The 122,348-nt window shown below is 53.7% G+C and overlaps 40 protein-coding genes across 40 annotated transcripts; 25 read left to right on the top strand and 15 right to left on the bottom strand.

The window, feature by feature from the left end:
* Positions 1–2,786: 2,786 nt before the first annotated feature.
* On the top strand, positions 2,787–6,043 carry CABS01_13887 (glycosyl hydrolase family 47; the record flags this gene model as incomplete). The annotated part of the gene is made up of 2 exons (XM_060547228.1): positions 2,787–2,948; positions 3,005–6,043. 2 exons carry the CDS (start codon positions 2,787–2,789, stop codon positions 6,041–6,043), a joined length of 3,201 nt encoding a protein of 1,066 aa, XP_060394341.1.
* A 1,160-nt stretch (positions 6,044–7,203) lies between these two features.
* CABS01_13888 (mismatch-specific thymine-DNA glycosylate) lies at positions 7,204–8,295 on the top strand (the record flags this gene model as incomplete). Its single annotated transcript, XM_060547229.1, has 1 exon — positions 7,204–8,295. One exon carries the CDS (start codon positions 7,204–7,206, stop codon positions 8,293–8,295), a length of 1,092 nt encoding a protein of 363 aa, XP_060394342.1.
* A 395-nt stretch (positions 8,296–8,690) lies between these two features.
* On the bottom strand, positions 8,691–9,695 carry CABS01_13889 (uncharacterized protein; the record flags this gene model as incomplete). The annotated part of the gene is made up of 1 exon (XM_060547230.1): positions 8,691–9,695. One exon carries the CDS (start codon positions 9,693–9,695, stop codon positions 8,691–8,693), a length of 1,005 nt encoding a protein of 334 aa, XP_060394343.1.
* Positions 9,696–11,956: 2,261 nt separating this feature from the next.
* Positions 11,957–13,325, top strand: CABS01_13890 (uncharacterized protein; the record flags this gene model as incomplete). The annotated part of the gene is made up of 2 exons (XM_060547231.1): positions 11,957–12,042; positions 12,110–13,325. The coding sequence occupies 2 exons, from the start codon at positions 11,957–11,959 to the stop codon at positions 13,323–13,325; spliced, it is 1,302 nt and encodes a 433-aa protein (XP_060394344.1).
* A 232-nt stretch (positions 13,326–13,557) lies between these two features.
* On the bottom strand, positions 13,558–15,339 carry CABS01_13891 (LMBR1 domain containing 1; the record flags this gene model as incomplete). Its single annotated transcript, XM_060547232.1, has 1 exon — positions 13,558–15,339. One exon carries the CDS (start codon positions 15,337–15,339, stop codon positions 13,558–13,560), a length of 1,782 nt encoding a protein of 593 aa, XP_060394345.1.
* A 688-nt stretch (positions 15,340–16,027) lies between these two features.
* CABS01_13892 (CPSF A subunit region) lies at positions 16,028–20,575 on the top strand (the record flags this gene model as incomplete). The annotated part of the gene is made up of 5 exons (XM_060547233.1): positions 16,028–18,122; positions 18,179–18,495; positions 18,548–18,721; positions 18,779–20,024; positions 20,088–20,575. The coding sequence occupies 5 exons, from the start codon at positions 16,028–16,030 to the stop codon at positions 20,573–20,575; spliced, it is 4,320 nt and encodes a 1,439-aa protein (XP_060394346.1).
* Positions 20,576–21,259: 684 nt separating this feature from the next.
* On the bottom strand, positions 21,260–23,042 carry CABS01_13893 (uncharacterized protein; the record flags this gene model as incomplete). The annotated part of the gene is made up of 3 exons (XM_060547234.1): positions 21,260–21,604; positions 21,663–22,643; positions 22,944–23,042. Coding segments are annotated over 3 exons (1,425 nt in total), but the record flags the coding sequence as incomplete, so codon positions are not given.
* Positions 23,043–23,599: 557 nt separating this feature from the next.
* Positions 23,600–24,259, bottom strand: CABS01_13894 (uncharacterized protein; the record flags this gene model as incomplete). The annotated part of the gene is made up of 1 exon (XM_060547235.1): positions 23,600–24,259. A coding segment is annotated over one exon (660 nt), but the record flags the coding sequence as incomplete, so codon positions are not given.
* A 1,865-nt stretch (positions 24,260–26,124) lies between these two features.
* Positions 26,125–27,207, top strand: CABS01_13895 (uncharacterized protein; the record flags this gene model as incomplete). The annotated part of the gene is made up of 2 exons (XM_060547236.1): positions 26,125–26,467; positions 26,540–27,207. The coding sequence occupies 2 exons, from the start codon at positions 26,125–26,127 to the stop codon at positions 27,205–27,207; spliced, it is 1,011 nt and encodes a 336-aa protein (XP_060394349.1).
* A 241-nt stretch (positions 27,208–27,448) lies between these two features.
* CABS01_13896 (endoplasmic oxidoreductin-1) lies at positions 27,449–29,330 on the bottom strand (the record flags this gene model as incomplete). The annotated part of the gene is made up of 2 exons (XM_060547237.1): positions 27,449–27,557; positions 27,625–29,330. 2 exons carry the CDS (start codon positions 29,328–29,330, stop codon positions 27,449–27,451), a joined length of 1,815 nt encoding a protein of 604 aa, XP_060394350.1.
* A 2,234-nt stretch (positions 29,331–31,564) lies between these two features.
* On the bottom strand, positions 31,565–32,102 carry CABS01_13897 (cyclin-dependent kinase regulatory subunit; the record flags this gene model as incomplete). Its single annotated transcript, XM_060547238.1, has 3 exons — positions 31,565–31,711; positions 31,777–31,921; positions 31,999–32,102. 3 exons carry the CDS (start codon positions 32,100–32,102, stop codon positions 31,565–31,567), a joined length of 396 nt encoding a protein of 131 aa, XP_060394351.1.
* Positions 32,103–33,713: 1,611 nt separating this feature from the next.
* CABS01_13898 (uncharacterized protein) lies at positions 33,714–37,586 on the top strand (the record flags this gene model as incomplete). Its single annotated transcript, XM_060547239.1, has 7 exons — positions 33,714–33,797; positions 34,089–34,180; positions 34,326–35,039; positions 35,092–35,353; positions 35,403–35,940; positions 35,995–36,380; positions 36,423–37,586. 7 exons carry the CDS (start codon positions 33,714–33,716, stop codon positions 37,584–37,586), a joined length of 3,240 nt encoding a protein of 1,079 aa, XP_060394352.1.
* Positions 37,587–39,693: 2,107 nt separating this feature from the next.
* Positions 39,694–41,570, top strand: CABS01_13899 (homocitrate synthase; the record flags this gene model as incomplete). The annotated part of the gene is made up of 8 exons (XM_060547240.1): positions 39,694–39,793; positions 39,859–39,884; positions 39,960–40,032; positions 40,090–40,298; positions 40,354–40,704; positions 40,763–40,829; positions 40,886–41,143; positions 41,197–41,570. 8 exons carry the CDS (start codon positions 39,694–39,696, stop codon positions 41,568–41,570), a joined length of 1,458 nt encoding a protein of 485 aa, XP_060394353.1.
* Positions 41,571–42,314: 744 nt separating this feature from the next.
* CABS01_13900 (uncharacterized protein) lies at positions 42,315–42,977 on the top strand (the record flags this gene model as incomplete). The annotated part of the gene is made up of 1 exon (XM_060547241.1): positions 42,315–42,977. The coding sequence occupies one exon, from the start codon at positions 42,315–42,317 to the stop codon at positions 42,975–42,977; it is 663 nt and encodes a 220-aa protein (XP_060394354.1).
* Positions 42,978–43,650: 673 nt separating this feature from the next.
* CABS01_13901 (tRNAHis guanylyltransferase) lies at positions 43,651–44,905 on the bottom strand (the record flags this gene model as incomplete). Its single annotated transcript, XM_060547242.1, has 7 exons — positions 43,651–43,869; positions 43,947–44,051; positions 44,109–44,197; positions 44,254–44,426; positions 44,506–44,682; positions 44,742–44,831; positions 44,892–44,905. The coding sequence occupies 7 exons, from the start codon at positions 44,903–44,905 to the stop codon at positions 43,651–43,653; spliced, it is 867 nt and encodes a 288-aa protein (XP_060394355.1).
* Positions 44,906–45,689: 784 nt separating this feature from the next.
* On the top strand, positions 45,690–47,174 carry CABS01_13902 (WD domain-containing protein; the record flags this gene model as incomplete). Its single annotated transcript, XM_060547243.1, has 2 exons — positions 45,690–46,066; positions 46,121–47,174. 2 exons carry the CDS (start codon positions 45,690–45,692, stop codon positions 47,172–47,174), a joined length of 1,431 nt encoding a protein of 476 aa, XP_060394356.1.
* Positions 47,175–48,285: 1,111 nt separating this feature from the next.
* Positions 48,286–53,658, top strand: CABS01_13903 (DNA-directed RNA polymerase II subunit RPB1; the record flags this gene model as incomplete). Its single annotated transcript, XM_060547244.1, has 3 exons — positions 48,286–48,642; positions 48,706–53,553; positions 53,608–53,658. 3 exons carry the CDS (start codon positions 48,286–48,288, stop codon positions 53,656–53,658), a joined length of 5,256 nt encoding a protein of 1,751 aa, XP_060394357.1.
* Positions 53,659–59,482: 5,824 nt separating this feature from the next.
* CABS01_13904 (uncharacterized protein) lies at positions 59,483–59,935 on the top strand (the record flags this gene model as incomplete). Its single annotated transcript, XM_060547245.1, has 1 exon — positions 59,483–59,935. The coding sequence occupies one exon, from the start codon at positions 59,483–59,485 to the stop codon at positions 59,933–59,935; it is 453 nt and encodes a 150-aa protein (XP_060394358.1).
* Positions 59,936–61,884: 1,949 nt separating this feature from the next.
* On the bottom strand, positions 61,885–62,040 carry CABS01_13905 (uncharacterized protein; the record flags this gene model as incomplete). Its single annotated transcript, XM_060547246.1, has 1 exon — positions 61,885–62,040. One exon carries the CDS (start codon positions 62,038–62,040, stop codon positions 61,885–61,887), a length of 156 nt encoding a protein of 51 aa, XP_060394359.1.
* A 3,952-nt stretch (positions 62,041–65,992) lies between these two features.
* Positions 65,993–66,288, top strand: CABS01_13906 (uncharacterized protein; the record flags this gene model as incomplete). Its single annotated transcript, XM_060547247.1, has 2 exons — positions 65,993–66,189; positions 66,285–66,288. 2 exons carry the CDS (start codon positions 65,993–65,995, stop codon positions 66,286–66,288), a joined length of 201 nt encoding a protein of 66 aa, XP_060394360.1.
* A 2,274-nt stretch (positions 66,289–68,562) lies between these two features.
* CABS01_13907 (uncharacterized protein) lies at positions 68,563–69,090 on the top strand (the record flags this gene model as incomplete). Its single annotated transcript, XM_060547248.1, has 2 exons — positions 68,563–68,778; positions 68,851–69,090. The coding sequence occupies 2 exons, from the start codon at positions 68,563–68,565 to the stop codon at positions 69,088–69,090; spliced, it is 456 nt and encodes a 151-aa protein (XP_060394361.1).
* A 24-nt stretch (positions 69,091–69,114) lies between these two features.
* Positions 69,115–69,591, top strand: CABS01_13908 (uncharacterized protein; the record flags this gene model as incomplete). The annotated part of the gene is made up of 1 exon (XM_060547249.1): positions 69,115–69,591. A coding segment is annotated over one exon (477 nt), but the record flags the coding sequence as incomplete, so codon positions are not given.
* A 3,355-nt stretch (positions 69,592–72,946) lies between these two features.
* CABS01_13909 (uncharacterized protein) lies at positions 72,947–73,204 on the top strand (the record flags this gene model as incomplete). The annotated part of the gene is made up of 1 exon (XM_060547250.1): positions 72,947–73,204. The coding sequence occupies one exon, from the start codon at positions 72,947–72,949 to the stop codon at positions 73,202–73,204; it is 258 nt and encodes an 85-aa protein (XP_060394363.1).
* A 2,463-nt stretch (positions 73,205–75,667) lies between these two features.
* CABS01_13910 (uncharacterized protein) lies at positions 75,668–75,979 on the top strand (the record flags this gene model as incomplete). The annotated part of the gene is made up of 1 exon (XM_060547251.1): positions 75,668–75,979. One exon carries the CDS (start codon positions 75,668–75,670, stop codon positions 75,977–75,979), a length of 312 nt encoding a protein of 103 aa, XP_060394364.1.
* A 305-nt stretch (positions 75,980–76,284) lies between these two features.
* On the top strand, positions 76,285–76,734 carry CABS01_13911 (uncharacterized protein; the record flags this gene model as incomplete). Its single annotated transcript, XM_060547252.1, has 1 exon — positions 76,285–76,734. The coding sequence occupies one exon, from the start codon at positions 76,285–76,287 to the stop codon at positions 76,732–76,734; it is 450 nt and encodes a 149-aa protein (XP_060394365.1).
* A 282-nt stretch (positions 76,735–77,016) lies between these two features.
* Positions 77,017–77,265, top strand: CABS01_13912 (uncharacterized protein; the record flags this gene model as incomplete). Its single annotated transcript, XM_060547253.1, has 1 exon — positions 77,017–77,265. One exon carries the CDS (start codon positions 77,017–77,019, stop codon positions 77,263–77,265), a length of 249 nt encoding a protein of 82 aa, XP_060394366.1.
* Positions 77,266–78,885: 1,620 nt separating this feature from the next.
* Positions 78,886–79,635, bottom strand: CABS01_13913 (uncharacterized protein; the record flags this gene model as incomplete). The annotated part of the gene is made up of 1 exon (XM_060547254.1): positions 78,886–79,635. The coding sequence occupies one exon, from the start codon at positions 79,633–79,635 to the stop codon at positions 78,886–78,888; it is 750 nt and encodes a 249-aa protein (XP_060394367.1).
* Positions 79,636–82,540: 2,905 nt separating this feature from the next.
* On the bottom strand, positions 82,541–85,179 carry CABS01_13914 (hsp70-like protein; the record flags this gene model as incomplete). The annotated part of the gene is made up of 6 exons (XM_060547255.1): positions 82,541–82,809; positions 82,862–83,145; positions 83,386–84,290; positions 84,382–84,547; positions 84,713–84,890; positions 85,137–85,179. The coding sequence occupies 6 exons, from the start codon at positions 85,177–85,179 to the stop codon at positions 82,541–82,543; spliced, it is 1,845 nt and encodes a 614-aa protein (XP_060394368.1).
* Positions 85,180–87,212: 2,033 nt separating this feature from the next.
* Positions 87,213–88,656, bottom strand: CABS01_13915 (uncharacterized protein; the record flags this gene model as incomplete). Its single annotated transcript, XM_060547256.1, has 2 exons — positions 87,213–88,033; positions 88,107–88,656. 2 exons carry the CDS (start codon positions 88,654–88,656, stop codon positions 87,213–87,215), a joined length of 1,371 nt encoding a protein of 456 aa, XP_060394369.1.
* A 129-nt stretch (positions 88,657–88,785) lies between these two features.
* CABS01_13916 (uncharacterized protein) lies at positions 88,786–89,109 on the top strand (the record flags this gene model as incomplete). Its single annotated transcript, XM_060547257.1, has 1 exon — positions 88,786–89,109. One exon carries the CDS (start codon positions 88,786–88,788, stop codon positions 89,107–89,109), a length of 324 nt encoding a protein of 107 aa, XP_060394370.1.
* Positions 89,110–91,119: 2,010 nt separating this feature from the next.
* On the top strand, positions 91,120–92,002 carry CABS01_13917 (eukaryotic initiation factor 4E; the record flags this gene model as incomplete). Its single annotated transcript, XM_060547258.1, has 3 exons — positions 91,120–91,332; positions 91,386–91,457; positions 91,514–92,002. 3 exons carry the CDS (start codon positions 91,120–91,122, stop codon positions 92,000–92,002), a joined length of 774 nt encoding a protein of 257 aa, XP_060394371.1.
* Positions 92,003–92,678: 676 nt separating this feature from the next.
* Positions 92,679–94,806, bottom strand: CABS01_13918 (AMP-binding enzyme; the record flags this gene model as incomplete). Its single annotated transcript, XM_060547259.1, has 3 exons — positions 92,679–93,932; positions 93,998–94,293; positions 94,392–94,806. 3 exons carry the CDS (start codon positions 94,804–94,806, stop codon positions 92,679–92,681), a joined length of 1,965 nt encoding a protein of 654 aa, XP_060394372.1.
* Positions 94,807–97,601: 2,795 nt separating this feature from the next.
* CABS01_13919 (BolA-like protein) lies at positions 97,602–98,137 on the top strand (the record flags this gene model as incomplete). The annotated part of the gene is made up of 3 exons (XM_060547260.1): positions 97,602–97,697; positions 97,766–97,872; positions 97,939–98,137. The coding sequence occupies 3 exons, from the start codon at positions 97,602–97,604 to the stop codon at positions 98,135–98,137; spliced, it is 402 nt and encodes a 133-aa protein (XP_060394373.1).
* An 805-nt stretch (positions 98,138–98,942) lies between these two features.
* Positions 98,943–102,017, bottom strand: CABS01_13920 (uncharacterized protein; the record flags this gene model as incomplete). The annotated part of the gene is made up of 1 exon (XM_060547261.1): positions 98,943–102,017. One exon carries the CDS (start codon positions 102,015–102,017, stop codon positions 98,943–98,945), a length of 3,075 nt encoding a protein of 1,024 aa, XP_060394374.1.
* Positions 102,018–103,521: 1,504 nt separating this feature from the next.
* CABS01_13921 (phosphatidylinositol-4-phosphate 5-Kinase) lies at positions 103,522–111,182 on the top strand (the record flags this gene model as incomplete). Its single annotated transcript, XM_060547262.1, has 4 exons — positions 103,522–110,304; positions 110,367–110,729; positions 110,779–111,020; positions 111,083–111,182. 4 exons carry the CDS (start codon positions 103,522–103,524, stop codon positions 111,180–111,182), a joined length of 7,488 nt encoding a protein of 2,495 aa, XP_060394375.1.
* Positions 111,183–111,831: 649 nt separating this feature from the next.
* Positions 111,832–113,106, top strand: CABS01_13922 (uncharacterized protein; the record flags this gene model as incomplete). Its single annotated transcript, XM_060547263.1, has 1 exon — positions 111,832–113,106. One exon carries the CDS (start codon positions 111,832–111,834, stop codon positions 113,104–113,106), a length of 1,275 nt encoding a protein of 424 aa, XP_060394376.1.
* A 222-nt stretch (positions 113,107–113,328) lies between these two features.
* CABS01_13923 (VPS28 protein) lies at positions 113,329–114,312 on the bottom strand (the record flags this gene model as incomplete). The annotated part of the gene is made up of 3 exons (XM_060547264.1): positions 113,329–113,718; positions 113,792–114,015; positions 114,126–114,312. Coding segments are annotated over 3 exons (801 nt in total), but the record flags the coding sequence as incomplete, so codon positions are not given.
* Positions 114,313–114,597: 285 nt separating this feature from the next.
* Positions 114,598–116,988, top strand: CABS01_13924 (Noc2p family protein; the record flags this gene model as incomplete). Its single annotated transcript, XM_060547265.1, has 1 exon — positions 114,598–116,988. One exon carries the CDS (start codon positions 114,598–114,600, stop codon positions 116,986–116,988), a length of 2,391 nt encoding a protein of 796 aa, XP_060394378.1.
* Positions 116,989–117,674: 686 nt separating this feature from the next.
* CABS01_13925 (YSIRK family gram-positive signal peptide) lies at positions 117,675–120,300 on the top strand (the record flags this gene model as incomplete). The annotated part of the gene is made up of 2 exons (XM_060547266.1): positions 117,675–118,637; positions 118,714–120,300. The coding sequence occupies 2 exons, from the start codon at positions 117,675–117,677 to the stop codon at positions 120,298–120,300; spliced, it is 2,550 nt and encodes an 849-aa protein (XP_060394379.1).
* Positions 120,301–120,529: 229 nt separating this feature from the next.
* On the bottom strand, positions 120,530–120,958 carry CABS01_13926 (uncharacterized protein; the record flags this gene model as incomplete). The annotated part of the gene is made up of 1 exon (XM_060547267.1): positions 120,530–120,958. One exon carries the CDS (start codon positions 120,956–120,958, stop codon positions 120,530–120,532), a length of 429 nt encoding a protein of 142 aa, XP_060394380.1.
* Between the last annotated feature and the right edge of the window lie 1,390 nt (positions 120,959–122,348).

Genomic DNA, 122,348 nt, shown 5'->3' on the forward strand with positions numbered 1-122,348 from the left:
GGTGTGACATCGAGTCACACTTGGAGAGTGTCAACCCCGGATTCTGGTCTTCGCAGGCGTCCAAAACCCGTATTGCGCCTGTTCCAACCGGTCTTCTTGGTCCAACGGCGAAGCTGCGAAGCGCGAAGCGCGTGTGCCAGGCCGAAGAGACGATCATGCCATCCATCACATCTGCTATGCACTATATCCGGAATGAGCCTGCTAGATCACCGCCAAACGGGCGAAGGAGTGGTCGGTAATTCTCATCTGCAGCGGCTAAGCCACTACTTCTGCGAAACCTAGCCAGTCAAATGGCTATCCGTCTTCTCGGGACGAATCAGAAGTGCAGAATAGAACCGCCTGCCGGGTATAACCTTTCCCTTGCAGAGGAGTCGCAGCATCCGTACAAGCAGAACAGCAAGCAAGCCAATCGCGCCATCCAGCAGCGTCATGGAGACAATCGCTCATCCTGCTCTCCGCTTTTCCACCAGTAGACGCTCTGTTTCCGTCGTACTGCCAATGGAATGACTGCAAACAGGCACTCTGGTCCAGAGTTTCTGCAGCTTCTGCTTCGTTTTTCTTTCTTTGCAGGCCTCGTTCCAGAGCATCGGGTCCAAAGTCGGTGAAGACAATATTGCTCTTGTTCCGGGAAGGAATCCAAATCGATGTGCTCCTGCCTCATTTGGATGTTCGAAACAGACCCGGTGCCGAGTTGAATGGCTCGCCATCTGGCAATCGACATGGCGTCGAACGTTTCCCAGGAAGTGGGAACGGGGGTGGAAGATTGCGCCCGCATTCCAGGTTTCCAGACTTCCAATGACTGCTTTGCGACATCCACCGCGAGATCCGCTTTCGTGATCTAGAGCTCTCTGAAAATTCCTCTGATTTGGAATCGGGGAAAGACAAGAACTACGCCGCAGACTGTCAAAGTAGATCTGCAGCTCGAGGGCTGAGCACCTTGACTGACAGGGTGCACATAGCAAGAGGCTCATGCTTGCTGTACCACCGAGACATGAAGATGTGGGATGTACCTTTGTGAAGCGAGATGTAATCCTGGCCGACGGGCGTTATAGTAAAGTCATGATGGTAGACCGTAGCGGGCTACTCTCGCAGTTACTTTGGTGTCCAGGCGGCGTCGCCTCAGCCGCGTATCAGTGTATGTCAAGCCGCATACCCCGCGCGCTCAAAGAGGAACTTCACCTACTTGAGACACGTTCACTACCCTGGAAGATACGACTGGTATGCGGAACATCGTGCGCGAAGTATCGAGGCTGGAGTATAGCTGGTGAACGACCATGATGAGTGGCTGATGTTCGACTGCTCAGCCTGCGAGATGGGCGCGGAAGGCTGAAGCCATGGTCTGCCGAATTGGCCTGGCGGTGTGCGCGGCCCGTTTGGCGGCCAGCTGCGGTTCCATCACAAATACCCAGGGGTGATGACCGGCTGTACGAGAAGTTCAAGTGGGCCGAACAGACGTCACAGCTTGTCGGTAACTCTGTCCCAATATGGCCCTCGCCGACAAAGTCGATGCTGAAGCTCGCTTCCCCTCAATGCTGCCTGAAACTGGGGCACGGTTCTGATCGGAATGGCTTGACGTTGTGGGGGCAGCACCGGTGATGGACCGCTGCGCTCCGACATTGACTATCATCGGTCCTGGGCGTGAGGCAAGTGTGCATCGTGTCGAAGTCTTCATGAAATAGCTTCGAAATTGTGGGTTGGAACTTGGTCATGTAGAAGAAGAGGTTTCGCGCTTATGCGGCGCGCCTGTCGCCCAACAATAGAAGCGCTTCGAGAAAGCATCCTTCGATGAGGTTGACTTTGGAGGATTTTGGCGTTGTGGGGTTGTTGGAAGAAAGAAAGCTTCCCGTCAGTTAGCGCGAACGGTGGTGAGTGCACTGGCCACACCTTGTTCTCAGTGATGAGGTAAGATTTTGCGATAAGCAAGATAAGAGGGGCAGGTACAACCTTTCGACGTAAGGTACCTAGGACTAAAGCGTATGGGAAATGCGGTTCTTCCTCCTCGACCTGATCAAGATAAAGCTTCTCTTACGAAGCTTACCTATGCCTTCTATCCATTTAACTCACCACCTTGATAGGAGTTCCAAAGGTCAGCTTATCTCGCAACGTTTCCCAGCAAGTACAATCATTCTTTCCAGTTCCATGCCTTACCGCATAAACCCCAGTTCGTGTTGCTCTTCATTTTCCAAGCTGCTCTACGTTCTCGGGGAATCATCGGGTATTCTATCTCTGCTGATCGAGCATATCCAAAGATGCGAAATGATTGTGTGCCTCATGCAAACGGCAAGTGAAAGCAAGACTTTATTGCCGTTAGCCGAAACTCTAGAAGGGAGAGAATAACATCACGACTTTATCGGCACCTTCTAGAAGCCTGATCGACAACTAACTCAAGATACGTTCGTCCAATCTGACTATACGCTACAGCAAGTGCCAGAAGTTGAGGTGCAGCACTACAGCAGCAACGCACCGACTATAGGCATGCTGAGTCAGCAGATCCACCAATGGGAGGAAGATGACAGACATCGCATCCCACTTTGATGTTCGACGTCAGACACGAGACCTATCAAGGGCGGGCTACGTTTTTCAGTTCAACATTGTCCCTTATTTTCTCTGCGAATATTGTCTTTTTTCGGTGATACCCATGTTATTTTTCAAAGAACAACTTGCTTGATGGCCCAAATTCCATGAAGAACCTCGACTTCAGTCCCGCATAAATCGAGAGGCATCTGCCGCTGGCAGCCGGCTGATTGATGGGAGCCCTGCCGAGCGCCACAAGAGATAGCATCACCATGTTATCGCGATCATCCATCCTGGGCTACCTGTGTCTTTTATGGCCGACAGTTGTGTTTGCACTCAGTCACGCTCACCTTGCCGAACTTCGTAATGCAACTACCCAAGTCTTCCACCATGGCTGGGACAACTACATGCGCGTTGCATTCCCAGAGGACGAGGTACGCAAACACCTAGCATCTGCGAGGCATTGGAAACAGACTGACTTTGCATCTAGCTACGCCCGATATCCTGCACACCGCTAACGCGCGACCCGGCGAACCCCGGAAACTACGATTTGAACGATGTCCTTGGCAACTACTCCCTCACCCTCATCGACAGCCTCTCGACCCTGGCTATCCTCGCAGGGACACCCTCCGATGAACATACTGCTGTCTGGGCTCTGCAGGAGTTCCAGCAGAGCGTCGCAGCTTTCGTCGAATACTATGGCGACGGAAGACGCGGGCCGTCTGGGGAAGGGCGAAGGGCGCGAGGCTTTGATCTTGACAGCAAAGTTCAAGTCTTCGAGACAGTCATCAGAGGAGTCGGCGGCTTGCTGAGCGCGCACTTGTTTGCTATCGGAGAGTTGCCTATACCTGGCTATAACCCGGGCCAAACTTTCAATGAAGATGAGGATTCCGATCCGCTGGAGTTGCACCCCATAGCATGGCCAAACAACTTCAAGTACGATGGGCAGCTTCTCAGACTGGCTTTGGACCTTGCAGAGCGGCTCTTGCCCGCTTTCTATACGAACACAGGGCTGCCGTATCCGAGAGTCAACCTACGACATGGCATACCTTTCTACGTCAACTCTCCACTGCACAAGGTGTCTCGCGATGACCCGGATTCGACTCGAGCGACGAACGAAAAGACGGATACGTGTAGCGCCGGCGCCGGAAGCCTTGTCCTAGAATTCACCGTTCTTAGTAGGCTCACAGGCGACTCAAGGTTCGAACAATTGGCGAAGCGAGCGTTTTGGGCAGTGTGGAAGGCCAAGAGCGACATTGGTCTTGTTGGTAATGCAATTGACCCCGAAAAGGGCGAGTGGGTCAGCTTTGACTCGGGGATTGGCGCTGGCGTTGACAGCTTCTTTGAATATGCACTGAAAAGCCATATTCTATTGTCTGGCCATGAGCTGCCGAACGTTACCGCCTCAGAGCCACCCACTGACCGGCAGTGGCTCGATCCCAATACATTACACGACACACCTTTAACGCCTGAGGAGAACTCTGCTGGGGCGTTCCTGGAGGCGTGGCACCATGCACACGCAGCTATCAAGCGCCACCTATACAATGACGCGCATCACCCATATTACATGACTGGTCACCGAACTCGCGGGTACGCTTTCACAAGCTGGATTGACAGCTTAGCAGCCTTCTATCCTGGCTTGCTTGCGATGGCTGGTGAGATTGAGGAGGCCGAGGAAGCCAATCTACTATATACAGCTTTATGGACGCGTTACGGGGCGTTGCCCGAGAGATGGTCTGTACGTGAGAGACAAGTCGACTCAGGTATTGGTTGGTGGCCTGGCCGCCCTGAATTCATCGAGTCCAACTATTACCTGTATCGCGCTACGAACGACCCCTGGTATGTGCACGTCGGAGAGATGGTCCTCAGTGACATCAAGAGACTGTGTTACACGAAATGCGGTTGGTCCGGCCTCCAGAATGTCGACACTGGGGAGAAGGCCGACCGTATGCAGAGCTTTTTTCTTGGCGAGACCACCAAGTATCTATATCTGCTCTTCGACCCAGACCACCCGTTGAACAAGCTCGATGCCGCTTATGTCTTCACCACGGAGGCGCATCCTTTGATCATCCCTCGGAGAAGAACGAGGCCAACAAAGAAGCAGGAACGCCGCAAACAACACAGCAGCGTCGAGGTCTACTACGACGAGAATTTTACGAATACCTGCCCTATCCCAAAGCGAGTTCCTCTTACGGGTTCTGTTCTGGCTGCGCGTCCCGATGTCTTTCACGCAGCGAGTTTCGTCAACCTGCACACCATTTCTAACCCACGTAGTGGAGTTGAGTTGGTTCCCGCCGGCAAAGGCAGCAATGGCTCGATATCGAGATACAAGGCAAACCATACTTTTTTCCCCTGGACACTTCCACGCACGCTCATCCCAGACAACGGCACCTGTGCCGCCCTGCCTTTCAAGCCTACACTAGTCATTGAGTTTCCGGCCAATATTCAACAGGGCAGCGTTGGGAGCGCCTTCAATAGCCTGTTCGCCAACACTGCCGCCTTCAAGACACCTGTAGGCGTTAGGATCTCTGCTCTGAGTGGATTGAAAGTCCACTTTGTTCAGGAAGATTCGTTTGATTCAGCATACGATCATACATGGAGGGTCACCCAAGTCAATCATATGCCGCTGGGACGAGATGAGCCAGTTCACATTGACGCGGACCTCCTGAAAGGCATCTCCGATCCTCTATTCAATCGTGTTCGGTATAATGGCTTTGTCGAGCTCATCATGATGCACGGGGAGCCGGAAGAGCGTAACGCCAGTGCACCTGCCCCCGCCGAGGGGCTGGAGGTTGAGATTAGTGACCTTGACGATCAAGTTCAGCTCACTGAAGAGGCGCAATCTGAGCTCGTAGAAGATCAGACTTCCGGCAAAAGTATGAACACTGCCTACAGGTCCATGCTTAAATCCATGATCCGCGCCGTCACCTCTGTCTTTGATCCCACCAATACCCCGGCGCCGCTCCCCGCTGGTGCCAAGGCAAACTTCCATGTTGAGAGCTACATGGGTGCTTTGGCAGTGGGCAAAGGGGCCGTTCCGCTTCCCGATGTTACTGATGCTTCTATCCCGAGTGACGACACCCCTCCGAACCTTTCTTGGCAGACAGTCTATCGAGCAGGCTTCGGGTGTGACGGTCGCCTGCCTGACGAAGCGCCTCGCAATCACCAGGTTATTGTCCTGCGCCGTGGGGGCTGCTCATTCAGTGAAAAGATTGCCAACATTCCCTCCTACACACCCTCGCCGCGATCTCTACAGCTTGTCATCATTGTCGACGAGGAGGAGCTCGAGACCAACTATGTGTTCAGCGCTCCTGACTTGTGGGAATATGAGATGATTAAGCCTCACCTGGACGTTGAGCAGGTTACACCGTCGGGGCTGCGGCGGCCGCACCCCATTGCTATGGTGATGATTCGCGGTGGTGGACCAGAGGCTTATGAGAAATTTGGCAATGCCCTCGGTGTGGGGGTTCGGAGAAAGTACTTCATTGAGACCCAAGGGCGGAGGGTGGATAACATCATTGTCCTATAAACTGGGTAACGATAGCGTCAGAGTAGAAAAGGAGAGGGTGCTACCCGTCGAATGGGGGTTCATGGTCTTTTGGAGCATAGCGATGCATTGTATATACGGGTCTGGAGGTGCATGATAGATACCATATGTGGAGGAGTTTCCGTTTTGCTTGATCAATTGAAGTTGAATTGCAGTTTCGATTTTTAGCCGTTAGAGCAAGTCCGGGTTTTTATGTTGGTGATGTGAAAAAACAAAAATAAGCCTGAGCATTTGATTTCCTCTGGAGAGCATCTGCCTGGCGGACTTTGATCAAGCTTTCTCCACCGATGCATGCGTTTATCTCTTTTCTTTCATTCTGCGACTTTATTGCATGTTGTACACTTGAATTGTCTGGGCGGGATGGTGTGATTTTACATGTTGATTGGCCTAAACATTAAATCTCCGATGAAACATCCGTCACTCTATGATGATAGTTTTCCGCCGACTTATGAAGATGCTGACGAGAACTACTTTAGTCTTTATGGATTTGTTACTTCATGAAAGTCAAGCTAAAGCTCCTGCCTTTGAACAACAGTAGAGGTTTTGTGGGCCCAGAAGCACGGATGACGCCAAAGGAAGGCAGGACCCCTAGATCAAATTACCTTAAACAACTTCGTCCTAACATAGTGGCGAGATTCTAACCAGGAGCTGTCATGCAACATTTAGTTCAACTTGCCTCAAACTCAAAATCGAACTACCTCTCCCCAAACCCCATCCCATTGACGGTGTGTCGTGTTTATCGTCTTGCTTCAAGGACACCCTCATTAGCCCGAGTCATACTTTGCTTGACACTGCCGAGCACATCAAGGGATAGGACCGATGTGCTGCAAGTGAGCACATCTGGAGGCGCATTCTCGATATCAAAATACCTATTACCCAAACTCTTTCGTCTTGAACCTCGCATTGCACAGCACGTCAACGCATGTCTAAGGCTGCGTGATTCGTTCCTCCCTCATCGACCAGATTTAACACTTCAAGTCTCGTACAGAAATGTACAATAGTGGCTGCGACAAACATCACACCTAGGCCCTTGTTGTTGATGAGACGGCCGGCTCGGTTGAGACCTGACAGGGTAGCCCAGCCCGCCATACGGACTGGAATCTGAAGTCATTTCTACAAAGTTCAACAATCAAATCTCAGGTATGGAGTCGCCCTTCTTTGATGCGGAGCCTCAACCCAAGGCCGCGAGCTTCAAGGGCCGACTTCAGATGCACGATTTCATGTTCACCCCGACCGGCGAACCGCCCAGCGCCAGTAACGCCAGTACTATTACTGCCAACAACGTTTCTACATCTCCCAGCAATTCCCCGCGGCGGCCCCTCCGTCGTAGTCCACGAAAGCAGACTCCACTCGGCCCCGTCCCGTCCCCGAACCGAGTCACCAAGCAGACGGCCGGCGGCCGCACCAAATCGCCAGCCCTCGAGTCCGCTTCAACATCCATCTCTCTCAAAGTCGAAGAAGCTGAAGAAGACTTACAAGACATCTCCAACGAACCAAGCACAAAGCCAGAGCCAACCGCAAAACCAAAACCAAAACCAAAACGCAAACGCAAGGCCGCCGGAGGCTACGCGCCACCCTCAACATACGCCCACCTCCCCCATCTAACCGACATTCTCGCACCAGACCTCCTCGTCCTCTTCGTCGGCCTCAATCCGGGCCTCCGCACCGCGGCCATCGGCCACGTCTACGCCCACCCCTCCAACCTCTTTTGGAAACTCCTCTTCTCCTCGGGCATCACCCCGCGCCTCTGCGCCCCGACAGAGGACCGCGACCTGCCGGCGCTGTACGGGCTGGGCAACACCAACATTGTTGCCCGCCCGAGCCGCAACGGTGCCGAGCTCTCCAAGGCGGAGATGGACGAGGGCGTCGGAGCCCTCGAGGAGAAGGTTCGGGGCTGCAGGCCCGAGGTTGTCTGTATCGTGGGCAAGTCGATCTGGGAGAGCATCTGGCGGGTGAGGCGCGGGAGGGGTATCAAGAAGGAGGAGTTTCGGTACGGATGGCAGGACGAGAACGAGAACATGGGTATCGTTGTGAAGGGGGAGCAGGATGAGGGAATCGAAGGAGATGGTGTAGAGGCATTTGAAGCGTGGGCTGGCGCCAAGGTCTTTGTTGCTACCAGCACGAGTGGTCTTGCTGCATCGCTCCGCCCGGCTGAGAAGGAGAGGATTTGGAGAGAATTGGGTGTTTGGTGTGAGCGAAGACGGGCTGAAAGAGAGGCCAAAGCCGATGCTTGAGGGCAGCGGTCAACAGCGGTGTCGACTGCCTGGGGCAGTAACAGCGATTTCACAAAGTAGTAAGGGGTTGATGTTTGTCAACGCCGACGTCGGCTTATTTTAGAATGGCATTTCGGCAGCTTTTGGCGCAGAATCACTCAGCATAGTTTCGGCCAGCGAGTATATCATACTTGATTTGATTCGTTCATCAATAACTAATGGTTCATTTTGCCGACCCCAGCGATGGAACCCGTTCCCATGATCATGGGACTCTTCCAGCGTCGTTTGTAGGGTATCTTGTTCCATAATAAAACTCCAAGAAACCCAAAAAACCAATACAGCCGATCCTTATGCATGTAACCCCATCCGTCATTAGTATACAAAGGTGCGGTCATACATCCAACATCGGTTGCGCATTATGCCGCGAAGACGGTAGCGAGAACAACCACAACAACGGGCCAGAAGCCGAGTGTCTCCACAGCGGTGCGGAAGGCAGCGGAGCCGACCTCGTCGGAACCGCCGGCAGCGGTTGTGCCGTTGGGCAGGGAGCCGTTGATGAGGATTGTCTCGTTGCCGTTGTACTCGCCAATGTTGACCACGGACTTGTTCAGCGCGGCATAGCTGCCGTTGCCGAGGAGCGAGTTCATGTACTCGGTGCTGTTGTTCTCGTCGCAACCGCAGGGCTGATACTCTTGGCAACCGCACAGCACCGGCTTCGTCTGGTTCTGGCGGGCTGTCTCGTTGTAGTACCGGTACGGGTGGCTGTAGGGATACATGTGCGCGCCGAGCCAAAGACCAGGCCAGAAGGCCAGGGCACCACCGACGAGCAGGAATGGCACCATGTTGCCCCTCCTTGCGCCGGCCGAGTAGGGCACCGTCGCGCCGCCGCCATAGTATCTGCCACCGCCGTATGCTGGGACCGGTCCACTTCCCGTCCTTGTCGATCCCCCAGAGCTATCGCGAGAACCGCCTCTCGATGTGCTTGATTTCGTGTTAGTCTGCTGTCTGCTGCTTCTGCTTCTGCCCGAGAACGGCCACCTCCACCGTCCGGTTGACGAAGAAGGGGAAGAAGACGGGGGTCTGTACCTGGAACCACCACTGCTGCTACCACCACTTTTTGAGCCACCTGATGAACCGCCTTTTGATGAGCTTGATCCTGAAGAACCAGAACCGGATTTGGAGCCGCCGGAGCGACTGCCACCTCCCGACCGGGACCCACCTGAAGAAGAGCCTCCGCCGCGACCGCCGCCGCCGCCACCACCGCCCTTGCGCTTCCACAGCTTCTCGTCCTGCTGGGTGTTGTCGCGCTCGGATTTGGGGGCGAGGAATGCGACGTCGGAGCCGTGGAGACCGGGTTCCACGGCGGCGGCCCACGCGGGCGCGAGCAGCGTCAGCGCGGCGACTGCGAGATCTAATCTCATTTCCGCTTTCGGTGGGATGTGTTTTGCTACCTTAGGCCCGACTATTCGGTAGGAAAGTAAGTAGGTGTGTATGCGTCGCTGATCGAAATGCGACGCTGCAAAAATGCCAATCTACAGTACGCGATAAGGCCGTGCAAGTCTCGTGTGCGACTCGAAAGTGATTAGGCCAAAGTTTGAGATTGGTATGAGCAAGATGCAAGATTGAAGAAGGTTGCAGGAATTGGCGGAAGTGGGAGCGAGTGGAATTTTGTCTCTTTCCCGTTTCAAGAGTGATGGGCAGGGCGTGTCAGAGTGCCAAGAGATTCTAAGTGTGATGGTCTATCCACACTGGCAGGGATGCTCGGACTGGTCCAATATGCCGTCAGACGATGGGCTATGTGATGTGTAATGGACTGTGTGGTCTGGTTGCCACCACACTACCAAGTATGACGGAGGGCCGGAAGAATTGGTACGCCCTGAAAGTTGTGTGGTTGCTTTCCTTGTCCTCCTTCCGCTCTGAACAGCTTGGCTGTGTTCGGTAGGATTTGGGTAAAGACGGAGTTCGGTTTACCGGTAAGGTAAGGAAGGTACTTTGGGATCGGCGCAGTAAGAGTTTCCTGGGTGTATGCGGCGGTTGGAATGCGCGATGAAGTCAGGCCGTTGAAAGAAGGATTGGGGTCGGTGCGTGTCTTTCTTGGGATGTAGGGGTGCCGCAGTCTATGATGCAAGCAGGGGCGTTGCCTGTCGCTTGGTAAAGTTGGTAAAGTAAGAAGGCTCTTTGGTTCTTTTGGTGAGAGGGTGTTCTCGAAGGTCTTGAAAGGAACGATGACGAGGGGGAAGGCGGAAGCCTTGGATATCTTTATAACTCCAGCCAGTGGAGGCAGCATCAGCATGCTGCTTGCCTTTTTCAACTTAAATCATGATAGGCAGGCAATAAGCATTTGGTAAAGCCAAAAGGTTGCGGCACAGCCGTTTGATCCTTCCTATGGATCCGCTCCCATCGTAAACCTCACCGTAGGCTGTTTCTCTTTAGAAAATCCATGGCTGGCGCCCCCTGAACCCTGACATAAGCTTCGGAGACGGCGTTTTCTTATGCACCACCAAGGCACCGAGCATCGGTTGCGATGGTACACGATCCACAGTTTACAAGATATCAAAAAACATACCGACAAACGCAGTTGCTCACCGCACACCGCCGCCCGTTTGCAGTCACCAAGGTCGTTTCCAGCAGGGTATCTACATAAAGAGTGAGCCCTCTGTGCCTCCCTTGAAAGTAAAGTGGAAAGAAGCTACGCCACGAACCGCGATGGATGATCGCCTGTCTAGTTCAATAGATCATCCCTTGCGCCGTTTGGTTCTTATTACCGCCTTGCCGCCTCTCTACGGAATCGACAAAATCGAATAAGTAATTAGAAATCTAGTGAGCGAGAATCTCCAGCAGAGCAAAGTCGGGCGATGCTAAAAGGACTAGCTTGGGGACTTGGAGCAAGCTTGAAAGGTACCTTGGCACACAGCCATCCGCCCGCCACTACACAAGTTTCTGCCTAATAAGAGCCCTGGGATGACAATGTTCCCACCCATCTCGCTTATTCAAGCTTATTCGATGCTGTGGTTGTCACGTTCAGCAATGACTCCAATAGGCTGATTGAGGCTGTGCATGCAGTGCATCACATTCCGCCCGCCCCAGTTGGCGGAGCGGACAGCTCGCACTTGCTCGCCTCTCATCTCAATTTCGTCACTCACTGGTCAACGTGCCTGCTATCGGAACGAGGTCTCATCACGGGCAATCGTACCCTCTCACTCTAACTCCCATGATCTGACTTGCTCACCGGCCTTGTTGCATCACGGTCATACTGGTCATACTGGTCATACTGGTACTAGCAGTACAATCAATGTAGCCTATCAGTGCCAGACCTTCATACCCCAGAGACAACACTGAGGTGAAACTTTTGGCCCCATATTCTTCAGCATTGCTTCTCTCGTCCCTGGATGCCTCGCGAGTTGCCTTGCGCCACTTTTCCGAACCTTTCGGACCTCGTGCTTCCTGCATAGTAGGTATTGTTGCCTCCACAATCGGGCGGACACCTCAAACCCCCTCGCATCAATACAGGCTCATTCGATTCAACTCATCACACCGATGTGCGGGTCTCGTCTACTCTGATTCAATTTGTCTGACCAAAGTCTTCTTTCTTATTACCCTTATACCCGCGTCCTACCTACCCCTTCGGTCTCGGTCAGACTGGAAACCAAAGGTTCAAAGGAAACCAGAAAAGGCCTTGAACATGAGCGGCCCCGACAAGAGTCTGCTAGACCGCTTGAGCGCGCTGAAAGGCGGCAGTCCCGGAGTGTCATTGGACAGGTCATCAAAGTAAATAAGAAGAAAAGACCACCGGCATCTTCGGGACCACCAATTTGCTAAGGTTTTCTATCACAAGTGCCCTGAATGTCTCCCTCACGGGCATCGAGCCAGCAAAGCCGCCCTCGAGGGAGGATGCACTGGCCGCTCGGTTGAGGTCTCTGAGAAACACACCCGAGCGCGAGGAACCGCCCCAGCAGTCCGCAAAGGTCACCACACCAGCGAGCTCTCGTCTCGGTCAGCAGTCTCCGGCGTCCCCATCTCGGGCATGGTCCCACACGGGCGGACCACAAGCAGCAGCACCGCCCCAGTCCCAGCCGCAGCAGCAGCATCAGTCCTCGAGATCGCCCGCGCCGTCGTCCACCACCGCTCCGGCTCCGGCGGCTCCGACGGCAGAAGCGGGGGATGATGACGTCGATCCCCTCCTTCAAACAGATGACCAGACACTCGAGGCTCTGCTCAGCGATGAGGACCTTAGTGGTGGTGCGCCGCAGCAGTGGCAATCCGACCACAAAGATGAGTCCGCCAGGGTCAACGCCCTTCTAGAAGAACTCTCGAAGACTTCGGTGGACCCATCCCGGGGCAATGGGCAGGACAACTCCGATGATGATGATGACTCGGATGGCGGGGAAATGGGCCGCGAGGTGAATGACCTGCTCTCACAGGCTCTAGAGGAGGCGAAGTACAACTCTCGGCGTGAGCCCACTCCACCAACGCCGGGCGATGGGGGCCAAGGTACCTCGCAGGAAGATCATCAAGGTGTAGGTGATGGTGGTACGGAGCTGTCCCTCCCCTCGGTTCCTTCGACTATCGCAGCTCCCAAAGCAGACAATGAAGCCCAAGGCGGCGGGGGCAGCGGCCTCCTCGACCTAGGACTTCCCTCCGTCCCATCCAGCGCTCCCAAGCACGCCGCCGCATCAGACTTTGACAACGACATCGCGGCCCGCATGGCCGCGCTCAGCGGTCTCGGGCGACCCTCGTCAGACGGCGGCGGCGGCGGCGGCATGGGTCTACCCTCCGCACCGACCTTCCAGCCCGCAGACCGCTCTGTGCAGCAGAAGCGGCTGACTTCCAAGACCGGCTACACCGACGAGGATGCCGCGACGTGGTGTACGGTCTGCCTGGAGGACGGCACGCTGCAGTGCCTGGGCTGCGAGGACGTCTACTGCACCAGATGCTGGCACGAGATGCACGTCGGCCCGGCGGCGGCCTTTGATGACCGGACGCACAAGGCTGTTCGGTTTGTCAAGCCGGGTAAGGATAGCGAAAGACGGGTTATGCTGGGAGCGTCATGAGGAGAACCTGTAAACAATGTTTGTGCATTCTGTGTCGCTTAAAGGAAAAATAAAAGACTACCGACCCAGCCAGTTCCCTTCCTGTCATCGTGTGTGTGCCTTGACCCATGTTTCAATACAAAATTCCACGCTTCCCATACCGTCGATGATATGCAATGTGCTTGTTTTACAACCCTTTCCCGTATATTCTCGGCACGATACTTCTGTTATCAAGGGTATTCCTACGACTCAACTAGGCCTCAGAGGATCCGGCACCGTTGTTTCCTTCCTGCGTACCGTAGCTAGTCTTCTTCGTGCGTCCCGTGATATCCTGCCAAGTTGCTCCGAACCTGCGACCGGTGCTTGCCAGCAATCCCTCCTCTTCGTCTTCCTCGGCGTCCTCGTCAACCTCGGACACGTTGAGCTTGGGGGCGCGGAAGAGTCCAGTAACGAAAATAATGAGGAAGATACCGAGGAAGACAAATTGGGCCCAAAAGTCTACTAGGCCAAAGAAGGGCCACGTGATTGCGATGCGGTTGAGAAACTCGGCCATGATGGAAGGCGTGCAGACCTTGAGGGCCTCGGGATCCAGCGCTTCAGAGCACTGTACCAAATAATCCGGTCTGTCCTTGCAATCGGGGGTCTCGCCAGCGTGGTGAGGAGCTGTGCAGTATGTCTGAGTGCCGTACATGGAGTACTGGGGAGCAACCATGTTCGCGATAGTGTAGTTGATGGCAAGAATAATAAGGGCTAGCATGACTGTCGCAATGAGGAGGGCTTGCGGCGCAGTACGTCCCTTGCGGATCTGAAAGATGCGAACCCACAAGAATCGGATGCCGATCGTGGCGATGCCCGTAATTGAACTGCTGAAGAAGAAGAGGACAAGGAGGGCCATCAAGACGTAGTCAATCGGGAAGGCCTTGGCGGACTGAATGAAGATCCAGTTGATGGGCTGGAAAATGTTGATGTGACCTAGGATATATCCGCACTTGCCCTTGCAGAAGGAGTTCTTCGCCTTGTCGATACCCGTGATCAACATGGAAACCCAGATCAGGACGGAAAGCAAGAGCAGTAGGATACCACCGAGAAGCTTGATGGGTCGGAAGACGGCGCAGACCTTGAGCCAAAATCTGTAAATGGTGCTGCGACCTTCTCCGGAGGCCTCGGCTGCTAGCCTCTCGCGACGCGTCAAAGTGCGCTCCTCGCGAACCAGTGCCTCAAGTTCACGCCTGTCCTTGGACGACATACCCTCAGGACGACCAGCATTACGCATTTCAAGCTGGCGCTGGCGCTCACGGTTTTGTTCCAAAGCGGTTGCGGTGCTCTCAGTAAGTTGGGGCGCAGAAATTGACGGCGCAGACTTGATGAAGGACATGGGAAGCAAGGCGAGTCCAGCTGCTGTGTAGATGACATACAGCAGAATTCCGAGGGTAACGAGGAGTCCAAGAGCAAAGGCAAGCGCCTTTTGGCCGTTATTCTGGACCAAGATGCGCTTGAAGTAATCCAAATCCCAGTGAGCACCGTTGTGATCACCAGCTGCCGGTACGAAGAAGCCGACCAAGAAGAGGATCAGGACCAAAATAACGAAGACGAGTGTGTACTTCAGCGCGCTGACGAGGCGGCTGCCGAATGAGCGGCCTTCCTCGACTTCGATCTCATCGTATTCCTCATGCCAGAAGTAGGCGAACGGGATGATCAAGAGGCACAGCAGAGCATCGAAGCTATAAAGGGAATAGTAGACGATGCGCAGTGTCTGAAGGATGTCGTGAACTCGCGCCTCGGTAGCCCAGTCCTTCTTCACGCCAAGCGATGCGTGTGTTGTGGACGAGATGAGAGCGATGTCGACAGGCAGCAGAAGAACGGTTGCCAGGAGGGCAGTCAGACTGACAATAGCGACGATGCTGACTATAGCGGATCGCTCCCGGGGTGTCTGCCAGGTGAAGGTGGTAATGATGGCAGCCAGGAGGCAGAAAACGACTGCGGCGGCGTAGGCCACCCAGATGAGACTGGTCTGGAGCAGGCCTGCGTTGGCCATGATGAATCGTGGTTTGGCCGTATGGCTGTAGCGTTCGATGGCGATTCTTTGGACCGTAGACCTTTGTTGATGTTTTCTGAAGAATCAATAAAGCTGGCGCAGAGCTGTGGGCATCGTCATTGTTTCACTGCTTAATTCCTCGGTGCTTGGGGAGCTCTAGCTTAGCATGCCTCAGTAGAGGTTGCGCCGGGTGACGTAACACGGGCAGCAGAGTTGCCTGAGCTGCTAGCTCCTGCCGTGGCGACAGGTTTAGCGAGGCCCCAGCTGCCAGTCAATCTCTAAGGTAGGCAGGAAGGTAGCTTGCCTGCCTTAGTGTGCTGCACCTGAGCGTCACAATGCTGATAGGGGGCACGGGGAGCTGCTGAGTGCTGTACGTAGTAAGTGCTGAGGTCTAGATCGCTGTGGGCCTCTGTACGGCAGCACCTGCACAAGCAACTTTGGACGCCCCGGAGCTTCGGCTCTTTCTTTGATCCGCCTGCCCAAATCTCACCAATCAGAATGAGTGACACGCTCTCATGGGCTTTTGCGCGACCAGAGCTCTTGGAAGGACGGGAGCTATCTTATTGTTCGATCGATTTGCGACAGACAACCTCCAGCCTTGCGCTTCTGCAAGTCCACGATCCTATACACCGCCGCTATACACTAATGACAGTAAGGATACCAGAGGCAATTGACTGAGACTGTCAAGATGCAGTGCTATACAGAGCTCACGCCACCCACTGGTGTGCAGTACAGTCTCAGCTTGCCCTTCATCTCGGCGCAAAGCAACAATCTGGTCGTCGCAAGGGGCTCTTTACTACAGATCTTCTCGACAAAGACCATTTCTTCCGAAGTCGACGCATCACAGACCCGAGAGCAGCAGGCTTCCAGAGCCGAAGAGCCTTACGACCGCCGATTGAACGACGATGACGGCCTCGAGTCCTCCTTCCTGGGCGGCGACGGCATGCTGGTTCGCGCCGACCGATCAAACAACACCAAGCTCGTGCTTGTCGCCGAATTCCCAATATTTGGCATTGTGACGGGACTGGCAAGAATAAAATTGCAACACTCCAAGTCAGGGGGTGAAGCTCTCTTGATTGCTACAAGAGTTGCCAGGCTGAGCTTGGTCCAGTGGGATCCCGAGAAACACGCACTCGAGGATATCTCCATTCACTACTACGAGAAAGAAGAACTAGAGGGCTCGCCATTCGATGGTCCATTGAACAATTACCGCACATATCTTGCTGCCGATCCAGGTTCGCGATGCGCCGCCCTCAGGTTTGGCCCCAGATACATCGCCTTTCTACCCTTCAAGCAAGTCGATGAGGACATAGATATGGATGACTGGGATGAAGATGTGGATGGACCTCGGCCGGCAAAAGAGCCGTCAGCTGCAGCGGCCACAAATGGAACTAGCAACATAGCAGATGTACCATACTCAACATCATACGTCCTCCCTCTACCGCAGCTTGATCCCAGTCTCCTTCATCCTGTGCACCTCGCCTTCTTGCATGAGTACAGAGAGCCCACCTTTGGCATCATATCCTCGACACAGCGCCGCTCCCACACCTTACCTCGCAAGGACCACTTCTCTTACAAGGTCTTCACGCTCGACTTGCAGCAGAGGGCCTCGACCGCGATTCTCTCCGTCAACAACCTACCCCAGGATCTCTTCAAAGTCATCGCCCTGCCAGGTCCCGTCGGTGGCGCTCTACTCGTCGGCACAAACGAGTTGATCCATATAGATCAGTCTGGAAAGCCGAACGGTGTGGCCGTCAATGCCTTCACCAAGGAAACCACAAACTTTCCTCTTGCAGATCAGTCTGATCTGGATTTGCGGCTCGAGAATTGCTACATTGAACTCATGTCTGCAGAGAATGGGGAGTTGCTCATGGTCCTGAGCGACGGACGACTGGCCATCATCACTTTCAAGATCGATGGACGCACAGTCTCAGGAGTCAGCGTTAAGCTCGTCCCAGCCGAAGTTGGCGGCAATGTTGTTCAATGCAGTGTTTCCTCCATCTCGAAGCTCAGCAAGAATGTTTTCTTCCTAGGTACTACGGGAAGTGACTCGCTTATTCTCGGATGGACACGAAAGCAGGCGCAGAATGCACGCAAAAAAACACGGTTGGTCGACGATTCATTCGAGTACGACCTGGACGATGAGGATATGGATGATGACGACGACGACGATCTGTATGGTGAAACGACGACAACAACGATTCAACACGGTGCGACTGCCAATGGGGTTTCTAAAGGAGGAGACTTGAGTTTCCGCATCCATGATTCCTTGCTGAGCATAGCGCCTATCAAGGATATGGTGTCAGGCAAGCAAGCGTTCGTCCCAGATAGTGAGGAGGAGAAGAACTCAATCGGTGTCGTATCTGACCTGCAGCTCGCCTGTGCGGTGGGTAAGGGCAACGCTGGCGCTGTTGCTATCATGAATCAAAACATCCAGCCGAAGGTCATCGGCAAATTCGAGTTTCCAGAGGCTAGAGGATTCTGGACCATGTGCGTCCAGAAACCCATTCCGAAATCCTTGCAAGGCGATAAGGGGGCCAATGCCGCAGTTGGCAGCGAGTTTGACGCTTCATCTATATACGACAAGTTCATGATTGTTTCTAAAGTCGATCTAGATGGATACGAGACGTCAGATGTTTATGCTCTTACTGGTGCAGGCTTTGAGGCGTTGTCAGGGACCGAATTTGATCCCGCGGCTGGCTTCACCGTGGAGGCGGGTACTATGGGAAAACATCTGAGGATCATTCAGGTTCTCAAATCGGAAGTACGGTGCTACGATGGAGGTAAGTTGTGTTGCACTCTGTCTGAAGTTTCGCCATCGTCGCTAAACGTTAATCAGATCTCGGGTTGAGTCAAATCCTTCCGATGCTCGATGAGGATACCGGTGCTGAACCACGGGTGATCAGCGCCAGCATCGTTGACCCTTACCTTCTTCTCATCCGGGACGACTCGAGCATTATGGTGGCTCAGATAGACAGCAATTGTGAGTTGGAGGAGATGGAAAGAGAAGACGACACATTTCTCTCTACGAAGTGGCTTGCCGGATGCCTGTATAAAGACACCCACGACCTCTTTGGCCAAAAGACAAAAAATGAGGCCACGACAGAAGACCGCAACATTTTCATGTTCTTGCTGAGCGCGGCAGGGGCTCTCTATGTGAGTATCAAACATCATCCGGCTGGGGCACATTTTGCTAACCTATTGACAGATATACGCTCTCCCTGACCTTTCCAAGCCAGTCTACGTTGCTGCTGGCTTGACCTACGTCCCCCCATTCCTCTCTGCAGACTATGCCGTCCGAAGAGGCACCGTACAAGAGACGCTGACTGAAATCTTGATGGCCGACCTGGGGGACGCTACCGCAACTTCACCACACCTCATCGTAAGTCTTCTCGCATTGAAGGAGATGGTAGCTTCCGCTAATCTTTTGTAACAAAAGCTTCGTCATGCAAATGACGATCTCACTATTTACGAACCGATTCGTCTCACAAAACAGGACGAATCCGTTGGTCTGGCCAAAACTCTTCATTTCCGCAAAGTCAACAATCCTTCTCTTGCTAAGAGTCCTGTCGAAGTTGCCGATGACGATGCCAACGAGCAACCGCGGTTTGTTCCACTTCGGGCCTGCAGTGACATCAACGGTTACAGCACCGTCTTCTTGCCTGGCGCCTCGCCGTCCTTCATCATCAAATCCGCCAAGAGCAGTCCGAAGGTTGTCGGCTTGCAGGGTATTGGTGTGCGCGGCATGAGCTCATTCCATACAGAAGGCTGCGAGCGCGGCTTCATTTACGCTGATTCCGAGGGCCAAACGCGAGTCACACAGCTTCCCACGGACACGAACTTTGCCGAACTGGGCGTTTCTGTGCGCAAAATTCCCGTGGGAGATGCGGTTGGCCTGATTGCCTATCATCCACCAATGGAAACCTACGCCGTTGCGTGCAGTGTCTCTGAGGCCTTTGAGCTGCCGAAGGATGACGACTACCACAAGGAGTGGGCTAAGGAAACCACAATTATATACCCCCGGACCGAACGCGGCATCATCAAGCTCATGAGTCCCACCACCTGGTCCGTCATCGACACGGTAGAGCTCGAGCAGCACGAGGTAGCGATGTGCATGAAGACGCTTCACTTAGAAGTCTCCGAAGAGACCAAGGAGCGCCGTATGCTCATCACCATCGGGACCGCTATTAACCGCGGCGAGGACCTGCCCATCCGCGGCCGTATCCTCGTCTACGATGTCGTTCCCGTCGTTCCGCAACCTGGCCGCCCGGAGACGAACAAGAAGCTCAAGCTCGTTGCTAAGGAGGAGATTCCCCGCGGTGCCGTCACCGCTATCTGCGAGGTGGGCTCCCAAGGACTCATGCTCGTCGCCCAGGGACAGAAGTGCATGGTACGCGGTCTTAAGGAGGACGGCACGCTATTGCCTGTCGCCTTCATGGACATGAATTGCTACGTGACGGCGGTCCGCGAGGTCCGCGGCACTGGTTACTGTCTCATGACGGACGCTTTCAAGGGTGTCTGGTTCGTTGGGTACGCCGAGGAGCCGTACAAGATGATGCTCTTTGGCAAGAGCGCGGGCAAGTTCGAGGTGTCGACGGCCGACTTTGTTGTTGCCGGCGATGAGCTGCATATTGTTGTCTGCGACAAGGATGGCGTGATCCACGTGATGCAATTCGATCCAGAGCGTAAGTCCAACTCTTGAGCACTATCCAGCCGTCCACAATCTCAGAAACTAATACTTTTTAAAGATCCTAAATCACTCCAGGGTCATCTCCTCTTGAACCGTGCTTCCTTCTCTGCGGCACCAAACCACCCAACAGCAACCCTCTCCCTCCCCCGAACCTCAGCATCTCCATCACCCGCCAATGCCTCCAAGAACCCGCCCACGACGCTCCTCCTGGCCTCCCCGACAGGCGCCCTCGCCTCCCTCAATCCCCTCGGGGAGCAAGCCTACCGCCGCCTGACGTCCCTCGCCAACAGCATCGCCGGCGCCGTGCCCCAGGCCGCGGCGACGAACCCCAAAGCCCATCGCCTACAGCCCCTCGACGCGCGCACCCCCGGCGTCGACACCAGCGCGGGCCGCAGCATCGTCGACGGCGCGCTCCTCGCCCGCTGGAACGAGCTCGGCGCCGGGCGCCGGTTCGAAGTCGCCGGCAAGGGCGGCTACGGCGACGTCCTCGAGGTCAGGGGCGAGTTGGAAGGTGTCTTGGGATGGAGCGGCATGGCCTACTTTTAAAGAAGCAGAAACTTTTCAGCCATTCTTTTAGATAGATCTAAAAATGAGCCGAGAATTTGGAATTTAGGCGAAAGTTTGAGAGAACAGAATGGGGGGTCGAGAACGAAAAGCAAGACAAGGAGCCAGCTGCTGATGGGTTTTCTGGTCTTCTGGCAGCGTTCTCTTACTAGGGTTAAGCAAACATCCGAGATAGAGCAAAGCGTAGCGCTCGTGTAGTATCCTCCATTCCAAGGCGTCATTTTTGCGATCGACAAAGACTTTGTGAAATAATGTTATCACAGCGAGTACACTAGGATGTGGGACGATTATTGACGCACATGGTGTAGAAGATGTAGAAAATGTTCATACTGATGGGTATACTATTTACTTAAACTAAGAAAATTTCCGCTTCTTTTGATGATGCGGTATGTCATTTGCAAGCTCTTGGTGTTTGGCAGAATGTTGATGCCAACTCGGCCCCATCAACGTCTTTGCTCATTGACAGTCAAATGCATACTGCGCACTCTGTCTCACTCTAGCAATTTTCCCGCCATGAGGCATCCTCGTTCGGGTACGAAACCTCTAAATCGTACACGTGCCGCAATAGGCGACACTAACTGAAATGCTAGTGAAAGTCGGCGTTTGTTAAATCATTAAGTCTTAACGCCATGTAGAAAACAATCGAATCGTCTTTGCGAAAGACATCTACGCCGCAGCGTGGTTCTTGCGACGGATGCTGCCGAAACGACGCTTCAGGCTGTCGCCGAAATGCTTGCCGGTGCTGTTGTGGCGATGGACGTCGGCGCTGTTGGAATGTCCCTTAGGCAACTCGGAGGGGCCGGGTCTTCCGTCTGCAGCATTGCTGACACTGCGCTGACGTACCATTGCCCCGTTGTCCTTACGTGACTGAGCGTTGATGCCGGAGCGCATCTCGTATTCTGCGGGGCTGTTGCCGAGAGAAGCCTTACGCATGCGCTTCTTCTCCTTAAGGTCTCTCTCGTAGGTGTAAGAAGGCTCTCCCTTTCCCTTCAAATCATCAGGATGATATTGCTGTCTATCGTTAGTCTCAAACTCACGTTGCAAATTTTCAGGGCCGGTGTCGACTTACGATTCCATCCCATCTCTTGTAAGCGCCGCCTTGGTTATTGGGCTCACGCATGAGATCGGCTCCTTCCTCATAGTTCATAACATTGCCGCTCATGTCAGTGCCACCGGCGGGAATAAGACCGGTACCTTGCAAAGGCACATGCTTGTCCAGGGAATCCTGAATGTATTCGCGAGGCGTAGCCCTCAAGGCCTCCATGTTGGACTCCCTCACAGCCTCAACAGGCGCATACTTCTTGTTGCGGTTGCGGGATGCCAAAGTGGCATCATAGGGACCGCCGTGATGGTAGACGCCGCCGATACTGTCGAGCGAGTCAATGGTGTCCGTCACGGGGCCATATTTGCGCGTTCTAAGGTGAGGCGCGCGGTCCGCGGCGCGCTGCTCGCGCTTGATCATGTCTAGAGGTCGATGAGACATATCGCCGGGGAATCTCTGGTTGATGGAACTGGAACGTCTGAGACCGCTGGAGCCTTGGTGTGAGTTCACGCTCTTGCTGCGCTGAACTGAAGAATCGGCTTGGGTTCCGTTTGCCTCAGCGATAGAGCGAGTGCGTGCGCTGATGCTTCGAGTGACACTTGTGCTTGGTGGAAAGCGATTGCTTGGCGAAGACGGGCTTCGGAGACCGTTGCTTCGAACACTGGTACTGCGGCCTAGGGGATGGCCTGGTGAAGACGGTGATGTTGGGGAAGCAGGTCCTCTAGACAGGGACACCGAAGCGCGCTGATAAGTCGGTGAAAATGGATTGGATGAATGAAAGCTGGATCGCGTTGGGCTTGCGGATGCAGGCGGGGTGGGATACGATGAGGTGCGACTGTGAGCTTTATGGCTGGTCTGGCTCTTGTCGCTATTCTGAACTGGTTCTTTGCCTTTCTTCTTCTGCGAGAAAGTTCGAAGCAGTGGATCGGGGTTTATGAAAGAGCTTCCGGGACCTGTTTCTTGGCTTGGTTCGGGAGCAGTAAGAGGGTCGAGCAAGTATGCTTTAGCCTACAAGAGTTGAGTTATTTGATGAGTTGGATGTGGAATGGTAGAATAAATGTGAGTCAAGGTCAAGTAACATGAGGAGATAGGAAGTATAAGAGCAACCAGAGGCCGCGCATGCTTGTGTGGAGGGACCCGTATTATTTACGTCGTCAAGGGCTTAGCTGCAGTACGAATGATGTGAGGCAGAGTTCGGAGCTGTTCTTGGAAATCCGGCAGATTGGATGGGCAGTGACGCAAGAAGGGACTCCAAAGCAGCGTGGTCGGGGTGGCTTGAGCCGTGCATTGCAGGGGACCCGTCCGTACCTTAGCGACCAGCACATCTAAGTTGGCAGGGGTAGCTTGGACGGAGAGGGTGGCTTTGAAGAACAAGTTCGGGCGCAAGCAGCTGGGGCCGTCGGGTGCCCTGACAGGATAGAAAGGATGGGCGAGACGGGACGATCGGCTTCGACCAAGGCTGACGACACTTGAACAAGCTGACTGGTTGGGCCGAGACTTGCTTGGGTGCCCGGGAGTGACGGAATTTGGAACGTTGGGAGACGGGCTAGAAGGGCAATGATAAGGCCGCAGATGCGACGGTGACGGGATCGGAAATGTGGAGAAAAGCGAGAGCAGAAAAAGAACCGTGGGCGATGACGATGTTGGCAGTAGCGCGCAGTCGGGAAATGAGCAGAAAGATCATATTGACAACAGCAGCAACTGGCAGTTGTAATAGTGCGCCCTGCGCTGGGGTAGATGGAAGTGAATTGGAGTTTGTCCAGGCCATTGACTTACCCACTGCTTGTCGGATCCGTCCATGGCTACTGACGTCGATGCGACGATATCGGTGAATGGGTGTGTATCCTTACGGTCAGGTAATCGGGTTACCCGGTGCACAGGCGAAGTCGCGAAGACGGAGTCAAGGTAGGGATAGAGATGAGCAAGTGGTCTAGCGGGCGCCTCGAAATAGGTCGGCAGCTCGTTTACTGGAGATTGCGATGTTTATTTCGAATGATCCGAAAGCGAGTCCGTCCTTTGCCAAGACAATGAAGTGATCTCGGTGTGGACAGTGTATGCGACACACCGAAGGTGAGAATGCTGATGGTAGTGGGACGGTTGAGGTGTTGTGTCAAAAAAGAAGCATGCGAGATGCAAAGCGAAGCAATGCAATGCAGACAAGAGACGAGAGTTGAGAGAACGTGGAATCCCAGGTCGCACCAAAGTAGGCGCGGGTGCCTTTTTGATAGTTTCCAGCGTTGTCCGTCGTCTCGTTTGGTGGGAAAGAAGTAAGGTGCTTGCCAGGCGAGGGGCAATAGAGTCATGAGCATGAGGGTGGGCGAGATGCCGACGACAGGTACAGCCAGTCTAGGCCCGTTCTTACCTTGGACCTGTAGACCCCGTCCTTGTAAGGCAGGTCGGCTGCATGTGAGTGAGACTACAAGCATTCGTACCTTAAGATGTACATAGCAAGGTAAAGTAAGGGTAGGTGAATGTGAGTAAGTGAGTGTGTTCAGTGTGCGAATGCAGCAAGCGCAGAGAATTCTGCGCTTGTTGCTTGGACTTCCGGGAAGATGCCAGCATGGGAAGTGACCATCATGGGACCTGCGCTGACTGGGGCAGCCGAGCTTTCCATTGGTGACCTGTTCACCCACTACATGCCTTACTGCATAAGGTAGCAACCTCGTTTGTGGTGTTTTTTGTGATTTGTGGCTGCAGTGACAAGGACCCGGACTTGGGAACTTTCATGTCTGGTGGGAAGGAGGGGAGGGGATGGAGGGGACAGAAAGGGACTGGACCGAGACCGCATGACTGAATGGTGTGGGCAAGTACGCGAGACGGCGGGGAACCTGCTACGGAGTACCTACCTTACCTTTACTGTCCGAGGGTGCCTTCCATTTGCAGTGTTGGGCAATTTTCTCAAAGGACGGGAAGTCACTGTCCAGGATAATAGTACCAATTGATTGGAGGCTCTCCCTCGTACGATACCTGCTGCCGTACCTTGCATTATCTTGCCTTCCTTCCTGAACAGGTTGAAGAAAGAATATCAGCACCCATCGCCACTTTCTCCTCGACATGTTCGCTGATCAAGAACTTCGCATTGTCCCTTGCTCCCTCCAGCATCACGAGATCGGCGCCGAACCACTTCTACGTACTATCCCCCAGTCTCTCCGACATATCTCACGTGCGGTTCCATCTTCTCCTCTTCCCCTCAGCGGCTCCGCTCAGACTGTCACGATCCCTGCAGGGTCTTGTAACGGCATCCTCGAGGGACCGCGAATAGGTAGGGCAAGACACGAGAGTAAACGAAACATTTGCCCGCTAAATTGACTTAGCTCAGCCACAGGCACCCGATAACGGGACACGCGGACCCTTGAACAACGTCTGCTGCACAGTAGTCGGACACCGCATTGGTTACTGAGCCCTACGTCATGCCATTGGCAAAGTAAAAAAGTCCTCTAGCCAGGGGATCGGCAACCGCAACATCCCACTTCACCTTTCCACCAATACACCTAGCTTCTACTCTGTACGGAGTACACTATGTACCCTTTAGCTTCCTGGTATCCCGCTAATGTCGCAGGGCTGATGTGGCAGCCGCAAAATCATGAAAACTATTCAGACTTAGTCTTGGTAGTGCTGCGCAAAAATAGAGTCGGACTGCGCGGACATTTGGACATAAACGGGACCGATACCGGCACCCAGTATGAACAAAGGGACGGTGATGCAACGGAGCCTCCGTGGCCGAAGCGTCCACGTACGCTCCATCCGCCTCCGATGTTTCCACTCTGTAAGCATTCAACACGCAAGGGACTCGCGGCATATTCAGGCCGCCCAACGGGGGCATACGGGAAGGGTCCGGTCCACGTCCCATCGCCCCTCTTGTCAGGGCAATGCTTGCTCGCGATACCTGGAGGGAACACGTCGCCCAACCGGGCACGGCCTTCACCGCCAGCAACTAAGAGCAATGAGCTTAAAATTACGGTCATCGGCATTTCCTTACAGGCCAAAAGAAAAATCGAGAAATGGGGCTCTCATTTGCGCAACCTTATGCCGAACTCATGGCAGAGAGAGACTCGCGATCAAAGTATTGCCAGATAATGTGCTAGAGGAACCTCCCAAATTCGTGAACACGTCGTAAGGCAAGAAAAGCCTTTCTGTAGCCTGGATGCCTGGCACCAGTGGGTGCAAAGGCGTTGCTCTGCGTTGCTCTGCGTTGCTCTGCGTTGCGTGCTTAGGCGCACCTCGATCGAGATCTTGCAACAAAGCTTCGGCCGTGTTGTGCTTCTCAACACAGGCAGCCCGCTTCACCCTCTTCCACATACGGGCACCAAATGCCTTCGTCCTGTATTGCCACCCTTCCCAATCACCATTAGACGCTTTCAGGCGACGAGGTGTTGGATCAAGACTTGCTCAATGCCTATTGGCTCGATTACCTTGTCACTGACGCAAAAACACGCATCACAAGGATCTTCTCTCCGGCCTTCTTCTTGTCGGTCCCTGGCACCCGGTAATGGCTCTGGTGGACTACTCGTCTTCTGACTCAGCTTCAGAGGCCGGGTCACCTCCGGCCAAGCGGCGCAAAGAGGGTACTGATGGCTCCGTGCTAGCCGGCTCTGCATCTGGCGCCGGCGCCGGCGGTCAAAAAGGAACGCGGCACAGCCCCCCGGCCTCCTCGACTACGAAGGAGACAATTGGCGGCACATTGACGCTTCCGCCCCTCCCAGCCGAGTTCCACGACCTGTACGCTTCTACGGTCCGAAATGCCACTGCCGACAACCCAGCCCTGCACCAGGGCCGAAAGAGGACCATCCCCCATATTGTCGGCAACTGGCCTTCTCACGTATACGTCGAGTGTGAGTCTCGACTGTTTCATTCTCCCATTGCCACACCCACCTGAAATCATCACAACTAATCTCTGCGTGTAGGGCATCCCTCTGCGGACCAGCATTCTCTCCTCACTGCTCTGCTGGATGAAATCGCGCCTCTGCTTGGCACGCGGGAGCTGACCTCGCTCTTAACTTCGGACCTCAACGCCCCTCTGCCACTCCACATCTCGCTCTCGCGGCCTCTGTCCCTGACCGCGGCTCAAAAGGACGCCTTCCTCTCCGCCTTGACGTCTTCATTGTCCTCCGCCACCGGCGAGTTCAGTCTATCGCCCCGTGGCCTGGGCTTCTTCAAATCGCCAGACTCGGACCGGGCCTTTCTCGTACTCCGCGTAGCATGCCCAGCCGCCTCCTCGCAAGGTGACACCAGCACCACCGGCAGCAACCCGCAGCTCCGTACGCTTCTCAACAAATGTAACGATGTCGCCGTCCGTTTCGGCCATCCGCCCTTGTACCAAGCCCACGCGACGGAGCTGGTCGACGACGCGTTCCACGTGAGCATCGGCTGGGCGTTTGGGCTCCCCGAAGAAGACGAGTGTCTGCGCACCTATGGCCTGCTGAAGACGCCGCAGTTCCGTGGTATTCGAAAGTGGCAGATTGATGTCTCGGGTGTCAAGGCCAAAATTGGCAACGTTGTCACCCACATCCCTTTGAATAACTCGTCCAAGAAGAGAAGGAACAGTATCACCGAGGACGGCGTGTACAAGTAAAGCATTCATAGACATTTGCATGATACCAAGAAACGGAAGCCGAATTTTGAGGTGCTGGCATCGATTTGTATGTACAAACTGGTCACGATACTAGTCTAAGGAGCATTCTGGCTCCGTGAAAATAAGAATAGCAAAACGCCGTTTGCCCGCGCCCGGCCATGCAAAGTATAATGATATGCCATGGTAAGATGTTCAATAACGAAAACTAAACAATGGAATAACCGACAAATCTACAACTCATCTACAATTCGTCTACGTCCGGCCGCTCAAAGTGCCAAGTTCTAGGCGTGAGGGGCAGGCCGACAAAGTACTGGTAGAATCGCAGTATCTCGAAAATAACAACATTGAAGCTGTTTGCCGGTTGTCAGTCTTCTGTTCCCCGCCGTTTTTACTCTGTGGTGATGTTTTAAAACTTACATAGTCTTGGGAGCCTGAACCCATCGGCGGACAACAAACTTCAAGGCCTTGTAGATGCGGCCAAACTCTTCGTCAAACATGTCCGCCAGGGTGTCTTCCTCGAGAGGCTCGTCCTCGCCGTACTCGTCCTCGGGATCGACCTTCTTGGGCTCCGCGTCCGGTGAGGTCACCACGTTGTGCGGCTTCTTGGCCCGGTCGGGGATCGGGCTGGACGCCTTGGCTGCCGCAGCAGCGGCGAGGGCCTCCTCGGAGTCAACCATCGCGCGGAATTTGTTAATGGCCGCGAGGGAGCTGCTGATCCGGGCATACGTGTTGAACAACGCCACCAGCTCGGTGCGCTTCAGGACGGGAATATCCTCGCTGGCATTGTCGAACTCGAACAGAACCTTGAGCGCGGTTCCGTAGCCATTGGTCTGCAGCTTGCCCCAAAGACGGCACTTATCGCAGCCAACGCAGTCCATGACGCGGCTGACATTACGGAAGCGGTTGCGGAAGTCCTCCTTTAGCGACGGACCCTCACCGTTCTTAAACATGAGGCTCTCGTCAAAGATCTGAGGCACGCTCGCCGCTCCTTCGGTGACCTCGAGGACCTTGGACCGCGTCGCGGCATCCTGGTCGATATCGCCCGAGCAGAAGGTGTAGTCGCGACCCTGGAGGTAGGGACCGAGCTTGGCGACAGCGCGGGTGACGAGGGCGTAGTTGAAGTAGAGGTTGCTAATTCGCTCGGGATGGGTGTGCAGGCGGCCGCGGTAGCATGCCACGTTGGGCTGCCATTCACCGGTGGTCTGGTTGAGGAAATCCCAGCAGAGGTGGGTGCTGATACTCGCGTGCATGCCAGAGATGACACGATAGAAGACACGCTTCTCCAAGCACTCGTCACCGGCCTCTAGGCCAGTCTGGGCTGCAAACGGAGCATTAGGCTGCGTCTCGCGCATCTGGTCCAGGGCCTGCTGGCGCCCGACAGCCTCGAGAACCTGACGGAAATCCTGTGCCGCGGGGCCCTTGTGGGGGATCTGCGACTGTCCTAGGGATGCCGAGTGCGGGAAAGAACTCTTCTGGAAGCAGTTCTCGCGGTAGATGGCGTCCCAGACTTGAGCGGCGCCCATGCCAGCGTATCCAGTGAATCGTTCGGGGTTGCGGAGGAGGCTTACGTAGTCGCCCTTGGAGCTCGCGCTCTCGTCTTCGGGGACGCAGTAGTCTCGCTCGTCGCACTCGTCGTCGTATTCCACCACACAGCTCTCGCCGACCTCCAGGCCTAGTTTTCCTTGTAGCGGCCGCTCGGGGCGCTCGTGTTGCACTTTTCGAGGAGGGTGTTTCGCCAGCGGTCCTTCCAGCTTTCCGAGCTCACTCGCCCTCCAGACTTCGGGAATGTCCTCCTCATTGTCGAGCGTCTCTACGGCGCAGGCAATGTTGCCGCACATGCCATTTTCATCGTTCCAGAAAGGGCACTTCTTGTGGAAAAGGTTCAGTCGGTAGTGTGAGAAGAAGTCGGTCGATCTCGTCAGGTCGTCGACCAGGGGTTTGACCTTGGTGTTTAATTTATCGAGGGTAGAGTACGAGGCGCATGCGTCGGAAACAATGGCCTTTGGGGAGATCTGGTACGACGAGTTAGAGAGAGAAATTCGGTACTCAGACACTGCGGCGGTGACGTAGGCCCTCGAGAGGAAGAGAAGGAGAAAATAAACGGCGGCATACCGCACAATCATCTTGGGCGCTCTCGCATTGAACTGGAGAACCCCAGAGTGCAAACACAGAGAGGAAGAATAATCTGCTGGCAGACTTCATGGTGATCAAAACGAAGGTCCCAGCTTCGCGGAACGGGTGGCTGATCGGAGGGTTTAATATGCAGCTGCAAAGCAAGAACAGGCGGTTGCCAGCTTGTGAATTGCTCGCGCAACTCTAACGGAGATCGTTGGTGAAGTTGACAAGTTTCCAAAGGTTCGGCTGAAACGTTGCGAGTGTCCGGGCTCCTGCAGCGCAGATCCGAGCCTTGTGTAGGCTGCGATGGAGATGCTGCAGCGCTTAAGCAGGGTCAAGTTAGGTTCGGTGAGGTTCGTTTCGGAGAAACGGCCGAGGACGTTGGAGGTTAATTGAAAGGTAAAATGGGGGGCGGGGGGGGGGGCGATCCAGTTTCTTGTCTCAAGTCTTAGACCAGAGATGCAAGTGGCAGAAGTGGCGTCGTCTTTGTCTCCCTATCAATGTCATGAGCTGGGGCCTCGAGCGTTTCTCTTCTCCTGGCTCGACGGGAGCAACTGAAAGGAAGGAATTAAGGAAGGTGATGTAAGCAGGGCAGAGAGGACAGAGTTAGTGTAAAGTGGGATGTTCTGGAAGAACGGGACTGTCGGGCCTTTTTAGACGCTTCCTGTCAAAGGACGCTGGCAGGCAGGCTACAGAGTCATGCGAATCTGTCCTCAACTGTATACGAATATGGCAGGAAGGCAAACGTGGAAGTAGCAATGGCACCCCCGAGCTGATTAATATGCAGCTGAGGGGTCCCTCAAAGTATCCGTACCTCGAGGTAATTATCGTGTTACTTTATCTGGCGAGGATTGGCTGATCCTGAAATGCGACCACTGGGACCTGCTACTAATATCAAAGTATCCTGGTACGTCTGGGCCTCGCACTCCAGCTTCCCGTACCTTAAACCTCACTCCGAAGTGTCTAATGCCGGCATGCTGTCTTAACTCTTACGGGGCACCAAACGCTAATTTCAGAAAGCGAGGGCGGTCCGGTATTCACTGGTGTCGGGTACCTCCAGCCCCCATGGAATGGTTGAAAGGTGTCCTTCTTTGGGGTGGAAAATCAGCAGATGTAGGAGCCAATTGGGACCACTCTGGCGCCAAAATAAGTTGCCGCCGTTCCAGCTCGTCTCTCGGATGCCGCCGCCGCCATTCAGCTCGTTCCGGCTTGGTGCATCCCGCCGACTTGCCGATTGCAGACCACGGAGCTTCTGTCATACGCCTGGCCTCCGCTCATTCCCTGCAACTTTGCACGTGTCGACCGACTGATAGCACTCCCATTCAGATGTCTGAAAAGCACTAAAATGCTTCCGTTCTTCGGACTCCCGCATTGACAAAGTGACGTCCAACAGCACTCTGCTGCACTACCGGTAGCACTCGTAAATCCGAAAGCCTCGTGCAGCACTGCTCAAGATCTAGAAGGTCTGAAATGTCGACTAATCATCGTAGTGCAGTGGTGCCATCATTTCGTAGTTATGATCCGTAGATTGTTCACCCAAGCCCATGCGCGTGCCTCGCTTACACTACATCTTGTTATGTCTCAATGCAGGTGGTCGAAGCTCATATTGTGTGCATGCCTGTGAGATTACCACCCACAGGTACCATGCTCTTTGAAGACTATTTGCATCTTGTAACACTGCATTAGCTTCAAGTATCTATCTCCTGGTTCCTGAGCTCTGTTCATTACTGTCGTTGGTCCAGCTATGCAGGTGCTAGCCGACAGCGACCATCTACACAACCGACACCCCTTCTTTTTCCAGACGAAGCATTCACTCGTCCATGATGACCTTCGTCTCAACGATTGGCGAGACCGAGTGTCCGCTACAACAGCGACAGCGTGGCATAGACAATGGCCGTGATGCAGGACAACAGACCTCTCATCAGACGAGACCATTTCTCAACTTCCAGACATGCAGCAAACAACCCAACACCAACAGATCCCCAATGACTCAAACCACCTAAAAGAAAATGCAACAACCATAGTGGTATGCGCCGTCTTTATACCGTGTGCCGTGGTCTGCAAGGACGAGGTATCATTATCTCTCAACCTCTTCTCCTGAATATCTTAAGAGAAAAGTTCCATCATCATTGGCCGTCATTCGTGTCGTTGAGAGCATCGCCCAAGCAGAAGTCTGCTGGGCGGGGAGCGGGAATTTGTACTGCGATTGCAGGGTAACGAGACGTTTCTCGCTATGCCGTTCTCACTGGGGAGGCTGGTAGTTGAGTGGGCGCCTATTTTGATCGGTGTGAGTAATACGCACAACTGATCGGATTGAGGGGTATACCAACTTGAAGAGTAGAATGTGCGGCTCAGGCTCGTGGACCTCGTAGTGTTCCCAACCCAAACTCTATGTTCCTAACATTAGCCTTCTATTGTGCGTTGCAGAGGGGCCTCATGGGCCGCGAGGCATACCTGGGTGATGCCGAGCGCTCGCCATTCCTCTTCCCAGAGCAGCTTCAGTGTTCCGTGGGAAGAGTCGTGGTAATCTTTAGGGATGGCCTTGAGCATGGCTTTGGGCAGCTGCACATGCCGGTACTCGTACTCGCTGTCAGAGTATCTAGAAGGGAAAAGACAAGCAAGTTAGTCCACGGTCAATGGAATTGCGGTAGGATGAGAAACAGTACGATAACCTACCGTGCAGAGTAGTGGATGGAGTCGATGAACTCGTCCAAACGGGCCCTCTCTGAGTCGGACAAAGCCCGCGGGACCTTGTTACGACGGCTCATGTCGATATCCATGGCGGAAGCGGTTCGTCTGTCTTGTGATGGGGGTGTGCGTCTGTGGGATCGAGAGTGGCGTCGAGTCTCGGCACGTAACCGCGGACGCGATCGGCGGGGTAGCTCGTTTGCGAGGGACGAAGGGGTCAAGCGACGGGCGAAGCTGTCGGAGACTGGCGATATGCTCTCGGGCGCAGAAGAGGAGTCTGAGGGCGCGAAAGATCCAGTTCTTCCGGCAGGTCAGGCGACCACACACACCAAGCCAAGTCGGAGGGGAAGAGGAAGGGGAGGAAGAGAGAAAAAAAAAAAGGTAAACAACGATGCAGGCGGGGTAGGCAGGAATTGGCACTGAAACAACGGTTCAGCTGCACCACTGACTCGAAGGAGGAGATGGGAAGTAACGAGGGAGCTCGAGGTCAGAAATATGATGTTCGAGGGAGGCTGGCGCGCGCAGCATCGAGGGGTTATTATTCAAAGAGTGGGCAAAGATACGGAGCAGTAAACAAAAGTCGGATTGGATTTCACTGAGGTACTTTGAACCCCAGCGCTGCCATCTTCTGCTGGCCCCCAGGGTCCGAGGCGTTTTTGCCGGCAACTTCCGCCCCAGGCCCGGTTTGGCCTGGCCTGGAAGAAGTACTCAAGTGCTGTGGTGCTGCATTCTTACATGCCTTAAATAACCTGGAAGACATCTAAATCTACTTTGTACTCGGGATGCTGTGCTGCTGTGCATGCAGTCCAGCTTCAGCTGATTTCACTGCAATTTTGAAAGTTCCCCTCCACTGACCAGATACCTACTTCCATTTGAGAATGAGCACAGTCCATGCCATGATCGGTGAAACTTTTTGCAGCCTACCTTACCCTTTTGCAGTTCTCAACGGCGTAGACGGGACCCGTTCTATTCCTGCCACCTGGCAGCACTACTACCAGCCCGTCAATTCAGTTTGGCCAGAGTTGGAAATCCGCCTTGAGAAAAAGGCACCCACGCACCTTGTAATGGGTTCCTGAGGCACAAGGTGGCAGGAAGTCGCCGAGAGAGATACCTCGTCCTCGTACCTTCTCCTTCTGGGTGCTCCTGCTGTTCAGTGGCCAGCGCAAAAGGTCAATACCACCGTCCCAAAATTCCCAGAGGAAATCCCCCTAGCATCCCCAACCTTGAAAGACTTACCTACTCACCACCTGCCACCTGCACCTTCGCGCGAAAGCTCATCGCGCCAGAAAAAAATAATCCCACTTGAGTGCCTGGGCTTTTTTGGTATCTCAGATCTCGAGCTACCCCCATCTCAACCCGAGGAAAAAAAAAACGTGGGGAGAGCTGCATCACTTCCGGGGACCTGCCTACCTAGGTACCTTCCATACTTCGGTCTGCGCTACGTACCTTACCTTACGAGGTTCCGTCTACAGCCCTGTCTGCCAACAACCTTGCCCCGAACCTGCCTTCCTTACCCGCTCCGTCTCCATCTCCAACCCGACGCGTCTCTGCAATCCAGTCGCAATTGCAGCATCACCACCACCTCACCCACACAAAGGCTGCCACCTGCTGTCACCCATTGCAGGCACAATACAGCAAACAGCTCTTTCTTACTTTCTCAGCAAAAAGCGCATGCGTCCGCGACCATTGTCCTCACCTTTTTGATGGACAACAAGCGGAGATCATCCGCCGTCAATGGCGCGAATGAAGCTGACGAACGCGCTGCAAAACGCCAGAGACTGACTGAGGTGAGCTCCCATTGTCCTTTACACCCCCAAATGCACCCCTCACCTGTCGACGGAAGCTTTTCCTGCTTGTGTCGTCCTTCACAGGGCTTCACGAGGAACCTGACTTGCGATCCATTGGTACCGCAATAAGTGACATTGGCCTGGGCACCCTTTGGCTTGCACTTCCCTCCATCATGCCCATTTTCGGCCGTTTCCCGAATTTTCTAGACTCTCTCAGCGCACTCTCTTCTCTGGACTCCTAGACACTGCGGTTCTTCAACAAAATAGCTAACATTTCTTCCTCCCTCGCAGAAGTATGACCTCAGCAAGGGGGAGACGGTCGAGTCAACCACCGAACATGGCCTATTCTTCCTCGAGCAGATCCGCCGGACTCAAGACAAGAAGTGAGTCTACCTACCTACTCATCTTAGCTATGGCATAGCTCAAGTCGATTTCCACATCGACTCGATGTGTCTTGGACTTTTGATTGCAGTGGTGTCATCTGCAAATCAGACACAGCGGCGTGTGCTAATCTTCCAACTCTTCTAGTGGTCGCAAGGTCGCAGTCTATTTCGAGAAGCTGATGCCGAGAGAGGGCAACGCCGAATACTACAAGAAAACGAGGATGCCAATTTCGCTCTCGATAATCGAAAGAAAGCTCAAGAATGGCGATTTCTCGACTCTCACCGAACTCGAGAGCTATTTCAAGCGCATGGTGTCCAACGCGAAGGACTACTACTCGAGGAGCACTCCCCAGTTTGACGACGCTGAGAGAGTTCGCAAAGCTCTGAGCAACTTCATGACCAAGACCAACCCGGCTTATGCTAGAGGCGGCTATACTGCGGTCCCGACCGTTCTGCCCGCCCACCGCGTGGACGAAGCCGAAGACGACGACATTGAGAAGCCACAGGGTGCCGCAAAATCCCCTGAGGAACAGGAAGATGCTGAGGAAGATGATGAGGAAGAGGGAGAAGAAGCTGAAGCAGACGAAGAGGACGGAGATGAAGAGGAAGATGACGATGCGGAGGGCGAGGAGGACGATGACGAGGGAAGCCAGAACTCCAAGCCGACTATTCTTATCCGCCGCAGAGGACCGGGTAGATCGTCATCGTCCAGGGCCGTGACATCTCGCAAATCGCATGCTCGAAATGCCACGCCTAGTCGCCCTGACTATGATTACGAGGGCGTCTCGTACAAGGGCCTCAACTTCCAGGCAGCTCAAGAAAAGATTGTGGAGGAAATGATTCGCAAGAAAGAAGCTGAGTAAGTGAACCCTTCTCTTCATCGCTATGGATCATGCTAACACGCCGCCTAGCGAGGACGAGGCCTACTTTGAACCCTTCATCAACCTTCCTCCACGAGCCTTGAAAGACTATTACAGAGTCGTCAAGGATCCCATGTCCCTCAGAAAGCTTCAGAAGGCCACGAAGGGCATTCATGGACGCAACGAGGCCACCGGGATTAGCGACTTGAAGAGCTGGGCGGCATTCGAAGAAGCAGCCAGCTTGCTGTGGGATAACGCCAAGTACTACAACGAAGAAGGAAGCGAAATCTATGAACTGGCGCGAGAACTTCAGGTATGCCTCACCTTAACGACTACGAGATCAACTTCTGACAAGGGTGTAGGAATTCTTCGCTATTGAAATCAAGAAGGCCAAGGCAGCTGTTTCAGAGCCTTCGCAGCCCAAGATCAAGCTTAAGGTCCAGCAGTCGGCCACTGAGCAGCCGTCCACATCTAAGAAGATCACTATCCATGTTGGGGGCAAGAGTGATTCCGCGGACTCGCCGGCCCCCACAGTTCCCCAGGCAGCCGGAGCCGCCGTCAGTGATCAGGCGCCACTTGGCAATGGTACCGCTCGCCAGAGTGGACTACCAGCTGCTTCCGCTGCGATGGACAGACTCCGAAGCACATCGGTCGCATCCCCGAGCCCCTCTGTCACGAACAACATCAAGCGCGAGGACGCAGCACGACCTTCGCCTGCAGTGACTCCCGGTCAACCCAGCACGCCTTCCGCTTTCCCGCCGCCCGCGGGACAGACAGCAAACCTATCCAGCGCGACGTTCCAACCCATTGGAATTGTGCAGCCTCAACCGCAGGCGAATGCCATCCCACAGCCGCCTCCGAAACCTCTGTGGGATCAGCAGTTCCGTGCGCCTGGCAAGAGTACGTATAGTGCGAGAGAGATGAAAATGACTATATCACTAATCAAGCTCCCAGGCGCTGCCGATGCACTCATCACCAATCTGACTATCCAGGCTCATCCAATGATCACTCACGGAAGTCGCTTCAACATGAGCTTAAAACCCCTCGAAAGAGAGTGCAAGCAGTCTGTGACTGTTCATGTCCCCGCCACCCAGCTGAGACTTCAGGTCATTGCGACTTTGCCGCTATTCCTTGAGAAGGAAGGACGTCAGTGGCGATTGTGGGTGCAGGTAAACCGGTCTACTGTACAGCAATCTCATCCCATTCAGGGTCAGGTGCTCCCCGTCAACGCTAGAGTCTTTGACGTTCAGCTCCAGGCTGGGATGGTCAATGAAATCGACGTCTCCGTCGCGGCTGCTCTGCCTAAGGGACAAAAGCTGCCGAATGGAGCCGATTTCGAGGTGGAGACAATGACACTGCTTGCCAACGTGCCCCGGAACTAGGAGTTTTCCAATACCACTAGTCAAGCTGTTCCGTCTGACGACTATTCGGGCGTCCAAAACATCCACGGAAACGAGGCGGACGTTCAGCCTATCGACCAAGTGCGTTCTGAGAACCGTCAGGCGCATGAGGGTATTTCCGCTCTTACTCTACTGCCTCCAATCACCTTGCAAGACGTCTGGGATCAAGCTGAATTTAGGGACGCGACAGCTGCTTCCGCGGCGAACCCACTCGGGTTTCGGGAGTACATCACGAATGAAGGATTGACCACCTTCTATCCGCCCATCCCGAGTTGGCCTGAAGACGATGATGTGTCGCCGCAAGTGCCTGCAGCTCAACAGCCCGCAGCGATAGCTCCGGTGACAACTCCGGCGACGACTCCTAACCATGGAAACAACGATCATCCAGCTGCTTCGCCTCAGGATGGATCTCGTGTATTTTCCCGCTTACAGAGGCTGATGTATGAAGAGGCAGAGCATCTGCCCCTTCTGAGTGACTCGGGGCAGCCCCGGTCTTCCAGAGCTCTTCAGCCCCTGGGTCAAGCCGCCTCCCAGGCATACATGGCGTCAACACCGACTAGAGAGGCTCATGCTGCAGAGACTCGTCACAATAATCAGCCAAACGCGGGCTTTAGCCAGCCTCCACACGCCACACAACAGGTCCCGGGTGCGCAAGCTGCCGATGGATTCTATGGTCATTTACCGCAGCAACTTCGCATTGTCAACTCCGGACTGCCAGGCGAAAACATGCGACTGCAACTTCAGCAGGAGCAGATTGCCCGGGAGAATGACCGCCGGGCTCGAGAGCATTTCCAGTCTCAAGTGCATCTTCAGTACCAGCAGTCCCCGCATCGTTCTCAGCAGCGCTCCGAGATGAAAGTCAAACAGGAGGGTACTCAGATGCCTAGTCAGGATGCTCAGAACGCGGCCATCAGCAACCAGGTGGGCAAGGTCATCAAGCAAGGGGCCCAGACGCTGCAAGATCTTGAGAGCCAGCATTATGGAAGAAAGTACGTGGCAGTGACCCGAGAGGACTACGGTTACATGGGCTACTACTCGACCACTGAGATGATGGCCATTAGGCAGCGCGAGAGAATCGCTGGTCCTCAGCCGAAGAGACCGGCGCTGGAGGGCGACCCTGATGGTGAGTACGTCTGGTCTGTTTGATGGCCAAGCCATGCCTTCTTGCGGGGCCACATCCATTCTGCCTCAAGCGGCGACATGTTCTTGGTGGATATCTAAGCACTTGCTGGGGTGATAGGGGTTTTCTGGTTCTCGTGGGCTTCACTTTCTGGGATGGACTTGTGCGCTTTCGCGCCTCGTACCCGTCTGGGTACTCTTTCTCGGTTCTGGGCTTGGGATGGCTTTGTAGCCGCCATAGTATCGCCATGGAACCTCCATTGTAGAGTAAATCGCTATCATTAGATAGGAAATGAACTTATATACACACCAAATTGTATGTCCAAATCCAGTAAAACCGAGGCATGAACTACTGGTTTCTTCGTTGTCACTGAGTTGCCTTCATATATCTCGACTCGTTGAGACGAGACGCAATGAGGAATTGATTCACGTTGAGGATAATCACGGAAACACCAGACAGGTAGGTTTCTCCGGCTTATGAGATCTAGTCAAGGTGTGGCTGCAAACCCGTAGTGACTCACTGTAAATACTGTTGTTCTTTCGCAGGTATAGTGCAGCAGATGCGGAGACAGTAGATCAAATAATTTGAAATACCTACAATACCTATCCAATCCGTAGGAATATTGCAAGGACTCTAGGAGTCATACTTGCATGACGTCGTCTGGGGATCCGTTATTGAAGGGTGGACCCTCGTGGGAAAACTGGAGCAGCGTCTACCCCAGCACCCAGCAACCGGCAGCCAGATGATGTCTGTGAGTATGTCGGTAATGCGGACGGGGGGCTCGTCGGAGGATCCGACAAAGCGACCTAACCATATTATGGCGTCGCGGTGCATAGGGTTCGACGACGACCTCGAGTGCCCAGCCAATCCTCTCGTTTTCCATTGCTTGTTCGATTTGATCAACGAGCATGAAGATAGACAGCTCCTCACATCATCGTTGTTTTCTGAAGAGATATCCCACTGGGGTCCGGATTAAGCACGGCAAGTTGCATCACTAGTATAGGTCGGGCTGGCGGCAATTGGTCTGATGTTTAATACATGGTAGCTGGTTGGCGCGAGGCACGCTCGGCTCATGAGCGTGCTGCTCGTGAACCCACGAGGAGGACCGCGCAGGCGGGCCAACTCTGTCAAACTTCGTCCCAGTTGTCGTCTTGAATGCTTAGCGCCATTCAAATTCGTGGGGGAAGAGTTGATTGAAGCTTCCAAGGGCAGTTCGGTCAGGTCATGACTTCCGACGGCACCATTGCGACAACGCAAGTCTCTTTGCATTGCGGCAAGAGGTCGGCGCTCCGCCCAGGTAGCTGACCTTGCAGCTCTCAGGAACCTTGTCAATGGGTAGGCCAGGCCCCTCTCGCCGCTCACAAATCAGCCAACAATGGCTGCAGAGACATCATGTTGGGGGGCAGGATCCGACGAGGAGGACGAAAGGCGGTGTCTTTTCACGCAGGGCCATCACTGCTGCAGGACCATGATCCATCAGCGGGTGGCAGGACTCCGCGGGAGGATGGCACAGAAACGGACACGGACCATGGACCCAGGCAAGCTGCAGCATGTGGAATTACCGCGTGAAGTTTAGCGTGGACCTCCAAGTGGGAGATCGATCTTCCGATAACGGGGGGCTGATTGGCCTACGAGCTGTGTGGAGAGGCCTTTCTCCAATGAGAGAGGTCGAATGCAGCCCACTTCAGGTGGCATCTAGCGGGGTACAGACAGGACAGACGTAACGACCGGCCCTTGGAAAATGTTGATTAAGAGTCAATGGCACAGTGATGCAGCGCGGTCGGGGATGTGCCATGAGCGGGGCTAAAGAGTGGAAAAAATTCTTTTTTTCCGCTCATTGACTGGCTGACCTTGGGAACAGCGAACGCCGTCCTCGGTCATCACTGGCCATCCCGCCCAATCCACACCTTGTTGCGTACCGCCTCGCCTCGCCCGATGCTTTTTTTTTTTTTACTTCCAGTTTTTCCTTACATATACTCTTGGCCTACCGTCCATCTTCCCAGTCCGTCTTTGAACTGTGACTCAACTTGCTCAAACCTCCGTCTATAAATCCCACCATTATCCCGAGCTTTGAGCAATTCACCCTCGAACAATCCACCTTAGTATACGACATACGGTGCATGAACATACAAAATGTGCCCTACTCCTGATGTCCCGGCCTCCAATGGCCACGCAAATGGCACCAATGGCCATGCGAACGGCAATGGTGCTGCCAACGGCACCAACAAGGCTGGTGAGTTTCGCAGCTTCTTGCGCGTTACACCGACGTCAATTGATGACTGACTTTGTTGCGTCTAGACCACCCCGGCTACACTGCCATTCCTGTAAGAACCATCAATCGCCTCCGAAAACCGCTTTCGCGGTTCCGGTGACGAACTGTTCTGACCTCGACGATATAGACCAAGCAGAAGCACAGCAACCCGTACCAGCCGGTCGGCGACTTCCTCAGCAACGTTGACCGATACAAGATTAGTGTGTTCTACCGAACGGGCTTCTTTTGAGTGACCCCCACTGACGTGTGACGTATAGTCGAGTCCACCCTGAGAGAGGGCGAGCAGTTCGCCAACGCCTTCTTCGACACCGAGACCAAGATCAAGATTGCCAAGGCCCTCGACGACTTTGGTGTCGACTACATTGAGCTTACCTCGCCCGCTGCCTCTGAGCAGTCCCGCAAGGATTGTGAGGCCATCTGCAAGCTCGGCCTCAAGTCCAAGATCCTGACTCACGTCCGCTGCCACGTAAGAGCTCTCCGCATCCGCACGCCTAAACAATGCAAAGGCTAACATTGCACAGATGGACGATGCTCGCCTCGCCGTCGAGACTGGTGTTGACGGTGTCGATGTCGTCATTGGCACCTCTTCATACCTTCGCGAGCACTCCCACGGCAAGGACATGACCTACATCATCAACACCGCCATCGAGGTTATTCAGTTCGTCAAGTCCAAGGGCCTCGAGATCCGTTTCTCTTCCGAGGACTCCTTCCGTTCCGACCTCGTCGACCTTCTTTCCGTCTACAGCGCCGTCGACAAGGTTGGCGTTCACAGAGTTGGTATTGCCGACACCGTTGGCTGCGCCAGCCCCAGACAAGTCTACGACCTTGTCCGCACCCTGAGAGGTGTTGTCAGCTGCGACATCGAGACTCACGTAAGTCATCTTTGGACCGAGCGAGCACGGCGCATACCTAATGCTTACATCTGAACAGTTCCACAACGACACGGGATGCGCCATTGCCAACGCCTACTGCGCGCTCGAGGCCGGTGCCACCCACAGTGAGTTCAATGCTCGACGGCCATGTCCTTCTCACACACTGACATCTTGCTTCCAGTCGACACCTCCGTCATCGGTATCGGTGAGCGCAACGGTATCACCCCTCTCGGTGGTCTGATGGCTCGCATGATCGTCGCCGCCCCCGACTACACCAAGTCCAAGTACAAGCTGCACAAGCTCAAGGAGCTTGAGGATCTCGTTGCCGAGGCCGTCGAGATCAACATTCCCTTCAACAACTACATCACCGGTTTCTGTGCCTTCACCCACAAGGCCGGTATCCACGCCAAGGCCATTCTCAACAACCCTAGCACATACGGTATGTTCATTGGGACTGTTTCGTAACGGGGGACATGGCTAACTCATGTGCAGAAATCATCAACCCTGCCGATTTCGGTATGAGCAGATACGTCCACTTCGCATCAAGATTGACTGGCTGGAACGCCATCAAGTCGCGTGTGGAGCAGCTTGGTCTCACCATGACCGATGCTCAGGTCAAGGTTGTCACTCAGAAGATCAAGGCCCTGGCGGACGTCAGGCCGATTGCCATTGACGATGCCGATTCCATCATCCGTACTTTCCACTTGAACATTACGGAAGGTGAGGAGAAGCCGCTGTTGCCCAACTTGACCGCTGAGGAGCAGGCCAAGTTCGAGAAGGCGGAGAGAGAGCTTGCTGGCGAGCCTGAGAAGCGTGCTTTGGATGAGGCTGCCGCGGAGCCCGCGGCTAAGAAGATTAAGGCGTAAATTTTTTTCACATTTCCGGGATGCATATGGGACACCAAAAAATGGGGCATCTGCTTGTACGATCATAGAGGGGAGAGCTACAAAAGTGTTTAGTTCAGATACCTCATCAACGAAGAAACGTTCAAAGTCGAAACGGTATTACACAATTGGATCGCTTAGCTCCCAAGCGCCAGTGTTTTTGGATCTGTCGACCACCGACAGTTTCTACATTTTTAGAGGGAGCCACCAAGGCGTGATACGTGGATCAGTACTCGGTCATATCAAGGGATCGATAATTGTAACATGAATCAGTTGCTCCTTAGGAAAAGAGTTCCACCCTTCCCATCATCGAGGCAATGATATGAAATGCTCAGCTGTCGGCTGGGTCGACCATTGATGTTGGTGGGGCTGGGTTCCGCGGCTGGCGTGAGGCTAAGATAAGATAAGATAAGATAAGAGCGGCAGAACAGAAAAATTCCAGTTCACCGACCACTTTTTGGCAGAGTACTTGGTCGCAACCCTCCCTCCAGTTGCAGCCGCCCAACGAAGACAAATCTAATGAAATCCTCAGCCATGAAAACGTCCCCCATGCGCTCGTGACACCTTCGAGCCTACCGACGTATACCGTCCTAACTACTTTTCTCTCTATCCGGTCACGAATTTAAGAAAACGGAATCGAAACCTCCCATCGAAAACGATCAAAAGACAGAGCCCCTCCAAACTCCCACAACCGTCAAGAGAAAGAAGAGAAAAAGGAAAAGAAAAATGGACGCGCGCGCCCTCCTCCAATCGCAGGGATGGCGCGGAAGCGGCCACTCCCTCCACGCGACAGACGACCGCATCGGCCTCGCGAAGCCGCTCCTCCTGAACCGCAAAGACAACACCAAAGGTCTGGGCACGAAAGCGCACTTTACGAGCGACACGTGGTGGATGAACGCCTTTGACGAGCAGCTGCAGGGGCTGGACACATCGAAACCGGGACAGGTGACGCAGACGGTGACGGCGGGCCGGCTGAACCAGATTGAGAAAGTGTCGGGGGGCAAGTGGATGCTGTATGCGAGTTTTGTCAAGGGCGGGTTCTTGGAGGGGACGATTGAGGGGTTGGAGAGGATGAAGCAGGAGGGGGAGGTGGAGGAGAGGGTGAGGGAGGTCACTGGGGCTGTGGCGCCTCAGAGTTTCAGTACGAGTATTGCGAACATGACGACGACGACAAAGGTGAACGGGAAGAGGAAAGAGGGAGAGACAAAGGAGGAGAGGAGGGCGAGGAAGGCTGCTAAGGCGGCGAGGAAGACGGCGAGGGAAGCGAGGAGGGTTGATCGGGCAGCGAAGAAGGTGTTGAAGGAGGAGAAGAGGGCGCGGAGAAAGGTAAAGGAGGCGAAGAGGGAAGCGAGGAAAGCGGAGAAGGCGAAGAAGGCGGTGTCTGGTTGATGTTGTGGGCTGAGATGAGGATGGGTTTCTGGACCGAAAAGGGGTGACAAACGTGGACATGTTCCGCCGCGCATTACCAACCCGAAAACGAGACCCCGTCGCCGTGGCTACTTCGCCGAAGAGCGAGAGGCTGTGCGGCGCCGACGTCGATGGACATCAACCGCTGGCTTCGCGGCTTCATGGGAGGGCTGGGGCCGTGGAAAGGCGATTTTGTCAATAACAGGGTGACTATGTTATCATATGGCGCAAAGGTATATCCAAAAAGCATTGATTGATAGAAGATAGAGGCCACGCCGTCCTGCGCGGACGTCAGAGCAAACGGGCTCTGTGGCAGTTACAGGCTGCTATTTCGATGATAGTAGATTAAATGTCGGATGGCTAGATCATCGACCAGAATTCATGATGTTCTTGTTCTCTGCAGTTTGGCCTCAGCCTTCTAAAGTGATGTATAACTCATCTCCCTTTAAAGAGCCGTTAGGAATTGAGCTAGATATGAAATCTCCCTATGGGTAGCTCTATCTCATGCTTACCACCCCCTCGTCCTTCTCTAAGCAGTCTGCCGTCTATGCGGATTCAGACCTATCTATGTCCCTCTTACGGCGCGTAGACTAGGGGGGCTCCTAGACCAGCCGATAGCAGAGTCAAGATTTCTCATCCGAGAGATTCAAGGCATTCAAGTCTCCTTGGGGGTCTTCCCTGGTTTGTTGGAGAGCAGCCACGGCCTCCTATCCCAAAAGTCGTCCTTGATAATGTCGAGGTGCTCGATAACGACGCGGGCCTTGGTGCGCTTTTTCTTGTCCTTCTCCGCTTGCGTCTTGCTCTGTTGGACAGGCTCCGCGAGCGCATCTGCCGCCTGCGCGGCGTTGTGCGTACCTGGATCGACGAGCTCGTACTGTAAAATGATATCTTGGTCAGGGAAATTTCTGCGTCTCACGCATCCTGTCAATGAGACAGCTTGGCATGACTCACATCTCGGAAGACTACACTGCCTTTCTTGTTGATCTCGGGTTCGTTGTTGTAGTTGATCTTGAATTTTGAGAAAAGGATCTCGTTCTTGTCTCCGGATAGGGTGCCCTTGTGATATAGTTAGATCATTTTTGCATGAGTATGCCTTGGTCAAGGAAATCTCACTGCCAGGAGCTTCTCTGCCTCTCTGTTGTCTAGACCACCTAATTGGATTAGAGCCCAGAATGTTGTGTTGTAGAGATTGTTGATATGGCCTTTTACTAGGTTAGTTTCCTCAGAGCACGAAAAACAATGTTGATAGAGCACTCACAATCGACTTGGCGCCAGCTCATGTAGTCTCTCAAGTTCGACACGGTAGGATAGCACACTGCCCTCCCGTCAAAGCTCGGCAGAGGCGAGGTGAGCGGGGTATCTGGGAAGTACTGCGACCATAAGTGCACGTAATTGGCAGTGAACGTGGACACGACTGTGCTCGAGATCTTGCTAAAGAAATTTAGCAAATGCAGCTTGAAATATTGGGAGCAAACCCAGTGAGGAGTTTCCGAGAGGGCGACTCGCTTACCTGGCTCTTCTGTCGAAGAGGGTACATGATTTGTGAAACACGAAGCTGTACTCATCGCTGACACCGTAGGCGATGGTGATATCGGGGAGCTCGGTGACGACGACCCTCGCGGCGGCGTTCATGAGGTCGATGGCCCTCTTGTCGTTGGGCTTTTCAAAGCCATACTTTGCACATAATCTACGTGGTGTAAGGCAACTTCGATAAAGGCAGATTTCCCCTCGACCCTCCTGACTTACTTGGTGAAACCTCGCCCGTCTATGCGGACGACGATCCAAGTGTTTGGCAAGAGAAAGTCGGGCTGCTCGAAGCTCTTGACGTATTCAAATCTGGAGAGGCGGTCAGATCAAAATTCAATAGGACGGTGTAAACTGGCCATGGACTCTTACTTGGAGTTCGCCATTGTGAAGATGTGGAAGAACTAACCGTCTGAGGTCTACTGCAAGCCAGTGTTGTTGGAGACGAACTTCAGACAGCCCAGCAGACGGGATGGCGGGGGAGGGGTTGTTCTGCCGCTGCTTCAGGGGGGTCTAAATCTGAGCTGAAATGTGTGCAAGGATCAGGGATGTGGAAAGGCAGCAGTCCCCTTTCATGCTTCCCATCATGTATCCCACCATAGACAAGCTGTATTATTCGTTTTTCTACTTGAATTTTTCTGCGAATTACAAAAGTATACAAATGGGGAAGTTACTCCCACTGTTCTTACATAAAGGAAGTAGAACGAATATACAGGAGAGACGACTCCGTCCTCTAGTCCTCTCCTGGTTGTGCCTACTGCAAGTTAATTGCGACGCGCAATCAGCGTCTACGAGCGATATTCGGTCACCAAGTATCATCGATCTTCAGCGGCAAGTCGCCCTTTATAGAACCTGAATCGTTGAAATATACCTACACCTCTTTTGTCTGAGATCCTCTTTCAAATTTACATATGCGAAGGCTCGGAAAGGTGCTATAGGTATATCTGAGGTACTCCGGTGGTAGGCAGCGTTGTGGGGCCCGATCCCTGGAGCGCTCCAGCCTTGTAGGCGCAAGAAAGGCAGTCGCATGCGCACGGCTGCACTCCAACAATTACCTATTCTGCGAATCCACCCCAAGTTTGCGACCTGCACCATCACACCCCTCAATCCAACGCACGCAAAGCTTGGCTAGTTTGCCCGCTTGCGGAAGCAACTGAGCCTCCCGTGACCATGAACTTCCTTCTCAGTAATGAAGAGAATGAGGCCATCGCCGCGGTCGAAGCTATCAACGCGATCAACAACACGAACACAATCCGATCTGGACATTCAACATGCCTACGATTCAACCGATCGGGCGACCTCTTGGCCTCTGGGAGGGTGGACGGCACAGTGGTCATCTGGGATATCGAAACAATGGGCGTAGCGAGGAAGATGCGCGGCCACCACAGAAGCATCACTTCGCTGAGTTGGTCTAGATGCGGCCGGTATCTACTGTCAGCGTGCCAAGGATGGAAGGCTGTCTTATGGGATTTGAAAGATGGCAAACGGTATCGTGAGGTCCGTTTCCGGGCTCCGGCATACATCGCGGAGCTCAATCCCTTCAACCAGTGAGTTGGATAGCCCCAATATCCGTGAAGTTGAGAGTTTGCTAACTTGGCAAGTCACCAATTTGTGGCCTCGATTTTTGAGGATCAGCCGATCCTCGTCGATGTGTCAGACGTGACCGATGTCAAATACCCCCTCAGCTCGGCACCGAAACGCCCCGACATCGACGGCGAACCTACCGAGAAACAGTTGAAAGACGACGCCAAACAGATGACCACCGTCACGATATTCACCTCTACGGGAGAGCATATCCTTGCGGGAACCAACAAGGGATGGATCAACGTCATCGACGCAAAGACTCGGAAGACGATATACTCAGAAAAGCCATGCAGCGGTGTTATTACAACATTGCGCCTGAACAACTCGGGGAGGGTTCTCCTGATCAACGCCCAAGACCGCATTGTCAGAACCTTCCATATTCCAAATCTCGCGGCCGAGGACCTCGACCTCGATACCATACACTTCACAGAAGAACACAAGTTCTCAGACCAAGTTAACAGGCTGTCATGGAACCACGTCACGTTCAGTTCCGCGTCCGAGTACGTCGCGGCATCAACGTACAACAACCACGAGATTTATGTCTGGGACAGAGGCATGGGCAGTACAGGTCTGATCAGAATACTGGACGGCCCCAAGGAAGAGCAAGGCGTTGTGGAATGGCACCCGGATCGACCCTTCATCGCAACGTGCGGCCTCGAGACGGGGAGAATATACATCTGGTCCGTCATACCCGAGCAGAAGTGGTCCAGACTTGCGCCCGACTTTGCGCAGGTTGAGGAGAACCAGGAGTACGAGGAACTGGAGGACGAATTCGACATATATGGCCAGGAGGAGCTGCAAAAGAGACGCTTAGACGCGGAGGATGAGGAAGTGGATGTCGTTACTTCCACGGTTATCAATGGGCACATTAGCGATGCTGGAGCCTTCCGAATGCCGATACTCTTCGACCTCGGAGAGAGCGATAGCGAGGAAGAGTTCGTTGCGGTATCTACCGGTACCATGCGGAGAAGGAGTCCGGGTGCGGACGGTGAGATACCGGACAGCGAAGTCGTGGAGGATAAGATGACCTCTCGAAAGGGTAGGATTGGTGGCAAAGGTCGGAGAAGATGAAGAAAATAATACCCCGAGGCGTTGATGGTTTCTGCGTTGACAGGCAGGCTTCTAAATGAACTAAAGTTGAAGCGTGAACACCAAAAACGCGTGACATGGCGTTGGATCGCGTCGCCATGGGACGAGCTTCGTTGGTGTGCGGACCCTTGCTCGGACTTAGCGCGATGGGGCTTGTAGTGATGTAAACCAGAATGATTCAGGACTCTAAGAGCCCTCGAAGCTGGGTGGCTGCTTAATAATGACGAGACTTCGACAGCCATTGGGGGAAATGCTAGACAAAGCGAGGGAGTCGAGTCTCAAAAATCCTCAGCCATCAAGTCTTGTCGACGCCAATCTCATCTTTACCGCTGCAAAGGTTCCCCCAGGAATTCTTGACTCATCGGCGTGATGCAGGCTTGCAGCTGAAGTTCCTCAGGACCTTTTCTTCTCGCACAGTGAGCGATTCACTATGGGAAATGTACATAGCAGAACGGAGAGTATTGAGTACCCAGTACTTAAGTCCGTCGGCGATTGCTCCTGCTGTTTCATGACTTTTGTGGGTACCCTCGACCTCGGGCACGCGTATCCAGCCTGAGGAAGGTAAAGGAGGATATTTGCCAAATCCGGCTAGCGTGCTTTTGCCGGCTGCGCCAGCCGCCTGGAGGCAAGATTTGTTTCTGACCTCGCTCCTCATTCTCGCCTCCACGGTCTTGACTTCTACAACTCCGCCAATCCACGCATCGACAATCACCACGCGCGTCGGAAATCGCGCCCCTGGACCGCACATTCATTTCCGACACGATACACGACTTGATACGATCGCGATATTTTTTCGATTCTTCGACACACTTACGGTCGCGGCGATTGGGAGGATCAGTGGAACCTTCTCCTGGGCCGCTGGCCGGGGACTGGTGTAGTCAAGAGCGCCATCGATAGACGACCTTGTCCGATTTTTTCATCTCGAAAAGCGTTTCGCGCGATAGATCTTCGCTTTCCGATTTTATTGCGCCTCGTTTGCGACATTTCCGGGTCGCGTAACGACAATCGGCGACTCCTGTCTGTTTTCCGACACCTTACCCCGTGATCCCCCGTCGACACATTCTTTCCCAACGACATCGAAAACACCATCAAAATGGCGAACCTGTACTTCACGCACTCGAGTGCGCCGATCAAAACGGTCGAGGAGATTCAGTTCGGCCTCATGGCTCCTGAGGAGATCAAGAACATGAGTGTCTGTCACTGTGTCTACCCCGAGACCATGGACGAGACGCGGACAAAGCCCCGCGACGGCGGTCTGAACGATCCTCTCCTCGGTTCCATCGATCGTCAATTCAAGTGCAAGACCTGCAACCAGGCGATGGGTGAATGTCCTGGACATTTCGGCCACATCGAGCTGGCGAAGCCCGTCTACCATCCTGGCTTTATCAAGAAAGTCAAGAAGGTTTTGGAGATTGTCTGCCATAACTGCAGCAAGGTCTTGGCCGACAGAGTTAGTCTACTCTACGATGTCTGACAGCCGCCTTGACTTGATTTTGCTAACCTGGCTTCTCAGAGCGACCCTGAATTTCTCCAAGCTGTGAACACGAGAGACCCCAAGGTTCGCTTCAACCGCATCTGGAACATTTGCAAGAAGAAGACTCGTTGCGAAAACGAGGTCAAGGAGCAGAAGCCCGATGATGGAGAGTACGGCCTGAACATGAAGCAGGCTCCCGTCAACCACGGCGGCTGTGGAAACATTCAGCCTAGGGTACGGCACAAGGCTCTGCAGCTCATTGCAAAGTACGAGGCTCAAGGTGAAGATGGCGTCAAGAAGAAGGAGGAGCCTCCAATCACCCCAGAGATGGCCCACAACATCCTGCGTCGCATTAGTGACGACGATCTGAGAGATATGGGCCTCAACCTCGAGTACGCTCGCCCAGAGTGGATGATCGTGACCGTTCTTCCCGTTCCGCCCCCGCCTGTCCGTCCTAGTATTTCTATGGACGGAACCGGTCAGGGACTCAGAAACGAAGACGATTTGACCTACAAACTCGGTGATATCATTCGCGCCAACAGCAACGTCAAGCAGGCCATTCGCGAAGGCTCACCTGCTCATATTGCGCAAGATTTCGAGCAGCTCTTGCAGTACCATGTGGCTACGTACATGGACAACGACATCGCCGGCCAACCTCGTGCGCTGCAAAAGAGTGGTCGTCCCGTCAAGGCTATTCGTGCACGTCTTAAGGGCAAGGAGGGTCGTCTTCGTGGCAATTTGATGGGAAAGCGTGTCGACTTTTCGGCACGTACTGTCATCACTGGTGATGCCAACTTGTCTCTTGACGAGGTTGGTGTTCCCCGCAGTATCGCAAGAACTCTCACCTACCCCGAGACCGTTACTCCGTACAACATCGGCAGGCTACACGAGCTTGTTCAAAACGGGCCCAACGAGCATCCGGGAGCCAAGTACGTCATTCGCTCCGACGGTACAAGAATTGACTTGCGCCACCACCGCAGAGCTGGACAAATTTCTTTGGAGTACGGCTGGAAGGTCGAGCGTCATCTGATCACGGGCGATTATATCATTTTCAACCGTCAGCCATCTCTGCACAAGGAGTCGATGATGGGTCACAGAGTCCGCGTCATGCCCTACTCAACTTTCCGTCTAAACTTGTCCGTCACCTCCCCCTACAACGCCGATTTCGACGGTGACGAGATGAACCTACACGTTCCCCAAAGTGAGGAGACGAGGGCTGAAGTCAAGGAGCTGTGCTTGGTCCCCATCAACATCGTTTCTCCGCAAAGAAACGGTCCTCTGATGGGTATCGTGCAGGACACTCTTGCTGGTGCCTACAAGCTGTGTCGTCGTGATGTGTTCCTCACCAAGGAGCAGGTCATGAACATCATGCTATGGGTTCCCAACTGGGATGGCAACATTCCCCAACCCGCCATCATTCGGCCCCGACCAAGGTGGACTGGTAAGCAGATCATGAGCATGGCAGTTCCCAACATTGTCAGCTTGCACAGCGCCCCTGATTCGAAGGAGGAGAACCCCCTGAAGGATGAGGGTCTCCTGATTCAGTCAGGACAGATCATGTACGGTCTGCTTTCCAAGAAGAACATTGGTGCTGCCAGTGGTGGTATCGTCCATATTGTCTACAATGAGCATGGACCTCAAGCGGCCATGAAGTTCTTGGTTGGTGTCCAGCAAACAGTTAACTACTGGCTGCTACACAACGGCTTCAGTATCGGTATCGGCGACACGATTCCCGACAAGATCACCATTGAGAAGGTCCAGATCCACATTGACGAGCACAAGGCCGAGGTCGAGGAGTTCACAAGACAAGCTACTGCTAACGAGCTGGAGCCTCTGCCCGGTATGAACATTCGTGAGACTTTCGAGAGCAAGGTTTCGAAGGCCCTGAACACTGCTCGTGATAAGGCCGGTACAACTACGCAGAAGAGTTTGAAGGATTTGAACAATGCTGTCACCATGGCATCGTCCGGTTCCAAGGGTTCATCCATCAACATTTCCCAGATGACTGCCCTGGTCGGACAGCAAATCGTCGAAGGAAAGCGCATTCCTTTCGGCTTCAAGTACCGCACCTTGCCGCATTTCACCAAGGACGACTACTCGCCCGAGGCTCGTGGTTTCGTCGAGAACTCGTATCTCCGTGGTCTCACGCCTAGTGAATTCTTCTTCCACGCTATGGCTGGTAGAGAAGGTTTGATCGATACCGCTGTCAAGACCGCCGAGACCGGTTACATCCAGCGTCGTCTTGTCAAGGCGCTCGAGGACGTGAGTGCCAAGTACGATGGTACCGTCAGAAACTCTCTGGGTGATATCCTACAGTTTCTGTACGGTGAGGATGGTCTCGATGCCATCTACATCGAGAAGCAGCGTATGGACCACCTCAACATGTCCCACAAGAAGTTCGCCGACCGATTCCGTCTGGATGTCATGGACGAGAACAGGCCGGAAGAGCTTGAGTGGCTCGAGTACGGCAACGAGATGGCAGGCGACCCGGCCGTTCAGCAGCTTCTTGATGAAGAGTTCGAAGCTTTGCTCTCTGATCGCAAGCAGGTTCGCGAGATCAATTTTAAGAGGAAGGATGATGAGTCGATGCAGTTGCCCTTGAACTTGATCCGTCTTATGGAGACTGCCAAGAAGCTCTTTGCTGTTGAAGATTTCCAGCGAAGCGACTTGCGACCTCAAGATGTCATCCCCAAAGTACAGGAGATGCTCAAGAGAATGACCATCGTCCGTGGCAAGGATGACATCTCCAAGGAGGCTGATTACAGTGCCACGATTCTCTTCAAGGCGCAGATCCGCTCTCGACTCGCGTTCAAGCGTATTGCTTGCCAGCAACGCCTAAATAAGATGGCTTTCGAGCATGTCTTGGGAGAGCTTGAAGCCCGCTGGGACCGAGCCTTTGTTAGTCCTGGAGAGATGGTTGGTGTCATCGCGGCCCAGTCTATTGGTGAGCCTGCCACTCAGATGACACTGAACACCTTCCATTTCGCTGGTGTCTCTTCCAAGAACGTCACTCTCGGTGTCCCTCGTCTCAAGGAAATTCTCAACTTGGCCCAGAACATCAAGACTCCTTCCATGGTTGTTTATCTGAGTGGTGAGGACAACGCCAGTCAAGAAGCTGCCAAGCAACTTCGAAGCACGGTCGAACACACGACGCTGCGCTCCGTCACGGCTGTCACCGAGATCTACTACGACCCTGAGATCACTTCAACCAACATTCCCGATGATCTGGATATGGTTGAGTCTTACTACCTTATCCCCGACGAGTCGCACGACAAGACGGAAGACCAATCCAGATGGCTGCTTCGTCTCACTCTGGACCGCCAGAAGCTTCTTGACAAGGAGCTGACTGTTGAGGACGTTGCTAGGCGCATCAAGGAGGAGTACCCCAACGATCTTGCTGTCATCTTCAGTGATAACAACGCTGAAGAGCAAATCATTCGTATTCGTCCCATGCATGCAGGCAATGACAAGGACGAAGATGGTGAGAAGAAGATTGAGGACGACGTCATGCTGAAGAGACTTGAAACTCATTTGCTCGACACTCTCTCTCTTCGTGGTGTCAAGGGCATCGAGAGAGCCTTCTTGAACAAGGAGGTTAAGCTCATCGAGACCGAGGATGGAGCTCTGTTGGCTGCGAAGGCTGACGAGCGCTGCTCAGAGTGGTACCTGGATACCTCTGGAACAGCTCTGCGCCAGGTCTTGGCAGTCGACGGCGTCGATTCCAACCGCACGTACACCAACCACTTGTGGCAGGTTGTCGAAGTCTTTGGTATTGAGGGTGCCAGAGCGGCTCTTATCCGTGAGTTGACTCAGGTGCTTGCCTTCGACGGTTCCTACGTCAACCACAGACATCTTGCTCTTCTCTGTGACGTGATGACATACAGAGGTACCATCTCTGCCGTCACCCGTCACGGTATCAACAGAGCCGACACGGGTGCTCTGATGCGTTGTTCTTTCGAGGAGACTGTGGAAATTCTCCTCGAGGCTGCAGCTGTTGGTGAGTTGGACGACTGCCGTGGAATCTCCGAGAACGTCATGCTTGGCCAGATGGCTCCCATGGGAACTGGTCACTTTGACGTTCTCCTTGACCCCAAGATGCTGGAGACTGTCATCAGCGACAACTCGCGCATGGGTCTCATGCCTGGCATGCCGGTCAAGGGCGGCGAGGCTGGCGGTGCTGCCACCCCGTACGACTCTGGGTCTCCCATGGCGGATTCGGGTTACATGTCTCTCAGCTCGCCTGCCGCCGGCAACTTCTCCCCCATTGTTGGTGCTGGCTCCGATTCTCCCACCGGTTTCAATACCGACTACAATGGTGGTGGATTTAGCATTGGTTCTGTCAACCCCTATTCAAGCGCCAGTCCTGGGCGGCCGACGAGCCCATTCAGTACATCCCCGACGTCGCCATTCAGCAGTGGTTATGGCGGATACTCGCCGTCGTCTCCCAATGCCGGCTACTCGCCCACATCGCCGCTCATCGACGGTGCTGCTGGGCGTTACGGGGCTACCTCGCCGCAGTTCAGTCCTTCGTCACCCTCTTTCTCGCCAACATCGCCCATGCTCCGGCCCACCAGCCCTGCAAGCCCCAACTACAGCCCGACATCGCCAAGTTACTCACCGGCATCGCCCTCTTCACCTAGGCACTACTCCCCGACATCGCCCGCGCAGTATGCTTCACCCACTTCCCCGAGCTACTCGCCAGCCAGTCCCAACTACAGCCCTGCATCCCCCAACCTCCATGGGGCTGGTCCCACGTCACCGTCGTACTCACCTGCGTCGCCGACGTGGTCTCCTACTTCACCGGCTCAGTATTCGCCTACAAGCCCGAGTTTCCAACAGACTCCAGGAGCCCAGCAGTCTCCGACCAGCCCCAGCTATTCGCCGACTGTAAGCTACTCTTCTGTTGACTGATGTTTTTGAGCAAGTTCTAACATAATCTAGTCTCCCTCTTGGTCTCCCCGGACACCTGGACCCGGCGGCTCCGGCAACTAATAGTGCGCCGAGTTACGAAGAAGCATCCAATCGCGTCCTCGGTTCGCCACTATCCTTCACTTTCCTAATATGCCGACTAATGATTCTACGGCTTAACTGGTTCTAGTCGATTGGAATATCGCATCTCATTACAGACGCAGGCTGTCACTGAGATTTTGCCTCTTTCATTTTCTCTTCTCGCGTGAAGAATAAGGAATATTGCATTTATAGAAGTGCTCTCAGAGACAAGCAACATCACACAAAGCAAGATTGCTGCACGCAAAGACGATAGAGGGGCCAGACTTGGGGAGAAGCAAGGACAGCAACCATACCCTCATACACAAAAACAACATCCACCAAAAAAAATCACTCAAAAGAAGCAAAAAAGGCTTGCGGTGAATTATGTAAAAAGCTGATTTTTGTACAATAAGGCGATCAAGGGGGTGTAAGAGCAAGGGGGGCGGTTGGGGACTGGCACGATGAGAAACCAAGGAAATGGGGTTGGCTCCTGGTGGCTTGATGTGTGGAAGAGGGAAGAGAGCGAAGAAGCAATGCAATACCTGGGAACCCCTTTTCTTGAGAGGATGAAGAACACACACACACAAAACACAGATTGGAATTATCTCGCGATGAGAGGGGGGATGATTAGTCCCTTGTTTCCTATTCTATCTTGCCGCAGATTGAACCACCTCATGAAATTGGACCAGACTGATATCACAAGAGGATGGCCGCCCCCTCGGGGCTTGGTTTGTGACTTGTTGGTGCACAACGTACATTGCAGTCACGAGATTGTGAGACACTTTTGTCGTCAGCTCGATGCTTGCGAATCGTGATGATGTTGTCTGCCATTGCCCGTTTCGACTTGTTGTACGTTCGTGATGTGCTGCTGTTGCCTGTGCCTGCCTAGTTCTGCCTGCTTCCCGACTCCGCTGCCGCAGCGCCGCAGCCCTTTCCCACTCACGGATGCTCCAAGTTCCGACCGACCCCATGACCCGGAGATGCTGCGCACTTACACCCATCGCAGGAGTTGTCATAGCTGAGTAAAAAAAAAAAAAAGCAGGTGTGTGGATTCCCCCCGAAAGAGCACGGATGGGGAAGATTGGCATATGCCCAGGGCAAGACAGGCAGCAAAAAGGATAAGAGAAGAAAGAAAAGAGAGAGGGTGTGAGGCTAATAGGAGAGCCAACCCGGCCGGGTCTGGATCTGCACCTCGTCATCATTTCACTACCTAATTGTTCCCTTTGGGCCTTTGGAGAGGGGACCGGGATCGTCACGTAGGATGTTGGTCGGTCGGTCGACCCTGCACTGACTGCCTCTGTTTAATTTCAGACTGTCTCGATACGTTTCCAGGCATGCGCACAAGGAAGCAGACAGATGGGGGTTTTGAAGGCGTGCAACAAAAAGTTACACGTCACATCACGAGACACGGGGCACCAAGACGCAATGGGAAAAGCTCGCTCGACATGATAACTCGTAGCCCGGTGGGCGGCGCGGGCGACAGCGGCGCCACCCGCACCCAAGGCGTTCATCCAAACATTTCACGCCTTCCTTGTTCAAAAATTCTTGTTGTTCCTTCCCCCTCGTGATGCGGATAGGCAAGGCAGGATAAGTGGACGAGGGGCCCAGTATGTAAGAGGAGCAATGATGCAAAGGACGGAGACGGGCTTTGCCTCTTCCTCTAAAGAACAGGGAAAGGGTGGGAGAATCTCCAGGATGGATCATGGCCCATGATGATACTCATGGGTATCGTGGATACCATGGGTACGTCCGAGACGCGTCTTCCTCGAATCCTCTTCCGGACGGGGCCCCTTCCTCTTCCCCATCTCGCCTCTCGAATCCCGGTCTCATCACATCGACGGATACAACGACTCAAGCCCCACGAGTCATCAGCCATAGCTCTGTAGGTAATCTACGAATCAGTTCGGGCGCATGGGGTGAAAGGAATTCTCATAGCTAGCAGCGACGACGATAATGACGGCGGCGCTTGGATGGGTGTATGGACGCTCGCTTACAAGGCCACACCAACAAGCGGTCGACAAACTCGTTTGTGATTCGCGGATTTGTTCACGTTCTGCGTGTGAAGACGCCAAGCCGCGTCTCTTTGGCTTGTCTGGATCCAACATACGCACACGCATAACGTGTGGCACACCCCTTCTCCGATTCCTCCACGCCGTACTCCAGAGACAAACGAAATGAAGGAAAAGTGCCTTATGGGGTCGCAGGTAACGAAGGGTGTGCCGCTACCCCCGAGGCCCGAGAAACGCCGGGGTGCAGCTACCAGGTAGATGGAGCGTTGGATGTAGTTGCGAAAGGGGAAAGAAAGAAAAAAAAGTCCCGCCGAACAGGCCGCTTGGACCGGCGGGCTCCAAGTGTCCAACCATGGCCGCGTTCAACGTCGACCGACGAGCACAGCCAGTTCTACGCCTTTGGCTTCTCATTCGTCCGCTGATGAAGGACTGTTTCCCACCAGGCGCCTTTGCCGAGCATTGTATGCTGCAGCGTGGAATTCCGGATCTCAAGAACGGATAGAAGAAAAAAGGGGGTGAGGGTCCGATGGACTTCTCATCGTGCTTGTTGGTCTCGGGTCGTACACGAACCCGGTCAACGGGCCAAGGGAGCCGGAGCCGGTGAGCAAGGGCCCCAACAAGAAGAGCCTTGAGCCGGGAATGCGGAAAGGAAAGAATTGTTTGTTGTGGCCTGAATACTGATGACTGGAACGAAATGAGTTGAAATAGAGAGAAAACAGAGCATCAGACTCGGGTTACATCATGAGGCGGTTCTTGCGCGTTGTCAAACCAACATTGTCTCTAGGCTCCCCTCTGGTCTCGACCAAAGCTCACGGGCAGTATCAATCGATCAGTCGCAAGGATGGAACCTCAAGCTGATGCGGGACACGGGCACAGCGCTAAACTTCGAACCGTGGGACTCAAAGATCGATCAAGACAGGGACTGCCCTGCCCCTAGCATGTTATGGAGGCATTGGGTGGAGGCTTGAGATTTCCAGATGGGGGCGAAGGATTGCCGCGAGCTGAGTTGCTGCTGAGAGCTCGAGCAGGTCTCTTCATTCACACTATTCCTCATCCTCCGGCCATCTAGGCATGGATGGGTCCATGCAGGGATGGAAGGAAACGGAAGAGGGGATTAAGCGGCCAACCGTGCCACCCTCGTCATTCGTTCAACCGCTAGCAGCCGGCTTGCGGACTGGATTCCGCTTCCCGTCGCTGATTGTGGCTCGGACTGGCGAGCAAAGACTCATGTGCCGTTCACTGGCTCCATAGATTCTCGAGAAGGGCATAAAATATCGTGAATTGATAGAGACACGGTAGTGTAGTGAGCGTCGCAGGTATACTTGACGCAGGTGGACGGCGCGGCTGGTATTGTTCGACGAGCGGAAGATGAAGTCCAAAGTGCAGCACTGTGGCACAATCAATGAGGTTTGTGAACTTTTTAAATGTCAATGATTGGTGTTATGCAGGATTGAAGCGATGTGCATAGCCGCCGAAGACCATGCGGGCGGGCGCGATGGGCCTGTCAGCAATGCTAGTTCATTCTGCGCCCCCAAGGCACATGGGGGAATTGAGGAGGGAGGGGTGCCCCAGTGCTGGCCGATGATCCGCAACAAGCGGAAAAGTACTGGCTGGCCAAGTGAAGATGAGCAATGACCCCCGGTCACCTCGTCTGTATGTAGCCGTGGTTGGTGTCACTGCTCAACCTTGACATGAAGGAAACGGCAAGGGGATCTTTACTTGTGTTTTGCTTCTTGCGCACAGCGACTTGCGCTTGCGGGCCGAAGTCATGGGCAATGGTATTGGCGGGGGGGGCGAGAAGAGAGAAAACAGACGTGACAAACTTTTCGGCTATTGTCCTCGTGGTGGACTATCCGTACCTCGGAATGGTTGGACAAACTGAATCTTTGCTCTTGTCTAAGCCCTCTGCCAAACATGATCAGCTTGGATATATCAGGGTTGTTGTTTAAAACAAAACCGGACCGTCTGCTTTGCCTTATGCCTCGACCACGAGCTGGCCAGTGCGAAAGGGACGGGCTCCCGTCGCGTACAAGTGCCCTTGTCGCAAATCCAGGGACAGCTTTATGTACTCTGTATGGTGGTTATTGCTAACAGTCTTGTGCCGACTCCACTTTCCGGTGGAAATGTCTGTCGAATTGACGAAGGAAGGCAGATTGGGAAACCCATTCGCATCGCCAGTCAGCCATATTGCTTTGCCAACTTGACCCCCTTGGAAGGCCAGCTTACCGAGCTGGTTTGGGGTCCCTGGCCAAAAGCGAGATGGCAGTGAATGACGGCGGTGGGCGTACGAGGGAAATCGCCGCTTGGCAAGAACCAGGAACCAACGCCGTCTGCGTCGCGATGCTGCGTTTCTATGACGCGGGAATGAGACCACATCAGCCCCCTTCTTTGGGGGTCGGCCAGGTTGTACAAGGTTGCATACAGTAGCAAGACGGAGTCTCGCTGCCATGCCGCGTGTCAAGCCGGGCATTGTAGCAGATGGAGGTTGAGGGGGTTGTGAGAGGATAAAAACGTGTCCGTTGAGGAGAGAGCGCGTGCCTATGTCCGTCCGATGTCGTACGGCGCATGTCAAGCAAGGAATGTGGTGCGGTACGATGAAGTAGGTCGCTTTGTGATGCCGGCAGAACACAAGCATAAAGTAGAGTTGGTGCATCCGTGACCTTGTATACTTGAGATATTTGCCCTCGCCCCATAATTCGGTTTGTCTATCCTCTGGCTGGACTATCACACCAAATTGTGACTGGCGAGTTTAAGGCAAGGTACGTATCCGTTCGTACGGGATTATTCATAGTTGCTGTTCCACATGTTAGTTCCTGGGACCTGAAGCGGGAGCAGCAGCAGAAGTAAGGTAGCGTCAGTTTCTACCTTGGGTTGGGCCTACTGATTCTAATTCCTAGTTCTCGTTCTAGTCTCCGAGAAACGACATGCTGAGTCAGATACGAGGGCGAGGGTCTCTCGAAGTGGAAACTAGGAAAGCATGTCTGGCAAACTAGTTGCAATGGTCCTTCCACAGACCTGTTCTCTGGGCCCTCGACGCCAGGTAGCTGGAGCGAAGCTGGCAGGGGCGAGAGGAAGGGGGGCGCATTCAATGAGACGTGCTGCCTTTCTGTCCCCGGTCGTCGGTCTTGGTGACTTCATCCGCAGCTTGAATTGCTCCAGCGATGCTGTGTGAATGCCCTGCCAAGATGAAGGAACAAGGCCAGGGCTACCTAGATGCAGGTAAGGCAGGGCAGGGCAAAGTTTTGGAGAGGAAGGTCGCAGTGTACGCATGTTCCCTGCCATGTTGAGCATGGGAGAGGAGGAAGGGGAAGGGGGATGAGATTTGCATGAGCAAGCATGGAGGAGTAGAAGTGAACTGTGTGTAAGAGAAAGAGAGAGAAGAGGAGACATTCAGACAGACAATCTATGCAAGTGCAATCATCTTTGGTGGCCCTGGGTTCCATTGGATTCGGATGAGGTGAAGTGCAGCACAGGCAGGAGGCAAGGAAGGTACCGTTGTATCTGACCTTAGGTACCTTAGGTAGATACCTTACTACGTAGGCACTCCGTACTGGGGTAAGGTATGGAGGCAGGAGCTAGGGAGGCAGGAAGGAGCTAGGAAGTCGGAAAGAGGTGTCAATCTCCCGACCCACTTGCGGACACGGATGACAGGGGGAAGGTACGCACGTACCTTAGCTTAGTACCTGGCAGGAGTGCTAGTCTGCTGGAGGCTCCTACCCTGGTCCTGTCTTCATGCAGCTCCCTCTCTCCTCGTCTCCATCCTCATCTCATCTTTTTGTTTCTGTGCCGCCGTCTCCTCAACTTTCTCTTCTTCATCCATGATCCTCCTCCCTTCCTCTTCTCGCCTTGTCCTGCCTTTTGCCCACCTCACCTCGCTTCTCCTTGCCTTGTCTCGAGAGGCTCTCCATCTCGTCAATATACGACGCATTCGCTCGCTCTGCTTTGAGACACGCCGCACGCCGCGCGCATTGAATGGGAGGAAGGGCGGGTTGCATCCGGCGAGAGCGTCCTATCTCGTCCTATCCTGCGGTGTTTTGCCTTGGCTCAGTCCAGGATCACGGGGTGTATCCATACGGAATACTGTGTGCGGGTACATCATACTCCCTTCCAGGCACAGGAGAGCGCCGAAATATCCCTTCTTCGCTGAATTTCAATTTCCCTGTCGAGCATTTATCGCGGTCGTAGTCTCGGCTGCTCACAGCATCTTGGTACCCGGGACGCCTGACCGGGCCGGTGTGTGTTTCCGCTGGCTTCGTCATACACATCTATGAATATCCTCCATTACTGACATGACCATGAACAAGGGTTAGGCACCTTACCTTGAGAAGAGGCCATCCCATCAGCGAACTTGCGAAGCACGGTACCTTCCAGACCTCTCTCCTCAATGGACGGTTAGGTTGACGTTAGTCTCCGCCGTTACGCTAACGCAGCGTGGCGTAGTATTGGTCCAAGCTTGATGGCATGGTGTCTCGTTTTCTCCATGTCTGTCTGCACTCTGCCCTACCGCTCGCTGGCTTGCGAGTTGGGCTTATATTGTCAATCCAGCGTCACTCTCTTTCCCTCCTCTTTGCTTCTATGGCCTTTTTTCTCTTTCTCTCCCTCTCTCTCCTTCCTTAGCCTAGGCCCCCTTGTTTTTGATTCTACTTCCCTCTCATTTTTTTCTTCTCTCTCGTGATAGATATCGCTAATCTGCTTTCTTTAGTTTCTCACCCCTGTCCCCTTCCCCTCCCCATTCCTTTTCCTGACTCGATAGATCCGGACTTTCATCAAGCACTATACGCATCTGTTACGGCGGATTCTGTTTTTTTTTCTCGAAAAAACCGAAATGAAGAAAAGGTGGTATACAGTTTTTGACTCTGTTCCGAGGCAAATAAACACCTTGTCGCTTGTCGCGCGTATGCTTCGCGTCAATGATTTCGCGTCCAAACTTGAACTACTCGCTTGCCATCACATGACGCAATGCTCATGCTGGGTCGTGGGAATCCTACCCGCTACGCGCCGTAACTACAGCCATCTATTTCCAGCCTCATGCTGGCTTGGGGCGTCTTTTGTGGCTTGCCTAGGGGGTTCGCCCTCCCTTCTCGAACAACCTTATGAATGCCGTTGGAGGATAATCAAGCGCTTGCCGGGCGCAGTGTCTGAGGGTGAAAAATTGTTTGTCTTGCTAGCCACAAATTCGTGTATGTCTGTGTGTGTATGCGCGTGTGCAAGTGAATCAATCGCCTCTTCCGGGAACCGACAGGGGCCGACATGTCTTGTGAGGCCAAAACATCCACCCAACCGAATGCTGCTGCCCGCCGGACGAGGCAACGTGCTGTCGCAGGCGGACCGCTCCCGTGTGTTCACTGCCGTGCCACATTGTCCATGTTTCTTCTTCTTTTGACAGGTTTGGTAGTCAAGTGTCCAGTAGGCCAAACTTTCGGTCGCATGCTGATGTTCTTTCTTGCCGCCCCAGCCCCATTTTGAAACCATCTCTCGGGGTCCAAGAGGCATTGTTAGAACACAAGAATAAGACGGGACAGAAGAATAAAACGGGATGCTTGAGTGCGGCCCGACATCAAATGCAAGTGTCCCGCGAATGTGGCTTGACTATGACAGGGGACACAAGAAAAATTCTGAGCCTGCCCTGCCAATTTGCTTTCTCAAGCTGTCTGGCAGTGAAAATTCTTTTTCCCGTATCTTGCATAACATGGACAGTCAATTCACCGACATTGGTTTTGCATATCTAAGGCAGGTATCCGTAGCGACTTGCAAAGCACGCGGATTAGAGTTTAAATGATTGAATTGATATCTCCACAATGAGGAGCTATTGACAGGGAGAGTGTTCGTGAGAGTCGAGATGCCCGACCTTGCGAACTGGGTTGCTGCTTCACGCAGTCTAGAAAAATCCGCATGCGATACTCCATCATCGTAGGTTGCTAAGAAGGAAATAAAAAAAAAAAGGTTGATGAATAAACCAGCATACTGGTGAACGGAATAATAGAAACAGGTCATGGTGTCTCTCAAAGCTCTATTCTGCTGGAGTCGTTGGCAATGATAATGCCATAGAAGAGAAGCGGAACGGCAGGCGTGAGCCTCATAATATGGTCGAGTCCGGTAGAAAGAAGCTCTTCATAGTCTTCTTTCCCTCGGCTTTATGTCTACTTTTAGGCCGTCGTCGAATCTAATGCCCAAGAGACCGTTAGTTGGCGTCTCACCGAGTGATGAGTCTGTAACGGACCTACGATTTCCCTTGCTTCTGGCAGTTGAAGCAAGTGCCATCTTGGCTTTGCGGCTTGTCTACGACACCTCCGCAATGGCCGTGAGAGCTGCACGCATATACAGGCCGTGTCTCGGTGCAGCCACAACCCCATGTGATGATAACTCTGGAGCACATTTTGGCTAGAGAAGGAATCTTCTCCGTGGAAAAAAGAGGAAGAGGAAGAAGAAAGAGAAGAAGAGTCGAAGCTGTTGTGAGAAGGTCTCTTGGGCCGCGAGCGGTGGGCTTCTAAGTAAGGCTTTGTTTTTTCTGCGTGTAAAGCTCGATAGTGACGGGCGAAGACTCGTCTTGCAATGAAAAAGCTGGACGAAGGACTGGTTTCTTAGAGGTGACTGGTAAGAGGGATGGTCTCGTATGTTGTATAGTTGTTGTTCTGGCTGGATGAAGAGTGTATTGTTTGGAAGCTCGAGTCAGGATATGTCGTCTGTCTTATATATCGTCGTGACACAAGCTCAAGACTGGCTATTGGCTTGAAATCGACTGTCGGGAGTGGGCTGACTTGTTTGCCATCGTCAAATCTGCCAGTCAAGCGAAGGAGGACCAACAGGTAGCTATCACACCGGTGATGCCAAATGTAAGTAGACGCAGCTTGGCTGTTGGTTGCTCGCCAACGCGTCAAAGTTTCTCTGTTCTGGTGTTGGAAGATGCCAGTCGGGAGATAGTGGTGCGTCAAGCGTCTGTCTGGCAAGTCTTCAAGTTGACGCAAGGGAGGGCTGTAACTTGGTGGAGGGAAGTAATGTGGAAGATGCAACGGGTCGTGAAAATGGCTTGTACCTTGCAAGTCGATGTACCTGGGAGAGATGCTGGCTGCGGGTGCGGACCGGGCAGATGGGTTGTTTGATCCGCCCCTTTGCAGGAGGTGGTCGACAAGCTGCCTGGTTGTGGAGATGCTTTGGCGGCCGTGGAGAAACCAGCCTAATCCGACTCAGCTCAGGCCGTTGGCTCTCCCGCACAGGGCTAACAAGCACCCGTGTACTTCCAACGCACAACGGTGCAATGGTTGGTCGACTGGGTGAAAGATTCTGGCCTGTCTTTTTGCCCTTTTGATAAGTCGTACGCTAGTTCGAAATGAGACGTGATAGCCGGGTACTGTCCCGCCTTGTTGTGTTGGTAAGACCAGGGTATCACGCAGGCGGCCTTTCTGGAAGACAATGGGTGTTGTTGGACGTGATATCCACTTAGAACGGAAGAGCCCCCAATATGCACCTCAGAGGCGCAGCCCAGCCAAAGTTGGGTCTGTTGACGCAATGTCTCGTTTTTCTGGTGTTCCGTCTCGAGTGCTGTATGGGCAACGCGTGACCCAAGATGTTGGTTTCGACGACTACGTTACTGAGCCGGCTCAACGTCTGGCAGGTGGTTCTTCAAGAGTCTTTTGTGGTGGGCTGCCAAGGCATGACAATGTCATCCAAATGTAGTTTCTGGAGAGGAAGAGGAAGAAAGAGGAAGCGAGAAAGTGTGTGTAGGAGAGAGAGAGACAGAGAAAGAGAAAGATGGAAGACGCATGTCCTCAGCCGCCCCGCCCGGTTCAATGACTGACTGGTGACGGGTATTCGGGGCAGGGTAGGGCAGGTAGGTGCACCTCTCGTGTGTTCCCATTGTCGCATGGCACCCACTGGCCGCACTTTCTATTGGGGAACGTGGGAACACAGAACATCGGCCACTTGGACCAGGGATAGCTTGGCGTGGCAGCATCAGCAGTAGCAGCAGCAACCAGCACTGAGCTCTGTGCAGGGCCTACTGGTGCCGTGCCGTATGGTCAGTCCCCTCAGCGTGAGGTAGGGCAAGCATAAGTGCCTACGAAGAATGGGTGACCCATGTCCCTGTCTTGAGTTGTGATTGTCCTCGACCTGATGGTGTCGGGAGACCCCTCGTGGACAGTTAGTTCCTAGTGCGTCCCAAGCCGACTTCACTGTCAAGCGTAGAGATGAGCCGCTGTGTTGAGTGGATCGTTCAGACGATGTCGCACATGAGCGATCCGCGTCAAGCCCTGTTTATTAGTCTAGCTTGGGCAAGACCGTTCCGTTGATGGCGCCCTTTGTGTCCGCCAAAGCTAAGGTATTTCCCATCTATCCATAATGCGCTGCCGATTCTCTAGGCACCTTGTCCTGATCATAAGGGCGAACAGGTACCGTTAGATCGCTCGCGGATTTAACTCTCCCTGCCGGAGTTATTCCAACCCACAGGGGGCAATGCTACCGCAAGGAAGACGTTAGATTGAACATCAGCTTGTCCAGACACGAGCATCCAATTCAATGACGGAGCCGCACCACAGGCAGGCGTAGAGGCACTGAGATGCTCCTCCGCTCCGAGTTGGAACGGCGGAGAGTGCAAGTTGGGGGTCAAAGCAAGCATGCTACTGGGACAGACAGCCATACGACAGCGGCATGAGGAAGTTGCAGTAGAACAGCGGCCGCTTTCAAACGAAGTACTTGATTATGACCCTGTCTGGCTACATTTCAAATTGGATCAAAGAAGCAGAGACAAAAGGTGTCAGTAGAATGGTCGATCGAGCTGCCGGTCGACGTATTCATCGATATCCGCATCAATGTCCCTGACCAGATTGCCAACCCTGCTCCAGCCGAGTCCATGTTCAGGCTTGGGTCTAGGTCCAATTCCGCGTCCAAGTTTAGGTCCCGGGATAGGCATAGGGTTCCTGAGGCGAAACTGAGTCCACGTGGAGTAATAAAGGTAGTTCGGCGGCGGGACGCCTTTCCACCTAGACGTATCCGTCGTCTCGTACTAAACCCTAGACGGTCCATCATGTTCGTGACGAATTGAAGACAGCAGAATTGTGAAAACAGGACAGTTCCCTAGATGAGAACGGGCGCTGGAACAGGTCATAGTGACAGTAGTAGAGCGAATGCCACGATTGACCAGGGGTTCACCTAAAAGAGTGGAGTCGACATCTGGGGCGTGGCTCTTGCAAGAAGAAGATGCCAAGAGGAAAGGTCGTCACGTCCCTCATCGGTCCATGTTCTTGTTGTTCCTTGCGGAGGACAGAATACGCCACATAGATCTATGGCCAAGACCAGGACAGCCTAATGAGGTTCAAATATGGGCCGGCTGAGGCTAAGAGCGGGCGAAACTCGGCTCGGTTGGGGTCGCCAGACTTGTCCGTTGGGGTGCTCACGGTGTGATGTGAGAGTGCAGGGGCGAAGGATGTGAAGTGCCCGTCTGAAGGTGTCGGGAGGTTTCCTTGTAGCCAAGGACGGCGAGGGCGAGGCGAATGCAAACCCGAAGCGCGATGCTTTCAAAAAGGAGAAACCTTGACCTTGCGCAGATGAGATGCAGAGAGGGAGGGCATGCCCGCCGTCAGGGCCCGAGGAAGCTAAGCCGGCCATAAACGTGGCCGGCGACAGTGTCCGAAAGAGCCCGATGGCTTGATCGGGGGGCACATGGCGTTTCCTGGGCTGTGGCTGGCAAGGAATGAGAAACCACTGACCGGGTTGAGTTGATGAACTAGGTAGCGGTGGGTTGGGTTGGGATGTGTGGTGTTGCCGTTAGTGTGGGAGAGAGAGAGAGAGAATGGAGGAGTATCCGTAGACGGGAGCAGAACAGAGTAAAGCAGGCGAAATGAAGTTGCCAATTCGGGACAGGCTACGCACTGTAAGATATGTCGTAAAGTGCGGTGAGAGGACAGTGCGAAAACTGCATGAGGCGTTGGTTCGGTGTTGGTGGGAACTGACCGAGTGGACAAGGAAGCAAGTGACAGATCTGGGCAACTGCATTTGTGAAATGACCTCGATGTGATTTTGTTGAATTTTTTCTCCCTCTTTTCTTCCTTGAGCACTCTTTTGCTGCTCTGCTCTGCTCTGCTCTGCTTCTTCCTTCCCTGCATCTCCCGAATGTTGCTGCTCGTCCCTGTCATCTCGCCTGCCACTTCCTTTCTCATCACCAACCACAGTGATTTCGTTTGCTGTCTTTTTCAAACTGCCATCAAACATCCCATCTTGCCATTTGGAATGGTTCGTACAAGTTCCCAACGGCAAAGTATTGCAGTCACAATATTGGCACGGAAGCAAACCAGTCTCCGCCTTTTCCATTGTTGCCGTCAGACGATGCCAACACAATGTGCTCCACGTCTATGCTTTGCGTCCCTATCTCGCCCTCGTTTCCCCCTTACCTCTCTATCCCTTTACTCACTCATGTTCAATTCCCCCTTCATCTCCAGCTTCTACTCGATGGCTTGTCGTTGAATTTGGCGAAAAGGAAAAAAGGTACGTATACTGTCCTTTTCTCTTTGTGTTTGAGGCGGTTGAGAAATGTGTAGGTTTCTTGCGTTAGAGAATGCAAGCCACCATCGAATGAGGAGGACTACGTAGCAACTTAGCCTTTTTGAGATGAATGACTACACCATATAGTTGAGGTCATCGCGCCAACGTCTCCAGCTAATCGGATTAGCTACGCACTATTTTAGTGCACCTCGACATACGTCCGTATGCTAGATTAACCAACTCCCTCTCCGTAGGCTAAGCTGCCTCGACTTATCCTCCAGTGTTCTTCGAGTCTAAATCTCTTCAAAGACCCTGCCGAATTGGAGCTAGCCACTATAATACGGCCGTTGGTACAGTGTCGACTCCCCGCTCAGCCTGTTGATGGCAAGCCTACTGTAGAGCTGGACGGCTATTCGAGCAGTCTTCACTCCGTCTCCGATGCCAACGGCCCCGTATGCCAAACGGGGCTTGTCAGAATCATACACACCATCATACCTCGTCACTCTCCCGTCTTCTGCGCCTTTCGGAAAATGTCAAGGGACTCTTCATCGGCGTGGCGTGCTGATGCAACAGCACCTCATCGTCAACGGCGTCGCAACCTAAGGCACAATGCGAAATAGTCGCAACGGTGGCGCCTCTCAACTCCAAGTCCGAGCTGGCAAAGTACCTCGAGCCTGCAAGCCACACCCTCTTTCTCGTAAATCGAACCATTAATGCCTGCTCCTGCGTCCCGGGCAAACCGAGGTGAGGGGGCGCGCTCGTCCACTTAGTCTCCTCCATGGTCGTCTGGAGGCGAACATCATGGCAAACCACCGTTGATGAAGAGTAACCCCGACCCCGTGGCTACCCTGTATCTGGAGCACTGGCTCTGTCATCTATGTCCGAGTCCTGAGAAGAAGCTGCTTCACCGCAAGACCCTCTGGCCCACAGTCAAGGTGATGTATTGGTTCAATTGCTGGGGTTCCCAGCTTGCTAGGACCTTACCACTGTACCATACGGGACTCCAACACACCACAGTGTCTTCATGCGGCCTTGCGCGCGGCCTATCATTACCGACAGTTTGACTAGGCAAGCATCTTTGAACACCCCAACACTCCTTGTGCCTGCAGCATACCTCACATGGCCATCTGGCCTGCCAATCATTCCGAACAATGGGGTACCGCACCCCTTGGTCCCGGTCGCCTCACTTCCATCGATGTTCGATGGACTGCCGTCCTCCTCTTGAGCCAAGAAAACTTCCCCCTTGGGCACGTCACTTGTGGGAAGCCAAGTGGTTAGTCCAGCTAGGTACACCGATTTCATGGCGGTGAAACAGACCTCGTTCCCCCTTTTCATACCCGCCTAGAAATACGACATCTTGGGCCAGGAGATCTCTTCAATTCCAAAAGCCCATCGCAGCCCAACGGGCTCATGTTCGGACCAGACCCTGTCCAGTCAGCCCCTGTAGGTAGACTTGTTTGTTATGTAATCTAGATGACGGGCTTGAGATCTGTTTAGCTACGGGTCATTCTAAAGGTGAGTTGACATCTCAATGAAGGAGTTTCTGCATCAACTCAAATACTCCCTGCTTGCGCTCTCTTGGACAAGGGGGCATACATTTGTCATGACCAGGCAACGAGACGGACATCGGGACGACTTGACAACCGAGTGCCTTCGACACGCATATCTTTCACGTTCTTGACCACATCAGGAAAGGGCAAGACGTTATCCCATCACTCCACAGTCGAGCTCCGCAACTTCTTCTCTAGGACTTGGAGAGCAGATACAGGGGTGTTTTTGCGAATTATTGCATAGCTGCATATCCTTTTTGCTGGGCTTCACTCACGACTGGTATTGAGTTGAGTATTGACAAGATGTACCAACATCCCTGTCCGAGTGAGCATGCAAGTGGCGGCTGGGCAGAGCTCGTTTATGATTACGGGTGCCGCCATTCACAACCAACTGGAACACTGTCGCGGCATGAAAGCAAGACGGCACCATCAGGCGCCATTGTCGACCGTTCCAACAGGTTCATCGCGGGAAAATAAGCAGAATGCCCCGCGAAGTCGAGCATGGCGCAGATGTTGTTGTTGGACTGTCCGTCGACGAAGCGGGCGAGGTGTGATTGAGTCGCATGCCAGCCAATCACCAATACGAACCCCCCTGTTATAAGCGCCTCGTGGGACTCGCGGCTTGGCCCGACTTGACTGACGACCACTCATTCTTCCGGTAGCCGCCCATGACGGCGGCTCAAATTCAATAGCGTTCGTCCAGACTTACACGCTTTTTGCCGCAAGAGTCGACCGTTTTTCAACTTCTTGCCAATATTGCCAGCGAATCTCACGCGGAAAGCGTGACTGCTGCAGATGGTCAAGTTGCAACGCAATACTTCGAAAGCGGTCACTCGACAGGGATGCTTGGGTGTTAGTCCCCTCGACAGGACAATATGGAGGGGAGATCAGGAAAGGTCAAGGAATCCGTAGGTCTTGACCGGGCATGCGGGCATGGTCCAGATGACATCTGCACCTTGTCGGTGCCCGTCACCAACCGGATGTCATCAGCTCCTAGCGTTGATGAAGCATATGCGGAAGGACGTATCCGTAGGAGACGGACTGCGGATGTTCTAGCGGTCAAACTCGCTCTATGGGCCGTTGATCCCGATGTAAGTTACCTCGATTGTCCTGCCCCCTATCCGTACCAAGACCACATCAACATGGTACTAACCCTGATCAAGGGTGGATATCATTCATCACAGCCCGCGGATGGATGTGCCTCTCCCCCTGACGAAGGTTTCCACACACCTTCTAGGAACGGAAAGGAAGCTGGACTGCCATTACGCATCCCTGGAACGATTCTCGCGAAGTCCCTTTCTTCGTACAGTACTTCGGCCATCCACACGCAACTTTCCCATCATGTGTCCACTAATGCAAGTTGGAATCACCCAAACTGCGGCGCATTTGTGACGAAGATTTGAGGGGAAGAGTTGTAGCAGCAGCAGAAGCAGCAGGCAGGCAGTGAGGTGCCTTCTCGTGTTGGTGGCAACACTTCGTCTTCTCATGCAACGTCTCGATGCTTCCCCCCCATCACCGCTTCTTTCACACGCCATACACGCCATGCACACCACCACAGCCCATGTCGTGTTACCTCACGCACCGCAATCACCTCTCTCTCCATGCCAGGGTTCACGATGGATTCTGCGGGCGGCCCGCCGGTCGCATGCGAGGCAGGCTTCGACACCCTTCTTCGCCAACTGCCTTCGATAGCTTGGCTTGAAGCTCGATCGAGAAGCGGAGTCGTATCGGTTGACTTCAAGGAACCCTGGCTCTCTTTCTCTGGTACGACGACCTCCGTTGGAATACCCCCTCCGAGATTACAGAAAGATATCGAGCAACGGATTGGGCCTCTTGGGGAAATGATTTGCCTTTTGGAGCTGCGGTCGAGGAGGGAAAGAACACGTTTGCGGAAGAGGGGATGAGAGTACCTTCGGCCCGGATGAGAGATGAGAGGAGGAGAAAGGGGAGAACGGTGGAACGAGGCAAAGGTTTGCCTGAGGAATGCTCGCTAGAGTCTGGTCCCAAAGTCAGCATATTCTTTGTCTCCAAAACCCGGGCTGTGTTTGAAGGCAGCAGAAAACAAGGCATTGTCCAGAGAAATCTTGTTTGAAATACGTCAGGGTTTGTCCTCCTTGTTGTCGAAAGAAATTCTGGCAAACATGACGAGCGAATGGGCCGAACGAGGCGGTGTCTGTTCCTTGATGGCAAGGAGTAAAAGGTATGAAAACCTCTCAGCTTGTTTCTCTTCACCATCCAGAAGACAGGATGCCATGGTATCTCCCTTCTCCTCCGGCGTTTGCCTCATTCTCCCTTTCGCTTTGTTCTTTGCTCTTCCTTTGCCTTCTACACTGAAAGGCCTCTGTCTGCCCAAGCGGGATTAGAACACCATCAGGGCTAACACAAGAAGAAACGTTTGAAGTCAAACGTTGATCGCGGGGAAAACACCAAATCATGAGCAAGACACTCACTCGTCGGACTGCACCCCGCGGAAGGATCAAAATGCTATTGCTAGAGAATATGCAAGCAATGGCGATCTCAGGATTTTGCCTTCTTCCCTCCCGAAACGCTCGTTGAATCCTACGAACTACACACACCACATGGCACATGGCTGAAGGGGCAAAGACAAAGCCAGAAGGATCTGAACCCGCCCGCGCCCGCGCTCTCGCGCCGCGCCGCGCCGTGCCACAGCGTGTGTGTATGCTTTCCCGCCGGGGCACAGCAGGAACCAACGGGCGGGTTCTAGCCAGCGGCACGGTGGTGATGACGGGCCGGCTAGTCTCGGGGTGTTGTGTCCACTTTGCCGCAGACTGTGCCCGGCCGAGTGCGAGCCAGGCAGAGTATGTTACCTACGCTTGGATACCTTGTACCGAGGCCCAAGAGGAAAACGAGGTATCCATTTCTTGTTGCCAACCATGTGCGGGGGAGAGTGACAGAGCGAGTGAGAGAGAGAGAGGGTGTTGCCGAAGGTTCTCGGATGCGGAAGGATGAGGAAAGTCACGGCGTTGAACGTCCCCGGCGTCCCCCGCGAATTTCCCCCACCTCGGCGTCACATCCGAAAGGATCCATGCAGTGACGTTGGCTCCTTTTCCCCGGATCATGAGATGGGCAATTTGTGGTCGGGTTGTCTTGCGATGGAGGGAGGGAAGGAGGGAAGGCCCCAGCGCCGGTTCTCGTGGTCCCTTCCGAGAAATCCTCTTGCGGCCTCCGACGCGGCCAATGAGGAGCCACCCGCTCCCCGGGACCCGGGGCAAGAACCTTGGCCCCCCTTCGGCTTCCTCTTTTACTTTCCCATTCCATTTTCGAACGACGTTGGAGAATTGGGAAAGAGCCTCAATTGGGGCCGACCGAGGCTTTCTCCACTTTCCCCGGATATTCCAATTGTTCTCGATATCAGATCTGGCGATGGCGAGGGCATTCACAACACAACCACAAACTTGGTCATCTTGAGCAGGTTGCGGCAAGCCTTCGCGCCTAACATGTTCCCCACGCCCACTCACGACTTTGGAGTACCCACACTCTGCACCAACCCCCTGCGCCTTTCTTTACTTATTTTTATTTTATTCGCAGCGAGTTTGCTTTTTTCGCGGCGGCGGCGGCGGCGGCGGCGGGTGTCTCGCGTTTTTTTTTTTCTCTTCTCGCTCTCAAGCGCACCAACCCCACGTCAGCTGCGGATAAGGCAAGAGAGACCTCACAAACTTCTCCAGCGCTGCTGTCGCGACATGGAGCTCAGCCAATTACAAGTCCACGTGCATCAACGTTCCCGCTCTGGAAGCTTCAGGATGTCTCTAGCTTCTGGGTCTGGATGCAAGTTTCTAGAAAAAGCCACCGAAATAATTATTAAACCCCCCTCCCCAACAAGGGCCGATTTGATACTTGGTTGATAAGGGTTTCAGAAGCGACCGCAGCAGAAAGACTGTGGAGGCCCGTATTTCCTACTATTTTTGTGCCGCTTGGCTACTCCTTTTCCTAGATCTGAACTATCTCGAGGACTCCAGTCCGAGAATCTCATGCTTCTTGGCGGGTTTAGGAAACTTCTCTGGATCTAAATGCGTGAAGCAAAGTCACAATACGCCCCCCCCCCCCCCCCATGGCCGCCCCGAGGAGTGACTGAGAGTTGAGACGCTCGGATGCCCAACCCCCATTCATCTGTTGCAGAACACCTCAATTCAAGCGCGATAAGGTCGAAAGCGGAGCCATTCGCATAGAAACACACCTTGCGGAGTAGAAAATCAAAATTTAGATCTCTTGGCTGGACGAGCTTTTTGTTTGAGAAGATCAAAATACAACACCATCCCGGTCTACCCACGTCGCGCGCAAGAGTCTTCGGTCTAATTAATTGATTCGTACCCTTTATGGCACCTTACTAGCTTGTTCTACTACCCACCGCAAAGAGTCTCAGGCAACTCTCTACGACGACGGGTACGGAGTATGGACATAACAATAGCACCTCATTTTTGCCCGTGCATGTGTCATGGCTTTCGAGAAACGCCAGATCCCGGCATTTCCTATTTTGTGCAATGCCTGCTCGTTCTGGACCTGTGACTATCGTATTGCCCGCCGCAATCACGCCCTCCTCTGACTTCTCACCATGGCGTTACCGTAACATGATGTCTCTGGTCTGTGTGTCTCTGTACCGCCTGCTGCGTCGTCCAAACACAGTCGCCCTCTGCCCAGACGGCCGATCCGGGAGATGCACCTTTGCTGCGTACGACGCGCGCCATACACAATTTCTCATTTCTTGACAAGAGCAGTGCACGATAGGCAGCGTGCGATACGATACGATGCGGTGACCCTGCCCCTCCCCCTCCCTCCCTCCATGTCCATCGTCCGCTCGCCCCCCTTCCCGGTCCCCCTTCTCCATCTGCGACCGAGGACCCCCAGTATCAACCTTTTTCTGTTTTTGTGAGCAAACCCGGCTTGAGACGGCACCCACCGTGTGACCCGGCAAGTCACCCGTCACCTTACCTCTGAAGTCTTGCCCGTGGGCCGGGTGGAAGGGGTGGTGTTCTGCGACCAGGTCAGCCAGGCTCACACCTCCCGTGTCCTCCGGTGCAATCCAAACTTATAAAGTTGGACGGCCCTCCCCTCCCATCCCTTACCTTTCTTTCTATCTGTATCCCAACGCTCTCATCCTTCCTCGACTCTACTCGCCAAAACTCTCAGTGTCTTTTAAAAGCAGTTGATCTGTTCTCCCACACGCCGATTGCCAACTCTCGCAACCAACATCCGAACCCGCACCAAAAGAAAACAACAACCAAAAAAACAACATATACAAAAATGTCTTCTCCCGTCGACAACTCCGTCTTCCTCTCCCTCGCCCCCACCACCTCGTCCTCCTACCCCTTCAGACAGCAGCAGCAGGCCGCCGCCGCCGTCGCCGCCACCACCACCGAGCCGGCGCCCCTCAAACGCCGCACCTCGAGCATGAGCAGCGACGGCAGCAACGGCCTCCGCTTCCTCAAGCTCGGTCCCGTCCACTACGGCGAGCACCCCGACGAGCACAAGTCTGACTGGCACCCTGCTCTTCTCGGCTAGGACGCTCATTTCAACGATGATGATTCTTCTTCCTTGAATTGTTTTTTCTTTTTTCCACATCATTAAAGCAAGCCATATTCATGATTTTTCCAAATCCTATCAAGCCATCAAAGTCTGGATACCAAAGGTGCAGGAAACCGACAAGGCAGTTTGTGCCCAAAAACAAGCGATTAGACGAGCTAAGGGGAGCTCTGGGAGGATGAGCAATAGGCGCTGGATCATTTTTCATTTTCTCGTTTTTACCATCGTTGAGTACAACACCTGAAGAAAGTAGGGCAGATTGTCTCTTGGGCCGGGAGGAACAACTTCACAACCCCCCATACGATTATAGAGTCTTGGGGAAAACGGGACGGAACACGGGACCAATTCACACAGAAGAAGAAAAAAAAGAATACTAAATTGGAGTTTTTGACGGAAACAGATCATTACGTGAAGATTCGCTATGTCCGCATGTGCTGAGAATCCTATTATGTGAGCCTGGTACGATTGCCAAAAGCTGCTGAACTGGACCGGACCGGTCTCTTCTCTTACAACATACAGTCGGCAACAAGCGGATGAAGAAAAAAAAACTCCGTCATGCAGCCCAGACTACAGAGATTTGAGGGGACGACTAGTGGCGTGGTGGGCACATCACCTCAGTCTGTCTTTGGCCGTGCCGCATTCTCGGGAAGCCTACGAGTAGGTACATTACACATTGCCGGGCTACGCGGATCAGGGAAGGGAAAGGAGGAAGGACTTTGAGGAGCGAGAGCGACATGGCGTGGGAAGAGAGGGCCAGGAGGCTCGGAGCTGTCAAAGTCGGGGGACACCAATTCGCCGAGACATCCCCTGCTCCCTGGAGGTTGCTTGGAAATACAGTCATTGTAACATGACTATCTCTGCGCGCACTTACAAGTTCCAGACAGAGAAGAGAGAGAGAAGGAATGGGAATGCACGACAGAGAGGGGAGGGAAAGGGAGCAAAGACCAAGCTTCTGTGATGTGGACCGCTCTTCATGCAATGATCTGACATGCTAAACCGACCGCCCCCCGCTGACCAAGGTGGGATAAGTGGAAACCAGTAGAACGCGTCGTGTTTTGTTAATCCGGGCTGGCGGATTGGGGAAATGATTGCTGATTGTGCAAAGACAGAAAGTCTGGGGGAGAGACAGCTCATCGGCACACACTTTGATTTGCGAGACCTCTCAAAGGGTGTGGGGGTGATGGTTTCGATTGGAGTAAGCCGGCACGGTTTTTGCCTTGATTTGCGCAACGTTTGCGTGCGTGGAATGACAACGAACGAACAGAAACGCAAACGTTGTTGCTATCGAGTCTCTCTGCCCTGTTTGATTACTTGGACTCGTTGCCACGACGAGAGCGCGCGGGTGGAATGGAGGGGGAGGGGGGCACCGAGGGTCGATTTCCTGGGAGGCGGGGGAGAGAGAGAGAGACAGACATCTGCTTTCGACGAGACGCACGTGGGGTAGAGACTGGGTATCACGACCGGGGTGTCACGGTGCGTTGATTTCCTGGTCTATGCCGAGGCTGAGCGGGTTCGATAGTTTCACAGACTAGTTTTCTCCCCCTTCTCTTTGATTCCTTGGTGATTCTTCTCAATTTTCACAATGTGCCATAAAGGTGGTGTTGTTGTAGGTGGTAATTATGACGTGCAAACTTGGCGTGGGTAGAGAAGGGTTGTATCAAAGTCTAGTCTACCTTAGAGTTTCTCTATGAAATGGGGGGGAAAGGGGACTCGGGAGAAGGGGGGGGGGGGGGGGTTGCTAGCACCTGGAGTTTAATCGCAGTCGCGCAAGAGACTCGGACTTGGTTCGCGAAATTCCCGAGGAGAGGGTCCTGCTGCTGAAGAGTGCCAGAAGACAATTGAGAGAGTTTCGGAGACGACTCTGGCACTTATGCGGACGTCATATCTGGTTCGCCTGTCTGCGAGTCAAGCTCTTATCTTGCGTGACCGACTTGGGGTTTACCTTGCTTCCCGTCTAGTCTGGCAACTTTTGCTAGTTTGTTTGGGACGCGCGCCTAATTTGCCCTTTTGCACACACACGTATTTCACTGGCATGTTTTGTTTGTCGGGCTTCTGCTCAATCTCCGACACGCTGGTCACCTGTCACCGTTGTCAGGTAAATGAAGAAAGCGAAAAGGTTTACGGAGTAGGTGGGACGAGAAGGAAGATCGACGGGGCTTTGCATCTGGCATGTGACCGCCCTTGGCAGGCCTGCCGAGCCCTTCAACCCTGCTTCGCAATTACCGCTTCTGGAAAGTCCTTGGGCTTCAGATTTGATACAACCCGCGCGACTGAGTCGAGTTGAGAGGGTTAGCACCCGAGGCCACCACAGGCGAGAAAGAGATGAGCGAGAAGCTCTACGGATTGTCCGTGGATGATACAATCTGAGCCTCTGTTGACGTCACAAACGATGATGAGACGAGTTGTGTGCCTGCCTGCCTGCCTGCCTGCTTGTCCAAACATATGCTGGTACTCGTTGGCATATGGCATCTTATCTGGGACTTGACGACTGTGCCTATCAAGGTGCCCCTTGAACGGCGCACAGAGATGCTGAAAGGAAGCATACGGTTTGCAACTCGAGAATGGGGGGTTTTCGCAGTGTACCTGACCAACCGCGGTGGCAAGACCAGCGTGGCAGGCAAACTCAAGCGGCGAGCGGGCCGGGCCCGGCCCTCCGACACGCGCCAAGATTGGACGGGACGAAAGATGTGCAATGCCGGCCGCTTGTCGTCCCAAGTCTACCGTGCCTCCTTGTCTGATGATTTATCGAAATAGTAGCAAGCGTTTACAGCGAGGTGCACGATAGTCCGTCCGTACGGTTATAGCCGACCAGAGAACCCAAGATGAAGCGCGATGACCAGGCAAAAAGGCGCTATAACCACTGGAAGGCCCCCCCGGGACAGCAGCCGATTCGTGAGGTTTCACGCCAAGCTGACTTATTGTTCGAGCGACAATGGCAATTGGTGGTCCCCAGACACTGAGACTCGAGAAAACCAGGGCGTGGGGGGGCCTTTTTCTCGGGGTGGGATGTATTGCTGATCCACAAGGTTTTGAAGCAATCTATCTTCTTGGCGGTTTGGATGCGCTGGCCTCTGCGAAACGGTCCTTGCGGCGCAACAAAGGGGGGTGGACTTGATGACTACCTAGGGAGGGAGCATTGGGGGAGATCTTTGTTTCTATGTAAAGATCCTCCCGTCTTGGGGAGGAGATGGCGTAGCATTCGGACACGGCGTGAGGCTCGTTCCCTCGTTTCGGGGGCCATTCTTAGACCTGAGGCAACGGGATTGTGGATTTGGGGTCGGGGGGTTTCTGGTGTTTTTGGAGACGGGGGAAGGGGAAGAATTGGTCCGTGGCTAATTCTATGGACAAAACACGCCGCTCCGGAAATAATCACGGCCCCACTCGGGGCCATGCCGGGGTCGGGGCCCGGGCCAGAGCCATCGGTGAACTCGCTTGGAGCATGCATAAGCCGTCTCTCTAGACCACATGTGTCTGGGACGGCGAGTTCAGTCTGGCTACGTTCGCCTTGAACTGATCAACGCTGCCAGGGCCGGAAAGATGATGCAGGGATACTTTTAGGCAGAGTATGGGTAGCAAAGATTACTCGTGGCTAGCCTACCGCGGCGCCTACATTCAAGACTCAAGGTAGTAAATCCAAAAGGCGTTCTGCTTTCCCAAAGAGCAGACTGGGATCCACTGAAAGTGATGTACCAATTTTACCGTCTGGGTTACCAATGTACAGAGAAGGCTTTGGATTGTCAAATTTTTATGTGTTGTGCCCCATCGAGGTACTTTATGGCAACAACAGTTGTATGTGCCACCTCAGCGTGGTCAACAGTCTTATGCTTCTCCTTAGTATATCGTACCTTTCCTTGGTGAACTGCACGCAGCAGGAGACCAGTAACACACCGCCGCTCGGCTTCTCGAAAACGAGGGTGCTCTCAGGAGAATGTTTCGTGTCGCTAGTAGGGGACTTGGCCCTAACTATACTACACCCAGACCAATCGACACGGCGAATTGGTTATACAGTCAGTCTTCAATCGTCATCCTCATGTGCTTGATACGGTGCGAATAAACCTCGGCAACGGGCGGTTCTCAGAGAGGCGAAGGGCAAAGTGTCTGTCCTTGATGGTATAGAATCAGCAGCGGAAATCTCCCGAATCCCCTGGCGAGTGAGTTTCTCCGATTGGTAAGAACCAGCGTTCTTCCACCAGGCGAAATTCCTCCGGCCGCAGACGTGGCTGTCTTCCGTGTGGCGTCAATAGATTCCCGGATCAAAGTTTAAGAGAATAAATACCAGGTCAAACCGTATGCGAGAGCTTGCTTAAGAACTTGGTTGTGCTTCATTATAGAGCTCATTTATCACCTCGTTCGGATTGATAATTCAACATAGGTTCCGAAGCTTCGTCAGCTGGATTCCCGTCACGCTGAGGGCCATTACCATAGCCCGTAAGGCGCTACTTCTGTTTGTTAAGAAGCTGTAGGCAAGCCTTGGTTGCTGCAATGTTGTCGGATGAGATTTGAATCCTGCATGTAAACGATTTCAATGGGATAGAAACATCCGTCTACTAACTCAACGACAAAAAGATCGCAAAGCAAACTGGAGAATAAGATTACCTCATCTCATGGCGTTCTACCTTTGCAATATTGCTATCCCAACAGCATGGTGCAGTCAACCATCTTATTGTCAAAAAACCAGCGTCGAGGTCTTTTTCACAAACTTGAGCTTAGTGAATGACAGTCATGGATATCAATAAGATACACATCTTTCCCCCATTTTCGTGTTTATATCTTTCGATAGCTATCGTTGTGGCCATGGGGAGGTCATTTGCAAGCATTTGCTGAGTGGAAGTATCCTCAACAGAATTTCGAATTCTTGGTAGCCAAAGCACTCGTCTCCAGTACTCAAAATCGGCAAGAGATTGAAGAAGGCTCTGCAGACTATTGAGATGTGGTGAGAAAACGAACGTCGTCACGTGGAGGACCCAATTTTGCACCGGTCTAGATAGGAAGCTCACCATGGTGCCTGCCTGCCTCAAGAGTATATACCCCAGTCCCTTTCCTCTTCTTTTTTTGTCCTCCCTCAATCTCAATATTCTAAGCCGTAGTCCTCACAGGCAACATATTCCCTTTCCATTCTAGCAACAAATATCGGGCCTGGTGACCGAGTGGCGAAAGCCGTGAAGTGCTGACTATTGCGTGATGTTCCGTACTCTTCAGGGCTCCTGCGTTCAATTCTCGGTCGACTCCTTTTTTGTTGCCTTTTTCTTTGATTACTGCCTGAAGCTAGTCTTGCATTTTGTTGGTGTACTTTAGGCCGTGGATACGTGTGCTCAGACGCATCTCCATACTCGAAGGCAGAACCTCCGTTGAATCGAGGTCTCGAGGACGGTTTGCTATGACTTATCACGCAAGCTCCAGCAAGCACAAACCCTGGACTTTCCCCAGGGACTAGAAGCAAGATGGCTTCAAACTGTTGTTGTCGCACTGCATTCTATTGAAGGAAGTTGGCGCCTAATCATGTAGGCGTCGATGGACGAGTTTTATTCTCGCTGACAACTCTGAAGAGCAAATTGATACAACTCGCGCCTTGCAGCGTGATACCGATGCAACCTAATGACTAAAAACAATCCCAGCCGTCATACCCTTGAAGACAGGGTTCCCAAAATGCCACTGAGCAATCAAACAACCACCCGAACGATGCTGAGCTCGTGATCCTGACCGTAACTAGCGGCGAGCCTTCTCCAGTCAATCGGAATGAGCTGCCACGGCCCCTTCCGCTGCCCCTTACAGCACGCCACGCCTTCGTGGAATTCACACCAGAAGTCGCGATGAATAGGGTCAACGTAGAGATCAGCCGTCTCCAAGTCCGGATCAGCCAGCAGCCGCAACAGAGCCTGAAACGGCCTGGAGTGGGCGAAAGCGTCGTCACGCCGCGTAATGGCGGCCCTCCGCGACTGCGCGTCGGCGGCGCTCTGATTGAAGACAATCTTGTCGGCGCTCGTGGGGTACAGCACGAGCCTGAGGTGCCGCAGGGAGCCGTTCAGGATCATATCGGCCACGGCCGGGGAGACGTGGGTCTGGAAGACGTTGCCCAGGCGGCCCGGCGAGAGCTCGAGGTGCTTCACGCGGCGGCGGGCCTGGGTATTACCAAGAAGCCAGGGGCTGCCGCCGTCGCAGATGGCGCGCTCGACGGCGGCGCGGGGCCCCGTTTGGAGGTTGAGGATGAAGCGGTTCTGTTCGTAGAAGAGGGCGGAGCCGGCGGCGTAGAGGAGCGGGTGGGCGAGGAGCAGGTCGTGCGGGAAGGGGATCTCGGAGGATTCTGTGGGACCTATCTGGATTGGATTTGGGAGTACGCAGAGGTAGGATATGATTTGGTCCCGGATCTCGACGGGAAGGTCAAAGAACTGGTCGAAGGTGCGGGAGGCCATCTTGGCGGGTTCCCGACATGGTCGGTGACAAGGTAAGATCAACAGGATATGCCTTGTAGCCTCATGAAAGACTTCTAGAAGAAAAGCCTTCTATCAGATTAGATCGGCAAGACACTAGGTATTCCTGATGCTGATGTCGTATGGATGAGGACTGAGGGTAGTAGTGACACTGGGACTGGCAGAAGGTGGGGTTATCGATTACGTGATTGGCTGCGAGGTCAGTCGGCCCCACTGTGGCGATCGAACTCCATGCCATCGTGCCTCTGCCCTGGTCAGTTCTATTTCGACTTCACACCATCCTATGTGGCATGTCGTTGATGGAGCTCAAATACATCGAGAGTCTACGGGAGGCAATGACAATAGATAAAATCTCCTCATTTGCCGGCTTCTTAAGGTGGAAGAGCACTGTATTCCGGATGAGCGGGGAGTGCTTGAGCAACACATTGTGGTGTAAGACGGCGTCGATGCAACAAACATTTGGGACGAGGTGTAAGAAACATCTACCTGGAACATAGCGCCTTCTTCTGTTGACAATAAATATCGCATTGCTAGATCTATCTGTGCTGTCTATTTTCGCCATTTTAAGGTACAATCACACCGAGATCCCTTTCGCACCTTCCCTTTGTGAAAGAAGTAAAGATACAAAAGATGAAAGTTTGGTTGACCACATGATGAATCAAAACACCGCCGCCTGAAAGCCTCGGGAGCATCACCGAGGCAGTCACCCGATCAAGCATCTCGACCCGTGGTCGGTGAAAGAGGAAGCATTGTTGGTCCCTATGAACCTTCCTCTGTCGCCTAAGGCATGGAGTGGTGTTACTGGGAATTGTACAGGTAGCATCAAGCACATTATCCCTGATCTAGGCTGACAGCGATTTACCGAGGGATTCGAACTCTCGACTTACGATTCCCAGGAAACAGCCCTTGAATTTTGAATGGCTCAGCCGGCTTCCACGTCCGTCTTCATTCCCGACCTCCCAGCCTGTAAGTTCCTGTGAACAGTCTCGTTGGATATCGTACGTGGGAACTTCTGAGGCGAGATGAATCACGACGAGTTCACTACTGCAGAGGAGGCTATGAAGGAAAGCTGGATATTCGCCAAGATTGTCAGGTTTCGCTGCAAGTGCGAGCATCTTCAATCGCGTGAGAGGCCCCGTTTATGGCACGATGTTATTCGGAGCTCAAATCAAAAGCTCCGCGTCCGCGTCGCCGCCAGAATCATCTGGGCCTAAAATTTCAAGCTCCTCGTCGTTGTAGACGAGCAGTCCGCTGCCCACGTCGACAACTTGTCTACCTACACACCACCACTTCCCTCCATTAGTCTTGACCAATCGGTAAGCAAGTCCTGCATCCGCTACCAATGCCCGAACGCGATTTCTGAGCCGCTACATCTGGGCATCTTCGAATCTTGTCTGCGCGTGTATGGCTTGACTTGCGGGACGCTCGAAAACCGGCATGTCCATCCCAGAGAAGGGAGATGTCCTGCCCGGCCCACATTCATTCTTGGTCGTACTCGAAGGTACTTGTGGCGGATTTGGTGATGAAGAGTATCCGTCTAGGCGTACAATATGATTCGTCGCCCGGGGTCAGCGAATTTGCAAGGCAAAATTTGAATTGATCATAGTTCTGGGGATATATCCTTCATGGAAAGGCCGACGGAAAGGCACTGGGGCTGCTCTGTATGGACCTTGCTTCGCGGCTTCTCACCAGAAACGAATGCATTCACAGCGCATCTCCTCTGAAGGGAACGTAGTCCTGGCAAACCTAACACCCACAAGCGGGAGACGATATCAAAACGGACAGGTCAAACAACATGATTTACCTGAGCAATCCGATGCACCAGGCAATCGTCTCTGATGAAAGTCCAGGGCTAAAACATTCAACCTCAATATGAAGCTTCCCGGACCCCTTATTACCAGCTTGTCCGTCATCAGGCCCAATCGCCAGAGCGCTTTGCTCAATCGCCAAGTATAGAGAACCGACCCCGCGTTAGACGAGACCACACTGAAGCCTTTAACTTTCTATAACGTGCACAACGGACTACACCGGCCGCTGCTTTGCTTCACAGACGCCTATCGACATGCTTCGACCTAATCAACACCTGCTAATATAAAGAGTGGCCGTACAAGAACCACCACTGAAAGAAGGACAAGAAAACATACCGGTTCATCGCCGATATACATGTATCACCGCGTGCTACTGCCTTGATATCCCTCCGTCATCCACTACCGTAATCAAGGGCCGTTCTTTGACACTACCTTACCTTAGAAGGCATCTCGGACGAGTGTCCTCATCTTGCTGAATGTTCACTAATGAATAAACCATCGGCGATGTTGGAAGTTGGTAATAACGTCAATGAGAACGCCAATGAGGAAACCATTGGGAACACCATTGAGGACACTAGTGATGACGAGGATACTGAAGGGAATGGCGATGAGAATGTCTCGACTAGTAAATCTCAGACGCGAATTGGTTGGCAACAATCATGTCACGTCGCATCACGTCGTTGCATCATTCATGGTGTCGGACCAAATTGAAGTAAGACGTAATTTCATTTCATGTCGCCCTGATCCTTTCTACAGTTCTATGAAAGCCGTAGAAGACGGCACCTGGTAGGCATTCATACTCGCCCGAGAGTCATGCCAGTGTCGTGTCGTGTGTGTGTGTGAAGGGGTTGTGGAGGTATATGGGGAGGAAGGCGGCGGGAAGAAAGGAGGAACTTTTAAGTGCCTTTTGATATCACCTGACCCAAATTATTCGCATCCTGCCTGGCCGTAATCTGCTCGGCCACCCAAACGCAAGAAAGTTGAACCAGATACACCGCATTGAAGCGGCCTCATCAAAGCCGTAAACATCCTCCGCGCGAACAAAACACTAGAGATCTTTCTCACATGTTTTGAAGCATTTATCGGGAGGACATAGCCTTGGTCACGAGACGCTTGAGAGCGAGCTCCTGCTTCTTGAGCTCGTCGGCACCGCTGTCGGTGATCTCGAGGGCAGCCATGGCCTCGGAGACCTGCTGCTCGATCTTGTCCTTCTGGCCACGCTTGAGCTTGAGGGACAGCGTAGGGTCGGAGATGATCTCCTCAACACGGCCAATGTAGGACTCAAGCTGCTGCTTGGCCTCGAAGCGCTTGCTGAAAGCCTCATCGTTGGTCTTGAACTTCTCGGCGTCTAGGGAGGAATTAATATGTGCATCATGCAGTGGTTGTCGACAAGAACGTACCGTTGATCATGTTCTCAATCTCGGAGGAAGAGAGCTTGCCAACAGAGTTGGAGATGGTGATGTTGGCGCTGCGGCCGGAGGTCTTCTCGGTGGCGGTGACCTTGAGGATACCGTTGACATCGACCTCGAAGACGACCTCGAGGACGGCCTCACCGGCTCTCATGGGAGGAATGGGAGCAAGAGTGAATTCACCCAGGGAGGTGTTGTCCTCGCAGTTGACACGCTCACCCTGGTAGACGGGGAACTGAACGGTCTGCTGGTTGTCGGCAACAGTGGTGAAGGTTCTGTAATGGGGATGTTAGCTTTTTAGTCTTGACAGCGGGTCAATAGAACGCGGAAAGAAGAAGTGCTCTCCTCCTGCCATGCAATTGACGCATGAGGGAAGGCACTGCCACGGATGAGGAAGGTATCATCGCCAACAGAGCGCCCATCACCACGATAGTCGCGAATGGGCGAAAACACCAAGAAAAAATCGAGAAAAATTGAGCAAGTCAGAAAACAGGATAGGAAAACGGATGACCAACCGTTTTTTGAGGCATGGAACATTTTGCCCACGAGTGACGACGGGAGCGAAGATGTTACCCTCCATGGCGACACCGAGGGACAGGGGGCAGACGTCGAGCAGGAGAAGGTCGGCGGTCTCGGCGGAGGTGGCCTTTCCGGAGAGGATACCGGCCTGGACGGCGGCACCGTAGGCGACGGCCTCATCGGGGTTGATGCTCTTCTCGAGCTTCTTGCCGTCGAAGAACTCGGACAGAAGCTTCTGAATGCGGGGGATACGGGTGGAGCCACCAACGAGGACGATCTCGTCAACGCCGGACTTCTCCATGGAGGCATCCTTGAGAACCTGGGCAACGGGCTCGAGGGTACCGTTGAAAGCCTTGGCGTTCAGGTCCTCGAAACGAGCACGGGTGATCTGGGTGGTGTAGTCCTCGCCATCGAAGAGAGAGTCGATCTCAATGGTGGTCTGGGCACCGCTGGAAAGGGTACGCTTGGCACGCTCGCAAGCAGTGCGGAGACGACGGAGGGCACGGGGGTCGCCAGAGAGGTCCTTCTTGGTCTTGCGCTGGAAGTCCTTCTTGCAGTGGTCAAGAAGGTTGGTGTCGAAGTCCTGACCACCCAAGTGGGTGTCACCAGCGGTGGCCTTGACGGTGAAGACACCGCCCTGGATGTTAAGGAGGGAGACATCGAAAGTACCACCACCCAAGTCGTAGATGAGGACGTTGCGCTCCTTGCCAGACTTGCCGGCACCAAGACCGTAGGCAATGGCGGCAGCGGTGGGCTCGTTGATGATACGGAGAACGTTAAGACCGGCGATGGCACCGGCGTCCTTGGTGGCCTGACGCTGGTTGTCGTTGAAGTAGGCAGGGACGGTGATGACGGCCTTCTCGACCTTCTTGCCAAGCTTGACCTCGGCAATCTCCTTCATCTGTTGAGGGGGTTAGCAAACTGCGTATTTTCATAAGTTGTGTGACGCCGGCTTTTCATTTCCGGTCTCATCACCAGAGAGCAAAACGCACCTTGAGGAGGACCATGGAGGAAACCTCCTGGGCGGAGAAGGTCTTGGTCTCGTTGAGGTACTCGACCTGGACCTTGGGGTTGCCACCCTCGTCGACGACCTTGAAGGGCCAGGACTCGATGTCCTTCTTGACGGTGGGGTCATCGAAGCGGCGACCGATGAGACGCCTGTGAGAGAATGCTGGTCAGCGATTTGTAGTTGTGTAATTTTTTTTCCTGCTCTCTGCCATTGCTCCGGATTACCCCTCCTTGGGCGGGGAAAATTCTCACCCACCCCGGTTAAAGTAGGAATCTAGAGCAACAGCAGACGGAGAAAACGGCGAGGCTACTCACTTGACATCGAAGACGGTGTTGACGGGGTTCATGGCAGCCTGGTTCTTGGCGGCCTCACCGATCAGACGCTCCTTGTCGGTGAAGGAAACGAAAGAGGGCGTGGTGAACGAACCCTGCTCGTTGGCAATGATTTCGACATTGGTACCCTCGTACGTGGCAACGCAAGAGTAGGTAGTTCCTGTGATGAGAGGACTCGGTCAGCCTGACACGTTCTTTCGATGGTTGTAAAACTCCTCCTCGAGTCTCTCCTTCCGTGATAGTTGATTGATGTTTGACGATATTTTGCAGCGTTGGCGGAAGTGACATTGTTCGTGATGCCTGAAGTGACGGAACCCCTCAAAGTTGAGCGGCGACCGACATCGCCACAAAATAACGCCCCTCTCCAAAAAGCATCGTCCATCAGCAACAGGAAAATAAAACTCACCCAAGTCAATGCCAATGGCACCATCGTAGACCTCGTCCGCCATTTTGAGAGATTTGATATGCACAAAGACAAAAAAACGGCCTGTGTGAATGGGGGAGGGGGAGGATTGAAGGTTGGGAGGTTTGCGCGGAGGAGAAAGATATGTGAAGGAGGGCGGGCGGGCGACGTGGGGTCCTTTCAAGAAGAATTTCTCTCGCTCCAGTCGCTCAACACAGGATTTTTGTGAAGGCCGAAAAAAAAAATCAATTTCGACTTTTTTTTCTGGGTCCCCCTAGCCCCACCAACCACCCACGACCACCCTCGACTACCCCCTCCAGCGCTGAGACCATGCTACTAGCGCGCGGGCCATGCCACAAAAATTCGAGAGATTCGAGGGCGGCGAAGCAATTTTTTTGCCATTTCATCCCGCTGTGGCCCTTGCTGGTGGGCTGTCTCTTATCTTATCGCACCCCGGCCCGCCATTTTCTCGCTTACTGCCACTCTCTTCTGTCACTGTGAGTTGAGCAAGGTACCTAGCCGAAGTCGAGTTAACTGCTGGTTGCAACCACCTGCTCTGCACCCGACTCGGGAGACTGTTTGAGAGCCTCTTGATGGTGTGTGGCTGTATTTCGGTACTTTGCAAAAGCAACAAAAGCTGTTGACATTGTCTTCTTTGGCTTCAAGTAATAGTTTGCTAACCCGGACAAAGAACTCCGTCATTGATACTGAAATACTTATCCATCCTAACTTTCAACAACCTGCAACTTCCCCCCTCGTCTCTCTCGTCCACATGCCTTGTTGGGCTTACCTTACTACTCCTCGTCCTCCCTCGTGCAGGTACCGGCGCTTAGCAGCTTTTGAAAGTACTTGGTCCATCATCCATGACATTGCTTTTCTCACCGCCTGACTCGACTTGGACAAGCAACCCAGATGCCTACCAGTGGACTCCCGGCTTTCTGTGGCAATCCCACGGGAGACCCCTTCCTTCCAGCGGCAAATCAGTCTCAAGTTGCCGTGGTTGTGGTTACCTACTCAACTGTTCTCAGTCTCCGCGACAGCTCGGTCAAAGAGGGACCTTCATGCAGATATGTCGGGCTCCCCGAAGTCGGTCAGTTGCCCAGCCAGAAAAAAGCGTATCCCTCTTTTTGGGCCGTGATACCGTCCCCAACTCAGGTCCCCCTGCACGTGTATTTCGTTGCCCCTCAGAGAGCTCCTGGAGGGGTCCTTCCCAACTTGCCAATGCCTGCCAAACGATTGGCTCTCGCTTGCCCATTCAGACGAACGGCCGACGTCTTTCACGCAGAGAAACAACCCGACATTATCCCGAATATGTCGGCCGAGATTGAATCTAAGCATCTCTCTTGCGCAAATTACTCTAACCGCGGCAATCTGTCCTCGTCGGACAATTTCTCGACGCCTTTGGAGTCCCAGAGACGGGTGGAGCCGCCGCCGCTTGCAACTGTTAGTCGCCCCGGGAACCGCAACTCGCGAGCCCACAGAAACCCTCATGCACGAACCCTCGCTCCCCACACACACAATGGCCATCTCTACCTCTCAGGATATAGTCACCTTCTCGCAGGCAGACTTCCAATCAGTTCGTCCGGCTTCTATTTCCGGATATCTGATCATCTGCGTCGATGGTTTAGTGGTAAAATTCTCCGTTGCCATCAAGCAGCGTCGGGGAGCCGGGGGTTCGATTCCCCCTCGACGCATTTCTTTTGCCAAATCTGCCTCATAGCCAGTCTGGACGTCCATTTTTTGTTTCTGGGATGAAGTGCTGGCCGAGTGAGGCGACTAGAGTGTCCCTGAGACCATCTTTAGTCTTTCTTGTTCATGGTTATTAAGAGAGCTGGTCATTACAAGTTTGCAGTGATCCTCTGCATCAAACCTCCTCAGTGTTGCCCTAAATCAACAACACCAGCTCACATGTCTGTCTGCCCCCTTGAGTGATATTTGGAAAGGTGTTTCGCATTGTGTTGCTCGCTCAGCTGTCAACTCAAACAAGAGTCCGCCTGATCCTCACGTACAAGCCACGCCATCAACGCCGAAAATTCACCACTCCAGGCCCAGTTAAAGCTACCTGGTAAAACTAGATTCCTAAACACCCTCATAGGTCCCAGCACGACCGGACGACGGATCGTATGCAGAGTCCGCCCCACCCTCATGGTTTCGCCTGCTGTACTCGTCCCGCAGTTGATAGACGTATCTCAGGAGTTGAATGAGCAAAATGTAGATCAGAAGCTGCCAGAACAATGGACGGATGATCGCAGAGAAGTATGTCGGTCTAGGTCGCCTCATCTCGCATGCGTGGTCGACAAGCGAGCGCGGTGATGAACCAACCTCATCCGTGTGGCGCCAGAGGGTATAGTAGGCCGTCCGAGACTCCAACAACCTTCTCCTCTGGCTACCAATGGGCTCTTCTCCACTGGCACCCTCGACGAGCGAGACTCTCTGAACGACGGGGACAAAGGAAATCAGCACTCTCGACAACGGTGGCTCTATCGGCGGCTCTCTGAATCGACTTGTCGAAACGATAAACCCAGTAGACGTCGGGCTCAATAAGGCGTTGGATGGTCTTGGCAGCACTCCTGGATCGGGGATCTCAAAGTCACCCGGCACATAGAGTTCGTCGGGCTCGCGCCATTCAAAGTGAAGAACCTCGGGAGACAGACGAATGTTGACGGAAAGCCAAGCCGCGTAAGCCACGTCGTGGTGAATCATCTGGAAAATTGACCGGATAGAAGGGTTCGGGCCGTTCTCAGGCCAGGTCATTCTCACCCAGGTCAGGATTGGCCTTATGAGCAAGAAGGTCTTCATAGTATAATGGTCGACTTGCTTCCAAAACAGAGGTGGCAGGCCATGATTCTCTTCTAGTAGCATATTCACCGTTTTTGCTCTCAACTCCGATCGTCTGAAACCTAGTAGACAGTTAGTTGCTGTGTCTTGTTCGGGGTTGCGTGGATGAGGGTGGAGGGGAGGGGGGGAACCAACCTTCGTGCTTCATGAACTGCTTGTCCTGATGGAGCAGTGAAAGTCGCTGCTGGTTGTCTGCGCCAAATAGCTGAAGTGAAAATATCTGTTCCTCGAAAAGCTTCAAGAAGAAGGCCCTCATGACTAGTATCCGTTTGTAGTCGCAGGCAATCAGATCATCCCAAGGGCTCTTGTCTCGCGGATCTGGCCGGGCAACTTTCTCGATAGTACGTTCCAATTCCGAACTCTGGTCGCCAGTTACCACGGACCATACGGGTCCTGGAGGCGGAACATCGCCAACTTCGAAAATCTGCTTGGCGTGGAGATTGATATTTGATATGATGGCGGCATAGTGACGCGTAAAGAAGTCGTCTGTGAGCGAAGAACGTGGAAGGCCCCATTGCAGGACGAGTCGTTCGGGGCAAAATCCTTTCAATTCTTTGAGATCTTTGGACGCAAATGCTCTGGTTGCTGATGGATTTGCTTTCGTGTTCTTCCTGTTCTGTTGCGCCGTCGGACTGCAAGCCTCGCTACAATTCGGGCCATGTGAACCTGGGTACGTTGGTGTCATCTGGAGTGCTTTGAGGATCGATTCAAACGTAGTGTAATGCTCGAGAGGTTTGACGGGTGTTTATGGATCGGTCGAAGAAATTCTAGATGGTCGAAAACCGTCAATTTATGATAGCTTGCTCAAGAAACGATGTTGCCCTTGATCATCAGCTATCTGTACATCGCGACCGCGTCTCACGCAGCGCCGCCTCGGTTTTATGAGTATCACGCTGCTTGCTCAACTGCGTTATCATACGAGCATGCTCTGCAATCTAAACGGGCCGCTGTGCTCCATACTCCCGGTCGCTGTCCTTGTGATAGTCCAAGGGATGACGCGGGACAAAGAACACTCGACCATTATCATCGATGTCATTGTTGTTTGTCTCCAACAGGTTGGCACCTGGTGTCGTGGACCTATTATAGAACTTCCCAACGAGATACAGGCGATGCATACAGCCGCCTAGCAGCTACGTAGCTGAACAAAGATAACGTATCCGTCTTCCACCCTGCGTTCCCCTCCTAGCTCTTGGCCGACGGTGTAATGGGAAAGTATGAGAGTAAGTAGAGCAAGTGTCCTGTTTCTTTCATTCAAGTCCAGGAGCACAATGCAGCTCTCCTAAAATGACCGTCCCTCTATTCATTGAGACGACGTCAATAGAGCCTCGACGCATGTGGGGCAGAGTGTCCAATGACTGAAACAAGCGACCGACCTGGCCGAAACGAACCCTGGAGCCATCACCGCTTCAAGCCGAGCTCGACTCGCCTGAGTTTTCGATTGCAGAAGAGGGTGGTAGGGGATGACGGGAAAGATTGCCTAGCTTGCGTGTTGTTTGACTCAAGTTGAAGGTATTTCGCTCAGGCCACCTAATTCGCAGGTCACCTGAGCTGAGAGGGATGGGAGCTTCATAAGAAATAATAACATTTCAAGTCATTGAATGTGATTGGCAACGGAAGGGACTAGGGAAAGCTCCTGGAAAGGTCCCCCGCAGGTTGAAGCCAAAAATATGATGGCAGTGCTTCGAGGCCAGATAAAAGCGTGATGTCGAAACAAGGATGTGTCTTTTGGCGTAGGAAGGGGCAAGGAGAAGGGGTCAGGAGGCGGCGCTCGGTTCAGGCCGAGTATGGAGAGGACCGTCACGACTGCGAAAGGCTGCAAACAGCTGGTAGATGGGTGAGCTATAGAAACAGGAAATAAAAGGAACAATCCGGATGACAGGAGCAGAAAAGTAGCAAGCACAACCCTAGGAGTCGGAAGCTTCGTCTGAGCTGTTGGACGTGGCCGAATCTGAAGGCAGGAAAGAAAAGTTATCTGACTTATCAGCCTTGAGCAATGACAGGCAACGTAAGCTAAAAGTCAACATGAACAGTTCAATACTTCTATTAGACCGCTAGTCTTGAAAAGACAGGAGGGAGGGAAGGCAACTCAACACTGGCGAAACGGATTGCATGGCGTTGAAGACAGACATTCAACAAGCCTCACAACACGACACGGAGTTATAAGGTGTGTAGGCTGACAAGTGCTACTATTGGAGCAATTGACATCCACTGGGCTGCTTAAACTTCCGCAAACCTGGTATTGAATGGGACCAGACTGACCTTGCCCTGGATTTTTCGTCTCCTTCGCTTCTTGAATAACCTGAGGTAATGGGACCGTATCCATCAGGCTAGGCTCACCTCGCCTCCGCTCTCACCTTGAGCAACGGGCCCCGGGCTCACCTAGAATCCCACTCATGTCGGGGGCTTTCCTTCGCCCTAACTAGCACCCCGGGACCGCACCTCACTGAGTGGGTGGGCATCTGCCTTACGTGCTTGGTGTGGCAGTTGTGCTAGGTCGTAATTGTGAGGTGCCCTGCGCAAAAAATAAAAAAAAACCTAGGCCTCGCCCACCAAGAAGGTACTGAGGTACACCTTGATATACCCCACTTTTACGACGCCTTGCTCCCCTCCCGTTGGCCAAGCCCGCTTGGGCATTTTTTTGCGACTGGAAAGGCTCTCGCTCGCAGACTCAGACTTCTGTTTGCTGCGCGCAATCCCTCGCAAAGTGCAAAACCCATCGCAACTTCCCATTTCTCGACCTCGTCGTCTCCCCACGAAAAAAACAGAACGTCACCGCCCGTTCTAATCTTTCCTCTAATCCGCCCTTTCCGATCCTTGCTGACTTGCCTGGCGCAACGTCGGAATCTCCCCCACATCCGAATACCTGGAAGGAAGCAATCGCCCTCCAGTACTTTCCCAATAGTGAAGCGAGCAACCGTCGTCACCACCACCTTCAGCCACTCTCGTGCGGAACCCTCCCACTTTCCAACTCTTCCACCTTACAACCGCGACCAGCGACCTCTTTTCCCTTTGGCTTCTTCAACCTCCGAGATAGCCTAACTCGCCTTTTCCTTCAGAGATTGCTTCCCAGCGCCTCTGACGACCTATTCTACCCCTCATCGGTCCGATCCGTAATCAGCCCGAAAACACCACAACAAATCCATTCACGATGGCGACTTCTGTGCAAACACCCACGAACCCCGACCAGCAGGTCGACCTCTCCACCATTCCCATCTCCCCCGAGGGCGGTGAGAAGAGCGAGACCAAGGAGAACGACTCGGAGAAGCCCGTTACTGTTTTCCACGACAAGGAGAACTTCAACGTCAAGCACCCTCTGCAGAACAAGTGGACTCTCTGGTTCACCAAGCCACCCAGCGGAAAGGTTCGTCTATCCCGATTGGGAACGGCACGTGGCCAGATATTAACGTGGAGTAGGGCGACAACTGGAATGACCTTCTGAAGGAGGTCATCACCTTCAACTCAGTCGAGGAGTTTTGGGGTGTCTATGTACGTGCACCTTCCTTCCCCGCGGCCCCTCTCATCACTCGCTAACTATCGACCAGAACAACATCGCCCCTGTCTCCGAGCTTGCCCTCAAGTCCGACTACCATCTCTTCAAGGCCGGCGTCCGCCCCGAGTGGGAGGATGCCCAGAACAAGCACGGCGGCAAGTGGTCCTACCAGTTCAAGGAGAAGCGCAGCATCCCCATCGACGATCTCTGGCTTCACGTCATGTTGGCCGCTATTGGCGAGACCCTCGAGGCTGAAGACGACGGAGAGGTCATGGGTGTTGTCGTCAACGTCCGCAAGGCTTTCTTCCGTATTGGTGTCTGGACCCGTACCATTGGCAAGAGCATTCCTGGCCGTGGTGACGGAGACGTGGCTGGTGGCAAGGGACGTTCGCAGGATAAGGGCCGTGACATCCTCCTGAACATTGGCAAGCGCTTCAAGGACATCCTGAACCTCCCCGCCAACGAGGTTGTCGAGTTCTCCGGCCACACGGACAGCGCACACAGCGGAAGCAGCCGTGCAAAGGCCAAGCACACTGTCTAAAGCGATGGACACAGCCTCTGAAAAGAACCACAGAAACGAATTACACAAGCTCGCACCACATGCTCACTAACGCATTTTATTGGAACCGATGGGCTCCACTACCTATCGAGAAGGCCGACTTCCGTCTGCGCGATATCACTTCTCGTTGCACTTTCTCAGCCGACTTCTTTTTTTTTATTTTTTGCCTGATGCCAGTGGGGGGAATACGGGGCAATGCTACGCTATGCATCGATGATAACGCATCTCTGGGGCGGAAAAAGTTCTCTCTTATGACAGTCCTTGGAGCTCGACGAAGGCGTTTGCTGAGAACGAAAAAAGAGATCAATGGGTTTTATGGAACTTCTAGACGGCCATGATCGATAGTACATAGGCGGATGCGAAATATCCGGAATAGATACCTAGGTTTAGGCCAGAATGCCCTGGTGCACGCACCCTTATGAAATGAAGGTTGTTAATTATGCTTCTCCTTCATAACGAAATATTGCCTATTGAGTTCTATCTCGTCACCACAATCTTAGTTCGTAAAGGTTGCGCAGTGAGGGTCAAATGCTCAACAAGGTATTATTTTGTCTAAATTCTATGCAACATTCCTCCATGTCCTAGTCAAACAAGCATATGTGCATCTCACATTGTGAGGTGAGCGGAGCAGTATCCACGCACCAGCAGCTACTTATTCTTACAACTCATCACCGCTAAACTGGTCCTCAAAGACGGCCTGGACTAGTTGCTTCTTGTTGATCTTGCCCATGGCGTTGCGCGGGATGTGGTCGACGACCTTGAGCACCTGGGGAATCTTGTAGTTGACGAGCCGATCCCGGAGGGCCCTCCGCATGGCCATCGGGGACCAGTGTGGGACGACGTCCGTGTTGAGGATGACAACGGCGCCGACCTTGGAGCCCCACTTCCCCGAGGGGACGGAGACGACGGCGGCCTCGGCCACCTCGGGGAGGGAGAGCAGCTCGCGCTCGACCTCGAGGGCGCTGACCTTTTCGCCGCCCGTCTTGATGATGTCGGCGCTCTTGCGGCCCTGGATAAAGTACATGTCGCCCCTGGCCCAGGACGCCTGCGCGGCGTTGAGCCCCGCGTTCGGGACCGGTCTCCGGACGGCGACGTCGCCCGTCTTGAACCATTTCCCCTTGCCGTCCTCGCCTTCGACGAACTCCTTGGCCGTCGCCTCGGGGTTGCGCCAGTACTCTTTGAAGATTGTGGGACCTCGGAGCTGGATTTCACCGGAGCGCTCGCGGCCCGATTTGGGGTCGACGTCTTCGCCGAGAGGGATGACGGAGCCGGTGTCCATGTCGACGAGGCGGGCTTCGACGCCGGGCAAGGGCCAGCCGACGCTGCCGTCGACGCGGTCGGCGAAATCGAGACCGCAGGAGAGGGCCATGCCGACCTCCGTCATGCCGTAACGTTCGAGGAGGACGTTGCCCTTGGACAGAGTCTTCCAGGCCTCCTTGATGGGCGTCGGGAGAGCGGCCGAGCCGGAGATGGCGAGGCGCATGTTGCGCGGGGAGACGGCTTCTCGTGTGGGCTCCGCAGGGTCGAGAGGGAGGAGTTTGTGGGTTGCGAGGAGGCGAGAGTAGACTGTTGGCACGACGGTGAAGAAGGTGATCTTCTCCTTTGCGATGTTCTTGTGTGTCCCGTTTGTGCTGTTGGTCCCGTTAACCCCGTTGGTACCGTTGGTACCGTTTGTACCGCTGGAGGTAATATAGGGCGCGGCGAGACGCTTCCAGACTGCGTCGGCGTTGAAGGGGAACATGAACTCGATCGTGGAGCCTGACAGGAGCGGCGTGAGGACGGCGTTGACCGTGCCGTGGATGTGGTGTAGGGGGAGGACATGGAGGAGGTGGTCCGCGGGGGTGTAATTCCATGCTTCGATTAGGGATTTGGATTGCGCCGTGAGGACGGATTGGGGGAGAAGGACACCTTTCTAATGTAGAGAATTAGCGATCATGCTCGGAGCTGCCACTTAAGTTCAGAAAGGGGGCAACGAACTGGTCGGTTGGTGGTGCCTGAAGTGTACAGCATCATGCCTGCGCCGTCAGCATCGGAATTATCTAGTTCAACTTGCTCATGCACGCTGCCACCGAGATGCTTCTGTAGTTCGACTTGCGTCGGGCTTGAGAGGAGCTCTGTAGCAAGAACCTCCTTTGCTTTTGCGGCGAACTTGGCCGAAGACACGAGCAGCGACGCTTCGCTCTGGTTTAGAATATACTGGAGCTCGGCGGCGGGGAAGGCTGGAGAAAGAGGTACGGCGATTGACCGCGCGGCAAAGGCAGCGAGGAGGGTCACTAGAAATCAAGCAAGTGTGAGAATTGAGGCGCGTTGTTTGGGCCACAGCCAAAGGAGTCTAAGAGCTGGTGTGTAAGGGGTATGCGACATGGCTTACCTACATAGTCGTAACTGTTCTCTACCAAGAATGCGATGCGCTCGCCATTAAGATCTGACTTGCCCGCTGAGTCTAAGAGCTTGTTCCGCGTGCGGCGTACGTCACCCAGGAGCTCTCCGTACTTGAAGCGGCGGCCGGATAAGGAGTGAATAACAGCCGTGGACTCGGGGTCATGCCGGGAAATGGCCTCGAAGAGAGGGATCCTTGGGAGGGATGTCGTTGTTGAAGCCATTCTTGCGGATTGCAATGCGCGCGCGGCAACAAAGGATCGGGATACGGGACGGGAGAGGTTGAAGCCTGCGGTAGCTGTAGTACCGGCGACGGCGGCGGCGGCGAAGGCTGAGAAAGGGGATATTCGGCAGCAGCAGCAGCAGCCGGGCCGTCGAGCTACATTCCGCAAACCGGAGGCCAACATGGGGGTGGGGGGAGGAGGGGAATAGATATGCGTCGTTATCAATTGCGTTATGATTAAAGGAGGATCGGGAACACGGCGCTGTGTCGGAGTGGGTATTGGGGGGAAGGGGGGAACGGACCCCGGGAGTTGCGAATGGTTGCCCTCGGATCTGGTCGCGGCAGCTGTTGGCGTGGGATTGCAGGTTGGGTGCGTGAGTGTGTGTGTGTGTGGTATGAACTGGTAATTATTTTTTGGCTTCTGTCAGGTCCCGGATCGGACTTCTCCCTGCAGGACCGCCGGCAGGATCTGCCGAAGACCGGACGGAAAACTTGGGTGGTTGAGTGTGGCTTGCCCGGACATCCTAGCAGCTCCCTTCTCTCTAGTTGAGGCTTGACTCTTTTATGGAGCTCCGGAGTTGAAGGTGTGAAGACCAGATACACGGAGAGGAACCCCGTCAGATGGTGTGTGCGCCTGCGTGGATATTGGACTGTGGCACCGTGGGTTGTTGGTGCGCTTTCACGGCCCAGCGCCTTGGGATCAGGCATTGGTATTTAGATGCCGTGATGCGTCGATTCACGTCCAAGGTATCCGTTCCTGGCCCTAGGATGTCTAGCGGTGGGGGAACCGTTCGAAGCGGCCGACGTTTCCCAAGCGGCACCTACATCTGCCTACCTATCCGTCCCTCCATTGTATAGCGTGTGGGTAAACCTCCGAGGTTGACAGCAATGACAGGTATTCAAGCGTGCCAAGGTAAAGATACTTGCGGTCCTCTCGACTTTTTTGCTCCCTTGCTAGGTTGTTGTGGTGGTGGTCACTGGCTGTGGTCACTGATGGTGGTGGTGGTGGTGGTGGTGAGTCTGCTGCATCTCTGCCCGCTGCCGACCGACAATGTTACCGTACCACACGTCACTACCTTGGATATCCATGCAAGGTGCCTGGAAGCTCTCCCCAAAGAGTCCTCTTGGTTTCCCCGCCCGCATGCATTGGCGACGTTGTGAGCGAACAGCTGGTATTCTGGAACCGAGAGATCTAGATGATCAGGTGCCCAATGATGAATGGGTGCCCTGCCACTTGCTGCGTGGCTCAAGGCTCCATCACTCCAAGTCTATCCGTACTTATCGAGTAAGAAGAGGGACCGCCTCTGGCCTTTTGTGATGCGTGGTGACGAGGGTTGGGGGTTGGAATTTTGGGGGTCGGGTATGGATACGGATGGCAAGCCGCAAAAGGCGTCTGTGGCATCGTTCAGGAAACACGCGGTGAGCAGAATGGAGCCAACAGGCAGGGCACGAGGGCTGAGGAGTCATCCAAGGACCTGGCTGGAGGTGTGTCGGGTGCCCATGTGCTGTTGTTGCTTGCTCTGTGTTCCGTCGTTCCCCAGTTGTTCTAGGTGTTCTTGTTGGTCCACCCAATCTCAACGCGCGTTAGCGTCTTCGGACCACTCAGAAACATGGGACGGTAAAGCCTCCCGGGGTCTGGTAAGCTAGGTGTACGGAGTATGCAGCGTGGATGGTTCTGGGAAGCGAAAAACAAAAAAAGGGCGGTGGGCATAACAGAGAGAGACAGAGTCACTGACACGCACTTACTGCAAAAGCAAAGCTAACTCGGTCGACCACCTCACATACTGACACGAGGTCGGCGGGGAAAATCTGCGAGGAACTTGGAAGTCAGTCATGTCTCCAAGACATGAGAGGCCAAAAATACAACCCAACCGGGAAGATGAGTGGCAACGGCTGACACTTTTTTTTCTTTCCGTTTTTTCCTTTACCTCTTCATCTTACTTGCTTGTAGCATTGTGCGCGTGTCCGCGGAGGAGAGTGCTGAAAATACGAGGAAGGAGGCGTCCGTAGGGTAAGCAAGGTTTGCCTACCTTGACACATGGACTACCGCAGACCAAAAGGAAAAGGAAAGGAAAAAAAAAAAAGAATGTCCAGATACTGCACAGTGGGATGAGAAGGAACTTCCATGGGACATGCTGGCCGTCTCATCGCACCGCTGTCTGGTGCAGTGGTGCTGTGGTGCAGTGGTGCTGGAAGGAAGTTTGGAAGTGCCTCCCCGGTGCGGGTCCTCCGGTTACCAACCGGAAGGACAGAGGCAAGGCCCCCGGTCTGCTGATTGGCCGGGACGCATGTGCCATGTTGCCTGCCAAGCCCATCCCGCATGTCCGCTCTTTTCTCACCGATACACCGAATCTTCTCTACCTTCTTTTTTTTCCACAACGTACCTTACCTGGGCCGGGGTCTGCCTCCATTGTCCTTCTCCATCATCCACTCATCCTCCTTCTCGTCGTTCCTCTCTCTCTCCGTCTCTCCCCTCCTCTGCTTCGCTTCCTCTGTCAAGCGTCAAACCCACCAGCGCCACCCCCATCTCCCATCATCCATGCTTCGGCTCCCAGTCCCAAGTTCCAGGGTCACACTTTTTGCACACCGTACCTTTTGCACACGCAGCAGCGCAGCGGCTCCATTCCTCTGCTTCCCGCTCTCGTCGCTCTCTACCTAAACCGAAAAAAGCTGTTGGGCTAGCAAATCACAGCAAACCACAACCCACACCGCACACCGGTATCCGTACACTACACACCAGCGCAAGGGCAGCTTTCTTATTCTCCCCTGTCCAGTTTCTATACCTCCTTACCGCTTCTCGGTCGACGCACGCTGCCGCACGCCGCAGACCGTCGCATCCTACTTTTTTTTTACTTGAAAACCTCCTTCCCTCTTCTCTTCTTTCCTCCTCCCCTTCTACTCCCCATGAACACATTCCGCCCCATTGTCGGCAGGATTGGGAGTAGCTTGACCGGAGGAACTACACACCTACACACACCAATGTTGCGAAGATACGCCCTCGGCTTCTCGGGCGCTGCCAGACCCCACGGAACCATGGCTTCCACCAACCCCGTTGAGGACGCTATTCGGTCCAAGGTACGATATCCTGCCCTTGAGACAGTCTTCTTGTCCGTGAGCCAACGTTGCTGACCGAACCACTCCAGGTGACCGCCGCCTTCTCCCCCACCACCCTCGAAATCTACAACGACTCCCACCTCCATAGCCACCACAAGGCCATGGCTGGTAGCACCTCCAAGGAAACACACTTCAGGTACGGCAAATCAGACTCTGCTATTCCTCAGTACGAGACCTCTTTTGACTAACAGTCGTCACGCAGACTTGTTATTACCTCCGAGTCTTTCAAGTCCAAGATGCAGTCCGCCCGCCACCGCATGGTCTACGCCCTCCTGCGCGAGGAGATGGCCCGCGAGGGTGGCATCCACGCCCTTCAGCTCAAGACCCTCACCCCCGAAGAGGAAGAGAGACAAAAGGCCAAGAAGGCCGCCGAGGCCCAAGCTTCCGAGGACTCGACCTGAGCAAATTACAGATACCATAAAAACCATATACCCACAACACAACATCACCCTGAGGGCGACCTTGGGGGGGTGTAATGACACGAGAGATACGACCTTTGAGACATGACGGAATATTGGGAAATCACAGCGCAACAACTATGAGGAACACTGGAGAGAGAGGGTGTTTTTTTCTTGTGAACACCACCTATACGGAGTCGGCTCATGGAATTTTGCTGCGACACGGAAACCCAAATAACCTACCCCCACCTTCAAGCCACCTACCCACCACCCTCAACTCATTTGCAACTAGGATACGACGGGAAGCATCTTGGGGTTTGGCGAAATGTGTTTTTTTCATAGGGAACATAGAACTTTCAAGACTCTCCAGAGAGCCGGGCACGAAAAAGCACAACTAGATCCAGTCTAGACAGATCAGATTGATTGCAAGAGCAATTTAGAACCTTGGCCTTGTTATTTTGGAGAGTAGCATCAGCTTTGCCACTTGTGGCCTCATCGCACCTGTGGTGTAATACAATTGATACCTTCTACCAACTCGCTACAAAAGGGGTATTATACTCAAATCAAGTCTTGCTCTTTCCGCCCAATGTGTGTCGTTATGCTTCATCTCCATTTCCATGTTGCAGGCCAATAGACAGTGCTGACCGATACGAAATGAACCTCGACCGTCAGCTACTACAGAACCGCATCGTTCGACCCCTTTTAATCAACACAAGATCAACTTTTGATGCCCATATCCTCGCCCATTCTCGTACAACGGCTCAAGTGAAGACTGTAAATGAACGACGTCGGCCTCTGGCTCAAGACCTCAAGACCTGGGAGGCATCGTGCTAGACGGGGGCTTATACCGTCCTTCCTTCGACATCCTCTCCATCTTGGCCAAAGCCGCTTGTCTCCTTTCCTTCTCCGTCATGGCCGTCTTTTGCTTGGGCTTCTTCACGCGGCTCTCCTGGAAAAAGGAACCCAACGCGGTTCTTGGCGTACCGCTTTGCACAGGGCTCGCGGCCGGGCTCGTCGTCACTGGTACTGAGGCCTTGATCGGCATCGACGCGGGAGGCGGTCGGCCGTCGGAGAAAGAGGCCGGCAGGCTACGACGTACCGCTGGGTGCTGGGTAGTCCGCTTGGGCGGACCGGCTGTCTTGCGCGGCGGGGTCTCTGCAATGGTGGCGTCCTTGGTGGGCTTCGAGAATAAAGGGACCCTCTGCTCAGATAGCAGGGGGTTGGGAACTGCCTTCTGCGGCAACAGCGTGGTGGTGATGGCGGTGGCGGTGGTGCCGTTATCGCTGCTTTCCGTCTTGATAGTTTCCTCCAAAGGGTTTGCGGTACGGGGGCGCGGGGTACTGGATATGAATGTGACGTCCTCGTCGTTCTGCAGAGCGTTTGTGTGTCGTTGAATGGCCGGGGGAGATGCCGGAGGGTTCCGAGGGCTTGATGCCGCGTTGTTTGTCACTCGCTGTTTGGCCTTCTCCCCATTGGCAGGGGGGATGTCAGATGCAGGAGGCAAGGCATTGTGAGTATGAGGTTCATTAGCAGGCTGCTCGCCAACACAGCCACTGCCGTTCGTTTTCGATGCAATCGGCTGTTCCGTGAGTGAAGCACGCACGGGGGAGAAAGCAGGCTTGCTAGGCGTGCCGTCCGATGTGCGTGTCTCGATATGAGGCCTCGGGACGGGGTTGCTCTGCTGCGCAACTGGCGTATTAGGACCCACGCTCAGGTTCAAGGCCGCTGATTGCTCAGAGAGACGCCTCTGTGCGACTTCTGGAAACGGGGTTCCGCTCTCCAACACAGACTCCCTTGCCGACTTGAATTCGCTGTGGTAGATCTTGAAAACCAGATACAGATTCTCGCGTGTCACGACACCGCCCTGATATGCTGGCCGGTCCACGTACTCGACGTACCACTGATATGCCGAGAGCGGCTCCTCGTCATCGTCCAAGGTTTGGATGTAAGGGACGAACCCGTCCACGAAGGCGCGGATGAAGTCGTCGTAGAGCCATTTGGGAAGCAGTCGTTTCCGACGTAGGTCTTTGATCGTGAAACAAGCCTTCACAAAGTCACCTACGCTGCCCGAGAAGGATGGGTATACGTGGCGGAAAGCTTCCAGCGGATCCTGTGCAAAAGGGGGCCTCTTGACCGAGTCCTGTGCTGAATGATGGACATCGAAGGTTTGGTATCGGCTTTCTTGAAGCACTTGTGGAATAGCAGTCGGCTGCATACCTTGCATGGCGCTGGGTGATGGTGGAGGTGAAGGATTGATGGGTGTCACTTGAGACACTGTCCGGTGACGGCTTGCAGGCCTCGATGAGCTTCCGACAGGTGCTGCTCTTGCTTCACCCGAGGCTGGACCTCGGGTCTTCGCCGCTTTCGACTTCTCTGCCTCGAAGAAATAGAGTGATGCCTCGGCGACTTCTTCGGAGAAGATCAGTTTTCCGTCTGCAACATTCAAAGCCGCTTTATGAAGCGGGCCATCAGGCTTCGACCACAGCCTTGCGAGTTGTATACCGTCCTTTAATGCCTGATGGGTGATGGCGACCAGAACACCAAGGCTGTGAGCTGTCAGAGTTGGCTGGAGATGCTGGAAAGCGGTCGGAATCCAATCAAGACCATTCCGTTTCCACGTTTCGTCGAGATATGATATTGCTTTCTGCCGCTGGACCTCTTCCATCGAGGATTTCAGGCTATCGCCCTCAGACAATCCTCCACGTGTGGCCAATGAAACATTGTTTTTTGCCTTACCCCCACTCTCCAGAGTTGGTTGGACGTGTGCTCTGGAGGTCGTAATATCTGGACGAGATGTTTCACCTGCCTTGTGACCAACGCTGGCAGTTCCACAAAGACTGGGGGCATCTTTGACGACCTTGGGTGTTCCCAGTTTCGGTTGCTCGTCGGTAACAAGAGCCGCTGACGCAAGTGCAGAGCTTGAGGCTGTGTGTAGAGCCCCTTGATGAGTCTGAGGAAGTGGTGCCACAGATTTTGGATCAACTCTTGCCGAAGGGCGCTCTTCTTCAACTTCTTGGGAGCTCAATTCGACTGCCTTCATCCTTCTTTTCTTGTGAACTGGTTCTTCCATCTTGTCGGAGCTCTTAATGTCTTTGTAAGTGGACGGAACCATGCTTCCTTGACCGCAGGGAGGGCTGGTCACAGCCTGAGATGCAGTAGTCAAACGCGCGGCTCTGCTGTTGATAGGGGGTGTCGCTTCGTAAAGAGCCCCTGGGATGGCGGTTTCCAGCTCGTCTTCCACACCGGCGCTGCTGGACGGAAACACTTCAGCTGGGCGGCGACGTTTGGCGCCTGTAGGAGGTGAGAACTGTCGCTTGGTGGCTGGGATCATCGGTAGTGAAGACCGAATTTGAGGGCTGCTTCGCGTTCGCGGTGGTGGGGACTGGGAGATAATTCGTTCTACACCAGACTGGGCCTGGGTCATGATGACTTGTGACCTGATAGAAAACGCTGGAGAGGGGGTTTCTTGTAGCTCTCTTCCACGGGGTGGTCGTGGGGGAGATTCCGGCCAGGAGCTGACGGGCACCTCTGGCTCAGAGTCTGATTCATCATCTTGCTGATGGATGGGCGTATTCTCAGAGACCGAGACGGATGCAGTTGGTCCACTGGAAACAGCCGCGTTTGGCCTCTGGGCAGGTGGCGGTAGTGTCCGAGAGGTATGAAAATACTTAATTTGTTCAAGGACCTTTGGCGGGACTCTGGCGGCATTCTGTTGTGGGTTATTCTTGAGAGCTGAGATCCACGGTTGTCTTCCACTGTCTGAAAAGATTGCTTGTTGATCCTTGGGAATCTTCACGAGTTTCCGAGGCACTTGAGCTCCATTGCGAAGACCAAAGGGTGCAGACGTGATGGACTGTTCCGAGCTACTCGATGAACTAGTCATGGTGGTGGTGAGGATCGCAGCCTTGAGCTGGGATGGTGAATTTCCGCATTCGCAACTGGGTTGCTAGTTGGTGTAACAAGAAGTATTCGGTGTTAAAACGAGGTGTTTGTTGTGATGGCGACTGACAAGGTGGCAGACAATGCCTTCAAGGGAAGATTGAAAATCTTGGAATGAATGGTGATGAATCAATAAGACTTTTGTCGACGGTTGTAATCAATGGCAGGAACAGGGCTGCTGTGAATGGTGAACACCAGAAGATGTCAATTGATTAACGCGCCAAAGATACCAAGGTACTTTGGAGAAAACGCGTTTTTCGGCGTGTCCCTGGCTCCCTGTTGAATTCCCATGCTGGGTGTCCAAGGTAAAGTGGCAGCAACTGCGGGGTTCCTGGGTGGTGCTGGAAAAGACAGGATAGTGGTCCGAGCTTCGTAACCCGAAGTCCCCAAGTCCCCAAATACCCAGGACCCAGGCGCTTTGAGTGTGGGTGGGCCAGCTAAGGTGTCTATCTTCCTGTTGGTGGTGGGTTAAGGTACCTATAGGCATTGCTGATGCCGGGGGAAGGGAACGGGTACTGGGTACATTCACATTTGCCGCAATAGAGAAAGTAAGATCAAGTACAGGTACCTTGAGCCTGGTAGGTAGGTGCTCCGTACCGCCTTTTGCCTTGCCCAGCTTGCATTCCTGCAACGGGCTCTCATATGGACTGCTCAAAGGGCGTCTCAAAGTCAGCCATTCCCGAGGTATCGTAGACAACACTAACGCCTACGTTTCTGCAAAACGTTGGAGTAGGTACCTGCTGCGTTGTGCAGTACCTACGGCAGCCCCCCCAGGATTTGCCAACTGCGCAGTGCCAGCTCAACCCAACCCCAACTTCGTTGCGTCGCTGCGTCATCCCACCCACGTTTGACGATTGTGCCGACTTGGTCATCGCAGGGCCACGCGGGCCTAGACCTTGAAGGGATAGCGCTGCCTGGCTCGCAGTAGTCTACGGATAGTCCGCCCTCTAAAACCCATCAGCGCCGTCTCCAAGACTGCTTGTTTCTGCAGCACTGCAGACAACCTTACACGGGGACCTACGACGACATTCCACACCCAATCTTTCTTCGCCCGAACATACACATACACCCAGAGCCTGACCTTCGCCACGTCGATTCTGCTCGTCACCTGTGCTCTTCTCAGACACTGTATCTTGCCCGCGTTCTTTCCGGGACTACAACGATATACACCACGCTCTATTCCCCAAGTAGACATCGACAAAGAAACCCCGACCGACGGTAGCGAACCCCTCGCTTCTACGAACCACGAGTACATAAGCTAGACTTGGTCCGATTAGGTCGAGATTGACTACGGGGAGAAGCTTTCGATTTCTCAAGACACCCCGCGAATAAACTACATCCAGCGATCGTCCATCATGTCAACCTGACATGAAAAGATGCTAGCGCTACACACGTTATAGACAACCACGAGCTCAGTCCTCCACTCGTCGCATTCGTGCCCGCGCAAGATGGCGAGCAACAACACATCGAAGCCAAACTCTCCGGCAGTTCTATCTACGCCTCCAGGCTTCAGGAGCCGCCATGATTCTATAAACTCCATATCCACCGCTTCGCAGGCCGATAAGGACCAGCTAGCCCATACTCTGAACAGAATCCATACATCGGCGAGCCAGTCTGACTCTTTGACGACATTCAACGACTTTGCTCCTCCTCCCTCATCTCTTCCGGCAACAGAAACAAAGGTTCTGGCAGGAGAGCTGGTTCAAAATGGCCTCAGTGGACTCTACAGTCGGCTTAAAGAGGCGGTAGGCGCTGGCGGGGCGAGACAGCAAGACGTCGACGATGGCGACAGCTTCGATGCTGCATCGAAACGCAGCACCAGCACCACGGCTACAACCCCGAAAATACCCATCGCTTCCCTCACCCGCGTTGAAACCGCCGCTACGAGCTCTTCATTCAACTCGGGAACAACGCACGACGGTCCCATGACAGGCACTTCCTCGTCAGGAATGAACACTGTCATGTCTGACAGCCAGTCAAACCCCCCTCAGTCATCGAAAGCGACATCCATTTCCGCGATGACGGCGTCCAAATCGAGCGCTGCCAGCCGGCAAAGCTTGCCCAGCGTGGCCAAAGCCTCAGCAGTCACGGCCATAAATCCTGAGGTCGCACCAGCTACAGCAACAAGAAGCGTAGCTCGCATGGAGGATGGCCCAGTTCGAACGTCCGGGAGGCGGAGTATCAGCAAACACCCTGATCCGCGGCTGTTCGGAATCGGGCATGATCACAAATTCGATGTCCTAGAGCCTAAACCCAGCGCAATCCTCCCCGAGCGAACCCATGGAATTATTCCCCGGCCCAGACGCGAAGACACAGCTGTCGACGGTCCTTCGGATAAGCCCCTGAGCCCAATCAAGACCAGCGCACCACAGCTCCCTAAGTTGCAGACCGCGGATCCCCGGTCTCCTACATTATCGACGTCGTCGATGATGCTAGTTCCGAAACGACCAGCAGTCATTGATCGCATCAGTCGCTCTCGGTCACCTGGCTATGCCCCCTCAAGATCTTCATCGATGGAACATGTCACCGCAGAACCCAGCCCCATCAGTACGACTGCCCACGACTCTGTATACCATGACTCCTTCGCCCACGCTGCTCAGCCCATACATGGAAGAACGGGGGCTTTGCGCATTCCTGGCACAACGACCAACGAAGGTGCCCCTGAACAAGTCAATGCCAGGCTTGATAGGATGCGGCGTCAGGTTCTGAGCAAAGAATTTTGGATGGCCGATGAAACTTGCAAAGAATGTTTCATATGCGGCCAGCCGTTCTCAGCTTTTAGAAGAAAGCACCATTGTCGAACCTGCGGGTGCATCTTTGATTCAAAATGCACTTCCATCATCCCAGCCTCAAAATTTGGAATGACAGGGACCCTCAGAGTTTGCAAAACTTGCCTAAAAGTCATCAACCAGCGACTGTATGAAGGGAGCGGCTCTGACGACTCTGGGGACGAGTCATTCTTGCCAGCTCTTTTTCGTCAAACCAAGGCAACTCCCAAGGCGACGCAAGCAGAGGCTGAGGTTGAAGAACCGAGTTTCGCTGATCGAATGGAGGACCTGGGTGACGCGAGATCTGTCCAGACACCTATGATGGCAATTCCTGCGACCAGAAGGATCAATGACTCTAACCGAAATTCTGCTATTCTAGAAATAGATGCACCGCAGCTCAGCCGCCCGAGCTCCTCACGTTCTCTGAGGTCTTTAACATCCGCGAATCGGCCGCAATCGTCAGGTCACAGACGACACCATTCGAAGCATCACAACAACTTCATGTCAAGGTTCAAGCCAATGCCAGACGATAGAGCCCCGTTCCGCAAGGGAATCACTGAAGAGATGGCCAAGAAGCCGAAATATCCGGCTTTCCACGACGACAATATCATCGACCCGGAACTGGCTGCCTACATGTCAGACGAGTCCAGCGGTGACGAACAGATGAGCATATTTGCCACCATGTCAAACGCTGATCTGCAACCATCAAGCTACGACCATGAGAAGTCAAGCTTCGGACCGTTTTTGAGCACGGGAAGGAGACACCGACTTGGACGAGGGGAGAAGAGTGTTAGCGGGTTGAGCTTCACAAGTCGCGGAATAGATGATAATGCCGGCTCGGGAAGTCTTATCGGTCATGGCCGCCCTGCGAGAAGACGCAATCTCAGTAATGTGAGCCATCAGATGAGGTCCCCGCGCCCCAAATCTGGCATCTTCAAGGGTCCGTCCGCGTCCAACGAGAACGTCTTCACTATTGAGAATCCTGCTATCGAAGCCACGAAATTGACTAGAAGCGATTCGATGCAAGCGGACAAGCAGCCACAGGTGGAGCTCAACCCATCTAGTATGTTGCATGTCAAGAGACTCCTGCACCAGTTGCTCGAAGACTCCGGCATACCCAATGTGCCAGCATGGGAAAAGGCTCTAGTTCCCATCTTGCTACAGTGCACCGACGACGTTACACCCGACATTAGAGTGGGAGATGACATGGACATACGACATTACGTCAAGCTAAAGAAAATACCAGGCGGAAAACCCGGGGACACTAGCTACGTCTCAGGTGTCATATTCACAAAGAACCTTGCTCTCAAGAGCATGCCACGCCGCATCCTCAATCCCCGTATCGTCATCGTCTCTTTCCCGATAGAGTACCAGCGGCACCAGCAACACTTTATGAGTCTTCAACCTGTCATCGAGCAGGAGAAGGAGTTCTTACGAATTGTCGTCAATCGCATCATCAACTTGCGCCCACAATTACTTCTCTGTGAAAAATCTGTGTCTGGTGTTGCATTGCAGTACCTCTCCGAGGCAGGCATAGCTGTCGCCTACAATGTCAAGCCATCGGTCATCGAAGCCGTGTCGAGATGCGCGGAAACAGACATCATCTCCTCTCTCGACATGCTGGCCTTGCAAGTCCAGGTCGGAAGATCTGGCGGCTTCGAAGTCAAGACATACGTCAACAAGAACTATCCCGGAAAGAAAAAGACTTACATCTTCCTTTCCGGGTGCTCTGAGAAGCTTGGCTGTACGATCGCTCTCCGCGGCGACTCAACTGAGGTTTTGTCAAGGATGAAGAAGATCACAGAGTTCATGGTCTATGTCGTGTACAACTTGAAGCTGGAGACGTGCTTGATGAGAGACGAGTACATTCAGCTGCCTGCAGAGCCTGAGGAATCGTCCTCTCTGTCATCTTCTCTCCGCCAAAACCCCGAGGATGGTCCTAGATCTCTCAGCGCGTCAACTGAACTCGCAGAAACGGGACCGCAAATATTGAAGACCTCGCCCACGGATTCTGAACTCCCTACACAAACCAGTGATGGCACGTCTTTGGTCACTGCAGAGGGTACAGTATCGTCAGATCAGACTGAAGAGCATGTTGCAGAAGAACGCCCTCCACTCGTATCTCTTCATGCCTCTCACGTTCCGCCTACGTCTCCTGAGTCCCAAGTACCAGAAGATGTGCCGATGCCAACATACTATAGCGATATGGTTGCGAGATACGAGACCAAGATCCTCTCAGCTTCTCCGTTCGTCAAGTTTGCTCAGCCTTACTTGCTCATGAAGGCGCGAGAGCAAGAACGGAGATTGGTTTACTTGAAACGGCTGAGGGATCAAGATGTTGTTGAGGAACAGATTGACGCCGAGAAGTCAAAGTCACAAAAGTTCCAGCTCATTAAGCCTGAAATGGTCCACGCTATCGGGCAGAAGGCGCCTCGCCAAGTTATGGAAATTTTGCACGCCGTGCATGATGCCGAATATGACAAGGCGCTTTACAACTACCAGGTCCAGACCCGGCAATGGGAAAACTACATCCAGGGCAATCTCGACCTTTTCGATCCCTATTCTCACCAGAATATTGTCGTTCTGTACTCAGTCATCTGTACAGAGACCAAAATTCCGTGCTCAGAGCCCGGGCTGATTGCAATTGCGTTTTACGATGAGCATGTCGACGAGAGCGGAAGCATGGATCCGGATTGCACTCTCGGTCAGTACATTGAAGACCTATGCATCAGTAAGGACTCGATATGCACAGCCAATGGCTGTGACCGGAAGATGACGGCGCATCATCGCACCTACGTCCATGATGAGTCACGAGTCACTATTTTCGTTGAGCCGGCGGCCAAAAGACGCAACTTGGATGGTATCACTATGTGGAGCTACTGCAAAACATGCAAGAAGGATTCTCCTGAGATGGGAATGTCTGACAGCACATGGAAATATTCTTTTGGCAAGTACCTTGAGCTTCTCTTTTGGAGCAGGGGCCTGCGGCTTCACGAATTCTCTGGGTGCCCGCACGACCATCACCGCGACCATATCCGGTACTTCCATTACCGTGACACCTGGGTAAGGATCCATTACGATCCCATCGATCTTCTCGAAATTGTCGTCCCCCGAGCTCGGATTACGTGGAAGGTCGAAAATGACCTCAAGCTCAAGAATGAGATCTTCAACAAGATTGAGGAACGATGGGTCCGCTTCATCAACTCTGTCAAGTTCAGGATCAAAAGCATCCGCATCGACAGCGTTCTGCCTGAAAAAGCCGATGCGTGTAAGACCGAAGTCGACCGACTTGCCAAAAAAGCCCAGGATGACCAAGTCGCATTGACCCGCAGACTTCAGGAAACTTACGTCAATTCCAAGTATTACGAAGTCATTCCGTTCAATGCCATTGTCAGAGAGATGCTGGAAAAGGCTGGCGATTGGGATGCTTCTTTCACTAAATTCGAGACCGATTTTCTGCCGGACAAAGATTTGCGCCAGTTGACGATGCTTCAGCTCAAGAAGATCTTCTCGGACAACGAATCGAGAGAGTCTCTTCCCTCCACCGACGGTAACTCCACCGTAGACTCCGGGGAACCTCCATCTCAAACTTTCTCAGATGATGCTGATGAGAAGTCTTCGACTCAACCAACCGACCCAACTGAACCTAGCGAGGAAGGTGCCTCGGAGACGACCAAGAACGAAGGCGATCCAGAGAATGAGCCTGAAGAGCTCAAAGAAAAGGAGCCAATTCCAGAACCGGAGCCATCCCAAGAGCAAGAATCTGGACCCGGTTTGAAGGACAAGCCTGCTACCGGAGACGAGAATCCTGAGTCCTCAGAGACGAGCAAAATTAGTACACCGGCTGAATCCGTACTGGAAAGAGTCGAGCCTCTGGATCTGGCTACTCCAAGCTCGCCAAAAGGGAAGAATCCTTTCTCTTTTGCTGCCATTGATGAAGCTGGAGAGACCTCGAGTGATTCGGGTGCTATCGAGCCAACTTCACCAACTACCAGACCTCCACTCACTACGACCTCCACAGGGATTTCTCTTTCAGAAAAAGTCGAGCAGCTTCGACGTGAGCAACAGGTCATGGGTAACGAAACGCCCTTGGCCAACGAGCCCGCTGAGGCACCGAAAGCAAATCCGGAGCGTACTTTGGCTCGCAGGGCTCCGATGATTAGAACTCTATCTCAGCCCGCCCAAACGTTACCAAGATCGCAGTCAAGCTTTGCCAAGTCAATCTTGCCAAAGGATGGCGCAGGGCCCAGCGAAAATTCCAGCGAGGCATCCTTCAAAGTGGAAAAGAAACCGTTTGATCGGCTGGCGTTGGGGATGAAGAGCCATAGAAAGGCCGGCCCCTCCTCAATCCCTCGGCTAATCACGAAGAAGAAGGATACGCACGTGTCGTCTCAGGTATCTAGGATTGCCAAGCACTTTGAACAACTGAGTCGCGAATTCGAGAAGGAAAGGCAAAGGGAAGATCGCAGAAAGCGCCTAGCGAAACATCAACCTCGTGCCGGTCTGCCACGCTCAGCAACTAAGGCCATTGTGGAGGTCTATCACAACATTGACAATGCCGTCCAGGAGGCCGGGCCGTCAAACACTGAACAAAACAATGAGATCAAGATTCTCGAGCCAAAGACTGCACCCGTAACCCCAGCACCTCCAGGTGTTGTGCATACGGAACCCGACACAATGCCGCCTACGGGAGAGTCACAGCCTGTAACAGAAGCTCCGGCCGCATCTGAAGAGCACCACGTTGGCGGAGAGACTGACGACACTGCGACGGTTACTGCCAGCCACGGTGGATCGGACGACGAAGGGCAAAGCGACAACGAAGAATCCATACTAGGCGACTTGCTGCCCGATGTGAAGGAGCTTGCAGACTCACTTGAGCCCAGCACCGAGATTCCGTTGGAACTACCCAAGCATCAAAAGACTAGCTTGATGAAGATGCTTACAAACTTCTGGGCCGAGCGATCTGCGAGTGGCTGGCCTCAGTTGGATTACCCGGTCAATGCCAGCGATCATATTTTCCTCGACTCGGACGTGATTGTACGAGAGGACGAGCCTTCCTCCGTTATTGCCTTTGCGCTAAGCTCTGATGACTATCGCACGAAGCTGGCTGATATCCGCCGTCAAGAGCGGATGGCCATACAAAAGGACTATGAGACATCAAATCTCGAGGGCAAGTCTTCTGGTATGTCTGACACTGGTGGTGAGTTCATGATGGAAGAGGGCGACCTAGAGAAGAGTCTGCTCAGAGCCACGGGTACCCATCTCAAGTATCAATTCAAGGAAGGTTCTGCGACAATGCTCTGCAAGATCTTCTATGCCGAGCAATTCGATGCGCTTCGCCGGAAGTGCGGTGTTGCAGATCGCATTGTCGAGTCTCTTTCCCGCTGCCTGAAGTGGGACTCGAAGGGCGGGAAAACGAAGTCGGTCTTTCTCAAGACTCTGGATGATCGACTGGTACTCAAGGTAAGACGGTGCTCCATTCGCTGTGTTCCCGTGCTCCAGATCATGAGTTAACGTACATGCAGGGCTTGTCGCCGATTGAGACGTCGGCTTTCCTTCGATTCGCTCCAGCCTACTTCGGCATCATGGCAGAGGCTCTGTTCCATGATTTGCCTTCTGTCATTGCCAAGATGCTAGGTTTCTTCCAACTGATTATCAAAAATCCAGTCACTGGCGTTGAGATCAAGCTAGACCTTCTTTTGATGGAGAATCTCTTCTACGATCGTGGCCCGACCCGTCTTTTCGACTTGAAGGGATCAATGCGCAATCGCAAAATCCAGTCCACAGGCGAGCAGAACGAGGTGCTTCTTGACGAGAACATGGTTGAATTTATCTACGAATCTCCTTTGTTCGCGCGCGAGCATTCCAAGAAGCTACTGAGAGCATCCGTAAGTTCCCGAGCAAGGCATTAGAAGCCGCATACTAACAAAAGGGCAGGTATGGAACGACACCCTGTTCCTCGCAAGGCAGAACGTGATGGACTACTCATTGATGATCGCCGTGGACGAAGCTAAGAAGGAGTTGGTTGTTGGTATCATTGACTGTATCCGGACGTACACATGGGACAAGAAACTCGAGAGTTGGATCAAAGATCGAGGATTTGCTGGCGGTGGCAGAAATCGCCCGACAGTGACCAGTCCCAAGGAATACAAGTCTCGTTTCCGGGAGGCGATGGCCAGGTATGTTCTTGACAGATATCTTCGACAGGCTTCTCCCGGTCATCGGCTAATACGCTATGCAGGTATATACTCCAAGCACCAAATTGCTGGCATCAGTTCGGCGTGCCTCAACTCAACAACACCATGAGGCCACGGTTCGAATCAGATGCAAAGGCCGATTGAACCTCCGGCCAACCATGAGCATTACCTGCCAATGGTTACTCGACTGTAATTAAATGAACTTTTGTAGCACCGAGAGAGAGAGAAGAGAGCATTGCATTGCCGGCGTTTTCCTTCAACAAGGATGAATGGATTGATGATTATGGAGGTATTCTAGTCTTAGGGAGTGGACGGAAGTATTAGAGTCCGCAAAAAGAAATGACCTAAAGTAGCATCATGGCGTCGATGAATCACGGCCTTTCCAATACAAATACCCTCTAATGGCACATAAACGAATGATGAAGCCCCCCACGATAATTGAGCAGGCGTGGTGAGAGATCTATCAGGCAGTAAGGCCATGAGCATTGCCTCATGTTATCCACGGGTTCAAGTATACCTGTGGAAACGAGCAACTCGGTCCACCAGAAAGCCAATTTAGCGCAACATGCTGCCGTTACCACCCCACCAAGCCCGTGCCTTGCCACCTGGAGGTCACTGAGCCCCAGCACTAGGTAGACAATGGCTTTAGAGAATCTACAGTGGAGGGTAAGGTATCCATCATCGACCCTGTGTGCACACTGCCTTGCGCACCTCACCTGAGTTCACTACCTCGTTTGATCAACAACTCAGTCCTCACTTATCTTTCCTCTTGTCACACAAGACCACAGCTCTAATGTCAATAGACCTCAACTGGGAGACGCTCACGACGGGCCCCGACGGAGAAGCTCTCGCCCTCCGCATCCGCGACTTCATTCACACCAAATTCCAGGCTGTGCCGTTGCCGCGCTTCATCAAGTCCGTCAAAGTACACGACTTTGAGTTCGGCACCATCGCCCCCGAACTAGAACTTAAGGACATCACCGACCCGCTACCAGAATTCTACGAGGAAAACTCCGACATTGAGGATGACGAGGAAGAGGAGCAGGCCATCCTCGAGGAGCAGGCACAGCAGCAGCAGCATGGGCCCAGGAGTCAGCTGAGCGCCGGCGAGAGGAGGAGGCAGAGGGAGGAGGCGTCGATGCCGCCGAGGCTGAGCACGCACGCGCTCCGTGGCCAGTCTGGGGACTTCCCCAGCCCGTTTCTGGGTGTATCGACGCCGGGGATTCTCGGCGGGACGTCGAACCTGCATTATTTCCAGTCGCACCTGGGCACCGGCTGGTCGGGCACGCAGACGCCCCTCGCCGCGGTGGCGGGCGCGCACATGGGCAACAGGCTGGACACCTCGGCCGTGCTTTCGCCTGTCGGCTCGCCGCCACCGAACGGATTTTCCTCGCCGAGCCACAGCCGGAACCCCTCGCAGAGTTCCATCTCCGTGAGCGACTTCAACCCGGCGCTGGCGCAGCTGAGAGAAAAGTCGAGTGTGTCGACGCTGGCGCCCACGTCGGCGGGTGCGTCGAGGCCGCCGACGCGGGACACACACCTCGCGGGGTCGGCGATCCAGGAGGAGGACGAGGAGGTGCTGCCGGAAGACGAAGACGACAGCAACAACAACGCGCCGCGGTTCCGGGAGCCGAGGCCCGAGGACCTGCAGGCCGTGTTCCGCATACGGTACGCCGGCGACGTGAGGCTGCGCCTGACGGCGGAGATTTTGCTCGACTACCCGATGCCGAGCTTCGTAGGGATCCCCGTGCAGCTCAGCGTCACGGGCCTCACGTTTGACGGCGTCGGCGTGATGGCGCATATCCGGAAGAGGGTGCAATTTTGCTTCCTGAGCCCCGAGGACGCGGTCACGGCCGTGGGCGCGGACGACGCGGGCCCCAGCGAGCCGGGCAAGAGGTTCGGCGGCTTGCTGCAGGAGATCCAGGTCGAGAGCGAGATTGGCCTCCGGGACGGGGGCAAGCAAAGCTTGAAGAATGTGGGCAAGGTCGAGAGGTTCGTGCTGGAGCAGGTGAGGCGGATATTCGAGAATGAGTTTGTGTATCCCAGCTTCTGGACATTCTTGGTTTAGGAAGATGAATGGGTTTGGATGGGGCGGGGTGGTTGATCGACCTGGCGTTCTTTACGAGGTATGACATGCATTCTTCATAGGCACAAGGAAAAAAAGTAAAACGGCTGGTTTAAAATCAAGAGCTGGTGGGATTCGCTTTGCATTGGTATCTATCAACAAGGAAGAACAGGATATTCCTCTCAACATACACTTCTCCTCTTTCGAAACCTTCCACCTTTTTGTTTACGTGAGAGTACTCTTGAACCCCTGGTAAGCCTGCTGAATGTCCATCTCGAGCTCGCGAGCCTGCTGCTCGCTCAGCTCGTCCGTGGCCTTCATCTGATTCAGCGTGATGAGCCACTGCACAATCTTGCCCCTGCTGTCAAAGTCGCGGTCGGTGACCTTGTTGACGGACTGGATGACGTCGGAGAGCAAGGGGTGCAGCTGATCCTTGGAGAGCAGGCCCAGCTTGACGGCGTCGAGGAAGGTGATGAACTCCTGCGTCGCTTCCAGAATGAGCGTGCCGCTCGTATTACCGGCGGCCGTAGGAGCCGGAGCAGCGCTTGATGAGGCTGTCACGGTTGTCGAGGGCATGCCGACGCGGATGCGCTCTGTTGCGCGAGGGACTTCGAGCTGTTGTAGGAAGTGAGCGACATGGTCAGCAACGTGTGCGATACTGGCTGCTATAGAGAAGTGGTAGACGAACATCCCATTCTGCCTTGAATTCCTCCAAGCCCACAAAGGCTTTTGCCACGGTCTCGTCTGCTAAAATGGACTTGTACTGCTTCAGGGAGCGCTCGCAGATCTCGGTGTAATCGGCCTCAAGGATCGCATCTTTCAGGAAAGCCTTTTCGAGCTCGTCGAGAGTGACAATAATGCTAAAGATCTCGGCGAGCGAGTCTTGCAGGTCGCGCTCGGCGCGTGTGTCGGCTAGCTTCACCTCCTGTTGTGACGCATCGTCATGTTAGCTGGATGTTTGCCTGCGGGGGCGGGGCAGCTATTGGAGGGGATGACGGTGACGGTGATTGGGCTTAATTAACTTGCCTCATCGAGATTGATGGTTGCCGATAGTGTGGTATTGGGAATATAGCTATGCGGTGTCGGCGCATAGGGTTGCCGGGGGATCATCTTCGCAGCTGTGCTTGGATCGTGGTCGGCTTCATGGTCGTCAGACAGCTTTTGAGCTGTCGTTGGAGCTCTCAGGTAGCAAGTGGTGGTGCAGACAGGTGTGTCGCAGAGCCACAGTCAAGGACGTAAGACACGGGTGTGCAGGTTCCCAGGCCCAAGGTAGAACGTGGGGCAACCTTTGAGGAACCAGTACCAAAGGTGGCTTAGCGCGGTTTTCTGATAAGATAAGCGTTCAGAAAAAATTTGGACGGACGCCATGCAGTTGCTGCCATTGAGAAAGTCTCGAGGTTCCCGCGTCCACTTCCCAGAGTCCCTGCAGCCAAAACTTCACTCTTACCCCCCTCCAAACCACTGGACCGAATAACCCCGGCTCCATACTCCATCATGGGTTCCCAGAAGAAGAACCTCAAGGCGACCAAGAAGTTTGAAAAGAACAAGCTCAAGGGTGTCTTGGACAAGAGGAAGGAGACGGCGAAGATCAAGCAGCGCCACCAGGTCAAGGCCAAGAAGGCGACCAAGAAGACCAAGGATTCCGAATTCTTCAAGAATGACGAGGCCGCTGCCAAGGCAAAGGCCAATGGCCACAAGAAGGACACCAAGGTCAGCGCCATGAGTGTCGACGACTTCTTCCAGGGCGGCTTCGAGGAAATCATCGATAAGAAGGACAAGAATGCGACAAAGAAGCTCGGCAAGAGGAAGCGCGATGGGCCCGCCAAGCAGTCAGAGGAAGAGGACTCTGAAGAGGAGGGCAGCGGCTCGGAATTCTCCGTCGAGGAGGAGCCCATTGGAAGCGACAGCGAAGACGGCGAGGGCGATGAGGACGACGAGAACCTTGGCATGACCAAGGAAGCCATGGACAAGCTCGCCCAGAACGACCCCGAATTCTACAAGTTCCTCAAGGAAAACGACCCGGAGGCCCTCGACTTTGACGAGAACGCAGACCTTGCTGAAGTAGACGAGCTTAGCGCCGGCAGCGATCAGTCCGACGATGACGAGGAGGAACAACCGAAGAAGAAGCGCAAGAAGGCTTCCAAAAAGGCCGAGATCGAGGAGGTCGTCGCTGCGGACAATGAGCTGACGCGCGAGATGGTGGGCAAGTGGAAGAAGCTTCTCGCTGAGAAGCAGAGCTTGCGTGCTGCCCGTCAGGTTGTCCTGGCTTTCCGCTGCGCCGCCCATCTCAACGAGGACGACGCCGACGACTCGACCCCACAGAGATACACCATCTCCAGCCCCGAGGTCTTCCACGACATCTTGATCGTTGCCTTGAAGCAAATACCCGAGATTATCTCGCACCACTTGCCCATCAAGGAGTCTGCGTCTGGCAAGATCTACGTGCCTACCGATTCGAAAAAGTTCCACACCCTGTCCATCATGATCAAGACCTTCACTGCGTCCATTATTCACCTTCTCGGCACGCTGTCCGACGATGCTACTCTCAAGCTCACCATTGGCTCATTAGAGCCCCTCGTCCCCTACCTCATGTCCTTCCGCAAGCTTCTCAAGGCTCTCATCAAGACTGTTGTCAACTACTGGGCCAGACCCGCCAGTTCAGAAACGACAAAGATCACTTCTTTCCTGGTCCTGCGGAAACTCGTCGTTATCGGCGACAAGGGCCTTCGCGAGACTGTTCTCAAGACGGTGTACCAGGGACTCGTCTCCGGTTGCAGGACAACAAACGCCAACACCATCCAGGGCATCAACCTGTTGAAGAACTCCGCTGCTGAGCTTTGGGGCATTGACCAAAACGTCGGTTACACCACGGCCTTCACCTTTATCCGCCAACTCGCCATTCACCTCAGAAATAGCATCGTCAAGAAGGAGAAGGACGCCCATAAGATCATCTACAACTGGCAATACACCCACTCGCTCGACTTCTGGTCATGCGTGCTTGCAGAGCACTGCAGCCCCCTGAAGGAGGCGGAGACTGGCAAGGAGGGACAGCTCAAGCTCCTGATCTATCCCCTTGTGCAAGTGACTCTGGGAGCGATGCGCCTTATCCCCTCGCCGACTTTCTTCCCCCTGCGGTTCCACCTCATCCGCTCCATCCTTCGTCTTTCCCGCGCTACCAACACCTACATTCCTCTCGCTTCAGCTCTGATTGAGGTTCTCGAGTCTGCCGACATGAGAAGGTTCCCCAAGGCCTCGTCCATCAAGCCTCTCGACTTCCACGTTGCCTACAAGGCACCTAAGTCATACCTCCGCACGCGTGTTTACCAGGACGGTGTCGCCGAGCAGGTCGTTGAGCTCTTAAGCGAATACTTCACCATCTGGTGCAAGAACATTGCCTTCCCCGAGTTCACCCTTCCCGTTCTCATTCAACTGAAGCGCTGGCTCAAGGGAGCGCGCAAGATTAAGACGGGCAACAAGAACAACAAGGTCATTTCGCAGATTGTGCTGCTGGTGCAGAAGCTCGAGACCAACGCCAAGTTCATCGAGGAGAAGCGTGCGAAGGTGGAGTTCGCGCCTAAGGATCGCGCGCAGGTGGATGCCTTCCTTCGCGACTTTGAGTGGGAGAAGACGCCCCTCGGCGCATACGTTGTCGTGCAGCGCAAGATTAGAGAGCAGAAGGCCAAGGCGCTCGAGGATGCGAGGAAAGAGGACGAGAAGAAGCGTAAGCAGGAGGAGAAGGATGCGGTTGCGGAGAACGCCGCAGACGACGACTCTGAGGAGGAATACGCCGACGAGTTGATGGACGACGAGGCCGAGGATGACGATGAGATCGAGGAGGATGAGGAGGAGGAGAATGAAGATGACGATATGGAAGACGACGAGTAGGTTGCGGATTTTGAGGAAGATCTGAGATGCAAAAGTGTTTTTAGGGCGTAATCCAAATACGCTGGTGTTAGGTTATATCATGGAGGCATTTGCGAATAATCCGGAGGCTTGTAGCCCTCAAATCTAGCGTCCTCGTTGCACCACTCTGCGTCTCCTATATTGAATACTGCTCTACTGTTACAATCATGTCTCATACACTTGGCCATCGCTGGTCTAGACTGAAAGAGAATCGGCCTGCTTGCAAGCCGTTTGCAGATGAAATATACCCTGGGAACATTTACACATGGATGATGCAAGGATGGAGACTGGAAATTAGCACGGACCGGACACTGAGACCGCCTTTTGCTGGGGAAGGATTTGGGGGCTTACATCAACACCTAAACTCCGGTAAGATGTGCAACTGTAGGGAATCTCTGTGCGGCGGCACAGGCAGCTGAGAGTCCCTGTTGATCTTTCCGATAGACGTCTGCCTAACTTCAGATCAACCCGACACCTAATGCACATTCTCCTCACCTCAGGTGACTCGACTACATCTCTTCTCACGTGTCCTTGCTTTTACATCTTACCCGCCTCTTACCTCAACTTGTTATTCCTCAAGATTGCTGTTTGATACCGAAGCACACCTCTCTTATCCGGTCACCTCCCCATCAATAAGTCTCATCGGATGCGGTGAGCCCATCGCAATCATGGCTCCCCTGGCCGCAGACCCCCGCCAGCTCGTGGTGGTCCTTAACCCGGCTCGCCGCAAAGCGTTCTATACCCTCCTCTTCGATATCACGGGCTACATGCGCTCGCAGCTCGAGCTCAAAGACGGCGGCGACCAAGCAGCAGATTCCAGCGGCAATCCGGCATCGCCGTCACTCCAGGAGAGGAACGCCCCGCTCTTCGTCCGGGACCGCGGCGACGGACGCAGCAGCAGCCCCAGCCACCCGGACCGCGGCGGTTCCGGCGTGCACAGCGCTCAGCTGCGGGCCCTGAGGAGGGCGGCGCTCAAGCACTTTGACGGGTGGCGGAAGGAGGTCCTCGAGAAGGTCAAGGGAATTGTCTCGGTTAAGGACGATGACAAGATCCTCGAGGCCAGGAAGAAGCGCTTAGATGAGCAGGAGAAGCTGAACGCAGAGTCTCCCGGCGTCGGAGAGGATTTGATCAACTTTGGAGATGCTTCTCAGACTGCTTCTTCTTCTTCTCCGGCGGCGAACAAGGTCGACGAGGAGGTGGCCGCACTGCAGGAGCATTACCATCCCATTCCGAGCCGGTTCACCACGATCCCGGCGAATGATAGGAAAGAGGTGCTAAGCTGCCTCTTGGTTCTCATCTTGTCTACCGGTTGCTACTCAGCACACTCCAGAGTCTTGGCCCTGTATCTCACGTCCGCCTTCGGTCTGCCTCTCTCGGCCCTCATCGCCGAGGAGACGGAAATCGCAAAGTCTCTGGTTGAATCTGCGACCTCTTCCGAAGGTCAAAAGGCCACCATGTCCGCCGAGGCCGAGGCCGCGAAGCGACGACAAGAGAACCAAAAGAGCCGTTTCTGGAAAGTCGGCCTAGCCTCCGTGGCAGGCGCCGCCGTCATCGGCATCACGGGTGGTCTCGCGGCCCCTGTGGTCGCCGGCGCCATCGGCGGCATCATGGGCAGCGTCGGCCTGGGAGGCGTCGCGAGCTTTCTCGGCATTTTTTTGGATGAATGGCGCGCTGGTCGGGACCCTTTTTGGGGCGTTTGGAGCCAAGATGACGGGCGAGATGATGGATACCTACGCCAAGGAGGTGGAAGACTTCCGCTTCCTCCCGCTCAAGGACGAATGGGGCCAGGACTATAAACGCGCTGACCCGGACGGCAAGCAGGGTGCCCGCCTCCGCGTGACGATTGGCATCAACGGCTGGCTGAATGACGAGGGCGATGTGACGAAGCCGTGGCGCAGCTTGGGTGATGAGTCCGAAGTCTTTGCCTTGCGCTACGAGATGAAGTCACTTCTCGCCCTCGGTGCTGAGCTCGAGGGTCTCGTCTCGTCGTACGCGTGGAACTATGTAAAGATTGAGATCCTCAAGCGCACTGTCCTTGCTTCGCTCTGGGCTGCTCTGTGGCCCGCCTACCTCATCAGCGCCGCTTCAAAGATTGACAACCCCTTCAACCTGGCCCGCAACCGTTCAGACAAGGCCGGTCGCGTTCTCGCTGATGCTCTCATCGCCAAGGTCCAGGGAGAAAGACCCGTGACTCTGGTCGGATATTCGCTCGGCGCTCGCGTCATCTACTCTTGTCTGCGATCACTCGCTGAACGTCAGGCTTTCGGGCTAGTCGACACCGTGGTGCTCATCGGTGCCCCCGTGCCGTCCAACCGGGAGCACTGGCAGGTCCTGCGGTCCGTGGTGTCGGGCCGCATCGTCAACGTGTACTCGGAAACGGACTACATTCTCGGCTTCTTATACCGTACCACCTCTCTCCAGCTAGGCATCGCAGGTCTCCAGGAAGTCAAGGACATTGAAAGAGTCGAGAACCTGAACCTCAGCGCAGAAGTCAGCGGGCACCTCCGCTACCCGAGCTTGATCGCCAAGATCCTGACACGATGCGGATTCCCGAATGTCAAGGGCGGCGAGGGCGTTATAGAAAAGGACGAAGACCTAGATATCAAGATTACGGATGAGGAGGCGGGTTCGCAGATGGGCGAGCTTATCCAGCTCGAGGCGCAACCTGATCCGGAGTCGGAGCCGCAGCCGATCAGATCCAAGCAGACCGCCAGGTTCCCGAACGAGCTGCGTCACCCGTTACATCCTGACCCACCTGAACAGAAGAAGAAAAAGAACCCGAACCGGAACAAGGTCTCTAGATCTGGTGGTGCAACCGTTTCGGGGTCTTTCGATCCTTTGGGAGGCGGAGGCGGCGACCCCTTGAACCTGAGAAGTCTTGGCCAGGCAAAGCAGGGACCGCGGTCGCCTCACCACGAGGAGCTCCGTAGTCTAGGCTCTCCACCTCCTGAGAAACAAGAGGCGAGGAGCGCTCAGCCTGCTGATCCCCTGAATCTCAGGGCTCTGGGGGCAAAGAACGAAAACCCAGTTCCTACTGCTGTCGAAAATGATCCAAGTCAGCCGGGCAAAGAACCAGAGCTTCCTCCCAGGCCTTCTGCCATCCACTCGTTCCAGAGCGATGGTGCTATAGACTTGCACCGCCGTCCGGGACTGCCAATCAGGCCCAAGACCTTCCCTGTTCCTGTTCAAGAGGAAGAGGATGATGATAGCGATGACGAGAGCTTCAAGGGAATTCAGCTGGTTGACAATGAAGACATGACGAGTTACTCGGAGCCCTTGAGGGCGGACGACTAGACCAGATGCAGAACAGAGATAATGCGCCAAGTTGGCCGTTCAATAGGAATACAGTACTTCTTAAGCAAGGACATTCTAATTCCACGTCAAACCCTTCCAATTTCAATCAATGCGGCTAAACTTATACTTCTTTGGGGTATTCATGTCTCATGGGTATCTATAAAGTTTTATAAGAACGGTTATCCTATGAGCTGTAAAACAACTTGGCTATGGAAATTGGTTAATCCTCTTAGATAACTGAGCGTTGCCTATTTAAGTTCGCTCCCCACGCAGAGACTTGTACCTCCTCTTTAGCAGACTCAAGCTCGTTGAGATATCCAATGTCGCAATAGGCCCGCTTGGAATCCTTGTATGTCTTGGAGTATTGGCGACTCCGAGCCAACCGGACGGAATGTGCGGGATTCACATACCGACAGTCGATCCCTCTGTTGGATGGCTCAAGATGACTTGCAGTATCATCGTCCCACCGACCCCACCGCCAGGATCTTGCGCCAAGGGAAATTCCGAGTAGATATCGTTCGTTTCTGACCGCTATCACCTGTGTATTCAGTAATGAAGCATCCACAAAAGACGCCCGACAGTCTCCGGCCAGCTCTGGAGAACACACCGCCTTCGACGTGAAAAGGAAGATCAACAAAACCGCGGAAGTCTTCAACATATGATTCCTCCCTTCTATACTCCAATCTCACCCCGCCTCTAACCTCCAGGAGAATCCTGACAGGTCACTTTGCCTTGGCTGGGAGAAGAGACTAGAGTTTAGAAATCGGTCTTTCGCTATTTTATAGTACCCTCCCTCCTGGAATGGGAGCTCAGCGCCAAAGTGATAACAATGTGGTCAAGTTCATTCGTCATATCCAGTATAAGTTTGATGTTTTATCTATTATGATGAACAGCGTAATCACGTCAAACTCTCATGATTCACGTTATTTTCCAACCTTTGATCATCTATAGTGCGGGTTTTGTTTGCTGCAAGAACATCACTCAGAAAACGTTACTGAGACTAAAGGTGCTCACTAACTGACTTTCCCATTCGTTCTTAGCTCCTATCCCCTGCTCCTATCGAGGGTGTCTTACTTTCACCTCGAACACCTATTATGTACGACCCTGCTGTTCTCTTGAACGTGCCGGTACCGCATACAACTGTTATCAGAGCAAGGCATGGGGTTCTAAGCTCCGGCCCCTTCCAACATGAGTCAGCTAGACATCGTCAGCTTCGAGACTTACAACGTATATACTTCTTCAGGTCCATATGATTATTGCTAGATATACGGTCTCAATACCAACCGTATATTGTGGGTCGAAATAAGTTGTTTCTTACCCACTTGTCAAGTCATCCTTCGCAGCAAACAAGCTGGCAAGAAGCCACTCGGGCTGCTTCAACCGGAAACCTGTCACCTATCGATGCTTGGGTGGCAGACTGCATGCTTCCCTCAAGAAAAAGACGTAAAAATTCGGTTCTTACTTCGTGGGAAGTGAATAAAAAAAGACGAGAGAAAGACTGGCAAGCCTTCCTTCATCGCTTGCTCATTTGTATTCGTGGATATGTACGTTTCAACGGCAGTAGCCATATCATAGGATGCATTGCACTATAGTCACACAAAATATCAAGCATCTCAATCTACTTGATTACTCAGGTCATGAATGAGATGCACAGCAACGTTATTGCTCCATCGTCTTGGCGTGTATGTGGTCCAAGCTAGTAGAACCATGACCTAGATAGGAAATTCGATACTAAACCAACTGCTTGCAGCATGTCAAGAGGGACGCCGTCACCATGAGTACCTACACGTCAAGAGAGAACTTGTCTTATATGACACCGCCATTGCTACGTGAGACTGAGACTGGGCTAAGCTGACAAGTCAGCCAGCCACAGCCATGGTTACCTTACGCAGACACATATCCAGAGCTGAGCCATGAACAGCGCGCCGTATTCACGAGCCAGTGGAAGCCATGGGTGCAAGCCCTGTCGCGTCTGATGCGAAACTTGCATGGACAAGCTTACGGTTGGCGGCCGACAAAGTTAAGATGGAGAGAGGCCGGCACTCTAG

Source organism: Colletotrichum abscissum (assembly GCF_030869225.1).
Source record: "Colletotrichum abscissum strain IMI 504890 chromosome Unknown Scaffold_49.1, whole genome shotgun sequence".
NCBI classification, from domain to species: Eukaryota; Fungi; Ascomycota; class Sordariomycetes; order Glomerellales; family Glomerellaceae; genus Colletotrichum; species Colletotrichum abscissum.